Genomic DNA, 108973 nt, shown 5'->3' on the forward strand with positions numbered 1-108973 from the left:
ATATTGGAAACATTTACAAGTCAGGTTACAGTGTTTACCGTCATTCTCCATCTGCAGTTCTTCTGCCAAGCTCTCTGCAGCGGTCATCCTTGCCTCCATTTCTGCAACAAGAGTGCTCATATAAACTCAGGTGCATCTATTTGGTTCTCAAGTGAGTCCATATTTACAGTTTACCTGTATTCTCCATCTGCAGTTCTTCTGCCAATCTCTCTGCAGCGGTCATCCTGGCCTCCATTGCTGCAACAAGAGTGCTCATGTAAGCTCAGGTGCTTCTATTTGGTTCTCAAGTGAGTCCATATTTACAGTTTACCTGTATTCTCCATCTGCAGTTCTTCTGCCAATCTCTCTGCAGTGGTCATCCTTGCCTCCATTGCTGCAACAAGAGTGCTCGTGTAAGCTCAGGTGCTTCTATTTGGTTCTCAATTGAATCTATATTTACAGTTTACCTGTATTTTCTTCCTGCAAGGTCTCCATCTGGCTCTCAGCAGCTGTTACTCTGGCCGTCAGGTGCCTCAGCTCTACTTTCTGCTCCACCACCATGTCTCTCAGATTCCTCAGCTCAACCCAGATATCTCCCTGGGTTAAGCTCACTGCTGAAGCCTCAGTGTTGGGCTTCTGTGTCTCAGCCACGCCTTCCTTGCTGTCGATATTAAGAGCTTGAAGCAAGATGTCACTGCTGTGTTTCTGAGTTCTGCAGAGGTAGCAGAGTACCAGTAAGGCCAAGAAAGTCTTCATCTTCACATGGAAATAACCAGTGTGCTTGCTGCTGTTTGCTGTCTGTGGCACATTTACAGTATCTGTCAATTCAAGGTCAGATGTTGTCAGGTGGATGGTGATGTGCCAAGGCTGTGAGAAAGCACACCTGTAGCTTAGATTTAGTGTTTTTCATAAAAAATATACATTTATTTGAAGATAATATGAGGTTTTAGCCATCTGAATAAGTCAAATTAAGTCAACATCTTTCAAAGTCACTGTCTTTCTAGTAAGAAATTCCTTATCCTTCCACTGCAGCTGAACATGAAAACACTGTCAAAACAATAAATACTAAAATGACTGTAACAGTGGAGAAAAAACACACTTTATTTGACTAACTTAGTCGTCTCAAGCCTCATATTATTTCAAGATTAACTTGCTCAAAATGAGGGCTGTGGATATTTTTATCCACATTGAAAATGCATTAAGACAGGATATTCTAATGGTCAGTATAGTCGATAGAAAACATGAGGAATGATTAAAACAAGAAAACCTGCTTCAGTGTTCATATCAGCATCTGACTGTTGTCTTGAGACAGACTTGAACATTTTTGAACCAGTCCTTTAAAAAATTCAATGTGCTCACTCAAATTACAAAGAAACATTTTCTCACTCTTGTCAAGTGGCATCTTGTTCATGCCAATAGTTTTGGTTTATTTACCAAGGTTTTAAGATATCAGTCAGTAAGCTTCCTCCTGCCTTCACAATACAATGGAGGTGAAAGAGATTTTGTTTGCGGTGCTTAAAATATTGAAACATTATATTCATCAAATCAGCATCTGTTTCTAGAAACAATGCTGATGTTTGACTGCAAACACTGCAAATATTTTCACTGGAACTACTTTCAATTGAGGAATGGCTCTCTATGAAACCTGAGAAATGTATTGCTAGATATACCACTAAATATAAATGAAAAAAACAACCCCAAAATGATTATGTTATTTGGCTGTACTGAAGGTTCATTCATTCATTTACTTTACTGCTTATTCTCTCACGAGGGGGCTGGAGCCAATTTCATCTAACATTTGGGCGAGAGTCAGGGTAAGCAGGTTGTCAGTCAATCACAGAGCTAAAATACAGTATAGAGAAACAAACAACCATTCACATCTACAGGGGACTTTTTTGTTTTTGGTCTGTGGGAGGAAGCCAGTGTTTTTAGAGGGAACCCACACATGCTTGGAAGAACATGCAAACTGCACACAGCCAGCTGAGAGGTTCGAAACCAGAGTCTTCTTGCTGTGAGTCAACAGTACTAACCACTGCACCACAGTTCCACCCTATGATGATGATTTTATGTTTAATTTTGTCAACATCAGCCATGACTCATTTTAAACGGCACAAACACATCATCTGATGGGTTTGTCCACTCTGTGTCTGAGGAATACAGATCTGGCAGGACTCTGAACTCATTCTCTGTCAAACCTTTACAGTGACACTGTTTCAACATGATGAGAATTTCCACTAGTGCTCTCTGGCTTCTTTTTTTTCTTCTTCTGTCAGCCACAGAAACAGCTACATGTTAGGTGAAGCTGTAATGGAAATCTCTTAAACATGCAAGTACAAATGGGCATCCATACACATACATCCCAGGGCTAGCTGCGAGTTATAGTGAAGAGTTAGGGAAATTTCCCACTGCAACAAGACCATTATCTGGGCGTGTTGCTTGTGAGTAATAAGCGTGTGCATCAGTGACAAGTTAGACAATTAGACAGAAATAACAACAAATCAACCTGTCGTTAAAAGAATATTTCTTGAAGCGTATAAAGTGCTGTGAATGACATGATTTATGCTGATTGCTGCTTGTGTTTATGAATAAGAATACTGAGCAGCTGTCAGTCAGAATGAACCTGCTTACTGCCTCATACAACAGGATTTACACCAGATAAACACACAGGCATCAATCTTTTTAAGAAAACACTACCAGCGCTCAGGTGGTGGGCAAGAGAGCACATCTGAGTGAGAATGTTGTCTTTAGTACAACAGCAGATAGACTACATGGAAAAGAATAGGCAGGTTTATCTCAATACCATCACCTCACTAACTCTGCTTTTTTATAAATGAAAGACCTGTCATAAAAAAAGACTTTGCTGTAGGGGTAAACACAAACAAATGTACTGTACATATACCACTGAAGTTTTAAAGAAGAGTTTTTTTGGAGAGAGAACACAGGGTTTTCTAACCTGGTGCCGGAGGGGGCAGAGATAAAGAGAGTAATAGTTAGACTGCGGTCACATTGGTATGCAGACAGTCATGAAAGCAGTGCAGTACCTGTTGCATCTTGCAAATTCATTTGCTGAATATTGTGAAATTTCACCGCTTAAATTGGGGAGGCCCTCTTTTTTTAATCACAAGTCAAGGAATTGTTGGTACGGTTAGATAAACATGATATGATTTGGATTACAGATGATCTTCTGATATACACTGGTTTACTGCTGCTGCATCATCATCAAAGAGCCAACAAAGACATTTAATGATAATGATAATGTTTAAATCTGTAAAATGGCACCAATCATTTCTCTGTGGAATCTGGTAAATATAAGTTTGAACAAAAGTATACACACTATATAATCCCAGAATGCTTATTTTCTATTCCTATTACTGTCAATAAAATAATTTCAGATTTTACTTCAGCTTAACCCAGGTCGCGTATCTGCAAATTAACAGTAATCTGGTTGTTAAATAACTCACACAAATAACAAACAAGATGCTAAACTAGTGGTCTGTCTGTCAGACTGTACTTTTCATATTCTACTAGACAGTCTGAACAACGTCATCTTCATTTATGTTCCAGTAATGTAACTAAAGTTTTATTTAGACACAGGGGTGCTGTTTTGTGGAATTGAAACTTGCACTTTTTCCATTAGTCATGATCTTTGTTTGCTTTTAAGAAACATCTTAAACAAACATTGGTAATCTCCCACGTACAGTGATGACTGAGGCTAAGAAATAATTGTATTTTTCTAGTATGTGAATGTGCTTGTGTACACATCAAATCATATTTTTTCTACAAAAAAAGGCTGTAAACAAATACTGCACAGTGTTAACTAATGCTAACGTCAGCATACTAACACGTTCACACTGGTAAGGCTAACATGGTGATGCTTGGCAGGTAATATTTACCATGTTCTTCATGGACAGATGGAGTGGATGATGACAATATTTGAGAATGCATCCCAACCAATAGCTAACTCAAAAACAAATCATCAGAATGATCAGAAACAATTCATGTAAATACAAATCAATTAAAGATGCAGTGTGTAGGATTTAGTGGCATCTAGCAGTAAGGTCGCAGATTGCAACAAACTGAATACTCCCCTTCATCACCCCCCACCCTCCACCTCCCTTTCCAAGTGTGTAGGAGAAACTACAGTGGCTGTGAAACTGGCGGAAAACACGAAAAGTCCTCTCCAGAGCCAGTGTTTGGTGGGCTCCAAGGAAGGGGATCCACTCCCTATGTACATATAAAGGGCTCATTTAAGGAAACAAAAACACAACCATTCTTATTTTCAGATGATTATATATGAATTAAAACATACTTATGAATATTATATTTCATTTCTGCCAAGTCTGTTCCACTACATGCCACTAAATTATACATACTGCACCTTTAAGTGAAAGTTTAGATATCCATCTACTAGCTACTACAGACATAGAGAGTCTGTAGAGTCAAGCCGCTAGTATGGTGACTCTCACTTTCCTCTATTGAGGTTAATCCGTGCAGATTTGTTAGATTCGTTTTTATTTACCCAGCTTTTGAGATATTGAATTGAAACTTATAAAAGTAAAGTTGAATTAAGATATTCATATTTGGATTTGGAAATGGTGATCTTAATTCAAGCTTCACTCATAGGCTTTGTTTTCATTTTAAAAATTACATTAAAACTGCAAAATCCCTGTTAATCTCTAGATAATTAAAAGGACTCAGTGTAAACTGTTTTAATCTAGACTATTTATTTGGTAGAAAGAAAGTTAACAAGAATGTTGATGTGGAACTTGTAATGTAATGTATGCAGTGCTGAGTACCATAAACTAAATTTAGCTCACCTCTACTTAATAGAGGTTGGAGATATAAATCAAAGATAAAAACATCTCAAAAACTGACAAACATAACCATATGTAGCCATATGTGCCTACACACAATTATGACTAAGTGGGAAAATATGTTCCTATAAATTGGTTGAACTGACCCCTTAGTTGACGCACACACACACACACACACACACACACACACACACACACACACACACACACACACACACACACACACACACACACACACACACACACACACACATACTGTATATATGTGTGTATACATATATATTATATGTATGTGTATACATATATATTATCCAGTCTTACAGATGCAACCCCGATTTGAGTGAATCAGTACAGTACATCCATAAAGTAGAAAACATTTTTTTGTTGTGTCAAAGGTCACACATGCCAAAGATGTCTGGCATTACATTCTGTCAAAATGGCAGTTAACAAGGCAACGCATCATCTGTGGCTCCTCTCTTATTGGTCAGAGAACCTGTTGCCAAGGTGTCGACCTGTGATTAAGACTCCAGTAAATCTTCCCACCCAGGGAGCATCTGAGAGGAGTTTCTCCCCTCTGGTCAATACACTCCTGCAGGGAAGAGCTTTTCTTTCCTCTCTTTCTGCCCTTGGGGATACATCTCATATTCTAACCTGGATCTCCTCCTTTTGGCTGCCTCACAGGTCCAACTGGAGGCTAAATATTATAGTTTTAAAGGCTTAGTTCGATTTTTCTCTACATGCAGTATCAGTATGATCAATTCCATTCTCAAAAGTGAATTATTAGGGATATGGTGCAATATCTGCTGAAAATGTGATAAGATGACACTTAGGCTGAGCTATCAGGCGCCTCAGAGTGACAGGCAACCTTACATACCTTTCTTCATTCTCCTCTCAGGCAAATTCCTCTCTCACTGTCTCTCCTTCTGTGTTTCAACTCTTCTTTCACTTTTTGCTTTTCTTCCTTTTCCATCTGAGTTGAAAACAAATCTTGGTATCTTTATATGTGATTTTCTATCCTGTGTTTTTATTTTATTTTTATTTATTTTAAACCAGTGATGTATAACCTTACAGACAAGTTATCTGTGCTCATTCTGTGTCCCCAGGCCAAATATTTGTTTCTTTTAACCTTTTAATAAACTATCTGTTTTGAGGGGTTTGTAGTAATGACAGCCTAGGCAGTGACAGACTGAGCTCAGATTCATTTCTATTGTCTCTGAATGTAATTAAATTGCTTTGTCAATGATCAATCATCATACCCTATTGTCTGTATAAGTGCTTATAATAGAAATGTCAACACTTAACATAATCTACAATAATAACTCTTTCTCAGGTGCAGGTAATCATTCAACAAACTGACCAATCAAACTGCAGTCCTTCAAGACCCACATCTGGCCCAGCCAATGATACTGAGGAGTGGGAGGCGGGAAGTTGAGTGTGAGCACTCTGCACTGCTAGCTACTGTATGAAACAGGCTTAACTGCAGGTAGTTAGCCTCAGCCTAATCTAATGATGCATACTTCCCACTGTTTATGGCAGCCAGGGAAGAGGGAGCGCTAGCCTGTGCTTGTCTGCTGCTGAGAATGCCCATTAACACTCTTTTCCCCCTCAGGTGATGACCACCTGAGCTATCAAAGACAAGTGTGTCTGTAACACCACCTTCCCCCACCCCCCACCTCAACACACTCCATCCACACAGCAAAATACATTGTGCTTGTTTTCCCCTTAAATGTGGCCTTTTAAGAATGATTAAACATTTTGTGTATCATCACCACCACCACCACCATCATCATCATCATCATCATTTTTAAAACTTCCTTTTTATCCGTGGTAGATTGACAGCAGTTAAGTGTAGCAGAAGTGCTGCAAAATTCAATGTCAGTGTGCTCTTAGATTTAAAGGATCAGTTCTGAGCAGTACCAAGTTTGGGTCTGATGCAATACTGGGTTAACTTTCCCCAATACCAAAGGGTTTTTTGACCCAGCATTAAATGGTATTTTTGTATTCCTTTTACATATTATTCATTTTCATTCATTCATTCATTTTCCAAACTGCTGATCCTCTCTAGAGGGTTGCGGGGGATCCCAGGACAGGTCACCAGTCCATCGCAGGGCTAACATAGATTAGACAGACAACCATTCACATTCACACCTATGGGCAATAGTTATAATGCTTAGAATGTGTTTTGCTCATTGTTGCTTCAGATTAATGTTTGGGCTTGTGAAGTATGTGCAGAGTCTGAAACTAGAAGGCCTATCTCACATTCATCTGCTGAAGGGTGGAAAGTTTCTCTGTGCTCATTAAATAATTTTAGTTTAGGAGGGGGGTTCAAAAGCATGATTTGTGACATCGTAACTAGTTTGGAGGCTTATCGTGGTCCAGTATGCTGATGTGGAAACTTGAAGTCTCCAGTGCACATCCACTGAGAATAGACTTTTCAGTGGAGTAGTAGTTTTGTGTCCAGCAGTTATATTTTTTAAATCAACAATATACATTGATTCTGGCAGAAGGGACACAGGGAATTTTAAAGTTTTTAATGAGGTAATTGACACATATTATCATTTCAAGCACAGTATTATTTATAAAGCTTACCACATGCCTGAGGGGATCTTTAATTAGGAAAAGATAACAAATTCTTTGCAACCACACTTTTATCATATTTTAGTTGAGGCAAATATACCAAAAGTAACATTAAAAAATATATGCTGGGTCAAAAACAAGCTTTAGTCCTAGGTGGTTTTCTATCAGTGGGGACTGGTTAAAGATTACCCAGCCTTGTGTAGATGTTATATTGACCCAGATTTTACTAAACAGTCCCTTACTGAAACCAAAAGCCAAAATTCCACGTCCATGTGTAATTTACTTTACTCAAGATTTATTTAATAGGAATTGATATCCGTAGAAAGATATTTGGGATTACTACACGACAGGCTACCTGCTCTTCTTTAGTGCACTGACCTTGCAGTACTATATCTGTCTCTTCTGTGACTGGCCAGTCCCATAACTCTCTAACAGCCCTTCTTCCTTTCAACAGGACATTTCATAACTTCCTGTCGGTGTCACTAAACCCATAATAGATGTGTGTATCTTCCCCTGTCTGGGATGCGTGATTCACTGTCCCTGAAACACAGCACCACCTAATCTTGAAGAGCAGATAAAGCTAATTAGGGGAAAGAGACATCAATCACAGCTCTAGGGCTTGTTCTGTATTGTGCATACCAACAGTGGCATCCCAGTCATTGGGTGTGTTTGAAAGCTTGAGCCAGTCATACACACATAGCTATTATTATGAGTTATGTCAGGAGGAACATCTCAGACTTTGAGAGCTGTATTGATTGTTTTCTTGGGACTAAACAGCTGTTATCCATTTACACAATGCAGGGAGTAAGAGGACTAAAATTAGTGACGAAATCAGAGAAATCTCTTTTGTTGAAATGACCTTCGACAGTATAACTCATCTGAGATAACAGAAAACTGGCAAGCAGCTCTGTTTGGATGTGCAACATGCATTAATACTGCTGTCATGAAGACACACACCCTTTCCGATGATTACAGCAGGTCTGAGAGGTTCACTGAACTCATCCCCTTTGTACATACGGTTTCTATATTTAAATTTGGTTTAAAGTTCTTCTAAATTAATAAGAAATTTGTGAACCATTCCACGTATTTTTTGAGACTACTCTGTTGTATACACTAATGTTGCCAAGGGAGAAAGGCAAAATATAAGAGTGTAGGACATCATTCATCCTGCAGGTGGGAGTGTAACTCTTTCTATACTGCTAGAGCAGATGGCGTTATGCTGTGTGGTGCCCACAAGATGTTACGCATAAATATAAGAAGATTATAATACTTTATTTTAGAATAAATACAAATCATTTTATTAGCCACCATAAAATGTGTGTGCGTCACATTGAGGTGTGTTGATGGATGACGCTTATGTTGAGTTCACAAGCAAGGTGTGAACAGGTATGTAAATAGGCATGTATATTTACTGTGTGGCATGCCCTGACAAGAATAGATTATATACTTTAACAGCTTCACTGAAGAATAATGTTCACTATATTAAGTGCATCAGCAGGAATTCAGTGTGTTTGGTACATAAAAACAAAAATCAAACAAGTTTGTCAAGAGAAAATGGCTGATCATAAAACAAAAACACACACCACACTCCTCAAGAAATAATATTCCTCTTCATAAATATAATTAGTCAATACTCACCAAACCACATTGGTGTGTTTTAATATTTTACTAAAATACGTTGCTGCTTATGAATCAAGCATAAAAATATGATACATCCATCCATAATGTGTCTGATTACAGGGATACAAAAAAATACTATATAGAGTAATATTAAATTAGTTATAAAAATACTTCAAAGACAAAACAAAAACAGCAGCGCAGAGTAACAGAAAAGAGACATGGAAACTCTCATAATACAATTTCACTGTGCTTTCACCACAGTGTTATCAAATCACACATCGCCATCTGATAACTGGACGATATGAGAAGGAAACCAGGATAGTACAAGAGAGCTGGGCAGAAGGTACAGTAGAAGTTGTCTGTTATCATTTTTAGCTTTACTCACATATGGTTAAGATAATACAAAGGCAAAATGCTTTGTTATGGGGGTATCTTCGTTATGGTGTTTTAACAAAGTTTATATTTTAGATTCAGATTTTTGAATGTGTTTGTGTTTTCTGAGCCATGAGAAATAATAACATTACTAAAACTGGCACAAAGCAGACAGCTTCTTTCTGAATATTCTACTACTCTTACAGCAGTCTTTTGCTATTTATTTCAATTGGACATACGCAGGATTAACTACTAAACCCCATCATAACAGACAATGGTATATTTATGACATCGTTAAATAGTGATATGAAAAGTCATCCTGAACTGGTCCATAGTGGCCACAAATGAGCCAACTGTTAGAGTGAGCTGGCTGTGATGAAGACGTAAATCCTGGCCTGGAAAGTGGTAAACGTCCCCTGTCTCCAAAGCTTCATCTCTGCGTTAATCAGGAAATCCCTCGGACCGTCAACCTGTCGGTGTAAGTACACAGCGCCCGTGTATGCATTCAGCTTGCGGGTGCTGAAGTAGTTCTCCTCATTTCCCTGGGTGATGCTGACAATAACGTTGTCTCCAGAGTAGGCAGGGGAGGGTCCAATGCGGAAGATCTGAGCAGGGATGACGATGTTGGACTGGAAGCTGAGGTAGTAGTAGGTGATTCTCAGAGGTGAGTTTTGACACTCCAGATAGTTGGGGCAGCTGATCCGTTCACAGCGCCTACAACGGTTACAGGAAAGGGAGATGGAAGATAATAGAAGAGAAGAGATAATCATCCAACACCTTTAAACACTTAAGGCTACAGTATGAAGTGCTGTGAAAATGATGAAACATTGCATAATCAAATCTCCAAAAACAAAGATAAAGCATATCTTAGATAAAGTATAATTATCCAATCTAATATCCATTACAAAAACATAACAGAATGTCAACCCCTTGAAAGATCAGTGAAGCATCATATTGAACACTAGTGTGCTTTTTGAAATGATTTTATCACTTACGTGTCGGAAACTTTGCGGTAGTTTGTTGGACAGCTGAGAGAAAGGCAGCGGTACCCTCCTTGGATGTTGTAGCATGTCTCAGCTAGAGAGCAGTTATGGGCCCCTGTGGCACACTCATCAATATCTAAAACACAGTTAATGCACAAAGGCTGGTTTACTGCCTGGAGAAGAGGATATGTGTTAGTCACAGGACAATTGAACTTGGGGGAAAAGCCTCATTGCTGAAACATGTAAGACAAAATTGTGTCCTTGTACAGGAAAAGAATTGCTCAAGTATCAAATTCAAATTAGCATGACAAGATCTTTAGGCCAATAAAGTTTTATAGACTGTGTAATTACTGAGCCAGTGTAAAAGTACCAATTATATTTATCAGAGCATAACTATTACTGTACACTCTAGAGTTAAATGGGTGCAGAGTCATTTTTAAAATCTACTTCAGAGCAGAGCTCAATGAGGCACACTTGCAGTATAGAAACTACAGTACAGTATACATATATATGTTTTCACCTCTGCAGGAGCGTCCATTTGGTGACATGGCATATCCATATTCAGGACAAGCACACTGGTAACTGCCAGCAACGTTCACACACTTATAAGTACACAGGTGGCCAATTCTCTGGGAGCATTCGTCAATATCTGGTTGACAAGAAGGAGGTAAATCATGTGAAATTGATTCATTAACTTGTCTGAACATAAGCATGGTATAAACATGGTATTTGTGATGTGTAATAGAGTGTGCCCCACCTTCACAGGTGTGCCCGTCCTCCCTGAGGTAGTAGCCCTGTCTGCAGTAGCACTGGTAGGAACCGTAGATGTTGGCACACTCCTGACTGCATGGGTTGGCCAAACACTCATTCAAATCTGGAGATTAGATGTTAGAGCTCATTAATGTCACAGTTCGTTTGAGCAAAGGGTTTTCAATATTTTTAGCCTAACATATAAACAAGATGTTGTTATAAAGCCAATTATGTTTTTACTGGCTTGTGCTTCAAGGCATTGCATGATATACAGTATAATAGATCAATACCACTAACCACCATCCCTCTTCAGCAATATGCTGTGCAGTGGCCAGGTTTATCTGCACTGTTCATACACACACACACACACAAGCCTGGTCCACCCACAAACACATAATGTACATAGACACAGGCATATTTTCACGCACAAATTCACAAAAACATACAACGACAAGCACCAGCACGCACACATTGATGCACACACACCCACTTAAGCAGACATTTACACACACACACACACACCTTCACAGTTCTTGCCATCGCCGGATAAGCGGAAGCCAGAGGTACACGAGCATTCATAGGAGCCTGGGGTGTTCTCACAGGTCTGGGCACACAAGCGTCCTGGGTAGCGCCAGCACTCATTTACATCTAAGAGGAAGAAGCAGTGTCATCAGACCTCTGTGAGTGTGTATTGCATTTGTGTGTTTGCATCCATGCATGCAAGCGCTAGTGTGCAACCAAGCATGTGTGGGTTCAATGACCTACACGGCCGTGTACGTGCACATGCCTGTGCGTGTTTGTGTGTATGTCAACGACAGTGTGATGTGAGGCGACCAGCTGCTTGCTGATAGTCAAAACACTTGAGCAGAGTCCATTATTATGAGAGTCACAACACAGTGAATCACAAACAGAGGGAGCAGCAGCAGGGGCATAACAGAGTACTCTGCAGCAGGAGACGTGATCGGTAACCCAGTGGCCACCGCAGGATAAAGCAGCAGAGCCGAGGAAACAGCAGCAGCTCTCCAACCGTAGAATAATAAACAAGGGCAGCAGAGGAGGCAGACAAAGAAGAGGGGTTACTGTACAGTAGTCCAATAGAGTGATAAAGCAATGAACAGGGATAGGAAGGAAAGGCGAGAGCAGAGTGAAACAGTGACCGTTTAGGGAAAACACAAAACATGAAAAGCTCTAAAACATCTGATGATGATGTGTATGACTTCCAACATACCTACACACATCCTCCTGAAAGAGTCATACTGATAGCCTGTCTGGCATTCACAACGATAGGAACCAGGCAGATTGTGGCATAGCTGGCCTTCTCCACATCGATGCAGACTGGTCTGACACTCATCCACATCTAAAAAACACACAGAAAGGATGAAGAGATGCAAATAATTCAAATAAAATCATTCAATTTTTTATATAACTCTCCACTTTTTGATTATCTATTTTATTGTGTACATGATCAAAATATCTCTGTCACTGTGTAACGTCTCTTGCCTGTATGCATTACATGTCGTGCTGTCCTTAAGTTTATATATATCAAATATGATTGCATGTTCTTCATATGTTCTTCACATCTCAAGGGGCTATCCATTAATAAATGTGTTATATAATTTGTTATATATGTAACAACTACTAATCTTACCGATACATCTGCTTCCATCAGGACTGGCATGATAGCCACGGTTACATATTATCTTCCTCTGGCACATGTAGGATCCCACTGTGTTGATGCAGTTAAATCCTGAACTACATGGCTGGACCACAGCACCACACTCATCAATGTCTGGTACAGAGAGAAAGAAAGAAAGAAAGACAGAGAGATAGAGGGAAAAAGGAGAAAAGGGAAGACCCAAAGGCACTAAGGCAAGGCATGGGAGACCAGAGGGCAGCTCTTTAGCCACGCTGCTATATCAAAGCAAACACACATCACACAGTGGCATTCCCGTGGATAACTTTGTTGTGTGTGTGTCTGACATTTTCTCATTTCTCAGAGCATTTCTTTTACACTCCTTTTACAGTGGCGTTGGCTGCCTCGACATGCCCCAGTTCCTGCCCCTGGGGGCTAATTCCACAGCATCAGTTTGTACTGGAGGAGGACAGAGGATTGGCTTTTATCCACCCCTCTGCAGCCCCTAACAGCAACCACTCTGATCTTCCTGTCTGTGTGGCATTTAACCCCTCTGTCACTGCCGCCCTGCTGTTTCACCTGTGCAATGCACAACCCTGTGTCCAAACGGACAATGATTCATCTGTGGGGAAATTTTCTGCCTGGCCTTGCTCAATCATCGGTGTTTAAGAACAAGACAGAACTACTACTGGCTGTTCTATAAAACAAGGTTAAAGAACCGTGGTTGCTCGTTATATTAGATTTAACCATTAAATATTTTCAATAAACTCAATGAAGATTTTCAATTTCAAACAAACATTTAACAGCTCATTCCCTCTATAAATTCAAAAACAAATAATTGTTTAATTTACACCTCCATACATTTTTCCCTCAATCTTTGGCCCTTAGGAAATAGCACTGGAATAGACATTATTTCAATACTCACATGCCCATATGTACGTTGAAATAGCTTTTGGTCACTATAATCATACCTCCTTCCTTAAATGGGCCATAAAAAAGATCCCTGCCTAATTTAACTGTAAGAGATGGAAGACAAAATCCAAATGCATCGCAAGGTTCAGTGGAGGGTAATATGAGGCTTAAGCTAATATGAGTCAAAACAAATGGGTATTTTTCAAAGTTACTTTTCTTTTTATATAGAAACCCTACTTTCTGTTTCTTTTCCGTAGAGGGTGATTGCTTACTGAGCAATGATGGAGGAACAGAAAGAAGAGATGCCTTCATAGTCATTATGGACAGGAGGAATGATTAATGCAACTAATAACTCTTTAAATGTCCATGTAGGCATGTGGGACAGACTTGAAAAAAATGTGAACATATCTTTTAACAATTATGTCAGTAAAAAAGGAGGTATCCTACCAATACAATTGCCCTGTGTGTCCTGGTTAAAGCCCACAGGACAGCTGGGTTTTGGGTCACACCTGAATGAGCCCTCAGTATTCACACAGTCAAAGCCAAGCCCACAGTTATGGCTCCCCTGCTCACACTCGTTGATATCTGTGGAAGAGGATGAATAAGTGAGCTAATGAGGACTGAAGAAAAGATTAATTGCAAATAACACACAAATCAAACATCATTAGTTTCAGTCTAATAGTCCACTGGATGTGTTAACTACGCTGCATGCTGCATATATGTAATCTGATATTTCACCACTGGATGGCACTGTGGTTCAATGGCAGATTGTAAAAGTCACTTCCATTAAGACGGTCTTGCTGCCAGTAGTCTAGTGGTTACTCAAAAACAAAAGAATCGTATTACGATTTAGGAATATTATCTTAACTAATCACTAATAACTATGACATTTTTTTATTATAACGAGAAGATTACCTCTAATGAGTAAAACCAGCAGGACATCCTGTGTTGTATGTGATAGAATATCTACCCCTAGAGTCCTATAACACCTGTCTGCAAAGGGATTTACCTCCTATCAATCATCCTTCCACATCTGTTGACATAGTAAGAACCAGAGCTGGAGGGAAATCACAATCTCAAAACAGCACAAATTGTGGTGCACATGGTAGGTGTGTGAGTGCATATTGCATGAGTGTCTCATGTTTTCAAACAGGCCTGCAGTATTTCACCATTATAATTGCTATATATAGGCCTAAACCAGCTCTGGCAGGCAGCCCTGTGGATATAGGGTAGATCTCTAAACAGCAGATAGTGATTGACCATCTTGCTCCTGACACAAGCCTGGCAAAGTCTGCAAGGGCTGAGTATACCTAACACAGACGAAGACAAAGAGAGAAAAGCCAGGAAGCAGGATAGATGTATGTGAGATTTGCAGTGACCTCCCTATCAGTGAAGCCAAAGGACTCAAAGAGCCTAAATAGGTCAAATAGTCCACTTACTGTACAGTTTGTGAGAATTTTTACTTATGGCGAAGTCACTACAGATCTTTGCTTGCCATGCCATGCATTGTAATTTTCAGAACAATTTAGTTATTTTTTATTACTTTGTTTTGTGGATTTTCAATATAACTGAACTTGTAATTTATAGGCGTATAAAACAACACATTAAAAATTACAATACAACAAAACAGATAGATAGATAGATAGATAGATAGATAGATAGATAGATAGATAGATAGATAGATAGATAGATAGATAGATAGATAGATAGATAGATAGATAGATAGATAGATAGATAGATAGATAGATAGATAGATAGATAGATAGATAGATGGAGTGGAGAGGAGTGAGTGAGGGAAGACAGTGATGCTGGTGTAGATGAGGTGGTCTCCATCATTAGCCAAGTTGGGGGTGAGAATAATTCAGGCTACACGAGTTGCACTATACTTGCACAATCACACTTGTTATGGTTAAAAATTGTTTTAAGAAAATATAAACATTTAGTCACTCTTGTTTTGTTTATTTATTATAATTTTTATGATCATTTTTTGGCCTTACCCTTACTGCCATGCTTTGGGTGATGTTAACAGGAAGTGCATTGAGTCAGTGAGTGAGTTTTGGTAATATTGTATGTGGACGACATGTCAATATGACACTGAGAAGAAGCAGTGTGATTTTTGATGCAAAAATCTTGGTGCTGAGTATTAAAGATAGCACAATTAATTCCTGGTCTTAACTGAGTCATTTTGTTTTCAGCCCAACTGGTCAAGCCAGATGGCCGCCCACGTAGAGCCTGGTTCTGCTCGAGGTCTCTTCCCGTTAAAGGGGAGTTTTTCCTTGCTGCTGTCTCCAAGTGCTTGCTCATGAGGGAATTTTGGGTCTCTGTAAATGAAAGAGTACAGTCTAGACCTGCTCTATGTGAAAAGTGCCCTGAGATAACTTCTGTTGGGATTTGACGCTATATAAATAAAATTGTCTTGACTTGACTTGATTATGTTTAGAGGAAGGAGAGGAACACAATTCAGTTTCTCCCTGTGTGGTGACTTTGTGAGAGCTGTTTGGAGGCTCACGGTTAAACACACTTTCTTGTTAAATGCTCATTTTGCATGAATGAACATTTTTTATGTTCATAAGGAGCTGACGATTAGCTGGGTCTCCTTGCCTGAGCCCACAGAAACTGATCTGCAGTAGCAAACAGTACTTAGAGCACATCTAATACTCATCTTAGGAGCTCTTCTTCCTGAACATTGCTGCTGCAGGCCCAATTTATGATGCATGGAAATAATGAGACGTATTGGGAGGTTTATTACTGCAAGTTGGGCACCATCTACAGAAAGAATAGCTAGGTAGTTCTTTGTACAAGAAAATACTATGGAAATAGTACTCTGAGTAATATTTATTTATTATTCCCTCTTGTGTGTGTGCTCACATGTGCAATTACATAATAACTGGATGTGAAGAATTTTTTAAAAATCTAATTTTCAATACTTACTCTCAAGGGTGGAATAGGTGATTGTTTGCCTGAACAATGTGCTTTCCTTACATTGTGAACATGTAGTAGTACTAGTACTACTCTCTTGCTGCTATTTACAACATGTTCACTGTGGGTGGAAGTGAACATTTTGATGCTGCTTAACACTGATAAGGTGTGTTGTACCTTCACAAATGTCACTGTTGATCTGGTATCCTGGGGGACAGCTGATCAGTCTCTGACAGATATAGCTCCCTGCAGTATTCACACAGCGCTCATTCAACTGGCAGGCGTGTGCAGACAAACACTCATTTATGTCTGGATGTTGGAAAAGGAAAGAATAAAAGAAAAATGTGTCAGTGCGAAGAAAGATAATGAATAATGAAAAGTGCACAGTAGAAAATGCTGCATAAAAAGGGAGATATGTACAAAAATACCATCATCTGAGCCCTGATGTGTGTCTCACACTCAGAAGTAAGAGGCAGAGGTCAGACCCTCTTCTGAGAGACAGATTAGGGGAAAGGCCACTGGGTATAACATCTACACAGTGAGAAATTTGTCACAACACTGAGCTGCTCTCTGTGTCACCGCCACAGTTGGCTGCTGTCAAGCTGGAGACAGACTGGTGAATATGGCTTATTTAAAGATTTATCCCCACAGACACAGACATATAGTGGTTGCTGATCAGCCACATGATAAAACACAAGGTCCACTGCCACTCTGAGTGGAAATAAAAGGTATAGAGTATGCAGTTGGAAAGATGTATAGTGATAATGCATGGATTGTTGGGATAATCCCCCTGTTAGAAAAAAAAACCCCTTCAGATTCTGGGTTTTTTTTTTTTTTTTTGGTCTGCATCACAGTGTGTTGCTGAGAGTGAAGGGGATTAGGACCGTATCTCCTCTGCAAATCTAGAGGCGCTGATGAGAGAAAAAGACAAATCAGTGGCACATTCTTGCCAAGAAACTCTCCTCGACTGGAACCAAACTCTGGCCGTAGAAGAAAACTGAGCTGAAATTAGAACCCATTCTTCACTTTAGTGATTGCACAAATTTTTCCACATGCTACCATGGTGTGATGTAAGAAAATGTTTTCAGCATTATATCTAAGTTTTAGTTCCTTACCCTCACATGAGCGTTGATCAGACATCAGAGAGAATCCTGGGAAACAGGAGCATTGTGGCCTTCCGCCCACTGGGGTGCACTGTTGTTCACAGGGGCTGTTACCTGCAAATATCACAGTCAGTTCAAATGAAATATACTGTAGTGCTACTCCATACAGTACTTAGGGTGAAACAGAGAAGAGCTTTGTCGGCCTACGTGGGAGACAGTGCAGTATTTTCTGTATTTCCATCTGCTCATTTCCTTTTTCCAGGTTGATCCCTGACCTGGTCATATTGTATTTCCTACTTTTGGCCCACATAGTGGTGGACCTCCACCCTAATGTCATGGAAACCAAACAAGAGAAACAATTGTGACCCTGCACAAATTATGATATGGCAAACTCATGAGAAACGCATGGTTGATGCTGAACACAAACCAGCCTTTGATACCATCTCATTGCTTTTGTTTGACATTTGCTTCACAATAACATTTCATGGAAATGACGAGTTTGAAATAATAACATGTCAGTCTATGGCAGCCTGCGCGGCTTCTCTTCTAAGCATGTTCAATTACATCAAGATGCATGTTCCAGTCACTGATTTAAATGTAACGATGAATGAAAGTGCTCATAGTGAGCTGTCAGGCCTGTAGCTCCCGCTCCCCTCATTAAGCCGTACTTGTCTAACCTTCACAGGGGTTGAGTGGGACAGAAGGTTGGGTGGGGATTGGAGGGGGTGAGATGGGCTCCACCGCCACTCTGTCATCTTCCTTCAGTCTGTTCTCCTCTTCCACCGTCTCTGCAGAAGCACGAATAATCTCATCACAGGATCGTGGCATACACTGTAATCAAGAATTCTACCTCTGCCATCCCTTGCAGCCTTAGTTAAAGGCTTAAACCATGTGCAATTCCAGCGTTTTCATCTAACGATATGAGGCTAGCAGCTAGATGAAAGTTGTAACAGCAGTGAAGGTGAGACAGGAAAAAACATAGCCTGCAGACAAACATTTGGGTTTATTAGTGAGCCCCATCCCTCACTGTAATTTGCAGAGAGCTCTGGCTTTCTTAGTATCCTGTTGAGACAGGCTTGCGTCGGTGAAAGCCACTGTTGATTAAAGTCTGGTACACTGCAGTAAAGTCACAGAGCATTACCTGAAAATAAATCTCATACTGTACATCTGAGCAGACCTCCTGTTTTAAGCTTGTGCAAAGAATGTTTTTCAAACAGTGAAAATGTTAAACTGGAAAAGCTTTTTGAACAACAGTAGAGGTGTGGTTAGTTGAGCATCGCTGTCAGTCCAGGAAAGGGATGCAAGTGTGTGATTTGAATAACTATTATTAGGCAGTATCAGGGCTTGCAGACAGGAAGGAACTCAGAGACAGCAGGAAAATAATACACTATGAATGCATAGACAAACTACGATAAATGGGGTCTTCCTGACGGGAATGCAGACTGTAAATCAAATTTCAAAAGAGAAAATGGCAGACAGAGTCCCTTCCCTGTTTACTAGCATCACTGGAAATGTCTGCCAGCACTGTATGAGATGGCTGGTCTTTGCTTTACCTTGTGCACAAGTGAAAGCGTCCTCTTGCAGCACGTATCCAGGGAAGCACTCACAGCGGAACGAGCCCGGCGTGTTGATGCATCTGTGGTGGCAGATGTTGCCTTCATATATCAGGCACTCATCCATGTCCTCCACCTCAACAGGACCCTCCACTGCATTCTCCCCGTCCCGCTCCTCACCGATGGAGAAGGCCTCATTAGGATACAGGCTGTCAGACACTACAGCACAAGGAGAGAGTGGCTGTTGTTCTCACGGCCAATAAAACTGTATAATGATATGAATAACTAAGTTTAAAATAGTGACATACATTTCACTAAAAGAAAACACATTTTAAATGTAATAATTAGTGACAAGGATCATTTCTTGCTTTGTTTGTTTTTATTGTAATGTGTATTTTTTATAGAGATAAATACAAGGCATCAACCATTTCCACATACCACATCATTCATATCCTAAACAAGTTGCAACGCCCTTGATGGGCTCTCATAAAAACATAAATTTAAAATGAGCCAAGTTTTCTGGCTCATAGTCAAACCAAATCTTGAAGAACATTACTTTACTTACAAAAACTGAAATGAATGCAATGTGAAGCAGGCAGGTACTACATCTCTTAGAGTTATAGTAGAGATGGGTGAACTGGGCCATTATACTTTGCCCTGGGAGGCGACTGAGGAGCATCATTTTTCAGCATGGCTGGGGTGGGGGGGGCTTACTACAATGCTTCTTTTAACAGCGACCATAAAGAAAATGGATTGTCTTTGCTTTAAATCTGTACTTTTTACTGGCACTGCATCAGTTATATGTCCCCACCCAACACTACCCCCTCCCTTGACAAGAAGCTTGTAATGCATTTCAGGGTTTGTGTATTTGTGTGTGAATTTGTTGACAATACCTTTTTTCGGAGGTGGAGTGGAATCGAGAGCAGGCCTCTCTCTGACGACGTGCCAGTCATCTCGATTCCCCTCCCACCTCTCCTCTCCCTTGCAGCAGGTGAGGAATATGTGTCTGCAATGGAAGCCCAGGTGCTGGTGGGCTTCACAGCGGTGCCCCTCGCGGCGGAACTGCAGCCCAAGAGAGCAGCAGCCACAGCACTCCTGAAGATGAAACAGTCAGTCTTTACACACATGTAATCATGGATCATGTAGTTGTTACATGTGAAAATAAAAAATAAAAAGTCTGCACTCACTGGTCCAAACTATATGCAACTTTTGTTTTTAGGTAATCCAGCATTATGGCACTGATGGCTCACCATAGCCATGAAATTTCGTACAAATGTTCATGTTCCCCCGAGGAAGAATCCTACTGACTTTAATCATCAAAAAATGTCCTTTAGCACCAACATAGGGTTGACATTTGCGATTAAGTGAAATGTCTTGACAACTATTTGATGAATTGCCATGACATTTCGTGCACATATCCACAGTCGCCAAAGGATGAATTGTAGTAACATCTCCTGCAAAACTAATGACATTTCCATCCACTTCAGCTGCACTTTGGATTTAGTGCTATTTAGAAAATGTTAGCATGCACACTGTGATGGTGAACATTTTTACACACTTGCTAAACATCAGCATGTCAACAATATCATAGGGAGCACATAAGAAAGGCTTACGTTAGCATTCATCTCGAAACTCTGCTGTGTCTAAATAGCCTCACAGAGCCATTAGCATGGCTGCAGACTCTTAGTCTGTCTTAGTCTTGTGCAATTGAACTTTGATTGTTAGATCCTGCTGCTCACAGAGTCTCACTCTATTTCCCTGTAGCTCTCAGCAAGATCACCACTAAGAGTGCACGGGGGCATGTTGAAACATTAAACTGAAGTAATGACCTCTGTGATGTAGTGTGGTTGTAGAGGGCATAATATTACTACATCTACAGGGGTCCTACAAATGGTGGTGAAAACCAAAATTTAACAGCTGTGCTGCCGCAAAGAGTCGATAATGGCCCCATGCGGCTTACAGGCCTCCTAGTAGGCAAGTACGTTTCCTTCAACATGCAGGGCAGGAGGCAAATGAGTGGCTTTGGGAGTCTGGATGAACACAATACAGTTACACCATGACTTGACCCTCGCGGAGTGCCATTATAGTCTAAGGTCTGCCACTGCTACTGTTTTACCACATCAATTATCAGAACATGTTTCCACAAATTCAGAGAGGTCAAAACAATTGACATCTGACATTTCCAATTGCTCAAGTCTTCTTTGAAGATGGCAAAGCTCGTAGGACGGTGGGAATTTTCAGTTGTAATTGGCTCTAAATCTTATACCTAAATTAAATAAGGTAATTGAATGACCAGGAATTGGCACCACAGCAGTAAACCTCAGAGGAGATGAGAAGTATAAAGTTGCTCAGATGCTGCATACAGACTTTTCCCGACTGCAGACAAGTGCCATCTACACATGTTTTCAATTCCACTGTGACTAATGCAGGCTTAATTTGAAATTTACAGTGTCATTAGGTTTGAATGCGAACCCAGTGAACTGTGTTTGCCCTTTCCTGTTGTATCTGGTCATAGATACTTGCCTTGTAGGAATCGATCCCACATTTATCGCTGGCTTCCTGTTCGCAGATATTTCCCCCTCTGGCTGCATTAATTCCAGCCAAACACCGACTTTCTCTCAGGGAACCAAAGCAGCACTGTTGTTGGGCAGTCCTGGCAAAGAAAAGCACACAGGAGAATGGACTGCAGAAGTGTTTGGACTGCAACCGTGGCCCTACAGCAACGAGTGGGCTGGCTATTCTTCCCTCAAGAGCTACTACAGAGCTGACTGTGTTTTTATGTTTCTTTATTTGATTTAAGTTTTTTTTTTTTTAATAAGGTGCTGTGCTGTGGAAATTTTGATCATTTACCAGTCAAAGCCCTGAAGACATTCAGTGATTCCAAAGAAAAATATTTTTTGTGATTGATCTTGCAAGAAAACACACCATCATTTCAAAATTAACATTTTTTTAATTTCTTTTACACATTTCATTAATGTTACCTTTCCACAGAGGGCTATTAAAGATGATTTGCAGTGTGATGAATTTAATTATAAGAATTAAGTTAAATGATATGAATGAGCGTTTAATAATGGCCTTACCAGCAGATGGAGTGCCTATCTTTAGTGGGTGGCTCCATGTTGTTACAACGACCATTAGCTGAAGCCCATTTCTCCCCTGTCTCACAGCAGGTCTTCATCAGCTCCTTGGCAGACACTGTAATGAAACACAAACACCCACGTCCAGATTTATCCCACCGAGTGCAGCCAGGGTTTCAAATGAAATAATGGTTGCTATGTGAATTCAGCTGGAATAGGTTGGTTAGCATGTACCATCACAGAGATGCTTAAAGTGTATTTGAAGTGGAACTGAATTTCATCTCTCGTAGAACGCTTGTCTCATAGAAACAGACTTAGAGCTGGCTTTGGTGACGACACACTGAGAATAGCAAGTACAATCTGTGTTTTCTTTTCAGACTCCTTGACTCTGCTTTCACTTTCATTGGCAGAGAGGAGCACGAAACCCTAGACTCTAAAAAAAATTTACCTTTGGAGTAAAACTATCCTTTTTTCTTACATCCTGGCTAATCAGAGCTGGAGCAAAGGAAAGAGTCGCACATTAGCACTTCATCTCAAACTGGGTCATGGCACAGATGGAGCAAAAACACATTATCCAGTTTACAGGGAAAATATATACGTGTTACTTCAATAACAGGGCAGCGCATTCCAGCTTTGATTTCTGGCTCCTGTGTTACTGTAGAAGACACGACTCATGACATTTATGTTCTCAAAGTTACGGGACAAAATATTCGTAAAAATGGATTTACACAAAATAAAATTATCTAAAGTTTTATGTGAGTATTTTGTGTTTTCCCCTTACCAACTGTTTTAACTTATCCAGTCTTATCACCATAATAACAACATATCAACCATAATTAACCTTATATTTGATGGAGAGTGTTTGTTTTATTGTTATGTTTTATGTGATTGCACTGGCACTCACTGGATTTATGACTATAGTACATGATCATGATAGGCCCATAGTGAATATACAGTATATTTGATTATATGTACAAGCTGAGGTATAGTATAGTAAGTGTGTGTCGTCATTCCAGCTGTAGCACATATGCAAAGAGATAAGACAGATGGAAACTGATTTTAACGAACTAAGAGAGTCTACAATTATGCTAGTAGCTGTGTGAAGCAGTACTGTCTTTGGCTCAGCAGTGTTTTGAGCTAAATGCAAAGAATGATAAGATGCTTGCAATGACAATGCAAACTTGTTTAGAGGTATTATATGTACCATGTTAGTATGCTCACATATGCCAAGTAGTGCTACAAGTGCAGATGAGGCTAATGGGAATGTTATTAACTAAAGAAAATTTAAAAAATGACCTGATTATGACAATAGATAAAAAGTTAGTGGATCACCAAATCTATTAGAATGCATCCTGAGAGGGAACATAAATACTGAACCCAATTTCATAGCAATCCATCTAATAACTGTCAAGACTTTTCAGTAAAAACCAAAATGTCTGATGAAAAGTTCTTCGGATCACCTCAGATTTGGATTAGGATTCATCCTCCGGGAACCATGAATGTCTTTATACTCCAAAAAAAAAACATCAGAGAAGCCATCTAAAATTAAACAACACATTTCTTGTATGATGGTCACTTTAAGCCTTAAAAATGATGGTGAAAGTCATAACGAAGAAAGACCACTCACAAATCTTGTTGCAGTTCTAAACAGATGAAGCTCAGCACAGTCATCAGACACTGCCCAAGGCCATTTTAGCATTTGAAATTCTACATCCACTTTATTTTTGTTGAAATACCTCTCCTCAACTTACCTATATATAATAAGAACAAGGCAATTACCCAGAACAGAGCAAGTGACGGCTGCGGTGTGCATAATTTAAAGGTTTAGAAATGAGAAAATGTAAACCTTGAAAGGTACAATGACTCTTTGATACAAAACTACAGTATCTGCATCAGCCACACATTTAAACAAGTCTCTTTGAACCTGACAGGATATATTGTATATTAAAAGACAGAACATAATTATTCATCCTTCTTCTTTTTGCCACCCATTCATTTTCTCCAGGTGTAATCAGCTCACTTGTCATGAACATTACTTAAATTTGCTCCATATGTCTACCAAGAATGTGGGATGTATACAGAGTTAGAATACATACAGTTCATGGCCATGTTTACTAAGGATTAAGTAGAGGAATCAGCAAGGACTTTGGAGAGAGGGTGCATTTCACCAAAATAGCTGCTGGGTATGAAAACAATGATAAACTTAGCTGAGCTATATCTGATCTCTAACCAGGTCTCTTCCTGTCTCTTTGACATACCTTCTAATCAAGACTATATAGCAATTTGTGCCATTCAGCTGTGCAGTAATTAGCTAAGTTGATTTATCATGTTAGCACAATGGAGGTCTCAGATGCAGGCTTGAAAGGTGGCTGAGGAACATCTCTCTCTCCCAGGCCTGTCATTATATCCGTCCATTAGACTAGCATTAACACCAGATGGTTTGCTCTTGTCCAAATCCAAAACTGGTGACATCACACTCTCTGAAAATATGGAGCTTGAATAACAACCAAAAAGGGCAACTCTCAACATGTCTGGAGGTGTAATAAAGCAGTGTGCTGCCACTAATCAAAGCACATGTGTCATTTCTTTTGTGGACTTGGCAGTGATTTACAATACAGGTGGGCTGGCGAGAACAGGACCAACAATGTGAATAACAGCACATGCCAAGGGTCCATGACATCTGAACTCATGTGGTTGAACATGTGAGATGATTGATGCTGAAAGTTTAAAAGCATGTCCGTGTTTGAGTGTATATGTATGTGTGAGTGTGCAGTCCTGTGTTAAGCTCAAGGAGTGACACAATGTTCTTCTCACCTTCAACATGAGTACTTGCAGAGATATCTTGCCTTTGAACACACATAATCACTGTCCAAGAGCAGCTGGCTGTGACATAACAGGGAGGACTCTCCTGCTGTCACCATGACTTCATTTCTAGTTCGGCCAATTCAGGTTTCAATTATTGACGACTTTTGTCTTAATCTCCCTGAGACTGTGAGCCAACAGTCGTGTAATCCATCTTTTTGTAGTCTTAACTGGGGTTAAAGTTAGTTGATGCAAACCCAGAGGGCTTGCCTTAGTCTTTGATGGTTTCACCCAGTAACTTCCAATCCAATTACACCTCCTTGTGGTTAGATAACCTGAATGAAACACTAAAATACACACTGACAGGACTTGCCACTAATGATGAACTGATTTATTGAGATATACTGTATAGCTTGCGTTTCCTACAGTTGCCACATGTGTTCCTGACACACATAAGCATGGACACACCTACAAAGTTTTGTAAACTGTTTACATTGCAACATCAGCATTAGAGTAAATTGGTTGGGTATATTCAGCTACATGTCTCTGACAAAATATCAACCACAGTCCTGTAATTTGAACCTGTTTCCCATTGCCTTATTATTCCTTATATATTCCAAGGTGTGTTCACAAACCAGAACACAGGAAATGTGCTTATTTCTTGCCAGCGGAAATCCATCCAAATCCTGAATTGGATCTGATTGACAAAAATAACACTGATCCCAAAGAAATATTGCCTAATTGGCAGTCCCGTTAGAATTATTGGACTACTTTCAGCCTTGGAAATCGTTATATCAGTGAAGGATAAACATGAATCTATGATTACATATGAAATATACACATAATATATCATAATAATATACATATTTCATATTTGTATGTCTGAACATCTGTATATAGCTGCACTTTGCTCATATGTTAATGACAGAAATGCAGAGACAGATCTGTTATTGTGTTAAGATTTATCACCAATCTCTCTTTACATATACAGTAGGTCTTTTTTATGAGTGGTTTCCTGCATCTGGAGCTGATGTTTTTGAGTCTGACTTCTGAGCAGCATCAGTGACATGTGGATCAGGCAGTTTTTCAGTAAGAACGGGTTTGCGGATTGGAGATGCGCCAAAATTCTTAGAAATGACCTAGAAGGCACCCTAGATTTACCAGCTATCTTCTTCAATCTGCTCTTTACAGTGGTGAAACAGACAGATTGAACTCTCACATGGCCAGCTCTGGAATTCACCCTCCTTTTCATGCTAGGGAAAATTAGATATCTGTTCAGCCAACTCCCATATGCTGCATGTTGTGACAGTGCTGTTGATAAAAACAAGAGCTGCTTCAGTGTTTATCTCCTCAATCCAGATGTTTTCAGAAAACTGTCTTATCAATTTATCCATATCTAACATTCTTCTACATTAGTTCAATATTATAGTTGATGCTTGGAAGGGGAGTTACTGAGATGAGCGTGAGTGGAGGTGTGCTTCAGATGAGATGATTACTGGGAGGACTTGGGAGCCCACAGCCTCATGGGAGACGGGTAATCACACTGGCTCATGAGGGAGCAGTGAGTAGCGTCTGGCAATCAAGCCACAACAGTGGTCTCATTCATCACATGGGTATTATGCCGCTCACAGGTACAACCCCCAAGAAATCCTATACCAGGTTCAGCCTAGCATTAGAAAGTCTAAACAATCCCTTCCCCCTTCTGAGCACACACAACGTCTGGTTGGAAAGGGAGAGGGCAAATGAGCAGGAGTTATTGACTGAAAGTTAAAAAAAAAAAAAAAATTTGGGACGTGTTCCACAAGCAAAGACAGACCATTAATGTTTAGTGAAAAATGGTTGTGTTCTTGTTATGCTTGTTCTTTCCCTCTCCAAATAACTTTGGTATCCTTTGCTAATGGCATCGATAACAGGCATTAGTCAAGGCCTTTATCAGCTGGGTTTTTCCTGTCTGGGCTTTAACATGTCACCGCTCTCGAAATCTCTTCTTAGTCCAATGAACTTCAGTCAGTGTCACTCATTCCCAACACACTGAGGAGCCAGAACAGCTACATCAAGTTCCAGGAAGGAAAAACCTACCTCCTACTTCAACTCAAACCCTCTCCTATGAAGCTATTTACTCACACTGAGGACACATTCAAATCACATCTCACAAACAATTTTACATTTTACATAGACTTGACCTGCCCCTGTAGCACCACTTAACACAATTGTGAATGCCAAACAACAACAGCAAACAGTCAGTTTTTACCTTATATTCTCCAACTTTAAGCTGATGAATGAACTTGACAGGCACTACTGGAGTTCACCCCATACATGCATTCAACATATACTATACATACCTATGGAGGCCAGGTGCTGAAAGGAAAGAAGAGTCCTGACAGGTCTCAACAAAAATAATAGTGTTGTAAAGTAGGTTAACTACACACCTTAAGTGTGCTGTTTGCTGGGGAAAAAAGAAGGAAGAACTCTCTAAATACTAAACCAATTTCTTAATTTAGTCAATGCAGTGATAAGGATGATAAGATTGATAACTTAATTCACTCACCACTTAGGGAAAGTAATATTGTGTCATGAAGCTATAAAATATGGAAGAAATTATGATCAACATTATGATTTTCTTGGCAGGATGTTTGTTAATCATTATTATTTTAGAGACCTGCATAAAATCACCTTCTTCTTTGAAGGTAAAGCAACACAAATTTTGATTATTAAACGTTACTATATGGGATCTGAACAACTTCAACTTCAACTTTTTTCCTGTGCGGTGTAAATTTTAGACATTGTTTCAGTCACTTCATCACTTGCTTTCCATCCAAGTGCCTGCAGAAGATTGGCCTATGTGCCCTGAAGGAGGCTGATTTGTTTGAGAACATGTTCATTACAGGCAGGAGGCACAACGTCAGGGCTCTCATCAGAGCAAAGTAGAGAGAGAAATTGCAATTTCAGCTGCTCTTACAGGACATATCGGATATATTTGTAGTTTAATAATGTATATATGGAACCAGGCTTAATATTACTCTCTATTTGCAAATCTCTAGAGGAATAAATAAACCATTCTCTCAACATGAACTGAAAACGAATACATACTATGTAAAGGGCTTCCCTCTTCTGAGCAAGGTAGATAAACGCTATCTTGGGAAAACAGACTTTCCATGGACAATTGTTTTTCCTGGACCACTGCCAGCTTGAATAGAGTGATTATGAATTCCTCCTCAAAAGACAGGATGTGAGAGAAGGCAGAGGGAGATGTCTTGTGAACAAGTAATAAGTTAACATTGTAACCACTGTGCTATAAATCATCATTATGTATTCTGATGTCAACACTGAATTCATCAAAACATTTTAATGCAACCGACCTCTTGATGTGATATCTCTTTTTTTGCAGTAAATCATTCCTCCTTTTCATTCATACTGGCCCTTTAAGCGATCCCTTCATAATATACTTTCATTGTAAGTAAAATTGGACAAAATCCACAGCCCTCCTCCCATGCTAAAACGTTTTTAAAGGTTGAAGCTTATATGAAGCTTCAGTCGTCCAAATTCCCTCTTTTTGTTACGATCCTTCCACTGCAGTTGAACAGGAAAACACTATCGGGATACAATGAAGGAATTTTTTTACTAAAAACTCAGACGGCTGAGATATTGGATTTTGTCCACCATCACTTACATTGTAAGCACATTTGGAAGGAATCATCTAATGGTCGGTATGAACAGGAGGAATGATTCAAGCAATACAAATCAGTTTCAGTGTTCATATGGGCACCTGATGTTTGTTTTAAGAGAGACTCAAAATATTTTACTTACCATCTGCAACTGCTTCTTCATCCTGAGACTGGTAGTTGTGGAGGGTTTGTGCTTGTCTTTCAGGCTGCTCTCCATCATCCCTCATCCTGACTGGAGGTCTGCTGGTGGGACTGAACTGGATAGTCGGATATAAAGCCTGTTCCTCTTTACCGAGAGGCCGTCTTGGCTCCATTAAGACTTTTTCTTGTTCCTTATTGTTTACAGAGTGGGAGCTGCTTCCCTGACTATGTCTGTGATGACCAGAGTGCCTGCTCCCCTTGTTGACACGGGTAGTGTATGCTGAGTCTCTTAAAGAAGTGTCCTGCACAACTCTGTTTCTGTTGCTGTTGTGTTTAATGGTCCTTTCTCCAATTTCCTGTTGCGGCCTGTGGTTCCCTGTAGTCACTTTCTGTGCTATTGTAGTCGTTAACAATGTTGATGTTTCTTTCTGAGCGCCAGTAGTGGTTGGATCCATGTTATGTGTGATCTCATCCTTGCTGCTCCTCTGTGGATCAGAGCTTTTTTGTGTGTCTCGCAGCTCATGTTTTCTGTCATCATACAAGCTGAAAGATGTGGAGCTTGACTCTGGGTAAGCTGGTAGTACTGTAGTAGATTCCAGTGGTCGGGCCAGATCTTGGATAGTGGAAGACGTTGGCTCCATCAATGTATAGTCATAATCCTCTGTGCCAAAACTGGGTGGGTCTGGCTTATACAGTGGTAGAGAGCTTCCCAGTGCCAGCTTGGAAAATGGTCCAGGACTCGTTTGTCGGCTGTCATGATGGCTGCTAATGTCTCTCAAAGGGTTGTTGTTCTCAGTGGTCGTAACCAACATTGGCTTATTAACACTATGTGGGTCACAGCCGGGGATGGGGGAACACATTAAGTTTCCACCTTCATTTGGACAATGGCAAACCTGGCACTGGTCTATCTGAAAGGAGTGTCCCGCCTCATACTTCTTGTTGCCATGGGAGCAGCCAATTCGCTCACACTCCGGACATCCATCTGCAGGTTGTAAAATGTCGATGCAGTTGGGGGAAATTTCAGGGCAAGGCATAAAATGACAGCTTATCTTCCCTCCTCCCTGGGGACAGGAGCATTCAGTACTTCCGAAATCCACATAGTAAGATTGCCCCTGTGGGACTTTCCCTTTCTGGAAGCCTGCTTGGACACAGTCGTAGTACTGGTAACCCTCACAGACGCAGCCTCTTTGTGTACAGGTGGGACAGCAGGCACCTTTTTCCAAAACCGTTTCGATGCAGTTCTGCAGAACAGGACAGTCCACACCTGTGCAGTCTTTCTGGCTTAAACAGATGTCCACACACAGCATCATCCAACACAAAAACAATGCTGCCCTCTGAACGTTCATTTTGCATGAAAAAGTACAAAAAAATGGAAACATTTCAAGTCTTCAAAGTAAGCTTCTCGTCAGGTTAGATTTGTGTCCAGAGGAGAAAGAATTTGTGTCTTTTAGCCTGTGAAAGTAAACATTGGTTAATGGTATATTTATAGCAGAAAAGTTGTCTGTCATTCAGCTTGATAGCAATCATTTTTTATTATTTTTGGATTTTTTTTCACAGTTATGATCCAAAACACATTTTTTGACTTAATAACCTGTCTGGTTACATTTGACTGCCTGCCAAATATACGTTTTTCCATGCCTACTCTTTTGGCACCACAGGAGATGTAGTCTGTAGTTTATATTTGATTGCACATGGAAATTTGGTCAAAGGTAACGCTGACTGAAGGAAATATGTACAATTACAACCCAACAAAAATGATTAGTTGTTGAAAAAACAATGCTGAAATAACAACACCCTCTTTTATGATAATATAATAGTTTGACATGCAAAAACAGTGTGTTGATTGTGTTTCATAGAGAACTGCTTATCTGAGTTATCAATTTCACTCTCATAAAATTGACTGCCTCTGCTGAATATGGTGGGAATGTTGTGAAAGTCATTTGAGTTCATTGTTAAGTTCTTGTAATAGCTGGTGGAGCAGAAACTGTTTCAGGAAACAGTGCTCTTGTAAGAATAACACACAACTAATTATGTATAAAGTAGAAGCAGTACTTTTATCAGAAAATATGACATGGTGTAATTTATATTTGTAATATAATGATAGGAATGGATACATTGTATGACATTTCTGAGCTTTTCACTGCATGTCACACTGTACAGAGACAGACTGGCAGCACCAAGTCAGAATGTGACAGGCTTGATCCGTGGAGTAAGTGATCTGACTTCAAATCAGAAAGCATATTGAAGACCAGGTGTTTTCTATTTTGTTTTTTCTCCACTGCTTGCATTTGTGCCAGTCGCGGGAGACTTATGGGACATTTCATGCTAAAAGTCTGGCTCAAAATCAGAGATTAACCCAAAGTCGTTCTGCATGACAAACTTGTTTGTAGACATTTCCTCCTGAAGTGTTTCTAGCCAGTTTCAGTCACTTTCCACAGCCTGTTTTGTTATCACATTTTTCCCAAACTACATGTCCTTGGAATAGATTCCCATCAAAAGAGGGGCTGCTACACAAGGCAAAGAATGGTAGATGTTTACATATTACTTCAATGAAAACAGCAAACAGGGCTTGAGGGTCTGGGGATCTTGCTGCAACACACAGCATCTATAGGTATAGTTATTACAGTATAATTTGTCATCTTTTGGGGAAATAAAACAGCCTTTGGGAAGATGGTGCATCTGCATGACTGTGTGCTGATATTGGGAAATCTATTTCCAGTCCATGCAAAACACGTAATGCAACAATTTAGTAAGTTATAACAATAAAATCTGGCGGTCATCAAAATAAATGTAACATCTGTAGCTCTGTCTTCCCTCATAACTCAGGAAAAGCAACAGAGGAACAAAGTGCACTGCAGCTCCATTTAGAGAATCAATGATGTCTTTGTGTGCTGTTGGTACAAAATCATTTTACCAGATCTTGCAGTCTTTCAACTGGCACATGGCCCACTGCTATGGTGACTTACAGTGTTGAACTCATCCCAAAAAGCACCAAAACCCAAACTCTGTGTTTTCCTACAACATTCATAGCAAGTGAAAGGAAAAAATGTAACACAGAGGCTAGTGGGTAATGAAATCAGGTGGCCTGAGCATGAAACCCATCTGTTTGAACCTTTTACATGCCTTGATAGGGCTGTTTTTTATGCATGAAAAATAGTCTGTTGACTTGTTTGTTCAGCTATCAGGGAATGTCCCTCAAAGCATTTCAAACAGGGGCTGTGTGTCTTGTCATCCCAGTAGCCAAAAACTGACCTTTATCCTTTTGCCCACTGTGACACACACACACACACACACACACACACACACACACACACACACACACACACACACACACACACACACAGACACACACACACACACACACACACACACACACACACAGACACACACACACACACACACACACACGGGTAAACATTGTTTTTTTCAGCATCTACTAATTCCTCAACCCATAAGCAAACACGCTGAAACGTGAGTCCTTGCAAACTTCAGTGATGGAAAATGAATTAAAAAACGAGTTGCCTATTTGAGGAAGATATTTTTGAAAGTTTGCTTAAAGTGCATCAATTAATAATTTAATTAACTGTAGTGATCAAACCAGTAAAAATGTTTCAGCGTGTTGAACAAAATTCTGCCTTAGAGGTGCATTCGACATTTGAACTCAGTAGTCGTAAAGGCACACATTATTTAATTCCCTTTTTTGTCAGGCTTTAACCAGAAAAAGGACTTCTACGACACATTACAAAATATTAAAAGATTTCAAATATAATATCACTGATCTCTCAGCGCATAATATAATAATTGTTCCTCTTCTGTTATCTGTCAGGGGAAAATCAAACTGCTCAACGCATCAAATCGTGTACTGATTCCGAGTAATTTATTTATAGAAAATCACGTTGCCTACCTTGTGTCCCTGATCTTGCAGTGCTGGTGAGCTCCTGAAGGAAATTTGTGCGTAAAGTTAAGTTATGCCCTGAGAGCGACTTGGGAGGCAGGGAGCGCCCTCTCTCTCTCTCTTTCTCTCTCTCCCTCTCTCTCTCTCTCTCTCTCTGGAGGGCGGGACAAACTTCCATGGAAATATTTCCACTATTTTAAACGCTTTCGAAATCATTTCACTTACTTTTTCCTCATCAACATTACGAAAAATTACATATTGCTGCATTAGCGGGAAATGCATGATCATCCTGAGGTTAACGGGAATAGCACGGACTCTCTAATAATTGGATACTAACAACATTACAAGACCGTTTAATATTATTACAGTGACACGAAAATCGCACAAATGTTTTTTTTTATTACATGTTCACAGTGATCAGTTTAACCTCAATTTATATCAACACAGACTTCAGTTAGGTGCCAAATTATTGACTGGTGCGCTGTTTAATCCCTGATGCCAACAGGCCATACTGATAAATTAAGCTCATACAAGCTTTATTAAGTATCACATGATGCTGTGATCAGCGATGTGATTAGATTAATCGTGTCACAGTTTTAAAGTTAGACATTTAGTACACTGCAAGTGGTTCAAGTCTCTGTTCTAAAGAGACTGTAGTGAATTTTATCTTTTAAATAACTACGTTTTTTTCTAGTTTTATCTTCAGCGTCATTGAGTAACTAGTGAGAATAGATATAGACAAAAGCTGCATCAGTGGATGAATAGAGCACAGGGGCAGCAGGGCCATTTGCCACTTTGTTTCAGGGGTCTCCCTTGACTAATCAATGACTGAGATGAGTCAGCGGCCCCATTATTAGTTTTCTCTTTTCATTATATTCAAATGCACACAAAGCTGCACAAGTCAAACAATATAAAAACCTCCCACGTTCTCTTGAATGTCTGTCCTGAATGCATGAAATATTTATCCATATCTAATTTACAATTCAGCAAAAAACAAACAAAACAAAACTCACTATTTTCATATTAATGTGCAGTATATACATCAAATCCGTTTTTAAAAAAAGGACATACAGTATCTAACAACCCTCTATATTAAATGTTATCCCAGCCGGACCTATGCCTAGTATTCGGGCTGTGTTACTCTACAGGAGACAAATGTATGACGCAGGCCTACAGAACACAAGTTCAGCTTGCAGTTGACCCTCTCATATCATCATTAATAACAAGAGCTAAGTTGCCCTGGAGTTGGCTAATCCCCAGAGAGGCTGTGGTCACTCTTTTGTGTAGCCCTAAAACACAACCAAGCAACACCCATAAAAGCTGCTGACCCCCAGAATGGTAAGCAAGTAAAAACACTTCCAATGAAAAAAAAAAAAAAATTACATGACATCTTCCACAGATGTTGTACAGATGAAAAAGATTACATAACACACATAACCTATGGCCACCTGCAGTGACATGTCTGTCACAATGCACTGGAATATTCTGGCAATTACAAGTTCAGAAGTGAGTTATCTATCTTGTGTCATTTTAACAACTATGCATGTTGCTTTCAGTTCTGACAATAGTCTCTGCAAAAAACATAAATCATCTGTGTAATTAAAAATCAGTGACTGAACAGAAATTAATTCTTACACTTCATATCTCGTAGGTTTAGAACATTTGGGGCCTCTCTTGAGAGATGTCCTCATGTTGCAGGCACAGACCAAATGGCCTGTTCCCCCACAGTAGTTGACCTCTCCTTTCTCCCTCTGGGGCAAGAAACCCTCAGTGCAGTAATGGCTCTCAGCCTGCGAGATAATGTCATCTGACACGCACTGATTTGGGAGAAGTAATTTCACCCCACACTGTTGTAATTTCTCATTCATGCATGTTTTTAATGGTGACTTATGCCACTACTAATTGTCCAGACTCACTGACTGCAACCCTGCCGCGCAATAATCTACATAATGGTCACTTTCTCCATTTCACACTAGCAATATTGAATTAAAGTATAAAACATTGTGTTTATTATTTGTTTTCAGAGCAGAGTGAAGTCATTCTTGCCTCAGTTCTTTTGACAAAAGCGTAGACTTAGTATTCTGCAGGGTGTTCATTAAAGCTGATGCCAATGATAGTGACATCATTGTCTACTTGGGCCCCCCTAATGCAGCTGGCGTTAATGGTATCTGTCCATTGTGTGATACATTGTCCTGATCTTCTGCCATTGTTTAAACAGGTGGACTGAGTATCATACTGTTTGTTGGGACTTTTATTAGTTCACATACTGTAGGTATGTGTGAGATGGTCTGAACTGATATATTGAATGCCTGTTCATTTCATGAGTAATTTTACAAGGACTTAGAATGAATGTCAGAGAAAATATGAAATCATCCTGTTACAGCATTATGTAATACATTATCAGCAAGAAACCCAGCAACAAGTATATACAAATACAATTTGTCAGATTATCATTTTCAGTCTTCTAATCAAGTGTTTTAGCAGTGACATACATCACATGTGGCTAATGACCAATAAATGTTGTGGAGCTTCTCTAAATGAAATTTTCTTTTAACTCAAATATGTTTTCTATCAAGACACTGCTGCAGGTCCACAACATATAGTGAAGAGAGGAAGTCTTTAAAGTAAACCAGCAAAGGCAGAGTGCTGTGGCTCTGCAGGGGGCTACATGTTTGCGACCCAAATGCAGTGTGGTGAAAGTGATTCCCCACCTGTGTCTTGTAAAGTCTTACCAGGGTGTGGTTAAATGGGGTGTCTGCTGAAGGCTTGCAGCCCTACAGTACAACAGCTTTTGGCTTACAGCTATGACGTTGCAAAATTTTAAATTCTGCAACATTCCTGCATTGAATGTTATATATTTGATTCAGGTGTGATTTCATTATGTATGTCCAATGTTTTGCCACAAACCATTATGAAATTGGTTATTATTGACATCATCTCAATGTTTCTTTGTGTTTATTCAAATGAAAAATGAGTCTCTTAACTTGTGAATAAAGGGTAGTACGTATACAGTGCATTAAATGTGGGACATGTGGAAGCATTTAGGTAAGATTACATCTCCACTGTCTATGATCATGAATGCATAGAGCTGTAAATACAAACCTACTCAGCTCTGTCCACCTAATCCCTATGCCAGGGAGATGGCAAGGGAATTTAAAGCATGTAGTTAAGACCGTGTAAAGCAATTTCACATTTACAGTACACCTCTGTAGACTCACCCTGTTCTTCTTGTTTTATTTTAGAGGTTCATTTAAAATTGAAAAGGTATATTACCTCTTAAGGGAAAAGTTGATTTTTTTCTTTCCTTTTATAGAAGGGAGAAAAAACATCATGAAATTCTACTGATCGCTGAGAAAAGTCAAGACCCTCTGGACATGCGCAGAATTATCACAGAGTTGTACCATGGTAATCGTTTGAGCTAGTCCCACGTCTTGTCATTTTTTAGATTTGCGGGAACACACAAGATATAGGCAAAGGCTGATTATAACATCTTTTTATTATGCCTACCTACAGCAGTTTTTTTTTTACTGTGTATCACACCTTGGGGTCTTTTAAGCTGTGTACTTCCCAAATCATTTGAAGCAGTGACCCTTCTAAAGCTTATTACATTTCTGATGGAAGCTGAGCCACGAGTTGAGAACATAGCCATTGAGTAAGCGTAACTGCGTAACTGCTATGGCCTTCTGCACCCACTTGTTTGGACCAAGCCAAGCATGATGGCCAAGAAAAGTTCCCGTCTTCACACCAGGAAGGATGTGACTGCTGATGCATGCCAGATGAGGAGATGCTAGGCAGCGTTGCAAAGCAGCTGCAGCCATTTGTGATATAGGAAAATATTTTACACACAACATGTGGGTGTAAGTAGTCTATGGTGAAATACTTTTAGTTGAGCTGCAAAGATTAATCATGCAAGCCATTTTCAAGCCAAAAAAGCCCCCAAATTATCTTCCCCAGCTTCTCAAATATTAAGATTTCCTGCTTTTCTTTCTCTTATATGATTGCCCAATATTAAAAGTGGATGGCAGTTTTACAACACATTGGAATCTGAAAGGACAACCTTGAAAAAACAATGGTTGATTAACTGGACTGCAGTCAGTTACTTTGAAAGTCCATGACCATTTAAAGTCAGCCAATCTAAAGGAGAAAAAAACCCCATTTCCAGCCATTTGAGAATTTCCCCTTTTTTGTCCTTGGATATTGTTAATGCTTGCTGCGCTCCAACACTACCAGATTCCAGCTGAGGAAATCACATCACATCTATCCAAGGCTCAGAAACAACTTACATTACAAGCAGTTTTCCCTCTGAATAAGTTCAGGTTGGTGCCACACTTTGTGTTGTCTAGACTTGAGCCTCCACGTGAAGTGCTAACAGACTCAAAGCATGACATTCAGGTATTGTTTTCCAAAGTCTCAGACATTACATCATTCACTCCTAACATCACTTGTACACGAACTGCTCATGGATAGGGTACAAAGATGAAACTAAGTGTAGAGCGACACCCACACAGAGTGGCCTTGTCAAAATAAATGAAAGTTGTACTGTCTTCTCAGGTTTCATTTTTCCACTGTCATTGAACTGAAGAAAGATATGTCATTTTATTTCAAACCAAAATAGCTTGAAAAACTCTAACTAATGTTGGAAGAGCAATGCTTCAGACTATGTATCTCTGACTGCTGCAATTATATGGTTGTCTTTAAAGTCACCCTATTAAAACACAGCGCCAGGCAGTGATGGGCTTTCATTGCTAATGTATTCTGACTCAAACAATTTGTCACCTTTGGCACAAAGCAGCATTACGTAACACACCTCAAAACCATTGTGTATCTGTTAATCAAGCTGTGCATCTCTCTGTGTCTAGAAAACCAGAGGCACAATCCAGGAGAAGCACTGCTGTAATAACTTCAAAGCAGATGAGAGTTCAGAAATAATACAGCCAACTGAACTCAGACTATCATCCTGTTACCAATTCATGTTTTATCTCAGGAACTATTTTAATGCCAGAGAATGATCTCACACATAAATACAAGAAGGGGAAATTTTGGATTTATGTTCTTTTAGACATGTTTTTTTTGGGGGGGTTTATAGCAAATTTGTAGCCATGGTCTCTAATCTATCTTTTCTTTGTTAAGCACAGCATTGTGTAAAGGGCACTGATGACATATCCCTTCTTTATCAAGTCACAATATGGACTTGTCTCCTACACATTGTTATTATCCATGTCTGGGTGAGAATAATATACAGGTAGCTGTCAGTGACATCTAGGGGTGAAAATGTGTGCAGTGCATGTATTTGACTGAAATCTGTCAATACAGCCAATCCCAGCAAGCCTAGAATGACTGGCATCCTTTTCTTCATGATCTGCTGTCTGACAATACAGTTTAATGTTATAGATTTATATAAAATGAAACAAAACAAAAAACTCATGTTGCACAGATTTTCCTCAATTACAGTATTTGTGTTCGCTTGCGTTTAATAAGAGCAGCAATGTCTTGTGTAGAATGGCAGGCTAATGTTTAATTTGCATCCTAATGGCTTTCATTTGTCATACGTGGCTGTAGTCCATGAACAGGTAGATTTATTGTATACAAGACGTGTCAAGGATTAGTAAAACACTTAAAGTTTACTACAAGAGCAAAAATATACAAAGTTATCAAACGGAGGTAATCCATTGAGTGGATGAACAAATAGTATTTGTTGACACCATAGCAGCAGTGCTGGTTCAACTTTGGACATTTTTAGTGACAGTGTTATATTAGCTAACATTATCTTGACAGGTGTTTCTAATGGTTTTTGTTCATTTGTCCATTTGTACACTACAAAACAAACAAACACAAAATTATTATAATATAGCCTACAATACCACACCACTATTATAGCCTTAAAACCTACAATAGAAATGAACGTCCACATCTCTGATATAGTGTCATTAAAACTGTAGGTTACATTAAACTTGATGGATACATTTATGGACTTTGGGTTGCATTAGTAATTCTGTGGCATTGATTCAACAGCGCTGTGAGAGAAATTTAAAGGCGCTACACTAGGTGTGCCAAAATGGAATGAAGATGCAATACAGGGTTATGACTGCCAACCAGTATGCCACTGTATTTATCATGTCCTGTTTTTGTAAACAAACTAGACAAATCAATTCACAAATATGCACTAAATGAACACATTCATTCAAATATTGAAAATTTAGTTTCTGTGACAAACTTTTGACAAGAAGGCCTCAAGATTAAGTTATAACACAAGAGCCTCATCATTTCAATTGATTTTGTAATTTAGTGGTGAATATTCACAAACAAATGTGCATATTGCAATTCAATTCAGTTCATTTAAATTCACTTCAATTTTGTTCATTTTAGTACTCACCACTGTACTCTGTACCAGAAAGTTGGCTGGCCATCCCTAGCAGTGAGGCGAGATCAATATTGGTTTATTCTTATATAAAGCTTTGTTACAGTTACTGCCACCCTATATTTCATCACTTTTAACCCTGAAGCCACAAGATTTTGGTACTCGTTCACAGAATCGGTTGTTGCGCTATACTCCACTAGTCAGAACCGAAATAGGAAAAATGCCATTCTCTTATAATGCACCTTACACTTGGAACAATCTGCAAAAGGCCTTAAAAGTAGATTCTTTACCACCACTACAGCTGTTCAAAGGCCTTATTTCAGACCTTGTTTTAATTGATTGCAATGTTTTTAACTTCACCGTAATCTTACCAGTTTACTTGTTTGTGTTTATTTATCGTTTTATTTTCATTTATTTTTCAGATTTAAAACAACCTTTTCATATATATATATATATAAATATATGTACATATAAACATGTACATATATGTAGTTGAGAAGCTGAGAAGTTAGCAATTATAAGCTTTTGTTTTTAAACGGGCCAATATAAAGTTAAACGGGCCAATATAAAGTTAATTCACTAAGTCTTTGGAAAGTTGCCAATTCTTTTAAATGAGTCGTTTAATTTTTTTAATCAATTTATCAAAAAAAAACTCACACACAAACAAACAACAACGTGACCTTCTGTCAGTTGCGGGGGGCAGGGGTCAATATGTCTGCCTCTGTGTCCGCCATGTTGTCTGCAGTTGGGTCCTTCTCTATTGTTGTGTTGTTGTTGTTGTTGTTTCTCCACACCACTGTAAATGAGGATTCTTGCTCAATGATCTTTCGAGTTAAAATAAAGGTTAAAAAAAATTATAAATTAATAAATAAATAAAGTTGAAATGACACTGTGTCTTTAATAAACAGCGTCATCGCCCCTGCTGTGCTTCCTTGTCTGTGACGTTTTCTCACTCCCGGCATGCACGCTGGAAAATCCAATGGCGGGTATTTGTACGAGACATGCGTAATATGAGCCATCGTTTGTTAATTATAGGCGTTAATGTTAGTCACTGAAATTAAAAATTGAGACTAGCCGTGCGTTTCGCCGTATTTTCGAGGATAAAAGAAGCGAATAGTCTGAGGACCAGAGGACATTGTTACTGTTATACTATTATCACGAGGCTCTGCTTACTGACACTAACCGAAACTGAGCCCCGGAAGGCTGTGAGTGAGTGAGTGTGTGTCTGTCTGTCTGTCTGTGTGTGTGTTTGTGTGTGTGTGTGTGTGTGTGTGTGTGTGTGTGTGAGTGAGTGAGTGAGTGAGTGAGTGAGTGTGTGTGTGTTTGAGTTGAGAAATAGCTTCAATAGTGATGTTAGCTCAGCCCTCTGAGATCTGCAACTAATTCTAAAACTAATGCACTAACAGCTTTCTTAATGGGACGGAAGAAGTTAAGCTAGGACAGAAACTTTGCGTCCATTCATTTCATCAATCTTCTCAGCGGCAATGATCTCGTTAAGATTATCAGTGTTGCTATGGCTATCATTGATAATAACCGATAATCAAGTTAGCTGTACCTCCAGACTAAATATACCAAAAGTGTTGCTACCACTTGCCAGAAGTACAAGGATTAACTTCACATTGGAAACTACTGAAGGCTGCTACAGATGGTGAGTGCGTGGGATATAAAGTCTGCCTGATTAAACCTAAGCAGAAGCATGCTTTATAAACTAGTGTCATATTTCAAAGGGCATGTGAGGCCACATGGACGCAACTGTACTGTGTAGACTGTAGTTAGGCAGTGTCTGGGGGCAATAAAACAGCTGAAACCTTTGAAGTAAGTCAAAGCTCCAGCAACACTTATGGTATAGGAGAACTTAATTAATATTAGTATCTGTTTTTATTCATATTAGTATTGATATCTGTTAATAAAGTTATTCTATGCTACAAGTGTTGCTGGAGCGTTGACTGTCTTCAGACCTTTTTTCCTTCTCCATGCACCTTGGAAGTAGGTGGAGTTGTGCCAGAAGCCTCCACCCTGTTTCTAAAACCTTAGGAGACAGTGATTTCTGCATGTTACTTCAACTTTTTCCAAATCGGAAAATGTTATTCCCCATAAAATATTTCATTCAATGATAAACAAGTTAAAGATAAATTCTTACAGTGGCAAGCAAAGATATGTATGGCTACTAGAGCCAGACCGATATATCAGTCAATTGATATTATTGGCTGATATTGGCCTGTAACAGATATATCAGTATCAGTGTTAATACCGCCTGATATGTGCTGATATTTTTTGTATATTTAATCCTTTTTCCTTATTCAAGTTTAATATACACATATTTAATTCCCAGTGAAGTTTACAGTTTCAGTACACTGGTGTAGTTTTGTGAAAAAAAAAGTTACTTTTTAGTTTTATAAAAAGTTACTTTAAAATAACGCAGCCTCCATTCTTTGTCACAAGTGTTTGGTAACCACATTTGGGGAACAAAAGCGTGTTTATGTATATATTCTGTGTATATATAACATTATCGGTCAGGCTCTAACGGCTACTACGTACTTACAGTTTTGTATTTGGCCTGTTTATTCTGGTCTTATCCCTACAGGTTTTCCACCAGGCCAGAGGTTGCAAGCATCCAAGCTCTGGATGAAGAGAGAGGCAAAGGCTGCTCCAAGAGTGCTGTTCTACAGGCTCTCTCCACCCAGCCGTCCAGACTCACCAGCATCATTCTGGCAGAAGATGTTGGTAAGTACAGTGATATGCTTTAAAAGTGTCTCATTCAAATGCGGTTCCGTTTATTGGATTTAGGACGTGAATCCATTTATACTTTAGGTTGTGTGTGTGTGTGTGTGTGTGTGTGTGTGTGTGTGTGTGTGTGTGTGTGTGTGTGTGTGTGTGTGTGTGTTTTAATATGAGGAGAATGATACAGGCCTCGACATTTATTATTGTGATGTTCAACTTCAACCTCTCTGGAGATTTTGCAAATGTATTAGCATTAAAGCGTGCTTTTGATGACTGCCCAAAAGTTTTGCATACAGATGCACCGAAATATGTACGGGCATGCAAATGCATCATGAAAAACCGGAACACCTGGAATAGTAGCGTTGGTTTCCAACAGCAGGAAACACCTGGAAAATGAGAGAAGGTAGAATACCCTGGAAACTGTTTTGTCCCGCATAATTATCGTCACACTTGGTTTTATGTTTAGCTCAGAATTAATTACACCTGTACTAAGATAGCTGTGGGGGCTGTAGGAGCAGATGCCATTCAAATAGTGATTACGTTGGGAGACTGTTTCTATAATGAATATCATGAGGTTACAGTGCTCCATGAATTAATTTCTCGATTAACCCCGCTACACATGTACGTTAGGTAAATAAGGCAGCTTGTACATGCACCCCACAAGTATTTGATTGGTATAAGACACGGTTTGCACATCATCCTTTTGTGGAGCATTCAGTTGATTTTTCATCTGGAAAACTGCACAATTTCCTTCATGATGAGGAGCATTAGTACTCAAAGTTATGAAACTCCTAGAGCTTTTGTTCTCATTCGCCATGCGGTGCTTTATCATTCATATATATATGATAAAAGGCAGTTTATGGTTTGTCACATTGCTCTAGCTTGTTAAGTGTTCTGATTTCACATAGATTTATGGCAGAATATATACGTCATAAAGTGCACCCTTTTGAGTATCGTGTGATAGGAGTCTGTTATACCAACTGTATGCCATTAAAATCCCCTTGAAAATAATCTGAAAAGAATGGGGGCACTGAAATGTGCACTCTAAGCAATTTAAAAGTTCAAAATGCAGGTGATACAGAAATGTCTTCAGAATATAAGTTCATACAAAGCGTCATTCTGTTGCACAACACTTTGTCTGCTTGTCATCTGTCGTCTATTGCGCGGTTATTGTCGTGGATGAGTGGCAGTTTGAAGCATTTGCTTTGTAATAAAACAAATTTTAAAAATCAGACACATTGGCCCTTTTTCATATGTCTCAAATGTCTCTCTCAAAAAACAAAACAAATAAAACCCACTTAATAACAGGGGAAAGACTATCTGTTCAGACCATAGTCACTGACTTTGAATGTGGTCTAATTCGCTCAAGCTGTTTGGGGTTAACCAAAACATAATCTGATATAATCTATCACTCATAAAACAGCTCCCTTAGCAGACTAGGAAAACCACAGTGTTTGCTGGCAGAAGCACTGGATACTTTAGAGATTTCAATCTGCATAGTCATTTCCATACACAGTATACTTTGCGCCTCTGTGTTACCATACCTTTTAAAACACCAAGCCAATTATTTCTGAGCTTCTCCTTGAATGTCCAAAACTGGGTTACGGTACAGTATGTGTGGTGTATTTAATGTCTCCCCCCCTCTCTCTCTTCCACTTGCAGTTACAGGGCAGGTACTACGCTGTGATGCCATTGTGGATATCATCAGTGAGATCCAGATTGAGTCCACCACAAGAGAGCTACATCTTGAGGACTCACCGCTTGCACTCAGAATTCATGCACTGGACTCTGAAGGTCTCATTTACTGGTTTATCACAAGTTAACAGTTAACTTGATTCTCATTATAAACCACTGGCGTTACTGATAATAGTCCCTAAAGACTATTAAGAATAATTTACACTGTCCAACAATTCTTGTATTATGAGTCTATATACAGTATGCTACAGTATTTTATATAAAGAGTTCATGTCATACTGTTTTTTTGCTGCTTTAAAGATTTCTTACAGTGACTGAGCTGGCTCTAGGCAGGGTTTTCTTTCCCCTCAGGCAGTTACTGTGAGGTGGCTGTGTTTGTTCTGTTAGAGTGGTCCCATTTAAGGCAGATGCACTTAGGTTAATGAGCTGTAGCTACAGTCTGATTCTTTCTGATGATGGCCCCAGGGTCTGGTATTTTGTTTTTGTTTGCTCTGGCCTAAAAGCAGATTTTAGATTCCTCAGAAGGAGTAGATTGCAAAAGAACGAGAGTGTACTGTAATGAAAATGCCTATTGGTTTTGTTCTAGCTAATTCGATTGCCAGGAGCTTTCAAACAATTGTGCTCATCTTCTAATATATTCTTCAGTATAGTGACATAAGATCTTAGATTTAGGGTTTGTGGTTTAAAGAAGTAGCAAGTCTGACTCATGTCCTGTTTTTATGTTACAGGAAACACCTTCAGCACCCTCGCTGGTCTAGTGTTTGACTGGACCTTAGTGAAAGATGTAGATGTGAATGGATTCTCTGATTCTTACAATTCATTACGGTAGGCCTCCCTGTGTTAGTACTCTGCTCAAAGTCCCCTGAGCTGTCTGCTATCTGATAGCAAACTAAAAGTAAATATGGAGATAATTACACAATTTAAGTTGATATGCTGTCCTTATTCAGTGATTCTGTTGTTTTGCCAAATTATTATAATCTTTGCATGTTGTCTCTTGGTTTCTCTTCCTCTGAGAAATGATCATAATTGAGGTCAGATGCAAGGTTTGAGTTTTGTCCCTTTTCCTCTCCTCAAGGGTAATGAAGTTCTCTGAGTCCACATACAAACCCCCTGGATACATATCTGAAATGGAGCGTGTTGGGAAACAGGGTGATATTATTTTGGTTTCTGGACTGAAAACAGGACATGCTAAATTGAAGGCCAAAATACAAGAGTCATTGTATAAGGTAAGCTGCAATAGCTAAGATATATTTCTACTTCAAGACTATTCTGGACTAACTTTAAAAGGTGTTAAATCAGAGGAGAAAAAATAAACTCTGCTTATATTGTGTCCTTTGTGATGGCTAATATCTTGAGATAAAGACCTCTTTAAAAAGCAAATAGTACTGATCGTAAAGTTGTATTTCTGTCTTGTCAAATACTTTGTTGCCCACTTTTTTTGTCATCCAGCAGTTATTTTCCCACAAAGAGCAAAGAAGATTTAGTTTTAGTAATAATTTATTTCTGCATTCTGCTTCCACATTTTTTTGGATTGATTTGTAGCCTCACACTGCAGCCAGTTCAGTCTGGTTAAGTGAAGCAGGAAGCTCAAGCTGAGTTATTCTTAAAAGTTATGATATCTGTGCCACAGGATGTGGGTGCAGCGGAGGTGAGGCTGCTGATTTTGGAGAACATAATGCTGAGTCCTGCGCATGACGTCTACTTGTTGGCGGGAACTTCCATCCGATACAAAGTCCTGAAGATAAAACAGGGCACGATCACAGGTCTGACTCTGTTCGGTCATTTTACTGTGACCACAGCTGTTGTGCTGTTTTTGTAGTTTTATTTAGCACAGTAGCACTACACATTAGCTCCATAATGTTCAACCATCAGTTAACTACCTGAAATGGAAATAAAAATGTTTGGTTGAGTCTATGATGTTGCTTAGAGATTAGCGTGTGTCATTTCCTTCCTTTTAGTTTCAAATCTCTGTGTGGTGCAGAAATGCCGGCTCCTAAGCTAATTTGTGTTTGTCTTTCGTTTGTCAAGAGCTCTCTATGCCCTGCGATCAGTATGAGCTGCACCTCCAGAACAGTGTGGTTGGACCTAATGGAAATACAGAAATTATTGTAGCCAGTCTGGATCAAAACATCTCCACGGTCACAGCAATTCAACTGGGACACATCAATGTGGTGCTGGACCATAAGAGTATCCTTCTGAAAAATTGTACTTTGCCATGACTTCTTCAACTGTTGTTTATATCAAGTCTAATACAATTAAATGTATAACTGTAATTGTCAATAAGTGTGCCTGATTTAATTTCCTTAGCAGCTTCTGTTTAGGCCTTCGAATGCAAGGAATCTCTCGCCTCCCCAACAGCACTTTGCATGTGGTTGAACCAGGTTACCTAGGTCAGTCTCTTGCTCTTACTACTAAAAATACAATGAAAAACATTTCATGATGTCAGTGGTAAACAATCTGTTGATCTGTGTTCTGTTGTTTAGGTTTTAAAATTCATCCAGGAGACAGCTGGGCTCTCGAAACAGGCAGAGTGTATGATATCGGCATTGAAGTATTCGATAAATCCGGCAACAAAATCTACCTCTCTGATGTGAGTATGCTTCAGTAAAATGACTAGCATTGTAGACTTTACGTTTTCCTATTTTGACAGTGATTGTGGAAGTCGAACATTATGTTCTTGTAAAATTAAGTCAGTTATTTCACATTTCATCATAAAAGAAAGATTTTAGTAACTTTTAATGCAATGTAGCCAGAAACACTTCTGAGGGGCATTAGAGTAGAGAGGTTTAGTGCATGCTGAGCCTTCCTGCACTGTCGTTTGAGTTTTATTAGCCAATATTTCAAACCAGTGGTGAGAAAATGCTGACCCTTGAATCTTTGAAATTATGGACAAATCTAAATACACATGATACATATGCTATTTATATATCTATATGTATATTAATACATAGACAGTAGTTTAATTTTCTGGTTTATTTTGATTTGGCAGAATGTCCGTATTGGCACCGGTTTTCCTTCGGAGTACTTCGAAATCCTGGAGTCTTCTCTGAATGGATCATATCATCGTGTCAAAGCGCTCAAAGAAGGCCTAACTCTCATCAATGCTACCCTGAAAGCTGTTGTGGTTGAAGTGAGTTTAAATGCAACTTCTTAATTGTTCATTTGAGCTGGAGCATCATTATTGCATTAACCTTCTGCACCTTTCTGTCAGTACAGTATAGAGAGCTTGAACATTTCCTGTGGCCTCTGCTGTGTTTCAGAATGGAGAGGTCCATGCACTCGCCAACCCAGTCCACAATGAACAGGATGTGGAAATCTATAACCCTATAGTTCTTAGTCCAAGTATTCTCACATTTCCATGGCAGCCCAAGGTTGGAGCTTATCAGTACACAATAAAGGTAATTATTCTTTATTATAGAATGCATGAGAAACTTTGTGGTTGAATGGCTTTGGCTTTGAATCGGTCATAGGGCACAAGTGTCGAGCATATGACACCCTTTGAATGAGTTTGTACCAATTACTCCTGTTCATACTTTGCCAAAAAACTCTGCATTAAGGTCATTTTACCACTGAGTCTGGATGTAAGTTAAAAAATAAGAGTTGTTATTCTGTTGGACATCATGATTCCTGTTCTCTCATGCTTGTGACAGGCCACAGGAGGGAGTGGAAATTTCAGCTGGTCTTCATCGAATACAGCTGTAGCCACTGTGACGGTGAAAGGAGTGATGACAACAGTCAGTGACATTGGCGTCAGCATAGTTTATGCTCATGATCTCCGCAATCCACTACACTATGGACAGATGAAGGTAAGTTCACATTGGAAAGCTGACACATTGATTTAAAGAAAGCACAACTGTTTCAATGTAAGAATTATGAAGCAATTTACATTTGTGAATTTTTATTTTATTTATTTTTTATTGCAAATGAGTGAACAGGTTGTTATTATAATAATAATAATAAAAATGATAATAATAATACATTTTATTTAAAGGCGCCTTTCTTGGCACTCAAGGACACCGTACAGAGTTACAGAAATTAGAAGTTACAGAAGTTAGTTATGAAACTTTAAAAAATGAGACCTCCCCCGATTGGGTTGGGTATATCAGCATGTTGACTGATATCTGGTGCCATCCAAGTAGGCACACCCTGCAAATATTAGCTCTCCATCAACCACTTCAAGTTTCACAACAAAACACCCCTGCAATGACAGCCACAGTGCGTCTGCACGCAAAGACATCACATGCAATAGTCTTGCTTGCATGCAACAGGATGTTGAGCTCACGTAATGGCCACCAGTATCACTAATGAGAAGGAATTTATGATTGCTACATATTGAGCCTTTAAATTATATTAATATGGGATTTATGGCAAAGGTGATCACCCTGATTACTTTCTTTAATGAATTTATCAGGTTTATAATCGTGATTATAAAACCAGGCATGAGGGGAGGATTAAGACTTTGTAGTAGTTGTGGCTAAAACATTATATGCCATGCATGTTGATTTGTATATTGTGGCAACTGAAGTATTCATCAGGTCTTGTGGTGGACCTTATTTCTTTATTTTAAAGGCCCTGGAAGTCAACTTTCTTGATCAGCTTCTTACTGTGATTAACAAGGTGGTGAACACACACTTTAGCTGAAATGAAACGTTGTGGTTATTTTTCGGTGGCTCTGTCAGAAATGGTGACCTAATGTATTCATGTGCACCAATCACGATTTAGCAGTATTTGAATTAAAAATGTAATGAAAGTTGTCGGGGGGAGGAGGGGTAGTCTGATAATCTTATCAGGCCACTGTCTTTCAAATCTGTTCAAACCACACCCATACAGTCTCGAAGAAGTAGATTAGAGTGTTTTTGAGTGTCAAGCTCCTTATAAATAATAGATTAGAATGGTTTGTTTTCCCAAGTTTTGATTTTAGTTTTGTTTAAATTGTTCAAGTGCTATAAAAGCCCAATGTGCTTTTCCAAGAGCCTCTGTGGAATTTTACTGTGGGCGCTCAACAAGAGCCCTTTGTCTTTTTTTGTTCCTAAAGTAGCTACTGCTTTATTTCTTCAGAGCAGTCCTTCATGCCTAATGCAGGTTTTACACAAAGTGCTTACTTGTTTTCATGGGTTTTTACACCAGAGTATTTTAAAACCAAACATATTGGTCTGCTTTTAGGAACTTAAACAATTTTATGCTCAAATTCGGAAGAGCACAAACAACCCCCAAACAACTTTGGGTCTGTAATTTCTTCTTTACTTTGCTTGTTGCTGCATTTTTTTAGGTTCACCCTGCTTCTTCCATTTTCCATTTTTATTGTGTTGTTAGTTGGGGGGTCATTCAGGACAATTAAAAATGTAACAGATAATTTACAAAGTTAGTCAGTCAGTCATGAAAACATAGAAATGTGCCATCTAATTAACCATAAATGTAATGTTCTATCACAGCTTTGTTGCAGTTTTATAGCTTGAATCTCCCATTTTTACAAAGACTCTTGATACCTCTTTGACAATGTTTTTTTCCTTCAGGTGTATGTTGTTGAGCCTGTGGCGATGGACTTCGCTCCGTGCCCAGTAGAAGCCAGGGTGGGCCACATTCTCGATCTACCCCTCAGGATTTTTGGCCTGCTGGAGGAGGTGGAAAAAGAGCAGGTCATGTTGAGTGACTGCTCCCACTTTGACCTGCAGGTTGAGGAGGGGCACAACGGCATCTTCCAGCTGCTAGATGGTGAGTCCAAGCGACTGGACTAGACTGTGACTGCAATGAATGTTTGTGGCTTATACTAGAATGATAAATTCAGTAGGATACGTACACCTGTACTTAACCAACAGTATTGGCACAATACTGAAGCTGAAGCATTTTTAATTTTAGCTTACAGATTGTCATTACACCCTTTTTATCTCCTGAACAGTTCCCCTGTTTGCAAGATAGACCTTTTTTTCCTTTTGTAATCTTGTATTATTAATTAGAAGAGTAGAGGGTGAGCTGGGACAAATAATAAAACCTCTCTGTACTCTAGTGTGGTGTAAGATGGGAAGATAAATTACTTTGCCTGTGTGAACAATTGTGGCTATTTGTTCATTGTCATATTGCATCTGTTTTGGCTTCCTCCAACCCCTTTTCCTGCTCATCCAGGGAAGCTGGCACCAGGCCAAGATCACTGCAGCGGGGTGAGAGCCAAAGCCCTGGCCCCCGGTTACACCACGCTTTCTGTCAGCTACACCCACGGCAACGTTCACCTCAGTGCCAAGATCACAATTGCTGCTTATCTTCCTCTCACGGTGAGTCCAAAGGTCTCGTCCTTCCAGTTCCTTGCTCATCATGAACTTTGAGACATATGGTTTTGCCCTCTTTTATACATAATGGATATTTCTTAAGGCCTCTAGACTTAATGTTTTACAGCTAATTTTCTTTTGGGTAATTTTTAATTGTTTATTTGACACATTTTCTTCTTGAATGAGCTCAGGGATTTGCAGGGTGTTATCATCTTGAACTTTAGCTGAAGTCTTTGCAGTGATTTTCTTTCATTCTTTCGATTCACCTCAAAGCATCAATTGGCTTTTGTCTTCTAAGAAAACAGACTCTCTTACACACACCCCTGCACATTCACACACACGGTCTCCCCTTACAACCAAGGCAGAAATGCGATGATCAGCTAGTGTTAAATTTCCCCCCTCTCGGGTTTCCTCTGCACTCTATGCATTTTAATTATGCATTATACACTTGCTACGCTGATTTGTTTTCTACGCCTCGGCTCTACTACTGCTCAGGAATGAAATTGACTTCAAATGTTGTGAAAGAATACAAAATTCAGCGGTATGACCAAATCTTCTATCATGAAACATTTAAACACTCCTCAACCACGGAGAGTTATGGTTGTCCTGAATATTACATCCAGGTTATAACATGCTGTTTGATGCCACAATTTTGAGTCTTTTTTTTTTCTCCCCATCATGAGTAGTAGTATTCAAAATTTTGCTGACATATTTGTGATGTTCCTTCACTTGTGTTGCCTTGGCAGCTAAAGATTGACCCAATTTCTTTAGTCTTTGATACTGTGTATTTAAGCATAACATTTCCTCATCTAACTTCCTCTTAACACAAGAATTGTCAAGCTGATTTTAACCCTTTTTTAATTGAAGTATCTTTCCCTTTTGCTTTTTTGCAGACCCACTTTCTGTGTTATTCGATTTTACTCCCCAAAATCTGTTGATCTTCTGTAAAGTGAAAGCCTTTCTTTAGTTACGGTAGAGCTGTTTGAACTTAAACATTTACATTTGGCAGGCCATTGACCCTGTATCTGTGGCGGTGGTGACTCTGGGATCATCTAAAGACATGTTGTTCGAGGGTGGGCCACGGCCTTGGATTTTAGAGCCCTCCAAGTTCTTCTGCAGCTTGCGTGCTGAGGATGAGGCCAGTGTGAGCCTCACTCTGACCAACCCTTCATCTCACAACTATAACCAGCACTGGGTCAGAGCAACATGCAGGACCCTGGGAGAGCAGGTAGGATCTACTGTATTCATAGTTACTCTATTAACAAATTGTGCCTCAAACTAAATAATCATCCTATGAATATTCATGTCACCACTGTGTATACAGGACTTTCCTCACTGAATTATTATGATGGCTGAAAAAAGTCATAGACATACAACTATAGAAATCTGCCATTAGCTTTTTACTGAGTTGTCATTATCGTTCTTTTTCAGGTGCTGGAGGTGACGGTGGGGAACAAGGCTAGTGTGACCAATCCTTACCCTGCTGTGGAGCTGGCAGTGGTGAAGTTTGTATGTGCTCCTCCGTCTCGCCTCACGCTGGTCCCAGTGTATACCAGCCCACGTCTAGACCTGAGCTGTCCACTGCTGCAGCAGAACAAACAAGTGGTATGTGTGTGTGCTTGTGTTTGGTTGACAAGGGTCAACAAGCAGCCCCTTACTGTGTTTAACTGCATGTATTTTTTTTTGTAATAGAGGTACAGTAGGGTCCAAAGTCTGAGACCACTTTCCCATTCAAATGAATCTTTGTTCAAAAAAGACATCCATTGTTAAAGAAAGCAATTACTATCTTACAAAAGGATTACTGTAAAAAAACAAAAAAGAAATTATAGTCGCTGTTAGATTATTAAAACTACCTTTATCTTAGTGATAACAATGATAAATAATGTTTTGCCATAATGAAAACATAATGTTTGAAAAATGATTTCATCATGTAAAAACACTTTTCTAGGTACCTGTTTCAAATTACCGTAACCCCATTTTGGACCTGGCTGCTTTTGATCAACAAGGAAGAAAGTTTGACAACTTTAGCTCCCTGAGCATATTGTGGGAATCCACCAAGGAGTCCCTGGCCAGTATCGAACCCACAATGCCCATGGAGCTTCAGCTGTTAGAGGATGGCAACAAACAGATGAAACTTCACGGTACAACTCTTCAACTTGCCTTAAACCTTTTGTTGATGGGTTGTGTTTTGTTTTGTTGTTAAGATAGTGGGCGGTTGGCCTAGCTTTTCTCTTCTGTTTAGACATTTGGAAGGTAATTAGGAAAAAACAGGAGAGAAAAATCTGGCAGAATGTAAATCTTACACAGCAGAGGCAGAAAGAATGATCTCTTTGCCTTTTACTTGGAATACATTCTTGTTGTGTTTTCCTTTGTTTCTATAGATTAATGATGGCAAAAAGTATTGATTACTGTTGGTGTAATCTTTTTTTGTTTGTTTAAATTTTGTCATCTATGGCAGGACGTCAGACAGTTCTTGTACACCATCAGACGGGGATTGCTGCCATTAAAGTGACAGCTCTTGGTTACCAAATTTCACATCTCGAAGCAGCCCAAGTTCCCAGTCCAGTAAGTGCAAACAATGGCTCAACCAATAATAAAAAAAAATTAACTTCCTCTCAAAAAGCAGAAGCAGCTGTGTTAAGTAGTGTGTTTTTCATTTCACTTTCAAATTGTGCCAATAATGATTGCCATCATACCTGCGCGATTAGTCTCAGCTCTATGTGGAAATACGAGCATGTTTTCTGTTGACATATTTACATTTTTTTCCATAGCACTTATTCTGTTTCAACTCTTCTTCTTCACTCTGGACAGTATGACCCCTTGACCCCAGTCTCAGCCACTCTTGAACTCCTGTTGGTTGAAGATGTGAAAGTTTCTCCTGATACAGTAACCATATACAACCATCCAGATGTGCGGGTAAGAGACACATTTATCAGTGTGGTGGTCTCACATGCAATTTACTGACAAATACTGTCGTTTGATGGCTCGTTTTACTCGAAAAAGTATTGTTAAATTTGATATTTAAGGATTTAATTTGTATAAAAGCATTTTTTTAAAATCTTCACTGCAAATAAAAATAAAAGGAAAATGAAATTAATTTCTTTATTTATACAACTGATATAAATGTTAATAATCTTGCCTAAGATTCCTTGGCAACATGAATGTCTTGCACTATTCCCTCAGTGGGCCTCCCTCTCTTAATCCTGTGTGATATAGGAGCAGTGTTTAGCAGGTGTGGGGTTAAGTAACATCTAGTGACCTGTTTAAGAGGATTTTGGGTATGAGTATGGTCAGAGGTCCCCTTTAATGTTACATGTAAGACGAGCTGTCTGTCAGAAAAACATGACCGTGAACTGGAACGGTGTCTGAATAACCTCCAAATATGGAATTGTTTTAGTCATATAATCATTTTCAGCATCGTCACAGAGCATTGATTGGATTTTTTGTCTTGCAGGAGAATCTGGCCCTGCAAGAGGGTTCAGGGCACTTTTTTGTCAATACCAGTGTTAGCGGGATAGCAGACGTGGTGTTCCAGGATGGCCAAGGAACAGCTCAGGTAAGAAGGAACATCTGGACTATGTTTGTGACTAGGACTACTTAAGGAGAATACACAGTTGTGATGACTGAGTCATTCCATTACAACTCACCTAGGACCTCCCAGTTCATGTCTTGGATTTTCTTGAAAAACAATCATGTGAAAACTTCTGATACATTCATACGTCCTTAAAAAATCATATAGCTCTACTCTAAACACTTTTCAGTTTTTCAGTTTCAAATTATCCCTTCGGTTTCTTGGGTGTTCAGTAGAAATTTCAACCCAATCCACTGCAAAATACACGATTGGTGAGGCCTAAAATACACATTGCAAAAATTATGCAATTTAGCTCCAAGGCCCAAACTTCTAAAAAAAGGATTTGGAGTAGAGCTATAGGACTTTACAAGGTCCCATGAGTTGGCATGGAATCACCCTATAGTTAGTTCCTTAGTCGAATGGTGTACACGAATGATCAAAAATGCTCAAGTAAATGCATAGAATTGAGATTTATTCCATTGAAAAGATCTCTTTTGATTTGCTGTGTGTTTGTGCCCAGGTTACTCCGGTGCGCCCGGGTGTGGTGAAGGTGATGGTTCACGATCTTTGTCTGGCATTTCCAGCACCTGCCGAAGCCACAGTACACGTTTCTGACATCCTGGAGGTCTACGTGAGAGTGGTTGACAAGGTCAGTTTCAAGCCCCATAATCCCTCAACATGGAGGAGGGTCCAGGCACTGCTTGACTTGATGATATCAGCTATCAGTACCACACATTTCTTAAATGCCTCACTGCCTCACATCTAAGCACTGAATATGGTTGTCGTCTTTTGGCTTTTTCCTTCCCATTTTTCATGAAATTCAGCCTGTCTTGAATTACTGTGATTAGGTTGTCCCTCCCTGTGAACCAAAATGATTTCCCTAATCATGTCATTCACATGGATTACAGGTGGAGATTGGCAAATCTGTGAAAGCTTATGTCAGAGTCTTGGATGATAACAAGAAGCCGTTCCCTGCCAGCTATTTTAAATTCATGAATCTAAAACTCAAGGCTGCTTCTGCAATAGTCTCTCTAAAGTAAGTAATGTGAAACTTTTTGTCTACATTGAATACGTGAGAACATGCAAGGCTTTATGTAAATTTCTAAACGTCTCCTCTGCAGACATTTATCGGAGTCCACAGAACACGATACTGCAGTTTTCCTGGTGAAAGGTGCCACAATTGGTCAGACCACTCTGTCAGCTGTTGTTGTTGACAAAAATGGCAAAAAAATTGCATCTGCCCCTCAACAAATTGAGGTATAATTTTTGAAATTTAATGAATTTTGAAAGTGTCAGATATAATTGTGACTCTTGCATATGTTACACATGCTGTGCAAAATAGGTAACTTTCTTGTTGTCATTTTAAGGTATTTCCACCATTCAAACTCATCCCAGGAAGAATGACTCTGTTAATTGGAGCAATGATGCAGGTATGTGAAATATTGATGCTTGGGCTCTGCCTAGAAACAGCTGGCCTCAGTATATCTTGCCAAAAGAGTTCATCTGGTCTTCAGTCTTCTAAAAGAGCCCTCTGCCAGGACCCTTCTGGAAGATGACGTTATCCTAATTGCTCTTGGTTTAAGCATCCAGCTCCCCTTTCATTTGGCTCAACGCAGGCTCTAATTAGAATGCAGTTACAATCTATCCAAGAAGCCTCCTAATTGCTGAACATTAAACTCTGTAATATACACACACCACACATTATTTATGTTGGATCTTCATTTTTTTCCTAATCTTGAGTAGTTTAATACACAAAGGATAATGGCTTTCAGCAAATTACTGTCAGACTCTGTATTAATCAAAGATATTGACTAAAACGTCAGTGTTGTCAAGATCACTCAAGTAAGAGTGATACTCATGTTTTTTTCATCTTTTCCTGTTCCTTCCCTTTTCATTCCTGCTGCCATTTATAGATCACATCTGAGGGGGGCCCTCAGCCTCAATCCAACATCCTTTTTTCCATTTCCAATGAGGAGATCGCCTCTGTTAACAGCATTGGTCACGTCAGAGGTGTTACTGTCGGTAATGTCACTGTGACTGGACTGGTACAAGCTGTTGATGCTGAGACTGGGAAGCTAGTTGTTGTGTCTCAGGTAAATATATATATATATGTATATGTAGAGGTTGTGATTTAATGGATAGCTTGCTCACCGTTTACAGATAAGAGGCTTACTCTTTTCTGTCCTTAGGATCAAGTGGAAGTTGAGGTTGTGCATTTGTTGGGCATTCGAATCAGAGCGCCTATCACTAGGATGAAGACAGGGACACAGGTATGTTGCTTACCACAAAATTAACACCACCAACATTACTGTTTATGCATTACTTCACTTAACAGGCAAAAAATAGTCACTAAGAGTGATATTATTCTTACTGATTGCCTTGATTCATCTTGTTTCCTTTTCTAGATGCCTGTATATGTGATGGGACTCACCAATAGTCAAACCCCCTTCTCCTTTGGCAATGCTGTACCTGGTCTGACCTTCCACTGGTCCACCACCAAGAGAGACATCCTGGATGTTGAGTCAAGACATGTTGAGGTACCCTGCACTCAGGGCTTTTGCTCTTAGATTTGATAATACGTGCAGTTTCTGTGATTGAACCATCCCTATTTTTGGCTCTTGTTGCCCCTTAGATCTTTTTATCAGATTGATAAGATGTGCTGTCCCTGCATTACAGTATGATTTAAAAACCAGCATCTGCCTTGTCTCTACTTCCCTGTCAACTTCTGCCTTGTCCCTGCTTCCTCATCACTGTTGCCTTTTTATTTGATTTGCTGCTGCTATTTTTGCCATTCTCATAATGGGTGGCTGTCTTCTTCAGGCTAGCGTGGAGCTCCAGTCAGAGCACAACTTTGGCATGAGGATATCTGGAAAGACAAGAGGGCGGACAGGGCTCAAAGTGGTGCTCAGAGTTAGTGACCCCATGGCTGGACAGCTAGTGGACAATCTGCAGGAGCTCACAGATGAGATTCAGATCCAGGTACAACTCTCATTCTGGGGATACGCCTAAAAAAAGCATGGCTATAAACATCTGTGTGTCCTGGAAATCAATGTAATATACTATTTTAAATGTATGGACATATTTGATAAAGACCCCTATTTATAGACTACTTTGCTTATAATTTTCATTTTTTTTATCATGTCCCGCTGCTGCCTCTCCAAAATAGAGGAAGTTGATGTTAAAGGCAGCAGAGCACTGAAGTTGCTGAGCATTGGATATCTGAAGCTGTTAACTTCAAGTGATAAAGACTGCAGATTAGTTGGAGCTGAATGCATCCAGCTTCAAGCTGCATTAAACTATGACATGTCAGTAGAACCAAAACATCAAAGAATGATTAAAGCCCTCTGATAATTGGAGTCTCAACATTTTGCTTTGATCAAGGTCTATGACAAGCTGCACATGCTTAATCCCGAAGTAGAGGCTGGGGAGATACTGATGGCTCCGAACTCAGCCCTGAAACTCCAAACTAACAGGTGAGTTACAAGTGCCATCAGAGTGTTTTTTTCTCTTTTGGCCTCCATAAAACTCTACTCTAAATGCACATGCATTTGAAAAAGTGTATTTTTCCCAGAAATGTGGCAGAATGGAAAAATAACAGGGTACCTAACTCAAAGCACTTTGGCGTGATTGTGTTTTTCAATGTGCAATAGGGATGGTGTTGGTGCACTCTCCTACCGGATGCTGGATTTTCCTGACCAGGTTGTTATCGCTCAAGTAGATGATAAGGGCCTCCTATTCTCTAGCTCTCTCACTGGAATCTCTTCTCTGCTGATCACCTCGCAAGAGACCTTTGGTGTCAATCAAACTCTCATCCTCGCTGTGAAGGTCAGTTTGAGAGCCACTGCATGAAAAGGGTTACAGGTTCATGGTTTTAAAAGCAGTATTCTTCAGATATTGACAGTGAAATCCATCACTGAATACTGGATTATTATACAGCAATTTGTGATTAGAAGAGTTATAGAGGATGTTAGTTCAACCAATTTGTCCACACTACTCTACGTCAAGGAATGGGAATGGTTAAATGTGAAGCAGTGTTTGGCCCTAAGAAGAATTCACAAGGGATATTCTGCTCTCATACATTTTCTTTGTATAATATATTCAGCATGTCAAATAGTCAACTAGGAATCAATTATTCTGAATCATGAGATACGTGAACATTGTTACATCTCCTACTGGTTAATGTTTGGCCACCCTGTGATGTAGTACTGACCCTTGAAATGACAGCAGGCATTGTTCTTGTGGTTAATGAGTGCAACACTGGTTTTTTCTCTCCATTCTTCAGGTGGTGCCTATGTCTTATGTGCGCTTCAGTACCAGTCCAGCGCTCTACACACACACCAGAGAGAACCTGAAAGCCTTCCCACTGGGCATAGTGATCACCTTCACTGTCCACTTTCACTCCAGCACCGGAGAGGCCCTACACAGCTCCAACTCCCAGCTCACGTTTTCCACTAACAGGTCGATCACCTCAACAACTTACAGGGGTCCTTATAGGCTCCCCATTATGTTTCAATTGCACAGTGTGGCACAAAAAAGTTACAGAAACATAGTTCATACATTGATAAAAAAGTGCGATTCAATGAGTGAAACATGGCTTCTAGACAGGCAGACGAGGGAAGAGGAGGATATGTTTTGCAGTTTGTTTAGTTCCCCAAGGTTGAAAAGCTATTATCTGGCTGCTCTAGGCTATATATATATATATAGAGCGAGAGTACCAAGGCCTCTCTTTGAGTGGTCCATTTGTGCAAATTCATCCAGCCTTGCATGACCTAATGTCCCCCACTATTTCAAATTCTTCCAAACATGTCAGTTCAAGTCACATACTACTCTTCTTTTACCAACTGAACAGAAAATGTATCAGCTGGCATGTTTTTCCATCATTGTTCTCTACATTGTTGCAGCGTAAGCATTGTAACACAGTATTGATTTTTAGAGCTTGATTTGAATTTATTTCACATTTTATGATATGATAGAAATCCACACAAGATCTCTCCCGAACACAATGTTTTCTGTGCTTAGCCAGTGAAGTGATACACCATGCAATTCCTAAACACGCCAGTAACACTTGACTAATTGTTCAGACTGTGCACATTAATATCTGTACCGTAAACTGAGAGTAGCTGAGGTTATGGAAGAGTTTAATGGCAGGCTGTGCTTAGAGCTCACAACATTAATTTACTGGGCTGTTCCCTCAACCTCATTTCACATGGAGTTGTTTCCACCTGAGTGAGGAGCTAAATTAATGGGAGTGTTGAGCAGGGAGGTGCATTGCTGCACTCCCAACAAGGGACTCCCTGATCTGTCTGCACAGTAAATTGATTTTATTACCTTGTACTCCAGGTGCTGACAGACAATTTTAGGGGGAAAGTATCAAAATCAGGGTGGTAAAGGGCTGATAGTATTGGGACTAAGAGGGCTGGCCTGTGATTAGATCCTGTTGAGTCTCTAAGGAGCCAGTTGGATTTTACTGGTATCTGAATTGGGAGCAGTTGGGCCCTGTTTGTTCAGAACAGATGCTATTAAAATGGAGGCAGAAAGACATTTTTAGGGGGGAAAAATATAAATAAAAACGAATGTAGAAGTATCACAGCTGGAAATAAATCAAACAAGCTTGATTTCTTAAATATTTTTAATAGTATCGGCCCAATTATCACTTTATAGATCTTCCACTACATTTTTCTCACTTGCAGTATATTTGTATTTATGTTGTGTTGTTTTGGAAGAATATCAAGAAACTGTAATGACAATTCAGTCATTTTCTGTTTGCTCATGTTTTTTGTTTTTTTTAATTGCATTTTCTTTACAATGTACAAAAAAAAGTAAATCCTAAAATGTGGCAGAGAAAAAAAAACGAACCAGCACAGTGGTTAATATATTGGTTTATTACAAGTTTAAATTGTCTTGTAGTATCACCTCCATATCACTCACTGATTAGTTTATTACCAATGAAAGGTAATAAATCTATAAAGTAACATGTTTGTTTGTTCTGCCCTACAGAGATGACCTGGTGCAGGTGGGGATTGGGCCTACTAACAATACTTTGACAGTGAGGACAGTCAACGTAGGCCTCACCCTTCTTTCGGTGTTGGACAATGAAAACGCGGGCGTGGCAGACTATGTTTCAATACCTGTGGAGAACGCTATCCACCCTTATGAAAGCCACAGACTGGTGGTGGGAGACGTGATCTGCTTCTCTGCGCATTTCACCAACCAAGATGGTGAGAGCTCTGCGTGTCTTTAAACAACAGATTTACTCTATTATGCGTAAAATCTGAAAATTACTCTTTTGAACAGACAGAATAAAGAAAAGCATTAAAATGTTGGCTTAAGATTTGGCCTTTGATGATGACAGCCTAGTAGTTATGTATTATCTGCTTTTGTGTCCTTCCACAGTATTTATGCAGTATAATTATTTCTTCCTTGTGATTAAGTGGCTTTTAGTACTTCTCTTGGTCCAGGAGATCCCCACATATTTTACCTTGTACATTAGAAGTAGCTTTAGTTTGGCAACGTGAACATATTTTTAAAAATCTGGACATTATGTTCCCTTTTCTGCAGGTGTTCATGGTACTTGGAGCTCTTCTGCTAATGGCGTGCTTCTGATTGATCCTAAAAGTGGCGCCGCTGTAGCCAGAGACGCTGGGACTGCTACTGTGTATTATGACATACCTGGTACATTGAGAACATACAGAGAGGTATGTTATCTTTACATAGCGGCCACTATCTTAGCTGCATTGTTTCACTTGACTAAGTGATAAAGCATGAGGTGTACCCTGTTTTTTTTTTTTTTCTTTTCTTTTCCTGATAGTCATGGCTGTGATGAATGAGCTACAAGAAACACATTGAGTGTCCTAATTATGCAAACAGCACAACGTTTTGGTTTCTTTATTTCCAGTGTTGACACCTCCCCAGAGATTTTGATCTTCTCCATCAGTGCATAATACTGTATCAATTCTTCAGCAATATATCATAATGAGAATAAAAGTACAACATGTGTATCCATCATCACCAACGCAGTGTATCTGCCTGACATGTGTGCATGACATGACTGCCAGTGAGATTCTCATAAATGATGATGGAGCATGGAGAGGATAAATTGGCTCAGTCTCAGAGTGTCACCACCATAGTATATCTAGTCATGATCCTCCCAGCTCATGAGATGAATGTAACCTGCTATTTTATATGAATATTTCTTATTAGTGGAGTGAGCATTGATTGAATTTGGTGAGGGGTATTTTATCTTCAACAGAAAGGTGCTCACTGCTCATAAGCATTTTAATGAAACAAACTGAAGGAAGATATATGTTTTGTTTATCAGTGTGAGAGGAGACATTGACAAAGGAAGCAGTAATCTAATGTTAAACACTCAAACTGTGTTTTAATGAGTTTGTTTCTCTGACAGTCTGATGTGATTGATGCAAACAATTAATTGTGGATGTAAATTATAATGTGAGTATTCTAAACACATACCTGAATCTTCTCAGGGTTTATTGACAGTTTCCTTTCCCTGTTTGCCTCTGTAGGTGATAGTGGAAGCAGCAACAAAAACAGCAGCTATGGCACAGGCTACTCCAATCAGGAATGGCAAAGAAACCAAAGTCCTACTCACTACCAGAGAAAGAGGAACCAACCTCATCGGTACTGAACTGACTCAGTTTTTTGTAAAGCATTAGTTTAGTTCCTTATCTTCTTTGTAACTGTCCTACTGAAAAACTGAAGATGCATACAAATTAATGTTAGAATAAATAATATAACTTTTTAATTGGATAATTTAGGTGTGTAATGAAGCACAAAGATTTTGCGTGTCTTATGATGGTGTGCTTTACCCTGCAGGAACCTGCTCCCCCATCCAGACTGAAGCTATTTCTCAGTTGCAGCCAGAAACTTCTGTCAGCTGCCATCTCAGCTTCACCAGTGAAGTCGTTGATTTTCCTGCTAGTGACGTCTTCAAAACACACACCAGCTTTGACCCCAGCATTGGTAAGGCTGCTCTGAATTCAGACCAGGTATCATACAATGCTTCAAAGGTATCATACAGTGCTTTCACAAAATATTTACACAATGGGTTTTGATGAATAATCATCAGTATTGTGGTTATAACAAGTAAGTAGGTAACTGTAATGCAACCTTTAAAACCAGAAGAAGACAAAATGTATGTCACATCATGATATTATGACATCCAAAATGACAATATTTAGCCTAAATATTGCTATAGTATCGTCATGTTGCCTAGCCCTAGTGAAATATGTTTTCTAACTTATATTGTTTGATTTTGCTCTGACCACCATTTTTGGAGCCACTGATTGAGTTGATTAATATTAGTCAATTAATCTGGGAGTCTGCAGTAGCAGGTTTTACTTTTTAAATGTTACTACCTTTTTCTCTCCTAACTGTCCATACTGATTTTTTTTTTTGACATTCACATCATTTTCTAGATATTAGAAGCATTCAGTTTTTCAGAAATCGAATTCCTTTTAAATTCAACCCTAGGCACAGTGTTTATGCGTATGCTCTACACAAGGAGCAGGAAAATACTGCTTACAAGGGCATAATCAATACCTGCATTGCCCATGGAATGTATTTAGCCGGAACTATAAAAGTTGTCTGGTTGATGTATTGAGCTAAGGAAACTCCCTGTTGCTTGAAAGCACTGGTCTAATTGTGTTTGGGGTTTGGGACTTCACCCCATTTGTTTGCTTATCTCTGAGGGGAATCCACAAGGCTGTAAGCACTCAACTGAATCCCACTGAGGTCTTAATGGGGGCATGTGATTGTAAAAGGACGTTTCCCCACAAAATTATTAGAGATGAGTGGGAAAATATATTGCCTGACATTGAAACCAGAGATCTCACATCCATAATAATTTCCTCTTTTTTTTATTTGTTTAGGCTGTCATCCTCAGAAAGCAGAAATATTAAGCCTCAATGACTTTTTCTCTTTTCCAAAATGCACATATCAGTAATTCATCTTGCCCCTTCTCTTCAACCTCTCTCCATCCTTGCCTCAGGCTTCTACACATGTTCCATGACCTTGCGGCCAAAGACTGACCAGCAGACTCGTATGCTCAGCGTGTCTATGACCAACCTGCTGGTGAAGGCAGGCCTGGAGGGCAGTGCCTTCTCTGGGGAACAGGTCAGCACCCGGCTGCCCATAGAGCCAGGACTTTACATCGACCAGACTGAGCTGCTGCTCTCAAACCTGCACCCATCTGCTGAGCTTACAATCTTTGGCCCAGCTGCTGCCCTGTCCGACATGAAGGCAAGAAACAACATCATTTCTGGTTCAGTTGTAATAAAATGCATCTTTGTTACATTTTGCTGCTATAATGACCCATGTTTCACTGTATATTCTTGTAAGAAAAAAGAGATGCACTTAAATAGACTTTCCCATATTTGTAGGTTATGTCATCCTCTCCTATCATTGCCGTCCACGAGAAGGAGGTAAACCACGGCTTCCCCAGTTACTCAAAGTACAGTGTCAACGCTGTGGACCCTCAGGCAGCAGCTTCTGCTTCTATTTCCATAAGCAGCACTTCCTCTGGCCAGAGCCTCCTCATCCCCGTCTCTTTGATTCACGTGACTGATCCCAACGCCGCCACGCAAGGTCAGTTATCCTTTCAGTGCGAATGACAAGTCACCGTGCCTCAAGCCACAAGGTCAGGCTGCTTTGAGTGTAATGTATGTATTGGGTTACAGGGAAGGTAGTAGGTTTTGTCGCCGATTTATAAAGTCATGTTTTGCAAATTCCAACTAGCACGTAATTTTGTTCTAATTAAAATTAACCCAATCCACATAGCCTCATCCTAAAATACATTGTAAAAGTAACATTTTTTCCTTCATTTCCAATGCCTTCATTGCCTTCACAAGCTAATTTTACTTTAAGGCAGCCAAACAGCCTTAGCTTTACTCACAAGTTTTCCATCTATGAATCCAGAATGCTTCCATGCATTATTACCAGATGGTTTGATTATCTGTTCAGCACAGCTTGCATTAGGAAAAAAAACAACTGTAACTTAATTTTCTGAGGGCAACAGGGCATGCAGTGGGTCAAACAGTATTTTAGGAAAACCACCAAAGGAGTACAGGGCACGGCCTTTTGCATTTACACACTGAGCGTTTTAAATTCAAACCGATGATTACAGATTTAATATTTAAATTTTCATCATATATATTATATATTTGAATAGTAGTTCATGAATTTCCAAAAGCAGCCCTTAGAAGTGGTCATTAAATATAAAAAAGGGAACCTGTCTATTTGACTTTGATTAGTTTAACAACTTAACATGACTCAATAATATTTGTGTCATCTGTATGAAATAAACGCATGGACGAGGCCGATTTTCAATAACAATCCTTCCATAAAGGTTGCACTACCTTCGTAACAAGTGTTGTTATCCCCCAGTGCTGTCACAAATATTTGCTAGCGTTGTATGTTTTCAGGACTTTGAAGAGGTTTTGACAGGCTGTTGTCTAATGCACTTCTCTCTCCCAGCAGCTGTTCCTCCAGTTGCTAACATGGAGGGGGGGCACTCCCTGCATAGCTTTATAAACAGCTACGAGATGATGTTCTTCACCCTGTTTGCGCTGCTAGCTGGCACAGCGATCACCATCATCGGTGGGTCCATTTTTTACGTTTGTTTCTGTCACTTTCTTTCTTTTGTTAAATTGGATTATTTCATGTGTTTGCAGGGTTGTTGTTGTTAAAGTTTTAGTTTTGTCAGTTGTGTTTGTATTTTTTAATGTTTTTCGCTTTTATCGCAACAAAGGCAGCTGAAAGAAATGCTGTATCAGCTCGGTCAGCTTGTCTTTGGTAACATAAGAAATATACCTTTCTTCAAATGTCAAGTATCATACCAATCATTGTTTATGTTCAACTTGAAGCACTTGAAACTTGTGAAGAAATTGTTTTAATTTCCAAGTGTTTCTGTTTTTATTTTTTCACACTGAGCTCTTCCCTGTGACGATGTGATTTTAATGTCTTTCTCCTTTTGCAGTCTTTCACACAGTGTTCTCTCCAAGGTAACAAACCCATCACCCTGCTTACATCCAGACTACACCACCCATCTCAGGTAGGACACAGTCACTGTGACACCTTCCTGCTACAGCTTTTAAGAAAATAAAAATTAAAGCATTCATTTAAAGGGATACACCACAAAATGTCAGTCCAGTATTTCTTTATAGTGGTTCTCTCATCTCATTTTGGTCGACCCCAAAGTGATGCCCTAAATCTGTGATGCCATTAGGCTGTAAAGCTCCAGTGAGAATTAATTAGTAAAGATGTAGGAGGTGTCTGACAACATCCATGACAATTTTCTGGCAGTCAGAATAGATTTTTTGAAGAAATGCTCCCTCTCTCTTCATAAATTAAAGCTCATTTGGATGGAAAGATGAGCAAAAAAGCATTGCATCAGTCCTCAAGTCTCTAATTTATTGTGAATGAAGGTGCTGTGTCATAGTTTCAGGCCTGTGCTCTGGCTGCTACAGTATGTTTTTGAAAGAGATTTATACATCTTACCAATACCCATTAGGCTTTCTAACAGTAACCTTTACATCAAGTGGTATTCCCTTTTTTAAATTCTTCATATTCGTTCAACTTTAACTGCAAGTTCAGCAACTGATCTTCTCCACTCTTGTTTATAATGATTTATTTATTGCTACACTTGGCTCTGTTTCAGGTTTAGACTCTCCAGTAGAGAACTCCTTCAACCATAAGATACCCAAGATTGACCCACACAGAAGCCCCAAGTTGGGTCTTTATTCTGCAGACTAACCGTCCTGATGAAGCCCTCTGTCTGCTCTCTATTCTTAAAAGGGGAACACCACAGGCCATTAACGCATATTGAATGTGCCTCTCTCCCTCAGGATGAATGCTTTGGGGATATGACTACAAAATTTCACTGTTTCACTGTTGGTACAAATGCTCAAAAGAAACTTAATTTTCAGAATAGCAGATCAATTAAGAACTGCAAGATGATAACAGGGCTATTTTCTTTGTGTGTGTGTTTTTGTGTGTGAAAACAGGTTTATATATAGTATATTCTCTATGTTTGTTTGTGGTTTGCGATTGAAAGTTTTATACAAGACCACTCTGTTGTTAACTAAAAGTTTTGAAGAGTGCTTAAAAAACCAAATCCACTAGTTTGTGCTTCTCTAAGACTCCTTTACATATTTGTTTGACATGTATTTGTGTGCTACTTATCATATTTGTCATGTGAAGTTTAGTAACTCAGGATGAACCACATTCTTGTATAACAGAAGGCAGACTTCAGCTTAAAAATGTTGAAAATTATTTTTATGTTGTAGCATTTTGTGTACATTTTTGTCCACTGAAGCCGTCCTCAAAGGTGACGAACCCTTCAAATGTGCAGAATCCTAACCGGGAAAAAGGTTGGCCTTTTTCTTTTTTTGGGCATTTATTTGGGACGTAAACTTCCTCATTAGTCAACATTACTGAGTTTTTGAGCCAAAATACATGCAGCTCCTGTCTTATTCATCAATGTGAAACAGTTAAGGAATGTGAACGTCATTCATTTTTTTAAATCCAGTGTTGTTTCATTGCAAAAGCAATTAAATGTGACTTGGTTTCATTTCTGAAAAATGTAATTTTTCAGTTTGTTTTTACCTGCCCACATTTCCGGGAAGAGATTACTGTAGCACTGTTGAAATGCTGAAACATTAGAGTATGACTTGGATTTAAATGGCACATTTTTGTAATTGAAAAAAATTGTTGATAAGGAATTGTATTTATGTTAGCTAGTGAAAGTCTGTAAGAAGAATGTGTGACGATGAAATGGCTTGTGCTGTTTTTGTGTTAAAGTTTCATAGTCATGCCTTTATAATCATATTGAACAACTCTCAGCACATGTCAGAGAAATGTTTGTTTGCTTGTGTGAATATGCTACTGCCTTTGCTAATTAAAGTTTTTACCTCCAAAGTTCAGCATCTGTCTTGTCAAGTAAATAATACCTTATTATACATCAGAAACATTTAGAAATATATCTTGCACTGTAAAATTACATTAAGATTAATTAACAAAGTAACAATCAGTAGACAAATAAGCGTCTTTCCACAAGCTGTCCATTTAAAAAACTATCTTGACAGATGAACTGTCATACAGCATATTTTCTTCAGCATCTGTTGCAACACTTAATCTGTCACTCACACCCACTCAACCTGCAATTTTCTGCTCTAATATCCCTATGAATTAATTTTCTGCATCAGTGCTATTTTCATTTATCTTGTCCTTTTATACATATTGTTTCTCTGCTTGTTGCATTTAGTTGACATTTAATGTGTTATTGCATTCACTATTGTTAATGTCAATCCACATGTTTTGGGGTCAGATGCTTTTACAGTTTGATTCATTGTTTTATCTGCACTAGTTTTTTCCATCTTTTTTGTGGTTTATTGTGTTTATGTACAAACAGTAACTTATTAGAGAAGAGACACAATTTTAACAGGTTTATCTTAGCAAACACAGTGCCTGCAAAACAGAACTAGTAATGTAAGGGAAGTTCAGTGTGTAAATTACAGTTTCTAGTCATAGAAACAGGCGATTCTGTCTGAATTCTCATCTATCCCTGAGCCAGTACACACAAACAGAGGATTAGAGAGGGTGTCTTTCTATGCGGCTCCCTGAGGATGTGTAAAGGTCTGAGACCACTGATCAAATATCTCCCATCTGTCTGTGACACTGCTCTGGACTGTTGTTGTGGGTCCCAGTCACCTAGCTCATTTGTATGCCCTCGGCAGCCGCCTGCCTGTCAGCAACCGCTACACAATCTCGAGTAGGTGAGCAGACTCGAATGTGTTCTGCAGAATGTTATGCTACTAACAAATATGGATTTGTGTACATTTGCATTGAATATTTTATAGTTACAACATTTACGTGTTTTAGTAAGTGTAGGATTTGTGTTGTTTTCACTTGCAGCTAATCACAGAGGTCTGTGGAAAAGATTTTTACAGAGACATAAAACACACTGCTGCATGTGAGAAATAATCCAGCACCAGCTATGGTCTTTGCATTATTTCCCACACATGCTCCTTATTTCTCAGAGGAGAAGTAAGGCAGACAGAGCCTCAACTCATGCCTGGGAGGTGTTTATGAGGGAGCTCAGGAAGGCCGGCTCTGTGGCCATTGTATGGCCACAACAGGGGCTCAAAGGTATTCTGGTCTAGGCAAAGAAAAATATGTTAAGTGGTGTGTTGTGTAAGCAAACACACTGCTGTGATTAGGTGGCAGCAGTGGCTCAGCAGCAGCACACCGGTTATGATTTACTGTCTGACTGAGTTCAAATGAGATAAAATTCAAAAGTGGGCATGACCGCTTTTAAATTACTCCCATCAAATGATAGTGGCATGTGGATTTTAAACATGACCATTCAGTATATCTATAGCTCATTAAGGCAGTCATCCGTGTAAAACTAAAATGACACTCAATTTATTCTCACCATTATGGCACACGGGTTGCATAAACTGCACCTGTCAGCCTGTCGAGCCGAGAGCCATCGTGCTGCTTCCTGGGTGAAGGGGAACCGCTGCTGTTCCAGATGGCTTACTGTGCTGTCATTGGAGGGGATCAATGAGGAGGGCATTGAATGAGACCTGACATGTATGGCAAGGCTGCTTCCACTGATTCATCCAGGTTTGCCAGGGAAACAATCTCTATTGGAAGGAGGTCAGAGATTTGTCTTATTTCTAACCCAGTTTCTTAGTTTTGAGCTGTACTAGTTTGTATATTTTGGTAATTATATAATAGCTGTAATTGATTCAGTCACAGTAGACTGGGGTTTTCCTTGATTATGTAAGTTTGAGAGTATGAAGAGAGAGTTGCTAAAGTTCTCTTTGCTGCATTCACATAAAAAATGACGCAAATGTCAATGCAAACCTAATCGACCTCTCTTTATATTATTGCTGTCTTTATTTTCTACCCTAAGCTATTTGGTATTGTTATTTATGACTTTAATTATGTATTATATGACTATCAGAAAACTGAGGAAATTACTTCTTTTTTCTTACAATGTTCCCTCTTGTGTGCCAGTTCAGATCCATCACACAAATGCACATCTATATGAGGCAGTTGGTTATTGGGTAGGGCTGAGACTTCTTGGCATTTTTCAGGGCAAAAAAAGAGAAAAAAGTTTTCCACTCTGCTGGTTAAATGATTGGACCTCTTCTTCTTCAATCACAGCTGGCAAATGTTTTGCAGGGCTGAACTAAGAGCGCTTCCGAGTGGCTTTGCTTCAGTTCAAATATATGAGCGATTTCACAAAGTAAATCTCTCTGACTGGCACTCTCACTGGCACCGGCATATGGCCAAAGGAAGAAAAGAAGAGAGACCGAGAGCATAATAACGACAAGCAGTGCGTTTTGAAGTGGTTGATATCCTGCAGTTGTTGGCATTCCTCATCCACAAGTCACAAACCAAGTGATTCCAAAACACCCAAAGAGCTCCTATAAAACATACAAGAAAGTAGTGGAATCAATCATTATCATTTCTTAACTTAATTTAAATATATACATTTTATTAATTTCAAGAGTTCTTATGACTTATGTTGATGGGAAAGAGAATTCAGTCAATTCATTATATTAAGTCTTTAAAGACACATGATCAGAATGTTAGCTGACCTGTCGGATTGCCTTGTTTGAGGGATAAAACGCCCCAGAGATCCTTCTTTTTTGTAGTTTTTGAAGAAAACACATGAGGGAAACATGCTGTGTCTGTACTATATAAACACAATGAATTTCAGTCACTATCACCATACACTTTCATGATAGAGTATTTTTAGAACAACTTTGCATGTTTGTTTTAATTCTACAGAGCCAGCTTTAAGTACTTTGTGTCAAATGAAAAACTGACTCTTCAGATTAGAAACATGTAAATGAAACCCAAATTAATCTGAATTAGATTGGCAATTTCAAACAACTACACTCAACAGTTCAATAAATGAACAGATCTAAATCCACCAAATTGAGACAAGGATACAATTTTTAGTTTAAGATAACAATTGGTGATGTTAGAAGAACTACTTGTATTTATTGACTTAACCTGAAATTTTAAGGCGGCCCTTTCACTCATATTTTTAAACTGAATTTTTGTAGCATACCTTTTTTCTAAAATCTCCTTTTGTTTGTCTTGTCCCTCAACGCAGTGTCAGTTGAGGAACAGTGCTGGCGGTATTTGCTGACCCATCAGATTCTGTGACCTGCAGTGTTGGTCAGGTTTAGACATGAGGCATGAGATGGTTAAGGTTGGTGTAAGAATATCAGGGCAGCTCACAGAATCTGATGGCTCACCAAATACGATGTAACAGCAGCACCAGAGGGGATTCGAGTCTCGCTGAAGGACGCTTTAACCACACTAAAACTTGCTTTGACACATGCATTTGAATGAGGACCCTCCAGTTAAAGGATGGTGTCTTTTCCCTGTATCACTGCTTGTGGAAAGTGACAGTTTTGTGGTGTTAGAAGCACACAACAGACATATTTAAATCTGGGTGGTAAATACTACAAAAGATATTCCACAGAGCTAAGAAATTGAGACATATTTGGCAGTGTTGACATACAACACCGCCCTGTGTCTGTTGGCTGATAATGGCTGTGTATTGTACTGTATATCCTTCTGGGTGGCATGTCAAGGCAATTGCAACCCTCCTTGGCCTCCTGCCATGTGGATTAGAGAGCTACAGAGAAAAACCTAATGCACTCCATCTGTACTCCATGTCCTGAAACTGCTTCCTATACTGTCTCTGGTTTGCTGCAGCTCTGGTATCTGCCTCCACGTTTAAACAAGTTATTTCAATTCATCCAACTGCAGGTTTTCCTCCTTTGAGGTGGCTTGTTGTAGAGGTAAAGCCCTCAGTTTCATGGACAAAGTGTTCATCCTCTCTCCATTTGCACTGTAACTGCATCAAGGAATGCTGATTCTCAACTGAGCTGTGAAAAATTGATCAAAAGGAAAAAAGGAGTCTTACGAGAGAGGTGGATTAAAAATGGTTGAGCAGTTGCGAGTTTTTGACAACTACTCTGAAGTGTGAGTGTGTAGTTTGGATAACAAAGAGAGCTATGTGGTAGAGATCACAAGACACAGCGAGCAGAGCAAATAATGCATAATGCCATTGCACTGCTTCTCCTCTCAGTTCCTATAGGCTACAGATGTCACATACAGTCCTGCGAGAGATATGACAAAGATTATTTATCTTTATCCTGCACAGGTTAATTTGCTTTAAAACTTTATATTTTTGTTTTATTTCCCCCAAATCTTACTGTCATCGTAGTAACCCTGCAGCCCTATTCTCTGGGCATGGCAGGTGGGAATGAAATGGTCACCCATCAGCTTGTTTATAATCAGAGCAGTGCTGCGGTTTGCTCTCATGGACCCTCTGGGACACTCACTGCCTGTGCAAATGTGCAGTCTCTCTCCACACATACAGATGTGCTGAACGCTTATTTTAGATTCAGACACTGGCACAGGCTGTCAGTGTTTATGATCTGTAATGATCATTTCACTGGAGGGGGGGGGGGGGGGGGGGGGGGGGGTACAGCCTGCTGTTGAAATGGCAACACACAGACAGACAGACAGCTCAGGCTGAACACCTCTGCAGGCAAGACGCAGCACTAGTCTGTGCCACAGCATTAAACACAGCATTCAACTTGAGAGAAGAAGATGCAAGTTGAAACACACTGAAAATTAAATATTCTGACACCTACATCGACATGGACAGATGAGGGAGAAACCGGCTAACTCAGACTTCATCTCTCCCCCTTTCAACGCAGCTGCAAAGCCTCTTATATTGCGCTCAATGCGACCTGCAGATTCATAAAACTTGAAAACCCCGCCTACTTGACAGCCAGCGTCTGTTTACGAAAACTCACGGGAACAGCATGGAGCGAAAAGGTACCTAACAGAAAATGTCATACGGTACTGCCAACAGCGGGAACAACAATCCTCACCATGTAGTCTGTCAAATTTGGTTTGTGTCTATTTTGATGCATGCTGACATTGCAGCTTTGATTAGAAGCTTCTAGTTTTCTTGCTGTGGGACTTAAAGAAAAAACAAAAACGCGTGTAGGCTACCGGGAATATATCTGATTCAAAATTAACACCCATTCCGACTTAAAACAATGGCGAGGCGTAAAAGGCGCAACCTATTGAATTGTTGCACTTAAAATACAGCTTGGACCACATAGGAGCAGCTTCCCGGCTTCTGCGATATAACAGGGAACTACAAGGCTGATAATAATAATTATTTAAAAAAAAAAAAAAAGGCAGTCGGAGCGACATGGAAAGCCCGACCGAGAACCCAAACAGGGCTGCGGAATATTTGAAGGAGCTGAACAAGATCATCGAGACCCAGCAGGAGTTACTGGAGAGGCAGAGGGGGAGAATAGAGGAGCTGGAGCAGCAAGTGTCCGATTTGTGCACGGAGAACGCCTGTCTGAAGGAGCAGTACCAGCGGCACCTGGCTACCTGCAGGCTGCTGCAGGCGGGCAGCAACAGCCTGGTCACACTGGGAGCCATCAAGGAACATGCAACACAGGAAAAGTAAGACATAACATCCTCTGGTCTTGTTTTATCAGCGTCAAAAGATTCAGTTGAAACTCCATATAAAATGATCAAAGTTGAAAATTGTACTAGATTCAAGTAATTATTGCTAAATCAGACCCCCAATAGTCAAATCCAACTGTGCCACATAGTGATCCATAGACTACTTTGATTCAGATGCTTATTTTTCCTTTTAGTGATGTATGCAGATGGAAAATGGGTCACTCATTTTTCTGACCATATTTGTGAAAATATGCGGGGGGGGGGGGGGATTTGTCCATAGCGCTGTAATATTAGGAGGGACAAACAGTTTGCCAAACTGATTAATTTTCAATCCATGTTTGTTTCATTTGTGTTTCATCCTTTTTCTTTTCAGTGTGTAGCTGAAAAAATCAAGCAAATCAAATTGAGATTGCTGTATGTTAGGCTACATGCTGAAATGTGCATCTCTGCTAAATGCTAAATGTTGACGACAACCCCCCCAAGGAAACAAAAAGGTGAAATGAGTTTGAGAGCATCTGACAATTCTGCTTTGTCATCTTTGTATCTGTTGCCAGTTTCGGTAACTTCAGCAGACTGAAGTCTAAACTGTGGATCTTATAGCCCTCAGTGGTCTTGAAAGTGGATTTCATGTGCATGGACAGGCACATTAATCTATGATATATGGAATGTAGTAGCTGCAACCCCTGGGAAGAAAGCAGCATACTCGGGATAGATCCATTATGCAATTATGTTTTTAGGGCCGGTCCTTTCTGGAAGCAGTGGTTTAAGTTTAAGGCAGAGCAGAGCATGTAGGGCAGATGTACTGTAGTGGAGCTTTATATCAAGAGTGCCGGTAAAGACCTTGATAGTCAGACACGCTGTCAAGATTACCCTCCCTGCACCCGCTCCTTGTTGAAGTTCACACTCTGTTGGCTATGTCTCCAAAATGCCTCAGCATGCAGACATTTAACTCTGCTTTTGACAGTCTGCTGGATCATGTGGTCGTGCTTGACCTTTGTCTCAAGGGGTGTGTTAGTGTCATGAAGATCAGTGGCAGCAAATCAATACTGATGACTCATGGACAGTATGTCTTTGCTGGATGATAAAACCAGACTCATGAGATTGGGGACATACTTTAACACTGACCTTTTGGCATTCCTTATATAAATTTCACTGTGGAGCCGTGGAATATTCTGTCTGACTCCTCTGGAAATTCAGTCTGTCACCATCTCTCATTCTGTACCGTCACACTGTCTGGACACTATTTCACTCAAGCTCTGGTAGACTGGCACAGAGGTTAGTACGGAGCCTGTGATTACCCCAGAGGACCTTATGATATATGACAGCTGTTAATAATGTAACGTTTTTTTTTTGGATGATACAGCAATAAGCAATTTAAACAATGCAGTGCTCTTAAGAAAGACAGATCCTTAGATCTACAAAGGTCATTTCAGCATAGAGAAAATGTCATTTAAATAATGTGCACTGGGGAATTAAACTGTCTAGCCATCATTGTTTTTGCCATATACTAAGGTCAGGGACACAGAGGCATCAGACAACCAGAGGAGCCCATATTCTTGGTTTTTCTGAGGGATCCGAGGAATTCCAAGACTTGGAGTCATAACATAATCTGCTTCTCTCTGCATAACTCCAAAGGGAGGTCTTAGCAGCTGTGGGAAGGCTAAAAGCCATTTGAAGACATAATCTTGGGTGGTGGTGACTTGTGATGGACGTTTTATGATTTTTTTTTGTTGCCACGCTAGCAGCATCACTGCATGACTCTAAGGATGCCAGTGTCAGCGAGTTAGTTCACCACTTTGGTCCAGACTGAAAAATCTCTGTTGGATGGATTTCTGTGCAACTTTGTACAGAGATTGATGGCATCCAGAGGATGAAGTTATCTGATATTCCTCTTACTTCCATCTGTGGTCAGGTCAAACTTTTAATTAGTTCAATATTTAGTTTGTACCTGCAAAACAAATTACTTTCCTATCAGCCTCAGCTGTACTTGTGTTTAGTTAATTTGCAAATGTTAGCATGCTGAACTATGGTGAACATGTTACCTGCTAAACTGCAGCATGTGAGGGATTATCATTTTGAGCATGTTTGCGTGCTGATATTAGCATTTAACTCAAAGCACCACAGTCCAGGCTAAAAAAACAGGCTCAATTATTAATCAAAAAACAAATGTGTAATGTAGATGAAAAGTCTGCCAATTTTAATAACCTCAGTCACCTTAAATCAAACCTCTCGACAGAGAGCAGTAGTGCAGAGCTTCAGTATAAGACCTGCCTGGACTACTGAGCAGTGAAACTTGCATATTTTTTCTTGCTTGTTTTTTGGCCACCAGTAGAGCTTGTACACTGAGGGTCAGGACCAATACAGACAGATAGATTTTTCTTTTCTTTATAACATGCCTCCTCCCCTCATTACGCCCATCATCTTTATTTTTGAGAAGATACTCAGTCCTTACTTGAGAAGGGCTGTCTTCCTTTATCTGTTGGGCAACCATGGATTCTCATTGTTAATGCTCATCTCGACTAATTGCTGCAAAACACACAGTGCAAATTACAGATGACATGTTGTACCAGCATCATCTGCAAACAGTGGATTCCGATGTGATGTGTAAATAGACACACGTCAGACCTGGTCTTTGCCATGCTATCCTGTTTAAGATCCTACACATAAGTGGAGACAAGGATATCCGGCCTCCAGTGACATGACAATCTTGAAGGTTTTTTTTAATACTATGCCAAGAATGTAGACACAGCTGTCAAGCCTGTCCCACTAACCATGGTGGTTTTCATTCTAGCTATGTAATCAGGAACCGACTTGTATCTAGTGTAAGCAAGGAGGTCAATGCAGTTACACAAAGTAACTATCATGAACTAGCTGGTAGGATGGGGAAAACCAATCTTGGTCCTGAAAACCATCAATTGGGATGCTCTGCTAGCCACAAACACAAGGTTTAGCAAATCAATCCTGAGCCCTCTGTTATCTGTGAAAGGGCATAGAATAGTTTGACATTTAGATAAATAGGCATATTCACTTTCTTGCCAATAATAAGATGATAAGATCGATACCACTCTCATATCTGTACCCTAAATATAAAGCTGCAGCTGAGAGACAGTTAACTTAGCTAAGAGTAAAGACTGGAAACAGAGGTGAAAGGCTTGCCTAGCTCTGCCAAATAGACAGTAACTAAATCTGTATACCACCTCAAAACTCTCTTATTGACATGTTAATCTTGTTTGTTTAATATGTACCAAAAAAATGTGAAACAGTATGTGAAGTATGTTAAACTAAGCTAACTGTCTGCTTGTAGCTTCATTTTTGGTGTACATGTAAGTGAGACTGGCTTTCTCGTCTAGTTAACTCTCAGCAAAAATTACAATGTTTATTTCCCCCAAAGTCTATATTCCCCTAAAGTGGAGCTGCAACTAATGACAATTTTCTGTTTGGTCCATAAAATGGCAGAAAATAGTGAGGGTCCTCAGCTGTTGACTTTTGTCCCGACCAACAGATCACAGCCCCAAAGATATTAGACAAAGAAGAATATTATAGATGAAAATATTCACATTAAATAAGCAGGAACTAGGGACTATTTTCTTAAAACATTACTCAAAACAATTAATCGATTATCAAAATAGTATGCGATTAATTTAATAGCTGCAAACTAATCGCAACTCTGCCCTAAAGACTGAGTTTTTGTGTTTTAGAAAAAGATCTTTAGTAATGATCAGAAGTCTCCCATCTACTACTGTGACTTTTCCAGGAAGCTTGTAAATCCTTGGTAGGCCCCCCCTGTAATCCTCCTCCTTTTTCTAAGATTGCATCACCACTTCTGTAGGTATCCACACAAGACTGAAGAGACACGTAGCGCCTTTCCATATCTCTATGCTGAGTGTATTGATCTGTTTTACTCTATTGATCCTTGGAGGGAAATTAGCAACATTATGTTAGCTACGTGCTGAAAGGACCCAGTCAAGTTTGAACTCAGGCCCATCTCACTGTAAGGTGAGAATGGTACTGCTGAGCTCATGCTTGGTGTTTTTATAAGGATAAGAAAACAAGTTTGGTTGGATGGTTGTGGGGAGAAGCCCAAACTGTGTATTCTTTTCTATATTATTCTCATTCCAAGTGACCTTATTAGTTGTTTTCCTTTGTAGTATTTTACTTCTTTGTTTAAATCCATTGTCTTTATAGTAATGCACAGAGATTGTCATGTAATACATAGTACATTTACAGCCATATTGCATTTTACCAAATACAGTTCAGACATCTTTTAGTTTGCTTCCTTCTTCTGTTCAGTTCCTGAGTTTGTCAGCTGATAGCAACTGTGTGCATGCAGGATCTGTATAGTCTGTTTGTATTAGATTGTTATCTTAAATGAACCATGTGTGCTGTCAGTTCTCCATTGGTGCTGGCTTTAGATGTCATCAATATAACAATCAAAAAAGGAAGGATGGAAGGGAGGCAGGAAATAAAAAGTCACAGTGTATGAAAATCATATTCTGTTTAAAAAACAAGTGAAGATTTTCTCCTACTGAATGATACATTAAATTGTGTTTGTTGCTATCTTGGGTTGTTTGCAAATGGAAGGCTTTTCCCTGTGTGTTGTTTTCACTGTTTTTCCCTCTACCCGCTTTTAGAAACAAAGAGCACAGAGCAGGACATGTGATGCACCACTGATAGTGGAACCTTTGGTGCCAAGTCAACATATTTCTATGTGAAATCTGCAGAGCAGGCTCCTGGCTAATGTTGTGGGTCAGATTTTCATGGTGTACGACTGCTGCAAAGGTATTGGAAATCATCTCGTTGTGCAATGACCTTGATGCAAATCCATAAACTTGACCACCCAAGTGATTGTAACCCCCAAGAGCTGGTTAAGCAGAATCTGCAGAGGAGGAGTTGGTTGCAGTGGCTTGATAGACCAGATTCTGTATACCTATAGCTTAAAATTCAACTCTTGTTTCACAGTTTCCTGACTTCAAGTTAACAGAAGGTTGATGTAGTGCTCAGTCAAGAATGAGCAATCACACACATATCAGGTTTCTTCTATTCATGGTTCCTGAATTGACTGCCATGTCAGCCCTTTAGTCCGACAGTATTTATGCTGACCCCATGCAGTTTTCTCTGCTAATGGTTGCTATTAACAGACTTCTACAGTTACTTGTATCCCTTGTGCCCACTTTGGAATTAAATGACAGGTAATACAAGATAGGTTTGTACATTTTTTGCAGCGCACATTGGTGATAAATGACTTTTCATAAGTAGTTAAGTGAAAACTGACTTAAACGTTTGAACAGACTTTTTGACCCATTGATGTCTGGTTTGTGTAGCCGTGGAAAAAAAGGTCACCAATGAGTCTCTGAATGAAACTAGAATAGTGGTCGTGTTAAATGTTTTTCTTGCATCATGCAGTGGAGGATGGTGGTTTAATCAGAGTGGATCCACTGCGATCTGAACCTGTCCTCTGGGGTTTAGAGCAGTATAGTGTCTGAAAGGACTTTAATTTCTAATTTCGGTGCTGGTGGAAGCATCTGCCACCCCACATTTAGCATTCAAACTTTGTTCCAGGCCCGGATAGCCAATCGAGTATGAAAAATATTTGGGACACTGACGTGACTGCCGGACAGATAATGTCTTCATCCACAGATGGCAAAGAACTGATGTGTCATTTTCTACCTTGTTTTAAGCATTCAGAAAAGCACTTAAACTCTATGTTAACTTTAATTTCCAGACTGAAAACTCTTGGTTTGTTCATTCACTACATTTTGCACCATATAAGACACGATATTCATTGTTTGTATTGAGTATTCAGAGCGGTGTTGTGTCTCAAATAAGTACTGGTGTTAGGTTTGAGCATAATGGCTGCTGCAGCAGTGGTGGTGGAGGCTTATTTATTTGTTTATTTTTTCAGGCAGTCATTTAAATTCAGTATGAAACCCAGTGAGTAAAAAAACATAGTGTTGACTGATCAAATATTAATGAATCGTCCAACTCTCTCCCTGTTAATGCTCTAAAGAACTAATACAAATGTTTCTATGTTGATAAACGAGCAGCAAAGCTTTCAAGTTGTTTTCAAGGGGCGGCTGTGGCTCAGGAGGTAGAGCGGTCGTCCTCCAATTGGAAGGTTGGCAGTTCGATTCCCGGCTCCTCAAGTCTACATGTCGATGTGTCCTTGGGCAAGACACTTAACCCCTAGTTGCTCCCGTTGCTGTGCCAACGGTGTATGAATGCGAGTGAATGGTTAGATTCCTCCTGATGTGCAGGTTGGCGCCCTGCGTGGTAGCTGCCTGCCATCAGTGTATGAATGTGTGTGAATGGGGTGAATGAGATGTAGTGTAAAGCGCTTTGAGTGGTCGAAAAGACTAGAAAGGCGCTATATAAGTACAGTCCATTTACCATTTACCATTTGATTCTGTGCCAGACGTGGGCCCGGATGTGTGCCAAAACAAGTCTTGGTTACAGTAAGATTTTCAGGAGGTAAATATATGTATATTTTGTAGAGTGGTTTACATTCATTACACATATTTAGCTGCTATTGAACTGGTCAGTAATAGCTTTGAAGCTGAAGACGTGCAGTTGAATGTGTTTGACAAGTTAAACAGCCGCAGTATGATGCAAAAGAGATTTTTCAAATGGAAAATTAATATTATTTTTAGTTGTCTTCTAAACAGTGATTTAATAATGCAATTTACCGCTATTTATGCCCATTTTGTACCTGTTTTTTTGTGCTTTGTTTTCCCTTCTATCTCAACAAAAATATGAATGCAATGTTGGATTTAATATTTTGAAGTCCCCCCTGTTCTTAGAAAAGGTTTGGCATATTGTTACTTCATTTAGATGTTTGACCCCCATTGTACAAAATGATGTATGTGCGAGTTTGACACTTGTAGGCTGTTTTCACAATCATGTGCTGAAGGGAGAAAGTTTGTGTGTTAGAGACTTAGAAGTGGAACTGCAACAATTAGTCAATTAATCAATTAGTCAACAGAAAATTATTTGACAACTATTTTTACTAATTGATTAATCTTTTTAAGTCATGTATAAAGTAAAAAGAGACCAAAAGTATATGGTTCAAGCACATTAAATGTTCATATATTCTGTTTAAAAAAACACTAAACTGAATATCTTTGGGTCGTGGACTGGTTGGTCAGGACAAAACAAGACATTTTAGGTTGCATCTTGGGCTTTGGTGATAACTTGGACATTTTTCACCATTTTCTGACATTTGATAGACCAAACAAATCAGTTGATTGAGAAAATAATCAACACATTAATCAATAATGAAAATAATCATTTGTTGTGGCCTACTTACAAGCATAATTGTGAGTCATCACAACCAGTTTGACAGTAATGGTCCAATATGCAGCGTGCATAAATGTGACATGGAAACTTGAAGCCTCCAGTGTGCGCACAGTTAAAATTGACTTTGCTTTTTGTCAGTGAGGGTTAAATAAAGAAATGAATAATTATGAATAATGATTTAATTTATTCAAAGAAATTAGTAAACTTAAATAGTAAACAACCATGGTAATCATTACATTAAAGTAGTATGCTCAGGTATTTCAGTATATTCTATAAAACATTACAACATCAATCTTGACTGAACGCAGTGCATCCTAGATCAGTCTAGATTCAAGCCAGAGGAGCTAATAGTAAGAGGAGTGAATCAATATATATTGAAGTATTTAATAAACGTTATTTTATCTTGTCGATATGAGTCTATCCTGAATTATCTCTATAAAGTCTCTGCTGGTTTTATATTGCCTCCTGTATTGGTTGCAGTGACTGTCACTTGGCTTCTGTACTGCAATTTGCTCAGAAAACCTCAGCTGCCCTTACTAAGTCCACTGAATGGAGGCTGTGGACTTGAGATTGGCAGGTTCATAAATAGTTCACTCGAAGCCAGCGTAACAGTTTTAGCATGTGTTTTGGGACCCCTCGGCAGGAAATGATAGTATGATGGAGAAAGCTGTTTCTTGTGGCTGGCGGCATCTACTCATTTACTCGGCGATCTGCTGAACAATCAGTGTGCCAAACCACATTTACGAGCACATGAACTGCCTCTCTCCAGCAAACCCCCCTCTAATGAAAAACCCCTGCTAGATTAATGTCTATGCAGGGATGATTTGCATTCAGATCCACCTATAAATCTTAAGCAATGGCCAAAGAGCATTTGCAAGTTGCACTCAAAATCAACTGCAGGGTACCTTCAGCTGTAATGGACTGTCACTTCTTGCATCACAGTGTGGTCACAATGCTGCTGGTAGAGAGCCAGGCTCTGCTGACCTCTGGTTAATCTAGTCAGTACTATTAAGTCAAAGTTAAGGTTGGTTTGTGTTCTTTGATGTAGCTCATAGTCCCCACAGAAGGATAATGACGGCTTTAATGAGCAGTGTTACCTCTGTCTAAAGGTGTTACTGGTAAAGGCCACACTAAGGGGGACTTTATCACATTTAAATCACCAAACTCAAGTCTGGACCATTGGTGCATTGTAATAATCTTTTTAATGAGCAAGAGAGCAAAGAAAGAGTTCTGCTATTAATTCCTGTGACATTTGATAATACTGTTTTTAAATTACATAGAAGGTGTGCATGTGCAGGATAATGTGGCTTGATAGGACATTTTTCAAAAGCAGAGCCTTATGCAGAGCCCATTGGACTCTGAAAAGAGGATACATTTTCTCAAGATTCAAGATTCAAGACAACTTGCCCTCCAAGGGATTAATTAAGAAAACCTAGTTTGACATTTGGGGAAGCATGCTTATTCACTTTTCTGGGACCCCACCTGACCATAATTTTTACTTTATGAAAAAGGTTTCCTCTCTTAGCTCCAGAGATCTAATCATGAGGGGCCTTTACTGCCTGCCCTGCTGTAATTTTATTAAAAATGATTGGGTTTACTAGTTTAACAAACGAAGGTGATTATGATGAATAGGTTAAATACCTGACTGAAAGTAAAATTGCCTGGTGGATAGATCTCTGTATGCGCCTCTCTGGGTATCATCATTTTTCAGAAACCTGGGAAAAATGGGAGTTTACAGGTCTGGTTTTAGGGATGAATAACTGCGTTGTCACTGACTGACTAACTGAGGTGTATTGATGGACATGTATGGCTTTAACTAAAGTCCAGTCTGAGATCAGTGTTAAGCCATTCCACGGTAGATTCAGTTGATTCAATTGGTTTCATTTCACTGTCAACCAATATAGTTGAACTGATTTGCAATGAAATTGGACTTTAAATGCAAATCCCCAATGCAAGCCCCTTTAATGATGCTAACGTTGGGGTGAAGGGGTTTTGTATACGATGTTGGATCAGGGTTTGATTCTTATAACGTTGGGGTGAAGGGGTTTTCTATACGATGTTGGATCAGGGTTTGATTCTTATAACGTTGGGGTGAAGGGGTTTTCTATACGATGTTGGATCAGGGTTTGATTCTTATAAAAGTGTTTTTTTAAAAGAAAACATAGTTTGACATTTGGGGAAGCATGCTTATTCACTTTCTTACATAAAATCAAATATAACACTGCCTAAAACATTTTCAGTTTTTCTGTACTGTCAGAGTTTGAGTAAAACTCTGTATTTTGTAAAGTTCATGCACACTTGTACAGGGGGTGAAGTGTGTTTAAGTTTACCCCTTCTCTCCATCAAGCTAGCTTCTTAAAATCTCCTTTATCATTACAATCTGTGATCAACGCTGAAGCAAAACACTTGGAAGGGCCACAAGGCCAAAGTACGGTTGCCTGTTCATTCTTTATTTCTTCACAGTTGAACCAATTATCCGCCTTGCAGCTGTCAAAACCAGCTGATGCAGCAGCTAAATTGAAGGCAAATTTGTAGCATAGTAGCTGTGGAGAGCAATTTGAAAGGCTGCCACTAGTTTTCTGCCAAGTGGGAGTGCTGTGTCTATGTATGTATGTGTGTGTGTGTGTGTGTGTGTGTGCGTGTGTGTGCGCGTGCATGTGTGTGTGTGTGTGTGTATCGCTGACGAGGTGGAAGCTGAGTCAACAGCTAAACACAGATGAGGAGCTACTACTCACACATCTTCTTAGGCATTACGAGTAGATGTCAAACACGGCTCCCTCACAGCTGGCTGGGCCTTTGACAGCCGATATTTGTGCTGAAATTTCTGCAATGCTGAATAAAGGTGGGAAGTAGTTTGTAGTCATATAAACAACAACGGTTGAAAGCTCTTGCTGATTCTTGTGTCTCGTTTGTGCAGTTTCTAAGATAGCTTGCTTGTATTCCTTCAATAGACTGATTCAACAGCTTGCATTGCCTCCATTCTTAGGTGTCAGGCCATAATCTGTTTTTCCACTCTGGCTGCTGGTGTGCACTTCTGTATGTGTTCTGTGTAACTGCAGACTTTACAAGAGATTCTGAGAGCTGATCTGAATCCAAGCAATATGTTCAGGAATGCAGCTAGGGTGAAAGTGAGATTACCTCGTATCCAACTCTCTATGTTAGGTCAGGTGCTCGCCGGAGTCAAAGCTGGAAAAAAGGTTCATTCTGCCTTTTCAGCATGAACAAGTGCGTTAAGGATCTGAGATATAAAAGCCAGATCCATAAAAGACTGAGACTGTATTTTGAAATAGTGAACAGAATTTTAATGTATTCTCCTCCAAGATAACAAAATTGATCAGATTCAGTCCAAATTGCGTCTTCGGATTTTAGAATTCACCTTGCATGGACATGACTTTGATCATTTTTGGTGATCTGGGTATTGCCCATTGTGCTTACGTGTGTTTGTTTACATGAGAATGTCACCAACATTTTAGCCAACATGATGCCAGAATAAACAGCATAACTTGTTGTGTATGGTCTGTCTATTTGAGGGAAATAATCTGTCTACCTGTTCCAGAAGGTTTTTTCAAGAATGTTTCAGTATTTTGATAAATCAAGTTTTCACTAACGATCGCTAAGGAAAAAAACAGGTCATCGACGGCACGATATGGTACATGAAAAGGGGGGATTTACCGCTTGTTTTAAATATCATTTAACACACTATGACAACAAAACATGTTTAATGTTGACTTTGAAAGAATATGCATCCCCACTAACCTGGAAAAGGTTGTAGACAATAGTGAGTGAATGCCACGTGTCGTTCCTTTTCAACAACAGTTTGCTTTATGAGTTGGAACGGCGTCTATCATGAGAATTAATTGGATTACCCTTAATAAAGCAGACTGGATTCGAAATAACAGGATTTAGGTTGAATTTATTTAGCTTGTACAAGCGGAGCGTTTCACAAATGCAACAACGAGAGTTACAGGAGAAAAAGCTCCTCGTGGAGTGTGATCAGAAAGGTTTTATTCTACATGATCCCAGCCCCCTCTCACAACTGGCAGACACAGGTATCACGTAACAGTTACTCAGTTCCCGTAATCAGTAGACAGGCAAAAATCCCCCTGTCTCTTGACCTTTTCGCACCTTCTCCTTTTTGCTACAGTAATTTCAGTTTTTAGGTAAAACAAGAAGTTCCAAATGTCAAGAACAGTCATATAGAAATAGGAACACACACTGCATGTTTCAAGACATCTGAATTACATCATAATCCTAATTTTTATAACAGCGTCTGTACCCTCAAACTGTGGTCCCTAGAGGAATCCCATCTAAATACTACCACCTACTGACATAGAGGAGTATAACAGGACATAAGACGTACAACCTGAACTAATGTGGTTGTTGAAATTTGTTTATGTTTTATGTTTTAAGACAAATAGAAGAGGACTTGTATATGAACTAGTTTATTCATAAAATCTATTTTTTGTGAGCATCACACTTGTCCTGACAAATAGAAATGGCTCCTGACATTTCTAGAACCTCAAATTTATGCTAGAACTCCCACTAGTGAACATATGCTGAGGGTACCTGGCTGATATATGTAGGCTTCAGGAATGGAATAAGTGAATGTGGTGAAGCTAGGAGTCCTGGCACCTCCCAAGTAAGTATGGTATTTGCACTGGTGTTAACTGTCATGTTAACTGCAACTGTGGCATAAAGCAGTATTAAAATAACTGTTTTATTACAATTATTTATGGGGCATTATATTGTGTACCTAACCTGAAAGTGACCAAAAGAGAAAAACAAATCTCCTCACTAGGCTCATCTATAACAGCTCTGCTCATGGCTTGACAACAATACTGATGAGTGACCATATGTCATTTCTTAAAGTTCTGGTTCCTCTGCTAGTGCATTTCATGCTCCTTGGCATTTGTCAAAATAAACCATTAACTATTGGGCAACATAAGAGGAGTATGATAAGTAATCAAAGTGGAGAACTGAGGCAGGTGGACTGTTTTAAACAGTTTGTTCAAGTGTGTGTCTGCCACCCTCCCTTTATGGAGGAGCAGACAGCCAATGGGGGTCATGCCCCAGTTATTCCTTAGAGATACATAATTTGACAGCACCATGAGAGGCAAACCACTAAAGAGGACTGGACTGACTCATTAGATCTGCTTAGCCAGACACATTTCTGCATGTAATTACTGGCTGATTAATACAGATCATTCAGGTCTCTGTAGTGGACGCCAGAAGTATATAGCGCACCGAGGAGCCTAACACATGATGAATGTCCTTCATTTGTGCACTGGACTGAGAAGCAACCTTCAACCAAGGGAAGCAGTCATACAGTATAGTAAAGGCACACATGCATGTGCCTCATCGGAAAAGCAAGAACTGAATCAACATCAAATGTTGAAATGCAGCATGCTTTATCCTGACTGCAGTGTTCTTTTTGAGAAAATTGATCATATAAAATGCTGACAATAAATATGAAATACTCTACGAGAAGGTGGAGCTTCACAGTGAGTGAGCTGTTATAGCCGACCGCGAGTTCAAGTCATTGATCATTTGGTGACATTGTTGTGAATGGGGGCAAGAGCAACACAACTGCAAGAAGTACTGTTCTGTTTTTGAAAGAAAGTTTTGTAAATTCAATGTTGCTTTTGGATGTGATTTATTGTTTTTCATCACAGCTAGAAGGAGTTTGTTTGCTAAAGCTTGAAGTATTTCATGGCTGTTATGTTTGCCGCTGAATGACACAGTATGTTCAGTGAAGCCAATAACTGTTTGGTACGTAACTTTGGAAATAACTGCAGGTCAGTTAAAGCTACTCTTACCTTTCTTGCATTTCACACAGCACTTTGAAAAAACTTGAACAGCAACAACCCCTCGTCCCTCCCACCCCAGCACTCCCTTCCCCTCCGCGAACGCGCACTATATATATATAGTTTTCTTTTTCCCCGTGGGAGCGGCTGGAGGTGGAAGCCGTGCCTTGCTTTTGTCGGTCATTGTCAGTCGCTACTGGCTGTTTATGGCTATCTCCGTGGATCATGGATGTATTATAATGCCCTGGATCCACAACAGACTCTCTTCAGGGTGGGGGTGCGCGCAATTACGTAATGCGGAAGGGGAAAACAGGCAGGTCTCTCGGCCAATCATATCATTCGGACTGAATGATATGATTGGTCAGAGTTTTCACAGAATATTATGAGAATGGAATAATGATTAGTTTCTATGCCTGGTGGATCTCTCTAACATTTTAGAGTGCCATTACCTTAGTAATAGCATTTTAACCTAAACAAAAAAATTGTGTAAAAATGTAACAACGGTAAGGGTAGCTTTAAGGACTCTGTACAGTTAATAATGGAATTCCTGCTGTTAGCTTCCTCAGGCTTTGTTGACGATGAAGTTAGGGCTGCGTGCCGTGGTTTTCTAGTTGAAGGATGGTAAAACGATCTTCACAAGAAAGGTAATAAGAGCAACATGTAACATGCAAAAGTTTTGCATGCAATATACTGTAATCTGATGTACAAACACACTATAAAAACCTTCTTACTTGTAAGGTGTGTCATCATTCACACACCTTGGACAAACTCTTATTACCTTTGATTTTCTTTTGAATTCCGGAGAGGAAATATTTGTGTGTTTTCCTTTACTGCCTCAGTACTGTTTTTTTTCTTTCTTATTGCCATAATAAGAGAGGTAATGTAATGAAGTGCTAGAAGCCATTTCTTCAAGGCTTAACCCTGCTCAATATTTTACAGCGAAAAACAAATAATGTGTTTATAATTACATTGGAGCAGGTCTTTCCTGAAAGAGGCGAGGAAAGTAAAACAGCTCTAGGGGAGTGTCCAAACTGGTATGATACATGGTACTGTGTTTAAAAGAACAGAAAATAAATAGAACTAAAAAAAATACGGCTGCATGGACAGCAAGATGTTAATGTGGGAATCTTTGCATCTGTACAGTAGATTATTTTGCAGTTAATTTGAAGCAACGCAGGGAGCTATGATTAAATGAGCAGACTTGTGCATTATGGCAGTCGTCTCCAGTTGCACTTATTCTTGCAGAAAAGCAGATTGATAAACTCTGAGTCAGCATTTTTTTTGCACTGGGGTGTGCCCTCTGTCCGTTTCCTCCCGCACAACAGGAAACAGGCTGTCCTCACTGCAACAGACTATATCCGAGCCACAGGAAAAAAAGAGTACAGACAAACACGTACGTGGGCCACACACACACACACACGCACACACACAAACTGAGGTAAAGGAGTTGGAGACAGTAGCATGACAGTGGAGATAGCAGTGTTAGATTTCGTTTAAGGAAGTAGCTGGGTTAAAGTCTTGATTCTACCACTGGAGATTTGGCTTCTGTCTGGGCCACCATGGTAGACACCAATCGCACAGCTTGTGGAGGTCTTCCTGTGGAATGATACCTCCAATGGGATTTGGTATTTCATGCATTATTTAAAAGGCTTTGGGAATGCATCTGAATGAACCTCAATCACCAGTGTTTCTACGCAGTGCAGAAGCAATGTAGTTTTACTTGCATTCAAACTTTTTATGTACGTATCCATCACAATTAGGAATGACAATTCTGTTCAGATAAGGCAACAAAATGTGGAATTTATTCATTTCATGACTTGACAAATGAGCTTTATCTGGGCTGCAAGTACAATTAATTAGTACTACAGGCGATTTGTCTGATATTATAATACATTCTGAAAGAGCTGTTTGCCTTTGTCAGATTTATCAAAAGTGTTACCATTTACTTCCAATTAAATAGGTGCAATTGCTTTCTTAAAATGTTAATAGTGGTTTTGACTTTGTTTCACCCTAAAAAGCAACTCATATAAATTGCGGTAGTATTTGAAGTATTGAAGTATTACAAATTTCATGCAAAGGAGATGGATAAAAGTGGAAGTATCTGTTGTCACCTACAGCATTAACAAGCCAGTGGTTCAGTAGTGGAGGCTATAAAGTGTTGAAGTTCCACTTGAATACAAATGACTGACGATGTATCGCACTGTGTAAGATGTAGCAGTCTGTCCATCTGTCTTCTGTAGTGTGACAGTCCTGAAGAATGTACTGAATCTTTTCCTGACCCAGATCGTAATTTGTAGATTATTAGTAGTATAATTATTGGTAGTAACAGCAGCAGCGGTGGTAGTAGTAGTAGTGGTAGTAGTAGTGTAAGTAGTAGTAGTAATTTACAGTGGTATTTCTGCAGGACAGAGGAGCTGTCCAGGGTTCTGACCACTTCTGCCTTGCTGTGGTTTTTATTTTAGAGGATGTCAGCTCTGCATCACTGGGTGAAAATCAGCTTAAAAGGCGGACATAACATTCAGCAAAAGATTTGTGAAAAATGGCTTTGATCTGATCATATTTTTCAGTGATGCATTGTATACACAGCAATCGATAGGTTCAGTAATTGGTATTGGATGTGGACTGCAGCATGTGTGTCAATGAATCTCATCCTACCACTGCATTATATTGACCCAGCTCCAGTTCTCACCTCAACCTAATTCCACAGTCACAATGGAGCTCTCTGTAATAAAAACACCACCCTTTGTTCTGTGCTTTACAGAATAATTAAAGGACGTCTCTGCTGATATTTACTGAAGCAGATCTTTAGGTTATTCAAGAAATTCTGGGGCAAGAAGAAGTAAAGCCAACAGAAGAGAAAACAAATGATTAATGTAACTAAGAATAGGTGAAGGGGACAGGTCACTCAGCTAAGAGAATGGGCTAGAGGGCTGGAGGATCATTATTTCCTCAAGCCAACTCAACTAAAATCTGAACAGTGCATCCCTTCAAAGCTGAACCTTTGCAGCTACAGTACATAATGGTAAAGTCAGTCATTTTACTGTCTTTTCACTGTGAATACATCATTGTTTTCTCCATGTGAAAAGTGGAAAGAGGTGACAAGGGAGCTCATAAATTTGCCCAGATGCAGCCATGCATTTGCTTTATTGCCCCTTAGTGCTGTGGTTCACAGAACAGGCTACACTTTATTTCTGTGGTTTGAAGTACTTTGCTTTCTGTTGGGATGCCATTTACTGGAGTCTGTTTCTAAAAGTGCAAATGAAATTTCATGACAGAAATGGAGAGTAGCGTGTATGACAGGAAATACATGGTAACACTCACGGGGCCAAAGATGCATTAGGCTGTCGGTTTGATGTTTACTAGATACCTGATATCTTCTGGTTAAAGATGTGTATTGTAAACTGTTTCCCCAAAAAATCTATACATAAGTGAATTAAGTGAGCCCTACCCTTGTAATATTTCTGCACTATTAAATCAACACTGTATTACACTTATGCAGTATAATGGGGCTTTCACAGCAGACATTTTCACTTATTAGGAAAAGCACAGATATTACTATTAACACTCACATTGGTGCTGTTCTGTTGATGTGTTCCAGTAAGACAGTGTGATAATGAGCCAGCATGAACAATGAAGTTGGGAGGAGCTGAAGAAAGTTTTTTCCCAATTCTGATTTCCTGTTTCAAATGTTCTTTTAATGATTTCCTCAATGTTACATAACATATAAACACTAGACCTAGGTGTCATCACTGGCAGTCTAACAACCCTATAGGTTTATGTTATGACCATTAGTTTTATTTTCAGCTACTTCTCTGAGAAAGGATGTTTTGCCCATCAGTTTGTTGTGTTGGACAGCTCTAATACCTATAAGCCTCGACGACCGTTGCTGTGTAGAGGAAACGAGTCAGTTTATGCACGCTTTCACAGTTGATCCGGAATCTGATAATTAATTATTATATATTTTTTTATATATATTTTTTATCACTAGCGTAATCTTTGGCTTAGAAGGTGATTGAATGTTTATTAACAAAAATGCACATCAGGAGTCATAGTTGAGTTTGTCCCATTTATGCTTCCACATAGACAGACTCACACCTTTGACTTTTTACGAACGAACCAGGTATTTTGTGACACATCTCTTGTACTGATGATTCACTGTTGAAGTGCTGAATTAAGTCATTAAACTTATAAAGAAATTGAATGGGACTTCTTAAACCAGGGGTGCCCAAAATACCTTCTCCTACCTCAAACCTGATTACCCTGAAACTGAAACAGCTAAATAGAATTCAGCCATTAGTGATTTAATTTCACCTTTGCTTATCTTACTGAGAGGTCTGTTATGTAAAAAATGCCAATTCAAAAGTAATGTTTAAGAGATGTTTCTTATGGTTTCGTCAAACTCCAATAGACATTAAAGGTTAATCAACACAAAGCCAAATAAATAAGCTTCTTTTATCAGCAGGGACAAATGCTGTATTTATCTATATATAATAGGCACTGCACTGGCAGAAGAGACATTTTGACACCCAGTGAAGTGTGAATGTAGAATTTAGTATATGCCCCATCTACAGTAGGTTGTAGCAATAATTTAAAGTGTGGGGATTGATCTGCTCTAAAGTGTAGCACCCCTCAGTGCCAAACAGCTAAAGTTGGCTGCCGTAATGTAGTTTGCTGATTCAAGTGATTGTGGTCAGTGAGGCGTTTTGTGACACTGTGCATGTATTTAGCTGCATTACTGACACGCTGCAGCAACCTTGTCTCCACATGCTCAACAAAACCATTGAACCATTGTTTTTTTTTTCTTCTTGCAGGTCTGAATGTGACTCTCCCAGAATGGTCAGGTACAGTATGTCCAATAAGCTACTCTGTCATGTCTACATCTGCATGAATATTTGATTATCTCCTTAAAGAACACACATAAGTCCTGTGCCTTTTGTATTTGTATGAGTGAAGCTGATTAACCTTGGATTATGCTTCAAGCCACAGAGAGTGGTTTTCCCCCGTCTGAAGGATTGTGGCTGGCCTGATGTGCTACCTGTTATTGGTGTTTGTGGATATAACAGTGTGCAGGAAATGACGAGATTTTATGTCAAGACGGTCCAAGGTCACATTCCACTGTTGTTAGCTTGGTCTCTGTGAACTTTAGTGGCTGGAGATTTGTGGGGTGTCTTTACTGGCAGAGTCAAGATTTGACCCGATTTAAAACTATAATGTGAATCTATCATTTCCATGCACACAGCTAAGAAATATGGCTTGCTTGTTGAGAGTAGATGGGCTTCTCTCTCCGGTAGACACACTCCTTATCTGTAGCTTCTTTATATACGGATTCCTGTCTGTGGGATCCAGACTCTTCCTCTCCCTCTGTAGTGCTGTGTATTAAGCACCCGGCAGCGTCTAGACAAGCTGAATAGAGCTTAGTGAAGCCTCTGTTTTAAACAAAAATTTCCAGGCCATGTCTGTTCTTTCCTTAGGTATTTTACTCATTGTATGTGCTCCCCAGGCCGCTTTTCTACTGCTCTAAATGTCCCGTTACAAATTTGAAGCAAATCTAGAAGGGCTGTAGCCTGGAGATGTGTGCCAGTCTTTGTTTTTGTACCATTTTACTGAATGTGTGTGCATGCAAGTGTGTGTGTGCATGTGTTTGGGAAATTTGTATGTAAAGTATGTCTGCCACTCAATAGCGTCACCACCAATGTTTGTGTGCCAAAAAACAAAAACATCAGCATGGAAAATAGGTTATATAACATCATTGAATAAAAAGATTTGGTGTTTTAGGTATTCATTACACTCAAAATATTACAATGCCTTATTGAGTTTTATTTGAAGAAGTGTTCAAATATGTTTGAGAGTATTTTAATTACAAAACTTTGCTTTGGGTGATATTGCTTGTAGACAATAAAGAGATTTTCTGTGTGCTTTTCTTAAGCACACACACCTGTGTAGACTCTGTGGGCCTGACAGAATATATTTAAACATTGCCAAAGACTGAGAAAGTGTTAGTTTCCACATTAAGTCACCTTTGTAATATTGATAGTTGTTATTTATTGTCTATTATCATTATCCTAAAACTAGAATGATGATCAATGTTAATCACTTTTTAAATTATATTTCTGGAATACTTACCTGTTTAATGACCATTAACTGGGGTAATGGTTTTCCATACCTTAACGGTGTATTGCTACCAAAAGAGGGTTCTCTGGTTAATATAATATTTTTTTCCATATAGTTCAGTCCTGGTGAGTACTGCTGCTGATGGTGGGATCTAAAAGCATAGCAAAAGAAATGAGGACAAGGCTTCAGAGGCAAACAATCTCATCTCTCCAAATTGATGCTTTGATGTGGTTGGAAACCTCCCAAATGGCAACCGCCGTACTCATGCATTTCTTGGTTGTGAATTTGGCCACAGTTCCACGAATTGTCTCCTCATTAATATAAAGCCAGCATGCCAAGACTGTTTGTGCTACTGTATAAGCTGAGCTTCAGTCTTCATCTGTACATTTTTACCATCACATTTTGAACCATGTGACCTGTTGGCAGCTGCAGACATCAGTTGGATGCAAAAGCCATGACATTTCTGAGTTAAATTGATTGCTGACTTCCGCTGCAAGCAACAGACATGATGGCACTGATCTTGCAAATCAGTGGAAAGCCTCAAGACATCAGACAAGAGCAGCTCATTTCCCGGCAGTGGCGATACTGTATGTTAAACTTCTCAACATTTGGCACATCTCTTTCACGTTAGCAAGGTGATCATGTTGATTTGACTGGATGTACAGGATTGCCAGTGACTGTAAAACTATTTAAAAAGAGAAAAAATAACACTGAGTGTAGTGAAATACACAGATAAGTCAGGTCAATACATCTACTCAAAGACAAGACACAAGTCGGTCTACAGCCCAGCTAGCAGCTCTCTACTTACACGCAGCAGGGCTTTGAGCTAGATGCTAACAGCTAGATGCTAACAAGCTCACAATCACAGTGTTCAAATGCAGTGTTTAGCAGGTATAATCATGTCAATTATCACGCAAATTTTTTCTGATTAGCATGAAACAGAAAGTATAACTGAAGAAAAGCCATTAGTTTTACAGGTACTTGGTCACAGTGTTGTTTTCGTCAACGATGACGATGACGAAATCATTTCATTACGCCACTTTTTTTCATGACGATAACGAGACGGTGACGAGATAAACATAGCTCTCTGATGACGAAAACATGACGAGACGTGTGTGAGTTTTCGTTGACGAGACGAGAATGGACGAAAATGTTAGTGGGTGATCTGTCAGACGTTTAAAATGCACGACATTTCTCCTTATTGTGTGTGTCAATTAAAACCTAAAAAGTATCTGCTGCTGCCTACAGCCTATCCTTGTTTGGTCACGCCCACCACCTGGCGTGCAGCGCACAACGTGCTCAACACGTCACACTGTTGTTACTCATCAGACAATGGACCATGATGGCGGCGGCAGTTTCAACACAGAGGCTCGGTGGTCGCAAACGTAGAGACGACACATGGGTGTATTTTAAATATAACCCAGCAGATAATAAAACAGAGTGTATTGTGAAGGAAGACGGTGACAAATGTGGCCACAAAGTAGGCGGAAAAAATACGACCAACCTTAAGCGGCACCTTAAGGCTCGCCACAAGGATATTTTTTTTTATATATTTTTAATACACAATCCTTAGATCAGAAATGTGCCGTTGGGTGGAAACCTTATATGTCTAAAACCATTCCTTTATTATTGTTATTATTTGTGAAAATAGCAGATCTGCAAGCTTACAATGTGTTGAACTTATAGATCTGCTGCTATTTTCACAACTTATGTGTGACACTGCCCAACAGCAATCTCCAATACTTATTGACCTAAATTAATTTGTTAAAAGACTATACTTATTTTTTTTTTTTTTTTGACTAAAACTAAACTAAAACCTTTTTGAGTTTTCGTCGACTAAAACTGGACGAAAACTATCACATATAGAAGTGACTAAAATGTGACTAAAACTAATAAGCATTTTAGTCCAAAAGACTAAGACTAAGACTAAATCTAAGATGCTTGTCAAAAACAACACTGCTTGGTCATAAACAAAAGTATTGGACACATTAAAATGCTAACTTCATGATATAAAGGGGTCAACAGCCAAAAATATATCTATTAAAATGTAATTTCTTTATATACAGTAGTTGGTTCCCAACCTAGGGGTCAGTCTCCCTCCAAAGGGTTACAAAATAATCTGAGGGGTTATGAGAGGATACATTTGACAATTTTACCCCTTTGAGCCTTGAACAGTTATTTTAATGAAATTTGCATCTGCACATTTTAGAGGTGAAATCTGTCTCTTTTGTGGAAATGCTGACTCATAGATATCTAAAATATGACAAGTGGCTCTAACTAGACCCTGCATTTCTCATTGAATCTTTAACAGTGTATTTTTATAAGGAATAAATAATATATATTTTATGTTTAATATATCAGTTAGTAATTACATAAATGGTGGCATGACAAAACAGTTTTAATGAGCAAATACAGTAAATAGCTGAAATCGCAAATGTGACACTACATCTTTAAAGGGTAAACAAAGTTTAAAAAAAGATTTAATTAAAGAGTTTTGTTACCCATTCATTTTTTATCTATATGGCACTGTGGGCCTGTGTTTGGCTAAACTTGCTTAATCAATTGGGGATTCAAAAAGCATTTTCATTGGCTTTCACGCTTCATAGTTTCAAATTCACCCACCACAAGACCAGGTGATACAGGAATATTAGTTCAAAGTGGTTCCACAACAAAGCTTTAATGACAACATTCTATACAAAACAGGCTCATCTAGATTCAAGAAATACTATACCAATTACCAGACGTAAGTGCAGCGTGTCCTATATACTTGAATGAATTTTGCTCCCCCTCAAACACTGTGATGTATAGCATTCTACTACAGTCCTCCCTATAGACAATGGAGCAGCTAGCCTTTAAACTTCTTTAAACTTACTGTGTGCTACTGCCTCTAATGCTTTCCCCCAAACATATGTGGATATAGTGCAAGCATCTCACTGTAAATATTCAGTAGCATCTTTTTAAAGTGAAGCAACTGCCAGTTTGAAATTGCTGCGACTGTTACTGTGAATTTCTCTAGAAGTCACTTGGTTCATCTTGGCTCTGAGTTCCCTTTTGTATTGGAGCTCAAAGCTGTTTGAAATTGCTTGAACTGCCAACACAGCACTTTGCTGACAACACACAGCAGACTTACAGTCACACTTACATCTCTCACCCTGTTAATATGCCACACCATGACACAACTGAGGCTGGTTGTTTAAAATGTTGTGTGTTACATGGCTTGGTAGGTTTCATTATCATTAATAATGGAAAAGCCAATGAATTTGGCACTGGCGCTATAAATAAATGAGAGAGAGAGAGAGAGAGAGAGAGAGAGAGAGAGAGAGAGAGAGAGAGAGAGAGAGAGAGAGAGAGAGAGAGAGAGAGAGAGAGAGAGAGAGAGAGAGAGAGAGAGAGAGAGAGAGAGAGAGAGAGAGAGAGAGAGAGAGAGAGAGAGAGAGAGAGAGAGGAGAGAGAGAGAGAGAGAGAGAGAGAGAGAGAAGAGAGAGGAGAGAGAGTATTGGTGATAGGGGATTACTCATACACAATCCGTGGCTAATGAGAGACGAATAACAACATGGCAGTGTTTAATTGGTCTGCTGTTTTGTAATAAGAATGGATGGCTTCATTTAGATGTGATTAGAACCTGGATGAGATAGGCAGGCATTCAACGGCCTCAGTGACCCGCTTTTATTGGATTCGTCCACAGTGAATGTCTGATGATAAGATGTTCTCCCACTAGTGGATGCACTTTTGTGCCGCAGTCATTCATAAACCCAGACCGTAACACAACAACAGTTGAGTAGTAGTCTTTTGTCTATCACTGAATAGTTTCTGAAAGTCCATTTGTGCTCTTGTTATTCATACTTTTTTTTGTTTACCTGTGCCTTGTGAGCTCATGTATTGTGGTGAATGGCAGTGGTTGTATCTGACAACTGAAAGGCTAATTAAAATTTCATATTGCTTATGGTGGTGTTTATGTGAGTGTTTTTTAATGAACATGTTTGGTCTGACATATATGAAGGCCAGAGAACTGCGGCATAGTGACTGACAGGAGATATTCTGCAAAGCCTTGGTGGGGTCTGCAGCTTTTATTTCCCAGAAATTCTCTGTGGAGAGTTGGCGAAACACAGGGGCATGGATTATAAAGATCTCCCATTATTATAGAGATGACAATGAAAAGAATAAAGCTTTGCTGGGCTGTTTTTGTTAGAGGTCAAAATCTCTCTTAGAGCATGTCTCCAAAGAACACGCAGTAAACAAAGTGCTTCCAATCATTTTGAACATTAATTCAGGGTAACTTGTTATTGTATGTAGTACAAAAGTAATGTGGGATAATTTGCAATGATAAACCAGATGAGTTAACATACAATTTAAATGGGGCTGGTACTAAAGAGACATCACTACTTTTGCTTCTTACAGATGAAGCATTTGCTGAAATGGCTATGGCACTGAAAGCAGGACATTTTTCAAAAACAGCACAATGCAGAGACTGAACTGTACTTAATTCACTTTGAAATCTAACCTTAAAAGAGCCGGCCCGTCCTCGGGCGCAGCGACGGTACGTGTCAGGGCAGCTGAACTGATATTTGTCTACTGGGGACAGGAGGTGACAGTGCTTTGTTTCAGTATCCGTCTACTGCTGTCTCTCACCCTCAGCCGACGCTCTCCACAGGGATCATACGGAGCCTATCGTCTTCTCTTCTCTCCTTCACCATCTCTTGTTGCCATGGAGAGCGATGCTGAACTATGAAGGGTCGGACACCGAGCCTGCTGTCTTTGTCCTTGTGCGAGTCCCTTTTTGATTGAGTAAACTAGATTTCATGTCTCAGTCGGGCATTGTTCTGAAAACAAAACTCCTTTCCACAGGAATCAAACAAAACACAGCATGCATGTGTAAAGAAAACAGGGCAATTAATTATGGTTTCAAAGATGTAGAACATCTCTACTTGTCGGAAAAGAGCTGCAGTGTTTCTATGAACAGTGGATGTTGGTGCATCCATCATTGCACTGACAGGTCTGAAACAAGGTCTGAGTGTTTGACTCCACAGCACAATCAGAGTAACTAATGGAAAGCAGGATGAAATTTGAGACTAATTCAAGGTTCAGAGCTCCCAACTCAGCCAGAGCAGAGACATTAGCATTTCTGGAATTAATAATTCATTATGCCGAAACAGCAGCAAATGGCAGCAGCTATGACAAAATTAGCCATTGATATTACTCAGGGCCTCATACAGAGGCTGAGTGCAAGCTGTGCTAAAGAATGAAGGATACTTATGTTTTTGCTAAAAATGCTTTAAAAAATGAATGGCTATGAATTGAATGTGGAAATAGAGTCTTATGTAATGTTATTTGATTTATGGTTTTATTTCTCTGGACAGTTACAAATTATAAGCATATGCACTTGCAGAATGGGTAAAAAATGAAATTGGCAGCTATGACTACGATCATTACAGGGTTGATGGCTTTCTGCATTGAGCCAGATGTGGCTTTATATGAAGACCTCATCCCCTGAGAGAGATGGGTAGTCTGTTGGTGTTTGACTGCAAGTTGACAGGCTGAGAAATGTGCCTGGCTGTGACAAGCAGCCCAAAGGTGGCACGGCTCAGTGAAAACCTTAACAAACAACAGATGAGAGAGAGAAAGAGAAAAAAGGTTTTTGTGGAAATGGTATCCAGTGAAAGGAGAAATATCAGTTCAATGATCAGTAGAAGACAAAGCTGCTTTTACTGCAATACACCAAGCACGAACTATGAAGACACCACAAAGGAATATGTGTGTAATCATTAGTATACATAATTCTGGTCTTCGATTGTCCATGTGGACAATTCTTCTCTGGCTGAAATTGTAACATGTTCACATTTCTTGGTCTTTGTTTTATTTATTTTTATATAAAGGGCTAATACTGAGATTGCACTATGCAACATAAAGCCAAATAAAGGGATTCACATTTTATTTCACTGTGAACAGGTGTTTTTGGGAACAAAATGCTGTTGAAAGTGTGGAGTGATTAGAAAAGTTGCTTATCTGGTATGTTCACGTGCGTGAAGGGAGGCTCCAACATTCAGGACTATAGAATGACTTCAGAACAGCATTGCATTACTATAATGTCTAATATAGCTGGGCGGTATATTGATATCATATTGATATCATGATATGAGACTAGATATGATATTGTTTTGTAATATATATATATATAATATATATAATGTAATTGTAATACTGTGATATTAGGAATGATCTTTTCCTGGTTTTAAGACTGCATTACAGCAATGCACTGGAGGCTTCAACGTCACACTTGTACAAGTTACATATTGGAGTAGGATTGACTCCAAATTTATTGTTAGGTCTCAAAGTCCACTTTTAGGTACTGGCTTTAAACAGAGATTTAAAGTGAGCACAGAACTTTCTCCCTTCAGCAGATGAATGCGAAATCAACCTACTACTGTCAAGCTCTGCACATGCATCATTCTGCAGTGAAGGTCAAACATTCAGGAGAAGAACAGTAAAGTATACCAGTCAAAAGTTTGGTTACACCTTCCCATTCCCTTGAATGAGAAAGTATGTCCAAACTTTGGACTGGTATGGTAATAATGAACACGGTATATTTGAGTGGAGGGGGACTTTAAACAATCACTAAAATAATTTAAATAATTGATGCTCCAGTCATTAATACATTAAATGCAAGAGTAAAACTGGACTCTGTGGGAAAAAAAATCCTATGATAAAATATAATAACATTTTTTTAAATAAAATAAAATAATACATTTTAAAAAGCACTGAAGAATTGTCTTGTCAACTTCCCAATAGAGATGATTGTTTCTGAGGAAACATAAATGCACCAAGTTAAAAAAAAAAATAAAAAATTCAGTGGTTTTGTCTGCAGGCCATTCAACATTAACCTAACTGACATGTATTTGATTTAAGCGTGATATTTACTGTAATAAAGTAAATTTCTGGTATGCATTGAACACAACTTAAAAGTCTTTACACGTTTGCAAATCAAACTACTGAAATATAAGACAGGTTACTGCCTAATTCACATTCAGAAATGTAAAAATAATAATCAAACAAATAAAAAGATGGTATTCTTTCAAAAGTCTATCATGTAAACTGTTGCTGTCAATGGACCAAAATGAGCAAAAACACCAATCTGGTCTTTTAAGTGGTATATTGTACTGCTTCACAGGCTTAACTCAGCTTTGCTTTCATGTCACATTAGTAGTATTATGTGTTGTGGTGTGCACTTTTGTAATACTATGTGAGTAGTGGTTTGAAATCGATCATGTTTAGGACCCTTTGATATAATAGTCCCTTTTAAAGACTTTTAAAACCTCATATTAGCTGGTTTGCTACCCTAATATCAAGGCACATATACTATATGATACAGAATGGCACTAAAATAGTCGGCCTCTTCTGTAAAAAAATGAAGTACACAGAGGTAACAAAAAAACATCAAAGTCACAAACCTCCAGTGGAAAAGCTCTGAAGGAGGATTGATAGTTTTAATGCAGAGCATCTCACATTGGAAAGCTTCTGTTACATCTGTCCTTACATGTCTGGGAAATATGTTTTGTTAAAATATGTTTTGTCCTTCTGTAGGAGACACGCCTCACTACCTGTCGAAGTCACAGAAAATCCTGGGAGGTTGGTGTCTGTGGGCTGCAGAAAAATCGTCCCCTGTCGCAAGTGGAAGTCTGCTTCCTTTGGGTACAGTAAGATGTTATATTTAGGACTACATGCTTAATGTTTAGTTTGTCCTCTGAGCACCACAACATGTTCAGCACCATGGCACCACAATATACTTCTTGTCTTGCACTGGCCTTGTTAATGTCCAAAAGTCATCACAACTCCGGTCCACGCCCTGGTGCTTAGCCTTTCTGTGGGAGATGTATCGTTCATGACAGCTTGACAGTTGCAGACTTTGCTTTGTCCTAATGTTTGAGTCTTCGCAGCTGTCCTCCAGTCATCAGCTTTTTATGACACTGCAGTTTCAGTGCTGCAATGTTTGTTTTTCTTGAAGTGTACAGTGAATTCCAGTGGCCAGATGCACTATGAGAGGAGCTACTTAGGCTTCACCCTAATGAAATATGATGCCTGCATACATGAGCCTTTATTGCTGCTCAGCCATTAGCCTGAGCTCTGAGTTTGAGGGGGCCTCTCAAGGTGTGAGGAGAGATGAGAGCAGGCAGTCAAACAGACTAAGGAAGAGAGAGACTAAGAAGAGAGTTTTAAAGATGCCTCCCAGTGCTGCGCGCTTCATCATCAAATATCAATGTGCTCCTAATCCATAGCCCACTTTTGGCTCATGTGCAGCCCAAAAATAAATCCCAATGCAGTAGTGAGAATGTGTTCTATTTTTAAAGAGCAGTGTTCAGAAGTTTCTGATGAGTAAGGATGTATGTGGGTTGTTTTTAGACTTTGGTAACGTTTGCAGAAATGAGGGGAATGCAATTTTCTTGCTGATTAATACCTCGCTCATTTGTGTTAATTCTGTTTGCCCCTGTGTGATTGTTGCTCAGGGAGTAATTTTCAAGCACAGCTGAAAGCTAATAGGTTAAATGGATCATGTCTGTAAACAAGATGATGGCTCTGATTGGAGGTTGATTATTTTCCTCTCCAGCTCTGCAGTATTGTCTGCTTCTGTTTAGGTTCACTCATGTCACACACTGTTATAATCAACCCCAAATTATGGAATGATGACACTGCACAGGAACATGAACCTGACAAATATCTGATTATTTTGACACTGCTGATTTTTTTCACATGGTTCACACTGTTCATCTCTCCCATTGATTCTGTGAATTTTCTGTGACACTAGTGACAATTTTGTCCTCATCTCACTCTGATCTGTTTTTCTGCGTGGATGACAATGACTGAATGCAAGCAAACGCTAAATGCATGCCCTCAACACATTTGTAGAGGGTCAGTTTCACACACAGGGTGCCCTCACTTGCTCCTCACAGCAAGGATATGAGAGAGAGATGTGAGGAATAATGATGATGGAGGAATTTAATCCACCAAATGGGACGTCATTGCTCACTCCAGTGACATTTTGAGGCAATGGCAACTAGTCATAACACACAGCACCACAACTGTCAAATATCGCAAAGTCAGCTATCAATATAGAGAAATTGTTACCACTTTAAACTCTAAATTTACACAAAAAAATCATGTATATTGTGATAGCTGGAAGGAAAATATCTGATAATTGAGCTACTTTTTATCATTTGATTATTGATCTATAGCACATATCATAATTTAAACCTGTTAATGACTAAAGGACAGAACTGATGAAAAGGAGCAATAAAAACAGCTGTACAGAATATGTTTAAAATATTTCTTACTTATTTTGTGAAAGTCTGATGTCCTTTTCAGGCCTAGGATGATTTTATAGGAGACACACAGCTGTGCAGCGTCATATTTTCCTGAAGGAGCTGAGAAGTACTGAAATGGAAAAGAAGAAAAGTGAAGCCTTTTGGCTTATGAAGAAAATAATAAAGTTACAAGAGTTTTCTGAGTGATTCATGCTTCAGTAATTCTTATTTTATGAAGAAATATGAAAAGCTGCTGTTGTGGTTTTAGTCCTGTTTCCACTGCTAGTTTTCCTTATCTGGTGTATTACAACAGCCTCATTGTTTACTGTCCAATCAGATCAGCTGATCAGTCAAAAAAAACATCGATCGAAGTGTTGCTGTCCAGTAACACATTTCTGGTTAGGATACACCTGTGGTTCAGTGTTTGCAGCTCCTCCAGGAACCGCCTCTCCCCTCACTCCTCATCTTCTCGAGGTTCATTTAAAGGATTGGAAGATCCTGCATTATGGCAAAAGGGGAATCATTTCCGAGATTAGAGAGGATGTAAGGAAATAAATTAACCTAATTAAAAGCACCCACAGACTCAGCCTCACACGCATGCAATCGCACTGGCACGAAATAACTCAAACTGAAAGCAAACATTTGTTATACGGCTTTTTGTTGTTGTTGTTGTTGTGTTTAACTTTTTTCTGGGCATGATTTCCTTTAGTTAGACAGGAAGATCACTTGACAATAATTGACAAAGGTCCAGGGCCAGATTTGACCCCAGGATGTTGCGGTTACACTATGTATTATGTGCTGTGGACCACTGAGCACTTTTTTTTTTTCACATGAGGTCAGAAAAGAAATGTAAAAAATGTTGAGTAATCATTCTCCATTGAAGCAGTGGAGCTGTGAGGTTCTCAGCGAGTGATTGATCTTTGTGACTATTTTCTGTTTGTGTGGTATAACAGGGGAGGGAGTGTGATATAAATTATTTTGCCATTTGTGACCTGCTTTCCATGCCCCCGCAGTAAGCTCATTCACTCCACTTGTTTCGGGTTGTTTCGTGTTAGCATATTGGAACATTTTTAAGAAAAACAAATATGAGGCATAGCATTGATCACTACAAACATCCTGAATAAAAAAAAAACAAAAAAACATGACTTGCATTCAGTTATCGTAACCCAGTTATTTTAAGCCTCTGTTATTCTCTGTTAGATCCTGTCATTCTCTAAAAGTTTCAGTAATTTCTGTTGACTTTGGAAACTTAAAGAAGCTGATAGGAATTAATGGGGAAACTTTGGTGTTGATGCTTAATGCCAGATTTGGGGGGATCTCTGGGGACGACCAATCACATTCAGAGCTAGCAGAGCAGACTAGAGCTAGACTTTAATAGTGGAAACATACCCCAGGGATCCACTTGAATCGTTACTTCTGCTGTTTGTTTTTTCTTTACCTCTCTTTCCTTGTTTGCCTTCCTCTAGTATCGCTCCGTAACTCTCTGTCCTCTGCCTGCTGACCCAGGCAGAGGACAGAGAAGTAGCATTTGTTCAGCTATAGTGCTACACAGACACTGTAATATCTTAGATGTGACAGCTTATTTGCCATGCATGAACGTGCTTATTTGAGACAGTGAAGTTAAGTAATGATGTAGTTGTCGGACCACTGGTTATGATGATTCTGCTCAGGTGACCAGAGGAAGGATCGAAGGGTAAATTAGCTCAGGACTACAAGTATAAGTTTACAAACCGTTCAAATGAATTGTGTTCACTTTACTATCACCAGAGTGTAATAACCAGCTCATCTAAATGTGTATCCCACCAGGTTTTATGATTGCAGCAGTAGTTGTTTTGTGTAATGCAGAAGACAGACCACACACATGCTATGTTCTTGTTATGGTCACCGAGAAGAATCTTCACACTAAATCAAAGTTGATTTTTTTTTTTACTTGTCAAGCATTACACTAGCTGTTTTTGAGCAGGCGATTCTATTGCACACTAAGGTTGTTGTTTTATACCATGATTTCAATAGTAGAATAAGGTTCATTCAGAGCTGCAGACAATTATTAATAATTAATCTAACAGTTTATTATCAGTAAACTATTAATTAACAAACCAAATTGATAATAAAAATAATAATGCCTATTGATGCCTAGTTTTGGCCCAAACAGTCCAAAACCCAAAGATATATACATATATGGAAATGGTGGGGAATATGGCAGCATAAAACACAAAACAATAGCAATCTTCACATTGAGAAGCTATTTTGCTATTTTTTGCCAGAATAATTGTATAATGATTAAATGATTAAACACAATTGTGTTTTGTTTTTTTCTTCAAAAAAACATACTGATACTATACTTTGCCCCAGCTGTGATTTTAACCTTGGTCCGGATAAGTCTTGATGAAATTCCATTGTTTGTTCGATTCAGCACCTTGGACAGTGATGTGTCTTTTAATGTGACTCTACGTTTATGAGCACCACACATGAGTACACACTGTTATCATCAGCCAGTTAATTTACTGGGATATAGTTATGATCCTACCACGAGTGCAATAAAATCTCTGAACCTGGACAGAGGTGGTCGATTATCTGACCTCTATCCGAGCAACAGGCATCAAATCAACAAACATTTTCCTCGAGGTGTTTAATGTCTTTCCCTTCTTGACTCTTCCATATTACACTCAAGCACGGTCCACCAGCAGCTTCCAACAAAAACTGCCTGTAGATGACAAAAGTCAGTGGACCATGTCAGAGCAGAGAGGAGAAAAGAGGAGAAACTTAAAGCATAAAAAGATAAATGTTACACATTAAAAAGTTAATTAATAAAATGAGAGAAGAGGAGAATCACTTTAATAGATGAACTACAAATTGGATAGTTAAATTACCTCTTGAGCTGCAACTGAATAATAAACTGTATTAAACTTAATTTGACTGCCTCAACTTGCTGAAGTAGAGTGAGCTTAGTCTATGATAATGAATACTAAAAAATCCAATTCAGACCAACAAATATAGTTAGATATTTTTAAACATAGTTTCAGCATCTGGAAAGGTCATTACTATATAAAAGAGGCAGAAACTTGTACTACAATATGATGGTGGCCTAGTTTCCACTGCATTTCAATTGGGCACATCTGCCTCTTATGCAGACTTGAATCGGCGGCTCTGTGTAAACATAATCAGGGCTGCAACAAACAATTATTTTACTGTCAAAATCGTTGATTTTTTTGTCTCAATTGATCAATTAGAAATGTTATTTTAGATGTTAGAAATAAATGTTAGAAATATGATCGTTTCCCAAAGCTCAAGGTGATGTCCTTAAATATCTTTTTTTGTCCATAACCAAAACATAATCAGTTTGCTATCATTGAAGACAAAACAAACTAAATAAATGCATTTATCAAAATAGCTGCCGATTAATTTTCTTTCAATTAGCTAATTGATTACTCAACTGTTGCAGCTTTAAACAATAATACAAAATGTACCAGCAGCATGTTTCACACAGCTTGAAGTGGCTGAATCTTTCACAGCATTCCACCTGCCGATGTCTGAACATCAGTGTCATACTTGTCAGTTCACATGCTGACTGCACTTCATTTAACCCTGTTTTATTTTTTCCCTTGACTGGCTTTGCTGTGACCTGAGAACACAGAGTCTTAGAGTTTCCTTTTGAAGCTGTGAAAGCAGTGACTCTAGTCCACCATCTACGAGTTTCTAATGCCCTACCTACTGGACACAAAGTCAACATTACAGTTTGTCTGTCAAGTTCTCGATTTTTCTCAAAGTTTTTTTTCTTTATAATTCACCATTTTTTCCTATATCCTTCTCTGCCATGATCTCTCCCACTTGCATCTTCTCCCATACTGCTGTGTTGATACAAAAAGGAAACCTACTGTGAATATATCCCCTGTTTTGTAAAGTCTTGAGGCTGTTTAATTTCTTCTCCTGCTCATATTGTCTTCATATGACTCGTGTGTGTGTGTGTGTGTGTGTGTGTGTGTGTGTGTGTGTGTGTGTGTGTGTGTGTGTGTGTGTGTGTGTGTGTGTGTGTGTGTGTGTGTGTGTGTGTGTGTGTGTGTGTGTGTGTGTGTGTGTGTGTGTGTGTGTGTGTGTGTGTGTGTGTGAGACCCAGTCGCTGCTGGAGCTGGAACTGAATGGCTGGTAAGGAGTAATAGGAGAGTGTAAAGTGTGAGTGTTTGTTTTAGTGCTTGTGTGTTTTTGTCTGTGTGTGTGTGTGTGTGTGTGTGTGTGTATAGTGCTCTGCAGCAGTGAGACAGGTGAAAGCAGGAAGTGTGTTTATGTTAGGTTGAGAAAGTAAAAGTGAAGCAGTCAGCCAGGCCAATGGGGATACAGGATTGTATCTTATTGGATAATTGATCTATACGGTTTACTGATTGGGGGGTGGGGAGATCGAATTTATCTGAAGACATGTGGCCGCAACTCGAAAGGAAATGCTACAAAAGCTGCGTATTATATGACCGAATGTGACATAGGACTATAGACAACCTCATCAATAGAGGATTAAAGAAAACCTTAATCTATTTGTGGCGGTTCCTCAGATTCAACCACATGAAGAATAAGCGTGTTTTAACTGATTTGACTTGTGGAGGAGGGGGGATGGAGGGGTATTGCCTGTGCAGTAGCTGCTGTATTCATTGCCTGCAGCTGCCTTCTAGTTCAGTCCTGTCCAGAGTTAAAACCTTCCTGCACCCATCAAGCCCAGCTCAAAGCTGAATGAATGCTTTTAAATACCCAAGATGCACTCCCTTTCCTTTTTCCTCGCTTCACGCCTCTCTTTTGATTCCTTTTTTCTCCTACAGATATTCTCTTTATTCTGGCAACATCTGGCACTCTATATTCTTTCACACTCTCCGACTTTTGCCTCTCTGTGTTTCTCTCTCTCTTTCTGTCTCCTCAATTAAGAAAACGCATCTGACTTGATTCATAGATACAGGCAGAGGCTCCACAGAGGTAAAGGTAAGGCTGGGCAGTCGTAGTGAAGTGTAAATCTTTCCTTACATCCACCTCTTAAAGCTCTCGTGGTATTACCAAAAGGTTGTAAAGCTGCTAATATTGCACTGCTGCGTTAATGTGTTCTAGCTTCTGATTCGGCGTTTGACCATTAGAACAGATCTGAACCGGGAGCTCCATTTCATGTATAAATAATTCAGATGCTTTATGATATTCATTATGGTGAATGACTATTTCAGAACCTTTGATTATCTCCAGGCCCTCTAATATTAACTCTGCAGAACACAGTCTATTGATTTCTGGGAATGGCCTGCCTTCTTGGGATCACAGACCCCGAAGCCTGCCTGCAAACAGCCAGAGTTTTATTTGCTGACAGTTGGAGGCAGGAAGGCAACTCATGAGGCTGTGATGTAGCCGCATGGGGTGAATACGATGTAAAAGTGACACATGTAGAAGAAATGGAGTACTACAGTATGGTTCATGAACACTGAGTATCCCACTTCAGCTTTCCCCTTCTGGACAGCCTTGACAATATCTGAGTTCATTTGGAAAATGGCTTAACGGCACCGTAAACATTTATTGTATGTGGCAGCAAACAGTCCTTGGTAGATGAAGGAGCAGTTGTTGTGTGGGAGAGTTACTGTCTGTTTAAAAAAAGCAGTAATGAAAGTGCCTTCCGCCTCCCATAAAATTCAGCCAATTCTTTCTTTATTGGCACTTTTTATTCACTGCTGTTAGTATTGTAAAGTTTTGATTTCAGCAAATGGGAAATCACAACTGCACAATGATTTAATAGGGCTATGAAACAGAGGGCCCACTTCCATAATGTGTTTGAACTCTTGGGAAAGCTCTTGGGTTGCCTGACCACGAGTGTGGACGAGTTTGAAGTTCCCAGCTTCTGTTTCGTCATCACATTCTCTAAGAGTTAATTACAGGCTCCACGCTGCGCTATGAAGACGGATCACTGGAACACAGACTTTTGATTCTGGAGCGCATTCGACTCTAAGTAAGAGAGAAGAATGTGAGGCTCATTGTGCCAGGAGGAAATGCATGGATGTGTGTATTTGCATGTGTGGCTGTTTTCATTGTCTTGCATTCAGGCAGCCACGCCTCACATTAACAGCTCTCAAAGTTCATGACACCAAATAATAAAGTGGTGTTGGTGTTTGTCCCATCAAACACCGACCAGCCTTTATTATAGCATTAGCTGTGACACATGTATTTTAAATCTATTTCAAAATCATCACCAGACATGTTTTAAGATGTATATAAGATACTCTACGTTGAATAATAATTTGACATATAATATAATAAATATAAATATATATATATATTTTTCATTTCAAAAGTTTTACTGCTAGACACAAGATATCTCGTTGTTCACTGTTGAAGTCCGTGCACTGGAGGCTTGAAGTTGCAGACTGAATTATTGAAGAAAAAAACAAAACAAACATAAATTGATACTGACAATAATTAGTTGCAGCCTACAAACCAGATTACATCATGTAATTATAAACCAAGGAAGAATATTCACTCAGTATGTTTATGTCGAACACACAAAAGACTAAATTCTGATGACATTGTTCAAGGTCTGTTAGTGTGGTGACTTCTAATGATGATCTTAGCAGCTGCACCTTTAAAACCTTGAATCACAAAACAGCTGGAAGACTCTATCAGTAATTGGCCATTACATTATCTATAATTACGGTCATGTATAAAAACATAATACACTTGTAAAATATTAATTTATATTTTTTTAAGAAGATTGCAATCTTGCAATCTACAATAGGTGTGCATGAAAAAGCAGCTTATTTATAACAGTGCTCAGGGTGCGCTCCTCATCAGATGGGCAGGAGTTGGTTTCTTCAGTTAATGTTGAATAAGTGCAATATTTCAGTAGTAAATTCATCCCTTCAGCAGCAATAAAAAGACACCCAAATGCCTGGCGACAGTGCACAGGTGTTACATTTCAAAACACAATCATGTGTGACATCAGGGAGATTTTGAAAGCCTGTAGATGGTACAAGCGCAACCGATGCATCTCGATACCAGTGAAAACATGTTGGGCCGTCTTTTTTTTTCCGAGCCAGTGCTTTGCTTTCACTCTATTACACGTTGCCACTTTCCCTAGTAAATTAGATATAGTGAGAGATTAGTGATACTGTGCGACTCTCTCGCATAGCTTATCCTTTCATCAGCTCCATGCCCTAGTAATATCAAGCAAAAGGGCCCCCGAGTGCTTCAGATCTGTCTCCCAGTCTGATAGGAGGCATTTGCAATTCCATAGCTCTGTATTGCCGCTCAGATCGAGGGGAGTGAGGGCTCAGTGGGGATGAGGTGAGGGAGCAAGGAGTAGCACATTTTTTTCTCCAGAAAATAAGATTGGAGAGCACGATTGCTTGTTCTCTTCTGCTTTTTCAGCTATTCTACTCAAGAAGGGATTTGTCTGTGTATGTGCAGTAAGATATTAACAAGATGCTGCCGCTGTTGCATGTGTGATCTATTTGTGTGCGGGGTGAAATCTCGAGCGAGTGAGCAGAAAGTGATGATTACAGGATGACAGAGGGATTAGATTGTAAGAATAGAAGAGGTCATAATAAGCAGAAACTAAACATGCAACAGCAGCACACCCTGATCAAGGAGCTTTGGACCAGCTTTCCTGTATATTTTTTGTATGTGTGATAAAGAATATTAATGACAAAATAATTATTAAATCATCCTTTGACTGAAGATTCACATATACTGCCTATCTCTGCCTCTCTATGTCATATGAGTCAGAAAGGATCATCAAGAAGATAAAGATCAACTATTATAAATGATCTAGACCATGAATTGTTTGGTGTAAACCCAGGTTACTTGCTGATGGCTATGGAGAAATATTAGGTATCTATAAAATGTCAGCAAATGGAGAAGACCATCTGTTTATAGTTCCCCAAAGCCCAACCTGACGTCTCCAAATGTCCTGTTTTGTCCGACTAACAGTCCAAAACCCAAACAAATTCAGTTTACCATCAAGTATGACAAAGAAAAGCATGAAATCCACACATTTGAGAACATAAAACTGCTTATTTTTGCTTTGAAAACTACTAAAAGCATTATTTGATTATCAAAATAGATACATTTTCTGTCATTTAACTCATCTTTAACATTTTGCAGGAAGGCACGTTGTGTGTAACGGTATACTAGGATTGTTATGGCTTCATATCACTTACACCAGCTTATCAAGAAGTTCAATCTTCTGTGATGGCAGCCAGGAGCCTCAGTAGAGGCTCGAGAGGTCAAGAAACAGCTCTTTCTGCAGTTAGAGGCAGAGAGACAGCTCTTTGTTTGGCCTGCTATGAAAAGCTTGTCTGTCTTTTGCCTGTGATGTTCTCAGGCTTTAGGCCAAGTCAGTGACAGAAGGAGCCTTTGCGCCGCGCTGTGCCCTCTGCCAGAGAGCTATAGAGAGGCTGTGCTGCACTGTTGCAAGGAAAAACAGCACGGACACAAAACTAAACATGCACCGCTCATCTCCAGAGTAGGATGGAGAGGTCACAGTCTCAGGGGAGTTCAGTTTTTCCAGCTGTTGACACT

The 108973-nt window shown here is 39.4% G+C and overlaps 2 protein-coding genes across 2 annotated transcripts; one reads left to right on the forward strand and one right to left on the reverse strand.

The window, feature by feature from the left end:
- Window positions 1-8992: 8992 nt before the first annotated feature.
- LOC133988317 (fibulin-2-like) lies at window positions 8993-32914 on the reverse strand. Its single transcript, XM_062427937.1, has 17 exons — window positions 32805-32914; window positions 28902-30352; window positions 22296-22410; window positions 21739-21868; window positions 20109-20310; window positions 19216-19434; window positions 18340-18450; window positions 17675-17776; window positions 16737-16868; window positions 14088-14225; window positions 12744-12884; window positions 12324-12452; window positions 11618-11743; window positions 11103-11219; window positions 10866-10994; window positions 10358-10481; window positions 8993-10076 (listed from the first exon to the last, which is right to left on the reverse strand). The coding sequence occupies exons 2-17, from the start codon at window positions 30277-30279 to the stop codon at window positions 9719-9721; spliced, it is 3651 nt and encodes a 1216-aa protein (XP_062283921.1). The 5' UTR covers window positions 30280-30352; window positions 32805-32914; the 3' UTR covers window positions 8993-9718.
- Window positions 32915-40154: 7240 nt separating this feature from the next.
- nup210 (nucleoporin 210) lies at window positions 40155-66323 on the forward strand. Its single transcript, XM_062427936.1, has 40 exons — window positions 40155-40801; window positions 41738-41877; window positions 43537-43668; window positions 44298-44394; window positions 44645-44795; window positions 45200-45332; window positions 45598-45756; window positions 45891-45959; window positions 46053-46159; window positions 46559-46699; window positions 46830-46967; window positions 47220-47375; window positions 49083-49281; window positions 49690-49835; window positions 50839-51057; window positions 51261-51434; window positions 51778-51970; window positions 52288-52394; window positions 52641-52745; window positions 53284-53385; window positions 53921-54049; window positions 54309-54436; window positions 54522-54657; window positions 54768-54830; window positions 55314-55493; window positions 55590-55670; window positions 55806-55937; window positions 56221-56379; window positions 56782-56873; window positions 57051-57225; window positions 57683-57858; window positions 59398-59618; window positions 59959-60095; window positions 60924-61038; window positions 61234-61380; window positions 62408-62658; window positions 62799-63003; window positions 63895-64014; window positions 64394-64468; window positions 65075-66323. Exons 1-39 carry the CDS (start codon window positions 40638-40640, stop codon window positions 64420-64422), a joined length of 5508 nt encoding a protein of 1835 aa, XP_062283920.1. The 5' UTR covers window positions 40155-40637; the 3' UTR covers window positions 64423-64468; window positions 65075-66323.
- The last annotated feature ends 42650 nt before the right edge of the window (window positions 66324-108973 follow it).

Source organism: Scomber scombrus, chromosome 10 (genome assembly GCF_963691925.1).
Source record: "Scomber scombrus chromosome 10, fScoSco1.1, whole genome shotgun sequence".
NCBI classification, from domain to species: domain Eukaryota; kingdom Metazoa; phylum Chordata; class Actinopteri; order Scombriformes; family Scombridae; genus Scomber; species Scomber scombrus.

What these genes read in the sequence shown, in the direction of transcription:
- LOC133988317 (XM_062427937.1), bottom strand. Translation starts at nt 30,279, where the DNA reads ATGTTTCCATTTTTTTGTACTTTTTCATGCAAAATGAACGTTCAGAGG. An exon ending in TGAAGAAGCAGTTGCAGATG is followed by an intron (nt 22,411 to 28,901) that starts GTAAGTAAAATA and finishes GTTTCATTACAG; the next exon opens with TGTCTGCCAAGGAGCTGATG. An exon ending in CGCTTTCACTTGTGCACAAG is followed by an intron (nt 18,451 to 19,215) that starts GTAAAGCAAAGA and finishes GTGCTTCTGCAG; the next exon opens with AGACGGTGGAAGAGGAGAAC.
- nup210 (XM_062427936.1), top strand. Translation starts at nt 40,638, where the DNA reads ATGATCTCGTTAAGATTATCAGTGTTGCTATGGCTATCATTGATAATA. An exon ending in CTGCCCCTCAACAAATTGAG is followed by an intron (nt 54,658 to 54,767) that starts GTATAATTTTTG and finishes TGTCATTTTAAG; the next exon opens with GTATTTCCACCATTCAAACT. An exon ending in TTGAGTCAAGACATGTTGAG is followed by an intron (nt 55,938 to 56,220) that starts GTACCCTGCACT and finishes TGTCTTCTTCAG; the next exon opens with GCTAGCGTGGAGCTCCAGTC.